This window comes from Xiphophorus hellerii, chromosome 19 (genome assembly GCF_003331165.1).
Source record: "Xiphophorus hellerii strain 12219 chromosome 19, Xiphophorus_hellerii-4.1, whole genome shotgun sequence".
Classification (NCBI taxonomy): Eukaryota; Metazoa; Chordata; class Actinopteri; order Cyprinodontiformes; family Poeciliidae; genus Xiphophorus; species Xiphophorus hellerii.
In genome coordinates, this window is record NC_045690.1 from 17,278,781 (window position 1) to 17,422,959 (window position 144,179).

A 144,179-nucleotide genomic window follows, 5' to 3' on the forward strand; every position below is an offset into this window, starting at 1 on the left:
GTATCATGTAGCTTTGTAGTTACATTTTAGATAATGTTTCTGTGTGTTAAATAACTTTGATTCTATCCTGAGACTTCCCTGGGAAATAGAGGTGACAGCTACTCTCAGCAGCTGTTGCCCTGCAGGACTTCCTACAAGACAGAGGTGTTAATTGCTCCCAGCAGAGTTTTACATGCCTGACAATAAACTCTGCTCTGTGCTTCTTTGTGATACAAAGCCGTTGCTTTGAAGCTATGCAACGTGTCTGGAGAAAGAAAGATTTAGAGTATAGATAACATGTGTCTAGATTAGTGAATGTTATTTAGCGCTGCAACCATGTTTTGACTCCACCCTTTTAGAGTTGCAGCGCCCCATGTGGCAGGGTTTCCTAAAGATCAATAAAAGAGAGGAACAGACAGATGTGTTGCAGAGCGGTCGGAGGTTTGTAACTGTAAACACATCTCTGTCTGCTCTCCTCGCGAGAAACAAAGAATCTAACTCTCTTGTCTTTCCTGTATTTGTTTAAATTGTCTCTAATAGGTATTTAGACCTGACAGAAACAGAGCTGGACTATGGACCAATCAAAGCTCTCTTGGGGAATTATTTGATAAGAGGACAAACATTGTTGGTTGCCTGATGGAGGTGATGTGCTGCCTTGTGTGGTGGTTCTGTGCCTCGAGGGGCTTAGAGTCTATGAGGTTCACTTTACAAGCACATACTTTGAGTCCAGACATCAACCTGCATTTCTTCTAAGTGTAATAGATATGATTGCAAGTAATAATTTCCACAAATGGATTTCATTGTCTTTGCGATGTTCAATGCGTTCAACAGCTGTAACTTTCCGGGTTGTAGTCGACCTCATACCATACGCATGTAATGACTCCAAATGGATCTGGAGAACTTATTATTCCACTGTTAGTCCCTTCTCCATTCATAAAACAAGGAAAGGAGGAGGTGAAAGAAACTTTTGCCAATTCTGTGTTCTCGTGTCTTGGCTACATGTTCCGTCCCTCCCTGTCTCTGTATGCTCTCTTTATCTCTTCCACGAAAATTACAAAAAAAAAAAAAAACATTCTTCCAGCCTTTGAGTTTTTTAGATTAACGTAGCTGGCGGAGCCTGATGTGATAAAAACAAGGTGCCTCAGTCTAGGGTGAAAACAAATAGATCTGATGATAGAGGAGGGAAACAGTGCAAGGAGCACCTTTACTCCGATTGTCGGCTGCTCCGTGTCTTCCCACAGGGCCAGGTATTCGCCATACTCTCACACACTCTTTATTACAAACTGCTTCCCCTCCTCTGTGTCTCTGCTGCACTAATCAAACATTGGAATCATGTGGTTTGCTGCACTTAGCAGCGTAAGCAAGATAGTGGTTTCAGTGTTGCATGACAGTTCACAGAAGAAAAAAAAAACAAACACGTCTTTTTGGAGAGTTAAGAGAGTGACTGACCACAAAGTCTAACATATTCTGCGTCTTCTTTTGAAATGTTGCTATAAGTGCATTTTTAAAGGAGAATATCTAACATCTGTGTTAATCCACAAAACTGGCGCTTTTGAAGGAATAGGCCATGTATTTACGGTAGGAGGCGCATGAAGGTCCCTGTTTAAATTTTGCTTGTTAAACAGTAAAAATGTTTGCAATTATGTGCATTTTGCAGCTGTCCCTATAAGAGCTTGCTTCTCCTCTCTGAAACAGAGTGATTATTTGTAGTCGGTGTTAAACAAGAAGCCGCAGAGCTGGTATCGATTTCTACTCAGCGTCTAATTACATTAAAGAAGCTGATCCACTTATGTTTTTACATATTTTGTTATGCAGCAATACGTTGTCTTTCTACCCTACTTTGATATTGTCAATTTATACAATAATTCTCACTATTTCTATGAAGTTACATAAAGTAACCTTTTCAGAAAAAGCACATCTAAGTGGTAATCACACTATGTTACATAAATACCACAACTGTGCTTAACTGCTTAGTTGAGAAATATTTGTGCATGATTTTAAAAACTTATAAATGAAAATTATAGCATATATTGGGATTCAGCCCCTATTATTCTGATACTTCTAGTAAGTAAATATGGTTCACCGAAGGGTAGCACATTCTCAATATAAAAGCAGCTGCTCTGTTAGCAGGGATGGAGAAGTTTGTCAGAACTGATGGATGAAGCTAATGATAGAGCAATCCTAGAATAAAACCTGCCAGAGGCTAAAGAAAAACCTGTGGTTTCCCTTTTGGCAGAAAGGCAGCAAAGATACAGTCCGAGGTAATGGTGGGAAATGGCTTAGATCTAAAACAACACGGTCGAAGTTCAGATGGAAAGATTTTTAAAAATTGCTCCTCATGAATGTTTTCCACCCAGTCTGGCCGAGTTATTTCGCAACCAGTGGACAACCGTTTTGGTCGGTAGGCGTGTGAAACTGATTGAGACATGCAGTAAAAGCACTGGACATGTAATGGCAGCAGAAACATTGTTCTGCAGAATTTTCAAACAGAGGAGCTGTGTGCAGATATTGCACATTTCAGATTTTAAATTCCCATTTAAAAAAAAATTGAAACATCACGTTTCATTTCCTTCCACTCTCAACAATGTACTACTTTGACAATCGTGAAATCTCAATAAAATGTGACAAATGTGAAAAGGTTCCAGGGGCATGAGCACCCTTGCTGTGTTAAAATTATTATTTTAATTCCAATTGGTAGATGAAACTGGGAATTATCACCAGTTTTATGATCATATTCATTTATTGTTGCTGTTATTAGCAGAACAAATTTCACTCGTTATTGCCAAAAGGTGAAAAGCTCAAGCCCACTCACTTTTTAGACCAGTTGATTGGTGCATATTAATTCACATAGACCTCACAACCTTTGAAGATCAGAGAAAAGAATCCGTTTCTGTGCTAAATATGCAAAGGATGCTTCAGTGTGTGTCATGCATGTAAATATCTTCATTTTGCATTACATATTAGCATTATAATAAACACCATCAAAGTAAGTAGTACTACATCAGGACTGTGGGCTGTTTTTGCTATTTGCTGAACAATAGGTGTAGGGAGTGCATTTGTGATAATCATAAATGAAAACCATAAGTTACCACCATCGTAATAAAGCACCGACGCAACAGTTTCTCTGGATATTGAAGAAAGCTTTCAATATCTAATTAACCTGTTGCCTAACTTTATATTTTTACTGGTTGTAGAAATATTACTGTACCAGGACAGCTGTCATATTGCACAGAGCTCTCTGTGAACACAAACTGTCAAGCTTTTCAGATTTTCAATTTGAGCTCCGCAGGTTTATGTTTGCGGTCGCCGTCCGCAGTGGCAGTTCATGTTTGTTCAACTCGCACCCAAACACATACACACCACCCCGTTCTGCAAAATACAGTAACTTTTCAATACATAACAGGAAACATTGAGAGATGAAAGTATTTCTGTGTCTAGTCTAGTCTTATCCATTAAAAATATTTGTATAGATTATTTGAATTTATGCTAAGCTTTTAATGTTTATTTTAATCCAAGATGTTTCAAATGCCACAGAAGAGTTTTATGTTTTCAGAAATAGAGCAAAGTCATGATTTGACTAGTCTAGTATTTTAGATTTTTAACTGGAGAACAAATGTTCAGATTCTTAAAAAACAAACAAACAAAAACACCCATTAAAAACTGTCCTTTAATATGGTGCCAACTTGAAAATTGCAATATTTTCCTATCACTGGATATATAAACCACCAAAAAGGAACTGGTTTTGGCTGAAATGACAGATAATTTTTTTTAAATGCTAATTGCGTGCCACTGGCCAAGCTGCCCTGACTGGGGAGACAATTCAATCAAAAACCACCACTGCTTGTTCTAATGGTAAGTGACTCTCCACCCCAGTTTCGAGTTTTTTGCATCCTCTAAAGTATTTTGATTCAAAATTTCCCCAAGTAACTTTGTTCACATTCTCATCAACTATCCAGCCTCCCTTAATGTCACCACTATCACAATGTTCACAGAGTTTCAGGGCGATATGAAGAGTTAGCTTTCCCTCACACATAGCCTGTTGTTGTAATTTTGCTCTGTTTTGATGTCTGTGTATTTGAGAGTTTACTGTTAGACTTGATAGTGCTTTTACTTTGCACAAGAACACGCATGTTAAGCCAGCTCATTCCTGCCTTAATTGGTTCTGCTGGACTCTACCGCTTTCTCATGTTGCGTTTGCTTGTCTCCCGTCTGTGTTTAGCAGGAATCCACTCTGCCCTGTGGTCTGTTTCATCTCACTGGGAGATAACAATCAAACGTCTAATATGGGTAATAGAAGAAGAGAGCTCCCTGGGTACCACTGAGCAAATATTTCCAATTATTTTATGCAGAAAACGCAGGATTGGAGATGTGAAAATTATAATTCAATCAATAGTCAGGACACAAATGAACCCTAAAATGCAATGACTATGATTTTATACATTGAGACTAGTTTCTTGATAGCTTCAATTTCTCAAAGAAATAAAAGCCTGCCACCACCTATTAAATCTTCTATATCCTCTAAAGCTCTCCATTTCTAAAAAGAAAAAGAAAGACTGATATTAGTTCTTGAATATAAGATTATTGAACACATTTTTCCTGAATTTGGTTTCATCTACCTGAATGTGTCAACCGAACAAGCACCAAGCGCTCACTTCACGCTCCAGGCGATGACAAGTTCGTGCACCATCATGGAAAGACAAGAAATAAAGCAATGTGACATCCCTGTTTGCGCTCAACATATTCCCCAACAAAAGCAGCCTTTTAAATTGCATTAAGTCAGCTACAAAACAAGATTCAGCCCCAACAAAACAGGTTTTAGGGCACGAGGTAATGCAAATTACCCAATTTTGTGCTACAGTGCTTAAAGCCAAAAAGGTCCTCGAGGATAAACGAATTACTCTGGAAAACAACTCCCACAGCAAACAGCCTGGGATCAGATTCAACTTCCCGAGTTGGAAGACACTGCATATCATATAGCATTAGCTGCAGTTTCTTTCCATCAACAAAAACCCCTTCTACTCACAGTTGTGTTTGTATGCATTTACACACAACTCTTGTGTCCTGCAGAAAGTCCCAAAGCGCGCATGTTGGCTCTCTCTGAGCTCCATTTCATCGCAATAAACACCATGTGACATGATCTCATCAGCTCAGAGGAAACCCTCCCGATCTGACATTAATGACAAACTCGAAATTTCTATAACAGCTTGTGTGATGTCCCATAAGCATAGCAAGACTGACAAGGTGGTGAACCTTTACTTTGACGGTTCTGGAGGCAGATGGGAAGCAGCTGTGTCAGATGTTGTCATGTAGTGAATGTTCTCATGTTATTATAAAGATGAGCAGGTGGGATAAGTTCTTTAGGAAACATAACTGAAGCTAACCTTTAAAAAAATGCTCCGAAGTTAGAATCCTGACAATATCTGATGATCTCTTACAAATTAGAGATCTTATTTGTAAGACTTATTTGGTATCTTGGGAAAGATACCAAATAAGTCAATTAGCCACGAAATTGGAGATGACTTTGAAAGTGCTTTCCAGCTGTGTGTCACCTTTGGACAGCGCAGAACCTTTTCCAGATCCTATAAACTCAGTTTAGCAGCCCTGGAGAGGTCCCTGTGACATCAACAAAGAAATCTTGGCACTCATTGGTGTTTAGCTCAGTCTAAACATTTTCCATGAAAACATCTCTAGACTCAACTGTGAAGATAATAGGAATGACGTATGTGTGGAACTGCTTGGCCGTATGTCATGAAGCTGTTGGGGTCGAGTTGTGTTTCATATATCTGCAAGAGCGAAGATCAGCAGGGGAGAGGCGAACCACAGAAAAGCTGTGGGTTGAAAATGCAGACCTGTCACCTGTCAATGTGTTAAGTCCAAGTAAATGTTGGGAGTCTTTGGGTTTTTTGAAACCACCTCTACACAATACCCAACACCAAACTCCACATTGTTCTTCAAATTACTATATTTTTGGGTCAATGACAAAAACAATATGGTATCTTACTTATTGAACTTTTTCTACATTGTGTCACTCTGCAAACTTTAATGAATTTTAGTGGGGTTGGGGTAGAAGATTTGGATGTCTCAGTATTTATTCAGTATTATTTGCACTAAACGAAGGACACACATGTATTCAAATGTAAAACGTTTGAACGTTTATCCTCTTTCTTTCACTTCACATCTATGGAAGTTTGTGGATGTGGTGTGACAAAATGTGAAACGGTTCAACAAGTGTGAATACAGTTTCATATCACTTATAAGGCATAGAGGCAAGAATTTATAAAAGATTTACCTATGCAGTATAAGCTTTACTGCATTTGAACAACATATGAAATGAAATCTCAGAAAACTCCTGAATGTCCCAGTGGAGGAAGGAGATTCTTTGCAACAAAACCAGCAATAATATTTTATTTTAACTCAAACTGACAGTGGAAAACATTTGGCTTATATTACTGTTATTACAGCAGCACAAAACAGAACTTTTAAAGGTGAAAGTCTCAAGTAAACTCTTAACAGAGATCAAAGAATTATCACACACATAGTTAGTGGGATATGTTTTCCAGAACCATAACACACAGCAAACTGATAAAACCAAAGTACTATTTCTGAACAGATTACTTTTCTCAATATCCAAGATCAAAACATTCCTCACACAAAATGAAAATGTGAAAAGCTGTTCTTCCTCATTGAGCCTTTTCCACCCACTTTATTTTCTAACAGGATGCAACCTAACAGCCCACTATTGATTCTTGCAAAATTACTTTTTTTTTTTTTTACGTATCTCCCTAGATACTTTTGTCTTCTGGAGGAAAATCGATAAATCAACCTGACACCAGCCTATGTTTCAGAGCAGAGGACGACCATGGATGTCAGAAAATCTCAATCCAAAACAATTTAATGTAAAATCTTAAGACAGTTTTAGCTCTGCTGCACAAATAACAGCACAGAAACATACTCACATACTCTATATGATTGGTTTATGCTTAATAAGTTTACCCCCCCAAAATACAGCACCTTTCAGTGTTACAGGCTTCCTGGCAAAGAGACTTGGTGACGTCAACATCAGTGGCAAAAGAGAACATAAGGAAAAGAAAAAAAAACAGACAAAGGAGAAAACAGTCAGTGAGATGTTTAAGAATGTGTCTTTTTGATCCTGAGAACAACATGTCGAAGAATGCCATCACCAACGTGACAAAGGTGTGGGAAAGAGAAAACTAATTCACCTGGAGAAGGTCAAAAAGATTTGTCTGCAGAGAAAGTTGGGTTTTCATCAGGAAGATTTCAGCAATGACTTTTCAAGTCAGCTCATCAGCACATATTCCACTGGTTGACATTATCCACAGTGCTCTCTTCACTGCAGGGGCGAATGTCACAATCAGTTTCTTAGACAGGACACTCTGTGACATTAGGAGTGACGTTAACCTGCTGTGAACTACAAGACAGCAGAGCTGCTCTTTCTTGTAGCTCAACCCATTTAGGAAGCTGCAGCGTCTGAATGGCGACAGGTGCAACTTATGTGCTCCATGGATTGTGCAACTAGTTTTGCGTTTTCACTTCCTGAAATATGCAGGAACTGTCCACCCCTCAAGGCTTTCCCCTCGTTTTTTTTCTCTCCCACATCAAAGCCCAAACCCACCCAACATCCTCCCCAGGGTTAGCAGGAATTTATGACAATGGGTGAAGTCATTAGCGAAACGTCTTTAGCTCTCATTAAATTTAGGAATACAATAGGCCAAACCCCGGTGAGACCTGGACTTTACGCAAGGAGAGTTAAGGATTCAGAAAAGCAAAGTAGCTCCATCAAGACATACTTCCAAATCTACAGTTTTGATGACTTTGAGTGTCTATTTTTTTTGAAGGTCATAAAATCCTATGTAGGTGTCAGAATGAAGACAGCTTTCCGCAAGTATAGGATGTTCTTACAGAAAGTGTCCTTCTCTAGATGAATGATGCCACTTCACTCAACTGAGTGGATAGATTTTAAAATGTACATCTTCATATTTAGGAGGAGGATTTTAGTCTTGATGCTGGAGAAGATAGATATACCCAGGCTCCAGTTCTCCATAGGACTTAAGAAATCGTATTAATAAAACTGAAAGTTTTCATTGCCTTTTCTTTTCAGCCGTCTTAGGTAAATTTATTTTCAAGAGAAACGAGCAAAGTTGAAAGGTTATTGATAGTATTTCAATTGAACCACCAAACTCTGGCAGGAATGCACAGCACAATGTCCACCCAAGAGAAAATTTGTAAAGTCTTGAATCTGAGTTAAGTGAGTTATGTGGTAAATTATCCAAAGGAAGAGAAATTTAGGAGAATTGTTGTCTTAAAGTTGTATGTTTGACACTTCATAAACTACTCAGCTAGGCTAGTCTGGCTATAATTTACCACAGATGGATGATTTCTGCTCCAATTCTTACATTGTTACTTTAAAGGCATGCATCAACGTGCTAATTTCAACATTTTTGTCGCTAGAGTAGACTACCTAATTTTCACAAGCTACGCAGTGTTTGTGTGATCCAACCTTTTGCAACTTAATCAGCATATGTTTCATTTCTAAAGGTTCAACTACAACCCGATATTTAGATATGAAAACGTTATTGTAAAAACAACATCCCTCACATCTGCTTAAAGTTTAAATACTGATGTACAACTGCGGATAAACATTCTCATTCATTTGGCTCACACACTGAAAAAAAGAGCCAGAACTGGAGTTATTTGGTCTGGCTAAATATACAGAAGAACAACACAGAAAGAGTAGTTGTTGATTTAACACAATCTGTAGACATTAGCAGATGTTTCTTCTTTCTTAGAGAAGAGACATCCATCCACTTTCTCCATCTGTTTAGTGCTTGCATTGTTGCCAGGGCGACTTCTGCCTATTTCACATATAAAAAACTCTAGTAAAACATAAAAACTGATAAACTTTACAAACAATCCCCAAAAAGTTGCATTGTGGTCTGCTTGTTTACTTCCTGCTAGAACTATCTGTCCTGACTGAAGCATAAATATTTTTTTGTATGCTCATTCCTCAAGTTTAGGTTGCTCCTTCCCTTAAAAGTCTTTCATAATCGTTGGGCAAAGGAAGTTTTGTTCTGATAAATTCTTTTTGGTGGATGAGGAGAAACACATTTTCTCACCCGTTTAATTCCACAGAGGTCACTTCCTGCATCAAAAGTGTTGGCTTAGTCTTTTTTTTTCCTGTGTCGGCAATCAGCAGAATCTCATTCATTCAACATATTTCTGTTCACAAACTTTTTTTATATACATAAAAAAGTAGCCAGTATCCTATATATAACAACAGTATCAGACATTCAGGATCCAATATGGTTTAAATTCTTCAACAGATGTTATGGCTCTATAACATGACATCTGTAATTAGGTGAATCCTATAACACGCATTGGCAAAGCAAATCCATCACTACTGCATTATTTTCTAATTATCATCCTCTTTAATAGATTTCCTGTCTTCCCTGATGAAACCATGTTGATTTTTGCTACCATTTCATAAGATGATGAAGTCATCATCAGGTGGTTTTAGGGGGTCCTGATCCGTCATCATTCTCCAGAGTTCAGCTGTTTCACGTTCACACCCACACGTTTCCACTGAAGGGGAACAAGCAAAAGCCTGAGAGTAAACAGATTGTCAGGGGGCGTCCTCAGATTCGATCTCTACCTCCATTTGCCACCACCTGGTTTCTGCTGGTCAGTCTGTTTTCGTCATGTTTGGATTGCACCAGCCTGAGACTGTCACACGGAGGCGTACTTCTGGTTGAACTCTGTCATCTAGTGGAAAGACAAAGCCAGTGCATACAAAGCTTTAAAGAAGGCTTCAAAAAGACTTCCAGTAAATAATTGTACAGCCTAAAAAAAAAAAAAAGGAAGAGTCACAAAGTGCAAATGTCATGCAGATTTAGTCAAACTCATTGCAATAAACTGCTTAGAAAACTTCGTAAGACAGCATTTTACATGAAGTGACAAAAAAGTTAAGGTGTAGGCAATATTTTATTCAGAACTGATGGATTAGACTGCTAGGACGCAGTTTAATCCATCAGTCCATATATCTCTTGTTCACAAGTGAACAAGTACACCATGATGACTTGTCATTCTCTCTGCACTCGGCTGCCGTCAGCAACTCAAGAACTGCGATGTATGCATTATTGGAGTCCATATCTTAAAACACAAAAGCCTCTACCACCTGGTATGAAATGTACCAAAAAGAGCATAGATGTTTTTGCAGAGATGCCTCTGCAAAAACTGGAGCCAAATAATTTAAATAAAAATTACTTTATTTTTTTTTAAAATAAATGCATTTTTTTACAGTCAGAAAACAGAACAGCAGGACATGCACAGCTGCTCTGGACACTGGAGGCAAACAAAACATCAACAAGAAAAAAAAAAAAAAATTTATATATGCTTGGTTTTTTCTTCTCTCTTATTTCTTATTAATATTAATTTTTGTTGAACTGTCTCAAACTCCAGGGTCATCTTCTTCACCACATTATATGGTACTCTTCAGTTGTGACAAAAAAAAAGTTATAAAAAATGTGAACAAGCTGAATATAAGGCAGAAATGTTTGTAAATAATTGTTGTCAGTTCAAACAAATAATAAATATGGTTCTCTTGGCCATTAATTAACTTTTTTTTCTCTTTTTTGCAAATGGGACAAGAGAAGACACAAAAATAAATGAACAAAATAAACTAGGAAAAACATCTCAACCAAGTCAGGAGTTTGAGACTAGTGTTATCTTCATTTAAATTCATATGCATCGTCATGTGGGACCTCAGTAAGACCACAATGTACAGACACAGTTCTGAAAGCTACACACGTCGACTGATGGCTTCTGAAAGGAAAAAAAAACCCTCCAAATCCCCAAAGCAGAAAAACAATCACTGTACAATTTTATAAAATGTTTGAGTTTTTACATTAGTTACAAAAAATAACAATACTTCATTTATCAATCCTTCATACTGAGAAGAGAACAAAAAAAAATTGCATATTCATTCTTTAAATTCGGTGACCTTTTGCTGGTGTGTATTGATAACAATATAATACTATACGGTGAGACACAGGACTTCATTAACGTAGGACATGCGTCGAGGGACTGTGATAGTGTTCCTCCTGTTGTGTAGTGTACATGCACTTTAACGTCACAGCTGTAATTTCAAGTCTCCGGTTGCTTAAAACTCCTAAAAGCAGCTACAGACGGCCACATCTCTTGCTGTTACAGTTGAAAAAAATGTAGGAAAGTCAGAAAAAAGAATTGGTGCCCTTGCTCAAACTGAATGAGACATTTTGACCTTGTTCGGTACACCCAGGTGGTAAAACCCACAGGACGCTCATTACAGCGCACTAAGGTGTAGCGTTTTCAGAAATGTTTCCTATTCAGTCTGCTGAATACAAATGAAGGCTTAGAAGGGTGTCTGCAGAAGGCTAATACACGGCCAACAGGGTGGCTCAACCAAACAAGACGAAAGGTGTGCAGTAAGAAAGCAAAAGAAAAATGTAATAGAGAGGAATCTATAAATCAAAAGCGTTTCCATGAGACGTAAAGGAGAGTAATAGAAAGGACGTTTGACTTTTGATCACAAAAGCATTTGGTATCTTGCCAAATGCTCAAGATACTTCAGTCATCTTGAGCATTTGGCAAAGTATAATTTAATCCATAATACTTAAACTAGTTATGACGTCATAAGGCAAAATTAAAAAAGCTCATTTAAATTTCACAAAGATTAGTTACAAAGACTAATCTTAGATAAGTATCATTATTGAAATAACTCCACATGTTATGAGATTTGGATTTTTAAAATGTTTTGTATAATTAAAAAAGAACATTTCCTCTATATTTCTCCAGACTTGGCAAATGATAAAATCAACTCCATATTTTTCCAGACTAAGGAAAAATACAGAATATGATTAAGAGAGGAAAAAAAGACAAGTCTGAAATATATTCTTTGGGATTAAATCTAAAGGTTGATCAAACGGTCATCATGGATTCAAATTTGTGGCCATAACTCTAAGAGAAGAAAAGACAAGAAAGAAAAGAGGAGAATAAGAAGGTGGTACAAGGTGTTATTCTAAGATTCCTACTCAAACAAAAGGCTTCATCTGGATTGTACCAACCAAAACATTAGTGACGTAACAAATGACTGTGAGCATTAATGCAATATATATATATATAGGTATATATATATAAAAAACTAGAACAATAACTGTGTCAGTCTTGGAAATACCTGTGCTAAACTTTGACTTCTTCAGCACAGTTTCAAACACTTGAAAAGACAACAGAATACAATAAAATAAACCCATACAAGCCTGCTCTTCTTCCCGACCCCTGACCTAAAAATCATCGACCCCTGCTGGCCTGGAACTGCTCAGACCCAGCCGCTGGTCAGTTTATAGAACATTTCCTCATCTAGCGACTCATTCTGGTCCTTGGCGCGTGTCGACAGGAAGATGTAGCCGCCGATGAACTCGTGGACCACCTTGCAGTCCACTTCGGCGCAGATGAAGGACAGACTGGGCTCGTCCGCAAACTCAACAGTCACCTGAATGCATAGGACATGACGCATCAATCAGACTACCAACAAACAATATATGGAATTTATTTTGCATTGTTGTCATGAGGTGCACCCCCCTTTAAGGAAAAAGTTTTGTTTGCCACAATCCTTGTCAGAGACATGGTTGAAAATGGAGAAGAACATGTTCTGGACAGATGAAAACCTAACGCCAAACCCACCAGTCCCATGTTATATGACATGGTGGAGGAAGAATCATGCTGTGGGGATACTTTGTTCAGCAGAAACAAGAAAGCTAGTGGGAAAAAATGTTAGGTTTGTCTTATCCCGAAAGACGATCAGATAGAACTTCTGGAAATTGTGTTTCTACAAAGTATTGACTATTCAAGGATTCATAGCAATAAACGTCAAAGATTTTTATTTGTAAAACCTTTGGCTTTTGGAAACCTCTACTTCACAATTATGTGATGCACTGTGTTGGTATATCCGATGAAACATCAATAAAATGCACAGAACTAGGGATAAATGTGAAAAACCTCAAAGGGTGAGGACATTTTTTATACGGTACCGTATGAAAAAACAATTTTAGTGACTTTCGTTGGTCTCCCTACCATCTTGATCTCCCAGTTGACATTCCACTGTTTCATGTTGCTGAAGCGCCAAGTCTTGATTGCGTCTCCAGTGTGGGCGTCCATCCGGATCAGGCGATTATAGGTGATTCCGATCAGCTCTTCTTTTTTTCCTCCTTGGAATCTGAGGATCAAAAAGGGGAACAAAGAATGACGGTTTAGCTCAACAGACCGCATGAATTGCCACAAAAAATACAGATAAAAAGATAGATCATGGCGATTGAACTATGTACTTTGCAAGGAAGTGAGTGATTCCAAACTCTGGCAAAGACTGCCATGCCTGAATGAAGCGCATCTTAGCCTCGATGAGACTCATCTGGGCCACATTCTGATGGGCTTCAAGAATTCGGGCGGAAATCTGCCAAAGACAAAAATCATACATAAAAAAAACTGATTTTTGGCATGGTGCTCTACTAAACTAAAACACAAATTAAGCCCAGCCCAACAAAGTCATCCCGTCACCACATAACACAACAGCTACCCCATCAAATACAAATCGACACTTGAATATAAACTGTTGCCAAGGCAAAGAAAGAATCAAGGTGAGTTTACACATATGTTTGTGGTGCAAGAAAGATATAAAACCTCGGGTATTTCACAAACAATATATCAAATATAGATAAAACCTTACCGTATTCAAGATGGCGCATGAAGTGACTAGTAAATACATTACTGCGAGGGAATGCAAAACTTACTGTGTGAATGAAATACTTTTGTAAAACAAAAAGTCCTGTCACCTAGGGGGCGTCATACATTATAATCCAATGGTTTTTCTAATGACACTTACTGATAACTCTTTAATTTTGTTTTAATGTGGTGGTCATTATTTTTCCTGTGCATTTTAATTTTATTTTTGACAAGACTCTGGCCTGATGTTGATGCATAACAACTGCAGTGAACCTGAACACCTCTTCTTCTTCGACATCAATGCCATACAAGTCCACACAGGATCAAAACTACCCTAAAATTGTTTCAGTCACAATTGTGTGTATTTGTAAAGTAACTGTTGTCAAAACACATTTACTGTGGCCAGTCACTTACCTCCAGTTGAGTTATATATTGGAGACACAGAAACTAAAGCAGTGTTATAAAGCTAATACTAAAGTCATTTAAGCGCTTATTAATCTATCATGAGTGTTAAATGGACTAAAGCATGCAGCAGAACTCCATGTTTTAGTCTTTGACATATTTGTTAAGATTGTCGTTTCAACATGAAGTAGAAGTCATAGCAATACTTTCACATGTGATTTTCTTTTCCTTATTAACTCTTGGAAACTCGTTATAGCTGAAGACAAACAACACACATTATTAATTATGCCATCTACTTTCTATAGTTAGAGGAGCACCCAGACAAAAAAAGAATATACACAAACATGCAGAACGGCTTAAAGGCACCCAGTGGACACATCACTTACCAAATCCCTGACATAGCCTGGCTGAAGAGAGGAGGTGGGTATGGAAAGATGCAGGAGTTTGACAGAGATGCAGAAAAAAACAGAAAGAGGAGTTTGGACAACAAACAGGCAAAAAAGATTAGAGTCAGGGGAGGAAGGATAATAATAATAAAAAAAGTAATGCTGGAAACTGCGGCATAACTGTAATGAAAGAGCAGGACTGTGGGGATGAGATGTCATGCAGTATTGAGCCACAATAGAGAGTAGAGCTCAAAAAAGAAAAGAAGGACGGCAACACTGTTGTCAAGGAAAACATCAGTCAAATAGAAACTGGAATTGTATATTTAGGCTTTGACTGTCTGTTTACTTTGTCATAACTTCCACAGAGACAATAAAATATCAGAGTTCTTCATATATTGTACCACAAGATGGCGGTGTGTACTAACTTCAGTGGAGCCGGTGATTAACGTCTTGAAGCTTTAGGAGCTGCTTTTCAACTCTTTCAGTGTTTGCTTTATGGCTAAACTTGTACAAGCAGACCAGACAGTGCTCTAACCCACGTAATGCAGAAATTCCTGTGTGTACATCCGCTTGGAGCAACAGCACGGAAGTCTCCCTGGACGAATCTTGCAACAGGAAGCCTGATTTGAAGGAAGATGGGGAGGGGCCGCAGCCGGCTAGAGCGTTTACAGGTTTTTCCCAGACAGTTTTCCCGCGCAGCATTCCCAAGCAAGGCTCATTTCCTGATGCCCCAACGCCCACTACACAAGTTCACGTGTGCATGTGTGTGTGAGCATAAGGCACTCACTGTACATACTGTACTGCATTACCCTTTCATGTTGATCCCGTGGAAAGCATTCATCACACTGGGCTGGTGTGAGTTTGGGGTTGGATTTGAAATACAGCTATTACAGTGAAGGGCACATTTGTTTGAACTCCTGGTAAAGAGTTTTTAAGGATTTTTAAAATCCTTAAAAACAATTTATATTTTAATGAAGTAGCATAGATTCATACGGAAAATTCAACATGTTTTCAGTAGCACATAGATGGCAGGACTTGGATGACTATGCCAGAAAATTGATTTAGTGTCTGGTGCACCATTTCTTTGATTGATTTGGATCATTATGCAGTGATCTGCCATTTTTCAGTCAAGACAGAAACTAAACTGCATACCAAAGTAGCAAAACAGCAACATAAAATATATTACATTTATCCACAGTAGACTATAGTAACTTATTCTTTTACGATTCCTAACTAAATCTCAACAGTCCGTTTTGAACAAAGGCTTTTAAAACAAAGTTTAGTTTTCTGTATTTCTAACCACAAGTGTGATTTCCCTGGAACCAACACCAACTCTGACGATGACTCAATGCTTCCTCTTTTATGGCAATTCATGATTGTCTAATCCTTGTTCTCCGTCTCCATTTCTTTCTGGATATCTATGATACTCCAAGCGGCGGTCCAGACTCCTTGAGTCATCGTTTATTTTATCAGCTCCCCCCTGACATCCTTCCCTCTGGCAAAACGCCACATTTTTACTTCCAACTTAAACAGCTCCAGATTGAGTGACTAAGCTAAAGTACAGAGGTAAGATCCTGCCTCATCCATCCCTAACTAACACTGCCATGGCAGCCGTGTACTCAGCTGCTGCAGTGTACACACAGCAGGCTATTTGTTTGCATGCAAATCTGCTGAGCAAAGTGTAGAATCTTCCCAACATTTGAAAGAGAATTAAAAGGCTGGTAGGGATTAAATGTTGAACCCTTTCACTCCTACTGCTGGAACAACTTCAGATGCACAAAAATTGGAGAGTGAACAAAAAATAAGAGAAACAATTCAACAGTTTTCAGTTTTGTGTTGCCTCAACACTAGGTCAGTTCTTTTGCGTAGATTGAAATAGAGCTTATAGATTCTTTAAATTTACAGTGATTTCTAAACAGAATGTAGGAATTATGTGAAAAAACTGATGTAGCTAAAACCTTGTGTAACCGATTCAAACCCCAGGCTTTGGTAAAGGTTTCACCTGCTGATGCCAGTTTTACCCGTATTATATTGTCCTGTAGGACATAAAATATAACAAGTATCAAGAAGAGCACTAAATCTCCTTTTTTTGTTGCTATCCTGCCGTGAATGCAAATTTTTTGTTAGGATCCAAGCTAACTTCTCAATAGTGTGTAACAAAGTAGCGTCTTATTTTAAAACCTTGACATTTTAAATTGTTATTAGTTTATATTAGAGATTAGCGCACTTAGCCTGTCTTACATTACTAAAACGGCAGCCTCCAGTCTTTACCTTACCTGTTAGTTTCCTAAAAGGCTGGAAACTTTTCCAAATACAGTATGAAAGGCTGAAAGCTCAAAAAGTCTTTTTTATGTAATCTACGAAGTTTTCCTATTACTTGCTGATGTACAAATACTCAGAAAACGGTTTCCTTTTAAAAAGCTTTTTTGTTTGTGATTCCTCTAGTTCACTCACCAACAATAAAAATGACCCTCTTTGAGTTTTTTCAAGTTACAGAACCCACATTAAAGAGCATTTTTGTCAGCGTGACCTGCTTGTGCTTAGTACAGTGCTCAAGCAGCAAGAGATTTTTTGCTGGAGTTTCCAACTAGCCAGGACCAATTAAGCTGAAAATTAGCTCAACTTTTTTGGTGCATTTAATATTTAACCATAAGGAATTCTGATTTGCTGCATCAGAGGATAGAAATAGAGTTTAGCAAAAGCAGTTGGGTGTTGTAAAGATTGTGTTTTAGAAGTCTGATGGAAAGTTGACATTGTGACAGAGGAAAATATGTACAGGAAATTAAGGTGAAAAAAACAGTAAAAAACAGGAAAATGTGGAGTAAGAGCAACTGATATCTGGGCAGAAAATGTTTCACCAATCAGCTCAACTATTAGTAGTTTAATACTAATGTATTCAATTGTTTGAAACCCCCCCCCCCCCCTTTTTTTTTTTTTTTTTTTAATATTAAATGAATCTTCCAGCAGAACCTGGGCGGCTTACCTGCTTGTTCTTGTACTTTTTAAGATATCGTGGAGACACCAGACACTCTGGGTTGATGTCAGTGGTGATTGGTTCAATGAACTGAGGGTCGGGGTTCATGTGTTGCATCTTGAGGAAGGAGAGAATGTTCTGGACCTCCAGGTTGTATGAGCTGTCAGCCATGGTCTTCCCTTTGGAGGCCAGGCGACATGCTGCCATCCAGTGAGCGTACTGTTTCTCCTGCAGACAGAACAACAGCGGAATTAAAGAGAGCAACAGAGGGAGGACAAATCTGGGGAAACGATTCAGCCTTACTGTATCACACCGAAGCCAGATCTCATTCATCCCGTCGGCCACAGGGATTAGCAATTTGATGTTGAATTTCTGACCAGAAATATTCACATCTGGCGTTACCTCACAACCTGAGCAGACGGGAAATGAGGACAAAAGGTTTCCGTCATTCTTTTAACACGCCACCTACCATAACATGTTTAAAGCAGATAAATAAACCTTCACGTTTCATGATAAGAATCATATAACACTTTAGGTATGTTTGGATTTCTGCACCTCTGAGATTCATTTGGTGTGCAGGTGTCCCGAGTGCTTCCTCTTTACTCTTGTAGCAGGAAATCGTGATGTCCTTGAACGTGCACCAGTACTGCTTGTAGCCCTTCAGCGTCAGCTTCTTGGGTCTGGAAACGCACGGTAGACAGACATATCAAGGTTCAGGTGGAAAAAAGCTCAATACTCTTCAACAGAGGTTAACAGGAAGAGTGGGGGAGGAAAGATCATAGGATAATACAAAGAGGAGGAAGAGAGAGAGCTCCTGAAGTGTAAAGTCAGTGAGGTGAGAAGGAATGGAGACAGCATTGTGGAAAACCATTACAGAGGAAATACTCCTCAATATCACAGCCCCCACTCCAAACAACTTTATACTGCATATTTTATGAGACAAGCATCCCAGGAGGCAACATTCTGTCAGCAAAGTCTAAGAGCCAAAAACGGATTGGATTCAAAATATGCTTCCACCAACTAATCTCCCTAAAGAGAACCTAAAAGCTCCCTCCTTTTTAAATGGTCTTTGGTACTGGCACCATTACAGTTTAGTGCAATGTTGGAAAGAGAAAATAATTCTTTAAAAAGTTAATAAAAATTCTCCTAATGTTTTAATCAGAAATGTTCTTGAATTTATGATGAGTTACTTGCATTTTGTATGTCAGAGAAAGAGCAAATGATTTTTTTAGGGATGTGTTGCTCTGAAAATACACTTACTTGAAGACTTTGACGTAGTCTGCCAGTTCTGGAATAGATGTGATGTCACCCTGAGGGGAAATGGAAAAAAATCCATTATCATTTATGCTTCCTTTGTCAGCAGTTGAATTAGCAACTGTAAAGTGAGGGAATTTTACACTAGAAATATACCAAATCTAACTTTTAGCATGTCCTTTGGTTTATAATTTATATGACTTTAAATGTATTACTTTTAAAGAGCTGACCAATATAAAAGGGCAAAATGGAAAAAAATGATTTGGTTCTGTGCCCAAAATCAAGTTATATGTGAAGAGAAAAACAAAGTACAAACTGCAAACGAAGAAAATGAGCACAATGTCAATGGAAAACCAATGGGTGATTACTTTATGTACGCAAAAAAAAAAGGCAGCTCAGGACAAAAGTCGTGAAAAGCACCTCCTGATACCAATGCCAATTTTTCCTCTGTGGAGTAACACACTGCCCTCATACCCTAGGATTTAACAGAGCTTAGTGGAAGGTCCAGCTTACTTGTAATCCATTACACTGATGAATGGCTGCTTGTGACAAAAACTGTTAGAAAAAAGAACTGGAGCAGGTTATTCTGAAAATAACCTTTACTAACTACAGGTTATCAAGGCTGAGGGATACAGTGATGTAGCAAGCTCACTTTTGAGCTTGTTACATCACTCAAAAGTGTCCATCAGTTTACATGTTGGGCCCTAAAATTGCAATTAAAGTAAATGTTGGAAAAATGGCGTTGAAAAGGAAATGAAAATAACTATACACAGTCTAAATGATATATTTACTGAAATTCTGAGTTTATAGTACACTCATGTTGTATCTTGTTTATTTTTCTCCTTGCTCCTCCTCTGTGGACTCAATTTTGTGTCCTTGTTAACTTTATGTGAAGCGTAAATTAAGCTCATGAACTCGAAAACTGAAACAAAAATAATGGACCAAAACCTCAGAACTGGGGGAAAAAATAGTTTCCCATTGTAAGTTCAGAAAATGCACAACACCAATAACAATAACAACTGCAGTAGAGTTTTTCTCATACCAGTGTGCTGGAGGTTTTCCCTCCCTCCAAAGTAATCTCCAGGTCAGATAACGCTGCATCCACCTCATCCACCTCCTTCTCGCTGTTATTCATGTGGTTGTCTGAAGACATGCCTGACAGCTTGTTGATGTGGTACTGAGAATAAAAAAATGCTTCACTTCAGATGACCTTAATGATTCATTATTTCTTCTATACAGAACAATGAGTATTGAGTATTACTCTACCAGAAAAGCTGAGAGACAATTAGTTAAAGTAGAGAACACAAAAAGATGGAACAAGATGTACAAGGAAGGAACCGGTAGTCATGTTAGCTGATATCTGTGAAGTTTGCTGCTATTCTTGCAAAAATGCACCAAGTTCCCTTTTATAAATGACAGCTGGGCTGCAATGAATGTTATAAAATATTTGTATGGTAAAACTTATTGCAATTGTGTACCATTTAACTTAGCTGTATGATTGTTTAAGAGGAAAATGAGGAAGTTAAAAAAAAACGTAACAGGATAGTACAAAATGACAGACGATGCTAATGCACCGCATAATAAGCGATGTGGTCAGGGAAACATTCATAGCATGTCTTTGAAGTTTAATAGCAAATAAAAATCTTTCTCACTGGGGTACATATGTGCAAGATGAGGAAACATGTGTCAGTAACAATGGAAATAGCAGTTCAGAAGGATGGCCTCATTACAGAAAATCCTCCAGTGAGTCACCAAAACTAAAAACAGCTTGTTGACAAATGGCATTTTCCCATGTCAACTCATCACCAGCCTCCTTCACCGATAGATGAATGAACAGCTGCCCAGAAAGTGAAAGCCACAGAGCTGTGTTTGGCAGAAACATGCTGCATACAAGCAGTAAGACTGGCAGAAAGAGTTCATGCGAGATGTTTTATTCTAAACTGACATTTCTTTTCAAAATATGCTAAAGAACAAAGCTTATTTCCCCATTTTTGTGGGTCTAGGTTATGTTTTTAACCATCACATGCCAAATTTCTGCGTAAACTCAAGATGACGGCATGCAAACGCCCAGCGGAACCAGACTGGAACTAAATGATCACTGCTCCTTTTTTAGATGTCTGCTCGTCTCCCTCGGCTGTGAAATCTTATGCTCATAGTAAGTGGATGAAACGCAGTAGAGCTACGTACTAATAAGACAGGTAGTGACAGAGCCGCCACCAGTCGGAACACCAAACGTTCATCAGCAACACTAATGGCACAGCAACAAGAAACCATTCAAGTGTGATTTATTACCAGTCTGATAAAATACACGGTCACACCTCAGACTGCAAGAGCTTTCAAAGGAATGGCTAACAGGTCTATGGGAAGGTATCTTGTTGGAGTGGGTGGTCTGGGCCAATGCATGGAGTCCTGCGGCCAAATACGCACTATAATTACCTTCGGGGTGAGGACAGAGTGGCGTCCTCAAGTCTTGGCACCCAGTTTATGATGGTCAGAAATAGCTGAGGGCACCATGTGGCAACTTGAGGAAGCAAAAGGGGTTAACATCTGTAGATCATTTCCACTGCTCCCCTTTCACTAGTGGCCTGTCCAGGGATTACCCCACTACTTGAAGAGCAGCATGGATAATAGGCTTGATTCTAGCCTACTGTAATTCAAAACTAAAACTAACTGATTGAGGTATGTAAACATATTCAGAAGTCCCATAGAAACAATACTGAAAATGGAGCTTATTCTCAGAATGCACACAATAAAGAAATTATTTATTTGACCTTTCAATTCAAAGTGGTGCATAATTATGAACTTTAAGTAAAAGGAAATTGATTTTAAGATTTTTTTTACACTTATAAATCAAAAAAGTGTGGTGTGCACTTGCATTCATCCCCCCTTTGATCTATAAAATCCAAGCCATTCGCTTTCAAAAGTCCCCTAGTTAGTAAACTGGGTGTTTGTGTGGAAATCAATCTCAGTATAAACCCAGCTGTTCTGTGAAGACCCCAGAGGTTTGCTAAAGAACATTAGTGAACAAGCAGTACCATGAAGAAACAGCAGCGATCAGGTTGTAAAGCAGCATGAACACCAAGACACTGTGTGCACTGCCCAACTGGCAGCCATATGGCCCAGCTTTTGACTGGGATCCAGTCCAATTAATTAGCATCAGGTAGTGAGTTACAACATCCAAAGATAAAAATGACTGCAAAGCCCTTCATATTTCAGATCTATATACCAAACAAGGAAAGGGAGAAAAAAAAGACCAGGCTTTCGCCAAAACACACTGTTCTTACCTGCAGGGCAGCAAACATCATCATTTCCTCCTCTGTGCACTCAATTTCCTCCAGCAGGATGGCCCACTTGGCCTGTTCATAGAGCTGGTTGACTCTGATGGCATCATACTGCGGATAAATACAAACACATGCTGAAGGGAAAAGGCATTGCAACACCTGTTAAACTCCCAGAACTCAAGATGCTCTGCCTTAACGACCAGACTAGCGTTAGATCAATGAATTTGATTAGATTCAAACTCAAAAAAACAGCACAAATGTTTCTTGAAACATGAAGACGGCACACATTTTAATTACTATATTTTCCCTAAAATATCACATGACTGTATAGTACAAAAAACTAGCTAATTGTGATTCCCTGATGGTGGGACATACCTTAGGGTTGAGGTCGAAGAAGCTGTGATATTTAAACCTCAGCAGCAGCACATCGTTTTCCTTCACATCCTGCTCCATGAGAGACCTGGATGAGTCCAGCCACCTGAACAAACATTAACATTACAATAAAAACCCACACAGATCAAAACTACGTAAAAACAACATATTAACATTTAAGATGATCTGGCTTTTTTCCAAACTACGAGGTCAGCATCATCTCACCCTTGATTGATCTTGGCTTTGTCCAGCAGGGACTGGGGTTTGTAGAGTTTAACCAGGATGTCTGGTGAGGCTATCGACTGGCTGACAGCAAGGATGCCGGGATTGCCCTCTGACAGGGGGCTGTCCCCAAACCAGGCTGAGGTGGGCGACAGAGGGCTGCCATCTCTGGAATCGTAGGTGGGGGTCATGGTCTTACTGTACAAGCCTGGACTAGAGTAGATACTCCCTGCAATAGAAAAAACATAAACCAAAGTCACCAGTTAATCCACCATTATCCACATACAAAGAAAAGCACACAATGCGTAAAGAAAAACATTTTCACTACGTAAATGGTGCTTTGCAAAGCTTTTCATCTTTTTACAATGATCTTTTTTTTCCCACATTACAACCATTTCAGTAGAATTATGTAAACTAAAAGTAGTGTATTATTACAAAGCAGAATGAAAGTGAAAGATGGCTTTCAAACTTTTACAAATGAAAATCTGAAAGGTGTGGCTTGCATTTCTCCACCTGCGCTGGAATTTATTTAGCAATATCAGAGTGAAAGGGACTGAATATGAAAGCATTTTTTCCCACTTCACAATTATGCCCCACTTTGAATCATGAAACCCTAATGATATACTTAGTAAGACCAGTTAGCATTCAACATCACTATATAACTTCCACCCAACAGAGTTTTCAATACATCATAAGGTAAGCAGACCTACTAAATTACAACCACATACCGACAGAATTACACTGCTGCAGCAAACTATGCACAGCCAAGGCGAGATTTAAGGAAGGACAGGCAAAATTAACAATACTAACAAATTAGTTTAACAAAATATTATATTCAAGTGCTCCAAACATTTATTTACATGTACAATTTTTTCCTTTAGGTTTTCAGAGTTGGAATCCGACACCACACACACACAAGTCCCTGGGGTAAAGCTGTTTGCATTTCCTGTTGAGAGTATTTTTGGCGATCTCGCCCCCTTCGTTCCCTCTCTTCCTCCTACAGCCGTAGGTCAAGAAGTAGTTGACTAAACCACTAAATCTCTTCTGAAACAAGGAAGTGGGTTTGGTTGGAGTTTGTGACAGTGTATGTTTGTGTTTGTGAGCTAAGGTCATGAGAAAGGAGTGCCGGCTTTGACCACCCATTTATGTGGGGGAGGGTGTTATCCAACGGATCCTCCAAGGTCTTCCTCCTAATGCCGAGTTCACCAGGGCAGGGAGAGTACTCCCATCTCCCATAGGGTCTCAGGAGGAATGTCAACCATGTAGCGCAAGTATGTAGAAGGCAAAGCTGTCAGTTTATTGAGAAACACAAATAAGCCTCCTCCATCCTGTTTACTGTTTAGTTCTTGCAAAATGGAATTCCCTGAATTTCCCACACTTGGTTGCATGCTGCAGTTAGGACCTAGGCAAGAATAGGGTAGGCAAGAATAAGTTTGGCTTCAGCCTATTCCTTTTTTGGGGGGAATTATGGGTTTGTTTATTGTTGTTTTTTTTTCTTTTGTTGTTTTCTGTGTTTAATGTGGACAATTTACCAAAATTAAGTGATTGATGATGATTGATTGAGGACCTCAAGCAAGAAAAACAAAAGTGGAAAACAATAAATTTAACTGGATTACTTTTCTTTTTGGGTTGTTATCTGAGCCATAAAGACAGAATAATAATGTATGTTTAAACTGCTGACTGTCCTCCACATCCTTTAGAGAGCAGCAGCCTTAAATTACTCAAAAAGAAAACTGAGCTTTGACCTAATAGGATGCATAAGTTTGTATCATGAGACTACTAATGTCAGGTGACTCTCTCTTGAAGAGAAGTCAGGTGACTCTACTGCCAGCCTTCAGCCTACGGATGAGGTCTAATGCGCCAACGGAAGGGGGAGAAGGATAAGGAAGCAGTGCAGAAGACACAGGACAGAAGACGAAGGAAAAGCTTACCTTTCACTGGTCCGATGTAAATTATCTCAGAGGCTGGTGTGAGAAAGAAAGTAGGAAAAGGAAAGACAGGAAAAAGTGAAGGAAAAAGGAGAGGAATAGTAAGAAACAAAATTAGTAGGATAGATTCAGGATGCTTCAAACTGTTCAAGGAAAGAGGAAAACAGAAAAAGCAGAAGAAAAGACAAAAGATAAAGAATATTAAAATGAGACTATGTGGCATTTCCGGTGCCAGAGCGAATGAGTCAGTTTGTCCCATTTTTAGAAAGAGATGGGTTGGGCACAACTAACATGGTTCCATCCATATATGTGTAATCATTCAACACAGCAACAGTGACTTCAAATGCAGACAAGACAGTGGTCAAAATGACCATGTATCCTGTGTGAACAGTTTAGCAACAATTTTCTGATTCATCGGAAAATTCTAATATCTGCTTTGAGTAAAGTTTTCCACAATCTGCCAAAATTTCCAAATCCAAGATTTAGATATATAGGCAGTATTTATTATAGACAGAGGTTAATAGCACAAGATAAAATAAGGAGAAACCTTGCTGTAATATGCACAGCCTTGATGTTGTCTGCTGAAGTCTCACTCTCTCTTACTCTAGCAGTCTTAATAAATTTATGCTCAAGCCTGGCTGTCTTCTACTCTACTGCAACTTGATAGAACCTTCATGTTATCTAATGAGGTCAACTTAGGGTCAAGTTCTCCTCTTTACAAAACTGCTGAGACATCAAAATGTTCCGTCATCCTCCAGCAGACGTATTAGAGCGTGCTTGTGCTGCAGACCAAACTGAAATTCTGGTTGATTTCTCAACCAGAAATCTGAATTTGAGAAATCAAATTCTAGTGCATGTCTGGTATACAGCCCTAGTTATCAGAAGTTTTGCCAACTTAGGGTACAATATGTGGTGAAAACTGTGGGGAAAAGTCTCAATTTGTGTCATAAAAACACAAACAAGAAACTTTTAACTCTGTTTATAAAACCAGTGATTTCTTTTCTTATAATCTTAAGATTGTCTCTCAATTTTATTATTTCCTGATAATATTTATATTTTCTCAGTCTTCATTATTTACTTCTATGACTGAAATACCTATGGACATTTAATTTTGTTAATCTGTTATAAAATGGAATGAGAAACATAAATTAAATGAATGGTGTAATTTCTTATTTTTATATTTTTTTGCTTTAAAAAAAGAAGAAGCATAAATCATTCTCAAATCGCTTTAAATCCTTTTCAGTTTATTGACTGATTAACAGCAGCACCGCATGTGACAAGTCACACTGATAGAAGGGTGGAGAGAGGAAAAGAGCGCATTCTGATTGCATCGCTGCCTCTCTGCAAAGCCTTGTGATTTTGATCAGGAGATCTGGGCTAAGCGGCCGCCTCCTCCCCACAATGGACAGAACATCCTACAATCTGACCACGAAATAAAGCCTTAGACTGCAGCTTGTGATTTGAAAGGGAGGCCCTGCAGGAAGCACACTGAGTAGACAAGGAAACGAATGACAACAAGTAGAGTTTGCACGTGTTTGTTGAAACTCGGCTCCGCCTCGTAGTGTGACCACACGCACCCACTGGGAAGTAAGTACATCTTGAATGTCACACACCCATGTTATGTAATGATGTGACTTTGGGTGTGATCGTCTTTGCTATTATGAGGTGGTTCCTTTTTGCATTTTCTAGGATTAATTCTAATTTCACATAAGCATTTAAAAGAAGCTTTTCTAAAGAAAGAATAAAAAGAACAGCAGTGGAAATGAAGCAACAGTTAAGTAGACTCATTTACTCCGTCCCATAAATCAGTGACAGTGACCCAGCCTGTTTTGTTCTGCTCCTCCTTGCTCATATGGTTGCAACTTTCCATCACTCAGTACAAAGAGAAGGAGGAGCAGGAGGGTTATAATAACTGCACTCCTCTTCCCTGGTTTGGGCTTAAAATGGCAGCGTGACCAGCTATGTGTGGAATCTCAACCATTCTTAGTCCTCCCTGCTGAAGAATTGGGAGCCATGGCTGTCAATCCCTTGCAGGCCTCCAATTCACACATTCACATTTGGTCACTAGAAACAGCAGTGTGGAGTTATCTTAGTGGTTTCTCAACCACAGGTGCAGTCATGCACAAACAAAAAGAATGGAAGATGCTCCGTGTGGGCCAGCAGAACCTGCTGTTCAACCTGCTGCTTCAAGACAATGTCAGTGTAACATAAACAAAGATTATTTTAATGTAGACAGAAATATAAAAGCTGTCTGTGCCTCACCAGATCCAGGAGTCAACAGGGGACCCTCCAGCTCCAGACTGTCCTCTTCTGCCTCCTCCAACTTTTTCTTTTTCTTCTTGGGGTCACGAGGTTTGCGCAGTAGAGACAACTCCTCTGGGTGGCGGATATCTAAGGTGGAATATACAGAAATGGAAAGCAAATGTTTTTCGATGTGGTATAAAAATAAAGAAGCCAAACAAAACTCTACAAAAGGGAGCCAGGTTTTGATACTGCAAGGTAACGTCAAATTGTCACAGGCTGTTGCAAGATTTGACACATTATTTTTTATCAGATAATGCTGGGTGAAAATACCAGGTCTGTTTCCAAAACAGGAATGGAATAATTATATGTACTGCAGTAAAGATAAACCATACTAAGCAATACTCAGTGTTAACTTAGTTTTGATGAATGGAGCAAAAAACGAAAAGAAAAGTTGGACGTATTTTCAATTAAACATGCTTATTGCAAAGTGGACTCTACCATTTTCTGATAGTGTTTTTATAAAGTAACAATGATGATACAATGTTATCTGCTGTATCAGCAGACGATCTACTTGTGCAAAGCTGAAAGTTGTTTTTTTAACAGATAACTGCTGGTTGCATTTGATGCAGTTGTTAAAGAGCCTATTTTGTCCAAGGAAAATCTTGAAACAGGAATCCATTCTTCCTGTTTGCATATTAAGTACTCCAAGACACTGCTTTTAGAATCGTCTTCCATTTCTCACCATTGATATTTGAAATATTGCCTCCATTTCATTTGTGAATTCATTTTAAATAACAAAAAAGTCCCTATCCAATGTTGTTCTAATTAGTTTCAACTGCTCCACCATTATGCACATACTTCTGCACAGTAACATACGGGTGCAGCATATCAGTTAACCTGATGCTTTTACATGGTCTAGACGCCATGTACACTCGGAGGCGTCTGAGATCTTGCCGTCCAATATTTTGGAATGCAGTCTGCAGATAGGATTGTTCACCAACTACTTTTAAATCTTTTTAAGAAAAAGTGACATGTATTCACACTCTGCATGCTAATAATATATTTGGCTAGCTGGAGGAAATCTCACTGCCCTTCACGCCTAACGTTTATGTTAATTTATGTTAATAATAAGACGCTTAAGCTCACAACAAGTGTTTAGAAATTTTGATGGGGCCCTCTGAAACCTCTGTATACCTTGATACCAGTAAATGGCCCCCGTCAACACGAACAAACAGTAATTACTGCTTTCTCAACTATAGGCCTTAAATAAACCACCTGGCTTCTCCTAGGGACCAGAAACAATACCATGAAGCCACACAAGACCGGAAAAGAGGGATGCCGAGTCAACATAAAGTGTGAAAGACAGAAGGGAGAAGGAGCAGGAGGGGGTAGATGGGTAGAACTGCAAACAGCTGTACACACATGGGGTGGAAAATTGAAAATCCTTTTTCTCATGGCCCCCAAAAATCTCGCTTTACTGTAATCACCAATTGAGCCATGGGAGCCACAGCTTTACTCCTCCTTAGCAGAAACACATCAAAGATGAATTCAGTTGGTGCTGATGGTAAATTTTAAGGAATGACATCTTTTACCCAAAAGGCTTCCTATTCATTTGAATAATGAAAAAAAGAGTGCAAGAAGCCGACACCATGCAGAGTAGACAGACTAAAGCAGCGGCTCGGGCTCCTCTTATTTTCTCTCCATCCCTTGGAGCAGAGAGCCAACATTCAGCAGCAGGACGACTCTGACGAAGGAGGTGAAGGAGCCAGAAAGTGTCAGCATTAAAACAGAGGGGCCAAATGCAGAGGGAACACATCTGGACTCAGCTGGATTTGGCTTTCATCGCAGATTCCTTATAAATCAAAGAGTATGTCGATATTAGAAAGACATTTCTAATTATTTTTTAATTCTTCTTCGTACACAGCTGATCACTGTCTCATTTCCATATGCATAACAAAAAAATCCCTCCACAGATGAGGGGTTTAACAACTGTGGCAGACTGATTGAGGAGGTCGCTGGAGGTGTTGAGGAGAGCACGGCCAGGAGGCTCGAGGGGAACATCTTGACTTGGTGAGAAGCTTGTTTGGCTTGTGTAACTAAAGCAAAAGCATTCCAGGAGTTTTAAGAACTACCAGATGGGAGTTGGTCCTCTCTCCCCGTCTCCCTCCTCCCTCATTCTCGTACTGTTGCAGCACTGGAGCAGTCCCTCTGCCCTTATACAGCCATGTGAGCTCCAAGCGTGCTGCTGAGCTTTAACCTGACTGAACTATGTGAAGGGGCTGGTTGACACACAAACACATGCACTGTGTGACGTGTTTCAGACTGTGAGTACTTGGACAGGACATGCGTATAGCTGAGGCATAGCAGAAGCATGTGGCTTTTTACTACGCTGTCATTTTAAGCATTTAGCTCGTACAGACAAAATGGAAAATTTTCTGATTCACACAAAAGAGACATTTTGTAATATTGTGTATCTGATGAAACTGAAGATACAGTACAGACCAAAAGTTTGGACACACCTTTTAATTCAATGAGTTTCCTTTATTTTCATGACTATTGACATTGTAGATTCACACTGAAGGTATCAAAACTATGAATAACACATGTGGAAATAGACACTAAACAAAAAAGTGTAAAACAACTGAAAATACCCCTTATATTCTAGTTTCTTCAAAGTAGCAACCTTTTGCTGTGATTACTGCTTTGCACACACTCTGCATTTTCTTGATGAGCTTCAAGAGGTAGTCACCTGAAATGGTTTTCACTTCATAGGTGTGCCCTGTCAGGTTAATAAGTGGGATTTCTTGCCTTATAAATAGTCATGAAAATAAAGAAAACCCATTTTAATTAGAAGGTGTGTCCAAACTTTTGGTCTGTACTGTATGTCTTTAATTTGTTGCATCATGGGTTATATTGCAACCCTTGTCTGTGTTGTTCAGCTCAGATCTTAATGTTTAAATTTTTTTTATAAATCTGTTGGAAAACTTGGTCAAATCTCTTGAATTATACATCCAGATTACATGACAAAATGACACGTGTGTGACCTGCTGGTTGGTAACAAACATGAAGGTTGTTTTAACGATTAGTGAACATAGCAGAACTAAGCTTGCGCTAACAACACTCTCTTCAGTGTGAAAGGTGTTACTGAGGGAAAGTTGGTCATTTTCAGTTTCAGTTAGGTGTTTAAATAACAACAACAGGAAAGACATAAAAGCTGTAAGAATCTGTTTAAAAAGGAAATGGTATTTTCTAGGGAGGCATGTCAGTTTATTCTGGCGGCTACAAAGGAGAGCGAGAGCAGCTTGGGTTTATTCTTGAAAGCTTTCCATCTCTTCCTGTTATGGAAGTGACTTGATTTGGAAATGTTGTACCAACACATTCTGTGCCCCCTCACATCACCATTAAGCATCATAAATTTGTCTCTGTTTTCCTCCACTAGCAGCAGCCCAGCCCTTTCATACTTTAGAACAGTGATTAGATCTCAGGATTTACCAGCTTTCTCCACTGCGAATGATATTACATCATGTTGTCTCTTACATTACGAACTTCTAACCATCTTATTTTAAAGAGATGCAGCACTTCAGTGATTCCTCATAATTCTCAGGAATAAATCTCCCTTCTGACATACCTCAACTTTAACAGTTTGCCATCTGCTCCAACAGAGAGAAGCACCTACTGACTTATTTCCAGGCAAACAGTGTGAAGCTTGCGTTCGGTTCCAACATGCAAACGACTCGGGAGATAATTTATGTTACAAAATGATTATATAAATCTTTTTTTTGCCCATTGCATTGGACCCACACCAATTCACAGTTCAGTAATCACAGATTCATTTCTTTAGAGAGGTCTCAAATATTCACAGACTTTAGACATTTGCAGGTGGTTGTGGTCCCCAAACTCCACAAAGCATCGGCCCACTGTAGTGTGTTTTTGTTATTATTCTAATGATAGAATTTTCTTTAAAGACCATGCAAAATATTCAACTAAGATTCTTTAAATACATGCACATAAATGCTCAAACATCTCAGACTAGATGTCTGCATTGCTTTAGAATTACCAGCAAACAGCATAATAGAGTAAAAGTCACAATATAATTTACTTTTGTGAAACCACATAGAAATAAAGCACTGATATAGCTAAAGGAGCCTGGAAGAATAAAGTATTCTTCTAGTTGAAATCTAGTTGATTTTCACTGACATGGTCAATGGTCTCACTGTATGCCATTGTGTTGTTTAAGACTTCATCTTAGGAAAATCAATTCTTCTACACTTCCCACATAACCTGGGCTGATCTTGTATGGAGGAGATGTGACTAATCAGATGTTTTTTAACAAATGTTTGTGACCTTTCTGTCAGCAGAAATGGCACAGGAACAACAAGTCCCCTATCGTCAATCCTACAGACTTCTGACAGTAACCAGGCCTGAGGTCAGAGGAGCTGGGCTGACAGGGAGCCAGCTGGATGTGAAAGATCTGCTCCTTGGAACAGATGATTCAGTTCAGTGAGTAATACCCACCACAAAAAAAAACACACAAACTTCGTCACAGTCTAATTTTACACCAGAATTTACAGTATAAAAAGGCGCAAACCCTACATGGACATCCATGAAGACAAAAATTAAGGATTTACAATATGAAATGAGTTCATTCGTAAAAACAGCTTGCTTTATTCATCAGACAAGGCCGAAAGTGTAGTAAATAAGAAGACACTTTTGATTTAGGAGTCAGAGTTAAGTCAAACCACAGTTGTTTTATATTATAAACAACACTGGCCAGTACATTTAGGCCAAGATAAGTAGCCCACAGCTTGATGGGCCATAAATCTGCTGGAGCTAAACAACAAAGCAATAGCCCAAACATATTAAAATAACTTTTCAGAAACTTTACCGAAAAAGACCATGAACGTCATACTCCCGATACAAAAGTGCTGCCTTGAGCCTTTGTTTCCACACTCATCTGGATCCATGGAGATTTATTAATTCATCCATCTGTTCGTTGTCCATCCCTTACCCAAACACCAGGTCAGAGATTATTGGTCCAGGAGGGAAACGCATTCTTCCTTCCCGCCAGTGAGACCAATGCATTCTAGTGGTTCCCAGAAGGGAAATATTGTACACTCCCTACAGCTGGTTATGAGTCTGACCTGGACTCCCCCATTGGATAACCTCTGCAAGGAGGCATCCAGAAGGTGTCCTGATCAGATACTCATAGTGACGTAGTGTCTAATCTGCAGGAGGAAGGTGATTTCAGTCATTCTAAATCTTTTGGACATGATAAACATTTCCTGGCCAAAAGTAAGGATTGTTACATAGACAGATTGGTTAACTGGGAACATAACCTTTCCTTTCAGCTCTTTCAATCAAACTCAAGCTCCATCCTACAATCACTTGTAAACACCAGGATACTTAAAAATGACTCTGCTTTAGGCAAAATAATCCTCCACCCAGATAAAGAACATCTTTTTCTGGTTGGCAACTATGGCCTCTGACTTAGAGGAGCTGATCTATGTACTGTAAAATGGGTTAGTACATATGAAATGCTGCTATTGTGTCTCTGCTTACTGTAATGAATGACTAAATGTCATAATTAAGTGGAGAAACCTGACTCTTGTTGCCCTGCAGTGGTGATCAGCAGAAAGGAGGGGTTTTTTTAACACCACAAAACCCATAGCAAAGTGTTTGTTAGATGTTGGAAAGTAAATAAATCCTCATGGTGGAGGAAGGCAAACATGATGTACACCAACATAAACGGAAAATGTTTTTATCACACCATTATTATGGGCTCAGAGAATTTATCAAATGAGCTGATGAATTGATGAAGCATGCATGTGACTAGCTTGTTAGCTTCCCATCACACCAAGGATGCATTTACATGATCAACAAGCTGAAGATATTTTTCTACTACAGATAAAGGAACCATTAGCTTCATTTAATTTTTTTTTAAATGTCTAATTGTCACATACAGACTCCTGTTCTGGTAATATTAGTGCCTCATGTTATCGCTACAATCTTTTTTTCAGCTTTAAAATCAGTAAAACCCTTACGGGGGTGGCTCTTACATGACGCAACATCACAAAGTTAGAAATAAATAAGTTAAGTAGGCTTCTTTAATTTTTCATATATGTAAAGTTCTTAAAGAGAAAGGCATTTAATATAATTGGGTTCACCAGGATCACGCTTTACTTAAAACTGGAATTAGGCTCCAAAACTCTGTACAGTGCATCTCTTAGCACTTTAACCCTTTAACCAGGGTTCATGAGAATTCTCATTCCTGTTGACTAAAAAAAAAAAAAAGCACAAAAGCAGAAAATTCCCAAAAGTCATCCCTTCACTGTCAACTTAGCAGCACAGAACAGGATGTGAGAGCAGCCAAATAACAATAGTGGTCAAAAATAGGGGTGGTGCAAAGTTATTTTTATTACAGTGTATTACAGTACAATAACCTTTAGCTATATTTTTCCTCAATGTGTCAGTCATGGGCTTTGTCTAAGTCAAAATTCAGCCTCCTACAACAGTCACACAGGCAATATTTTGCTTTCCACTTAACTTGGAGTGTTGGAGTGTAGTCAATTTTCTGCATGTTGCTCCTGTGCGGTATAAGATATTAATAATAAAAACTATTGTATGACAAAGACAAAAAGCTTAGAAACCAACCCTTTTAGTATGATGAAAAAATTGACTAACAGTCAAAAACAACACTAGAGGGCTGAGCTTCTCTGCGACCAGCTGACCAGATAAAACAGCAAAATCAAAGAAACGTATCAGTGTTAGAAGTGCAACAACTGATAACCTGTTGTCATCAGAAAACACATGTGGACATGTCTTCAGATACATGAAGGGTCCCTCTTTTTCTGCTGTTTGGACTGAAGCCAGGCTGGACAGATGTCGTCTCTTCCTGTTTCTTCTGACTTTCTATCCTTCGCAGCTCAGCAGAAATATTCAGGAAACTGTTAAGCTAAGAGTTCCCTCAAAAAAGCAACGTACCCAGACGTAAATGTTGCTGTAAATTAAGCCAAGTCAGCCGTCATAAAACTACAGTGCAAAATTGTCTCTTACTAATGACCAATAAAGAAAAGTGATGTTAAAGGGAGCATTTAGAGTCAGCAAACAATATCCTGACGCGTACTAAGTCAGCCAAAAGCTTTCTGCCTTCAAACTCTGTGAACCTAAAACATTTTTTAATGCCTGACTCACAGAAAAGCTTTTATTCTGTTCACATCAGCAGGCTTCAAACACAGCTGTTGTTCGATTTAAGCCCAATAAAAACACATATGTAGTTAAAATTAAAAACAAGAACATTTGCTGCTGTTGAAAACATTCAAAAAGGAGAAAAGTTGCTGCTTGAGTCTCTGATATCTGGCTCAAACCAGTACTGGGACAAAGATGTGTGTTTTGACCATATCCATGAATCCTTCATACGTATTCTGTAGGTTGTTTTACATTTTTTGATAGCACAACAGCAAATGTCTATGGATTTTAGGGCATAACAATTATCCTGTCAACAAATTCTTCCACTTTAGCTACGTATCTCTGCAGCTACTCCAAAGTAACCATGTCTTAGCAGTCTGATTAATGCTCTCCTTGCTTAACCTGCAAGTGTATGTTGTTGTATGTTTTGAAGTAGTAGATAGCGACAATGTTCTCAGGCGATCCAATGTTATGTGTACATTGTGTACCATCGGATAAAAATTATAAACAGCAAATTTTTGCTTGTAAAGTGAAAAAGTGTCAAAATGTTTAAAAATGTTTATGAATATGTTTGCAAAGCAATACATGTTCTCCAAGCCAGCGAAACATGGATGAGATTGGTGCAAAGAGGCCTTCAGGAAAACATTGAGAGATTTTTTAGGTAAATGCTCGATGGGATCCAGAATGTGGCCTCTGACCCGTCTCTCAGAGAACATAGTGGAGCCAGGGGAATGAGAAATCCACAGATGGAGCATAAACAAGAGCAGTCATGTTTTCTTCTAGTGTTTTCTGTAAGCCTAACACAGATTGATAATCTTTGTATACTAAACATTTATCTGAGGTAGCTACAAACCTGAGTTCAAGGACATAACTTCATACATAGGGGTTTGTAAAGAGGAGAGAGTGTTTGATAAACACATGAAATTACTACATAAAAACAGAGCAACAGGAAGGGTGTGATTATCAAAGCTCAACATAGAATATTTCCAAAAATACCATCACCAGAGGAAGTTTTCAGTTCAGCAGGGTGTGTGCCTTCAGCATATCCTTAAACACTCCAAACAATCCGACGTCATAAAAACGAGCAGACGGTTTCACTCACTGAAAGTCTTGCAGATGTCCGACACAGCCTTGAAGACCCGGTCTGAGAAGTTCACCTTGACTTTCATGTGCTTCATGTTGGGCAGCTGCAGGCGCAGCAGTTTGTGCTGCGGCGTGAAGAGCAGCCTGGCGTCGGCCTGGATGCCGTACTTGTCCAAAGTCCAGTGGGTTTTCAGCAGCCATGTCTTCTTCTTTTCCCACCACAGGGCATGGTCTGACCAGTCCTTCTTCACATCTAAAATATGGAGGAAACAAAGAGATGAAAACGCTTGGAACGTTTACAGTAAAAAGAGTTGAGTAACAAATAAATCTGTATTATTTACTTTGAGACTAAAAGAAAAAAGAAAGAAGAAGAGAAGCAAATCTGCATCTGTAGCTACTTAATATCATCAAATATCCTCCTTTCAGGAAACAGGTCATATTTGGGAAGGACACTGTAAAAGGGTTACTGAAAAAGCTTTTAAAAGGGGAAGCAAAGTCAGAGTGTAAAGGGTGAGAGGAGCGTGTGAAAGACGCGGCTGTTTGAGTGACACTGTGGGAATATCGGGTTCATACCTCCTTTATTCCCAAGTCACACTGTGATCCCTTTTAAAACAAACACAAGGCACCCAAAACCCCACACAGCTTCTAGGCTTTTGCTCAGGAGGAGCTCAGCACAATAGCGACAGGCCTGTGGTCTCATGGTCTACGTGTCTGACTTCAAGGTGGAGGTGAAAGCCGCAGGGATTTTAAGGGAACGCGCAGCATCTGTTTTCAACATCGCATGGTTTCTATTCAAGCAGTGCAGCCATAAGCTGAGCTTCTGTAGGACTTTCAAAACCCCTTCAAAGTAAAATGAATTTATTAGTTAATACATCCTTTATTAGTTAATATCTTGCATTTCCTTGAGATATATGCAAAAGAAAGCAAAATCATTTTTAAAGTAAAGACCCCTTCAAAATCAAGCCTTTCTTCACTTATTGTTCTCTTTTTTAAGTTAATCAGTTTCTTAGAAATTAATTACGTTCCATTTTCCTAGGGTATCCAAAGCACACGAGAGGTCTGTATTTTTTTCCCACTAAGCTGCACGCACATCGTGTTACCACACACAGTGAGCTTGAATGGCAAGGGAGAGTAAAAAAATAATTGACAACAAAGTGTCATCTTGGTGTCACAGAGTCTCTATAACAAACATTACCGTTACTTCTACATTCTGGTTACTTAGAAGTGGTGCAAGGAAAAATAAATAAATATTTATTTATTTTCTGTCCTACTACAGCAAAGGGAAATGTGTAGTTCTCCGTCTTGTGTCTGTAGCAATACGAGTTGGTCAGATGGGACTGAGATCAGGGTTTTTGGATGAATATGTGGAAGAGCATCTCAGGCCAGCTGTTCAGTGTAGTGGAGGATCTGTGGTGCTGTGGGCCTCTGTCTCTTCCAAAGGAACCTTATGCACCAATATGAACTTTGAAATACCAGAAGATTTTAAATGAACATTCTCAATCCGAACACCTATATCCCATAGAAAATTTGCATGGCATTTACAGAAAACCAATGGTGACTCTAGGGATTTTACGGAAAATATTATTTATTTACCCCAGTGAATCAATGTTCTCAAATTAAATGTTGGACTCTCAGTCACAGATTTTGATCATTTTAATCTGAATACTTTTTACACATATTTAACAGTTGTGCCAAAAAATTTATTTGTACACATTAAAAAAATAAATAGAACGTAGTATGTCCTATTCATATATAAGCCACTCATAGGACATAAGCAAGAACATAAAAAAATAACAAGTATATATTTGTTCTTCACTTTTTCCACAAGAGCAACAGTTTACATACACAGATAAATAAACACGATGTTGGATGTTGTTTGTGCCCAATCCCCATGCACCTGTCAGATAAACAGCTTGTTGCCATGACAGCCGAAACACCGACGTGGCCGTGTTATTTCAGAGTGCTGCTGTTGTTTTCCCTGACCTTTACTTTACATTGGGGCAAATACATGCATTACTGGCACGCCTGCTGGTTTTGTCTGAGAGTTGAATGAATGGGATTAGTGGGTGTCTGAGTGAAAACACCAGAATGTCTGTTTAGACCCGAGGAAACAAGACTGCTGTGATGAGGGAAAAGCAAACTGAGCAGAGGAAGGATTTACAATAATGATTAAAATGGAGGGTGGGGGGTATGAGGAGTGGGGGGGACTCCATCAGCATCTCAAAGCTGTGAGGACCATCTTGGAGAGGGGTTGGTTGTTTGTAAAGCTGCTGGCTTGTATGCCGTTTACTCCAACAGGCAAACACTTGTAGGCCGAGTGAAAACATTCTTTCTGAGTCCTTGTGCAAGTTGCTCCGACAGCATGGGGTCGAGCTGTCACCGCTTCATGATGCCTCAGCTGTGCAGAACACGGCTTCACTGCTACCATCAGCATAACTTTGCCCTCAAGTTTGGTGCAGCTATTAAAGGCAGAACTAATGAGAGGGACTATGGAGAGAAAACCTGAAAATAATCCTGAATGTATTTTCATAACTCTGCTCAGTTTTTCCCCTCAGACAACCTTGTAATTTCTGGTGTCTGGGAGCAGCCAACCATAACATTTGGCACTAAGGTTTGCACCACACACATCCTATAGAAGTGCTCTTATATTCATGCATTCCTGAATACATCGACTTGGCTAGTCTTAGACACACTCCCTATAGGCTCTGCTTCTTCATTTCCTTATAGCCGCCCACTGCTGAACCCTCAGTGAACACGGCCTTCTGCCCTATCCTTACGAGAGTCATTATGCAGTGGTTTGATGAGTTGTGATTGGACAAAAACAGCTTGGGCAGGCTTCTATTGGTCCCCTTCAGCGATAATAGGGTAACTCAATCCACACAGAGAGGAAGAGAAGGCCAATGGCATCTTACAGCTAAAAATATAGCTTGCCAAGCCTGACGTAATGCAGCAGCCAGAGGAATGGGTTCCTAAGTAATTGGGTGCATTAAATGTGGACCCACAGCTCCTGATCTGTGCACATGGACTGAGAGGGAAGGGAAACCAGAATGAGAAAACCATGTTTTATGACCTCCACATGACATGACAAATGATACAGAGAATGTATGTTATGTGTGTGTGGGTGGGCGTGTGTGTGTGTGTGCTCCTTTTATCCATCCATTAACTACATTAGCTCTAAGTGTGCTGTGCATGAGAGTATCTGGGCTTTATTAGGCTTAATTAATTCATAAATTCAAGCAAAAGAAGTACTTCCCATTCAACACCATGATTTCTTAATCTGATTTATACACGAGTTGCCATGAGCAGAGATACAGGTTATTAAAGAAAGAATGATTAAAAACTATGAAAGGTACAAAGGTACAAAAGTACTCAGTCTGAAGGGCTTTCATTGGGATTTGCTCTCCTCTACATACTCCCTCCATATCTTGTCTTCTGCTCCGAATATCTTCTTTGTTTACATTAGGAGGCTGCTTTGTTTATGAACGCCTGTCTGTATGGGGGAGGGCAAAGGTAGAGGGATGATGAAGAGGAGTAAAAGGGCATGAAAACGATGGGTGAGTAGAATGAGCTACAGACGGGGAGGAGCAACAGCAATATGACAAAGCAGGTGGTAAAGCAGCAAGGACGTTCAAGGTTAAAACTGATGTTAGACCACAGCTTCAATTTATTGGGAATAATTCAAATTAACTAAGGAAGAATAAAATTTACCAACTGTTTCACAACCAATAAGGTGCCCTCTTCTACGTCATATTAGCCAGGTTATCCATGTTATTCCAGGCTATGTTGACATAGTATAGATTCTTTTTGCAGCTTCTGCCAATAATGTGGAAGTTACACTGAAGTAGTGCAAATCTTTATTAGTTAGGTATTTTTCAAATAATTGTGATGCACTTCAGCTACATTTCTAACTTTTGTTGCAATGCTCCAGTCATCTCCAAGTCCTTCTACCTATAAAAACTAACAAATCTTAACCTGTGGTTTCAACAAATGTGCATTGAGCATTCATTAAAATATAACCCCTTCTCCGTGTTGTGGTTGTGCTCTGACTGGTTAACAGAGGAGAAGGATTTCACTAATAGGAATATAGCGTAGTTACATCCTTTTACTTGTCGGTGCATGAAAAAAAGTCTAATATATAAGATTTCAAAATGTGGAAAAACTGCAGATCCATATTGAAATAAATTAAGATTTCTAACTCATCCAACATTGCAGCTGAAAGCCTGCATCTCCCTGATCTTACAACACGAGCAACCCACAGTCTGCAGTTTTTCAAGCAACAGTAGAACCAAAGCCAGGTAATGTGTGACTCTTGATTTTTCCAAATGTTTTAAGCCACATATGCTCTGCAACAGATGAAAACATCAGACTGGTGGTGTGAAAGTCACAAAACAATGTGGACAAAAGCTTTTTTTGTGGTATGCAATAAATGCGAGACCTTCTTGTAGAAAAACTAAACTGCTTTTCGGAGACAAAAAATGCTTATATTATTTTAAAAAGTGAGTCAATAAATTTACTGAAAGAAAATATTTATCACTGTAAGCGCTACTGCAGGCTGAAATCAAAAGTAAATCTAAAAATATAACATTTAAGCACAAAAGAAGTGTTGTCCTGCAGCTTTAAAGGGGAGATTGTGGAGAGTGAACTCAGTGACATGATGTAGCTAATTTTTTTTCCAGTGCTTTGCAGCAGTAGACATCAGCTGGCAACCAAAGCCAAATCCACCCTCATAAAATGATTTAAAGGGGCTGTGTGTGGAGGTTTTGTGAGGCTTTTTAACCCCCATCAGCCAGTGTAACCAATACGTCAGTTGTCACTAAAAACATGTTCGTGCACTGAAAGGCCGTGTCATTTTCAACCATCAGTTGAGAACCTTACGACCGAGTAAGGCTAATCATGCCGTTTCCAAGGCGACTACTGTCTGACGCCACAGGGGCTGCAGTGTGATGACTTGTTTTCAAACACAACAAAGACGAAGAGCAAGGTATGTTAGAATTAACCAGCCCTAGCACATTTACACGAACACAGACTGAACAATAAAGATTAGGAAAGCATCGTTCTTAAATTGGAGATACTAAATACATCATCCATAATGTATTCACAGCACTTAATTTTTCCAAATTTTCTTTCTCTTCCCAACTCTAAACAGAAATACCATTTTATGAAAATGTGAAAACAATTTTTGCAAAATTTTTGCAGAACAACTCTGTGAATGTCCTGAAGTGGCCAAGCAACACTCCAAGCTTGAATTCAATTAGCCATATCTGGAGAGATCTGAAAATGGCCAGACAGACGTCTCCCATCCAACTTCATGGAGCTTCAGAAGTTCTGCAACGAAGAAGGGGTAAAACTGCCTAAAGGTAGGCGAGCTAGGCTTGTGCGTCATATTTAAAAGGCTTCAGGCTATGATTGCTGCCAAAGGTCAATCAACAAACTACAAAATGTTATTTCTTGGTTTGCTATTTTTTAAAAATTTGCAAAAGTCTCAAATATCTTTCTATTTTGTTGTAATGAGGTATTTGTGCAGTTTTGTTTGAGGAATGAGATGAATTGAATACAATTTGGAATAAGGCTGTAACATAAAAAAAAAAAAACTGAAGCCCTGTGAATACTTTCAACAAATATCTCCAAATATTTTTTATAATGTTCAAACATGCAGAATCTTAAAATTCTACAAATATTTATCCCGTAAATCTACATAAATTTAAAGTAAGTAGTTAAATCCGGTAATGCTGAAGTGTTTTTTTATTGATAAAAAACACTTCTGAAGGTGGATATCTGAGGATATCTGAGCTTGTTTCCAGGCCCCTGGTTATATAACAGCTCAGTTCTCTGCCAAGAGTCTATCAAACTAAGCATTTATCACATAAATTAAATATGCAATGCACACAGAGCTTGAAAGGGAGTCAAGGAAAATTCTCATGTTATTGATTGTAGTGCTTTAATACCCCTCCTATTCCTGCTACCACTATTAATGCTCCCTCTGAGTCTCACACACAACCACAAACCAGCCAAAATCAAGGTAATGTCTTTCTCAGGACATATGGTTTCGTCATTACACAAACAATCCAAATTCAAAGAATGTAGTATTAAAACTTTGTTCTGTAAATCACTGTTTTGCCTATTATAATCTACTAATGTACTTTATTTCAGTTTTAAAAATTTTTTATTTAGCAAAGCATGAATTTTGAGAGACTGCAGCTGTAGGTATACATTTTTTATTTTATTTGTGGTTTCTTAAAAATAATGATGCAACATGAGCAGAGCTAATGTCTGAAAGGCACATGGATAAATATGCTGCAACTGATCTGAATAATTTTATAAACCAGGTAAATGGATAAAACTCCTTTCCTCGACTTTCGTTTCCTTTGCAACTTTGGCTGTTTAAACATGATATATAAGTACTTCTGCTTTACTGCAGATGTCTCGTTAAAACAAATTCTCTTTAACAATGTCAAAGCACTAACGGTTTCCATCAGAGACTGGCAGATGATAAGATCAAATACATTTATTACAGCTGAAAAGATTTTGCTCAAATGCGAAAGTATATGGAAGATATAAATACAGGCTTGGTCTGAGATAGCATAAAAGCCAGGAAGCATTGCCCTTTAGAGTATCTGAAACCTAAACCAAACATTTTGGAATGGCCAGCCTCTCCAAATAAGAAGAGTCCAACATCTCTGGCTTTGATGAATCAGACAAAAAGCCAGAGGGCTACAAGGCACCTCCTTAGATACAGATACTTTGTATCCATTTGTGTCATAATCCCAACAGAGCAAAGCAGTGGGGATAGTACTCCTCCGCCCTGACACAGCTTTATACAATTAAATATTCTGGGTTCTGGTGGAATAATGAGATTACAAAGAAACTCTGGGAATAAGATCAATGGAGAAAATATACAATATTCATCTGTTCCTTCTTCCATACAGCAACCCAGTTAAATATCCCTTCAGGATTTTGAAGAGCTGCTCCACTGAAGCCTCTTTGAAACGGACAACAGGCAGAATACTGTTGCAACAGTTCAAGAAGCCAGAAAGTGGGCCTAAGAGGTGAAAGGAAACCTCAGAAAACTTGATTCAGCTCAGGAGGGCTACTTCTAAATAAAATGATTTAGTAAACCTTAATACACATAAAGATTCGACAAAACATCTGGTTCCACTCTATTATTGCCAAGTGCCTTGGTTGTGGAAACAAACTCCATGGTAGGTTTAGAAATGAGTAAAATGAGGGCTGAGAAGCTGCACAAACCCCTCCAGATCATTTTACTCTATTGACACAAAGGTTTGTGGTGTTACACCAACAATGAGCAGGTTTAAGGTTTCCTTGCTCTAAATCTACTGTGCTATTTGTACTAGAGGAAGGTGAAAGGGACAAAGCTATTTGCAGTGGATTCCTTAAGGAACCAATGAAAGTATTTTGCAGTTCATGGTTTAGATGCCACGTATGATTAAATCATCCTTCACAAGCACAGGAATGTACAAGCAAAGCATTCCTGAATTTCTTTGATTCCACAGCAAAATAATTTAAAAAAAAGATTCGATTTTTCCGTATTTTTCAGAAGCCGATTCATAAATAGAACATTTCTAGAGCAATGACCGCTTATAATAACGCAATTATCTGTTCTTTGAATAATCAAGCATTGAACAGTTAAATACAATGAATCCAAGAAGTGTCAAAGATAAACAATAATCATCCTTAATAGAAGCTTTAAATCCACTTAGTAAAACAGAAATGTAAAACTACTGCTGATGTCTGTCCATTAAGCCTTCTCCTCAACACGACCTAACAGTGTGTTGCAATAAATACAAAACTCATTATGAGTCTGATTTTATATTAAATAAAGCCTCAAGTAACGTATGTAAGAAAGTGAGGAAGGAAAGACAGAAAAAAGAAGGAAGGATGCAAGGAAGAGAAACAAAATGCAGAGGATACAGAGAAGGAAGGATTTAAAGATGGAAGGGCAGAGGGATGGAAGTAAGGATACAAATAACACAAGGACAGAATAAATAAAGGACAATCTGAAGGAAAAACGAAAGTAAGAAAAAACAAGGAGGAGAATGAGGAAGGAAATACGTGTACAAATGTGAGGAAGGAGATGGAATGACAAGGACGTAAGCACAGTTGGAAGGAAAAAAGGAAAGACAACTTCAGACAATGGGACAGAAAAAGTCTAGAAATACAATTTTTTCCTTTGCTTCCTTACAATCTTGTCCATGGCTGGAAAATATTTAAAATTGAATTCCCTACTTTTCTGAACTGTTTAGGAAACCTGTTTCTTGGTAAGTTACCACAGAGTCTTCAGTTTAAGCTTTCTCTATGCTTGTTGTGTAGGAATATATAAACGGCTCTTAAAAACAAATGATTTGATTCTGTCAACCTGTGTTCACATAGAAATGCTGAATATGCTTCCAGTTCTTCAGGGTCATGGTTTACATGAAACCACAGATCTACTCTGAATGCTGAGTAGCACAATCACTGTAGCATCTGAAACAGGAAAGCTCTAGCCTGGGCAGGACCACCACTTAGGCTAACTACTTCCTGTCAGAAAGATTAAACAGCAAGATGATTACATGAGCTGGCAGACCATTTCTCACTTCGAACCTACAGACTTAGAACAGCTTGACGGCCACAATCAATGAGACTCCTATACACAGGAATATGTCTCTGTATCATGCCTTAGTGGAACAAAAAAAGAATGCTGAATCCACTCATCAACTCAGTTCACATCTGCAGTAAAGGGAATAAAATAAGCGTAATGTCTTTACATCCTCAGGAAAGATATGACTATCAATATCTCAGACCGATCTTTCCCTACGGCCCTTACAAAATGTCTGACATAGCAAGAGGGCAGGAAGGCGGGAAAGAAAGCTAGACAGAAGGTAGAAGGCAAATAAAAAAAAAAGGAAGTTGCGCATCCTGTGTTAAACAGTAACCATTTCCTAATGAAACCTGAATCTATTGTCAAAGAAAAGCCATCTCCATGTGGTCACCACAACTTGTAGCAGAGTTAGGCTGACATTGCAAAAAGGAAACTGCAATCAAACAGCTGTTTAAGTGAAGAGTTATTGTAAACAAGGAAAAAAGTTTATTCTTTAAATGTACTTTTTCTAACTATAACTATATACCGGTTAAATTGTAACTGGTGCATTAACAGTAGCTTCGAGTATTACCCCTTCAGATGTAACAGATCTGTACCTTGGCTATTCTCCCTAATTTTAATGTCTGTTATTAAAACAGACATAACACCTGTCGAACGAAGGTGCTCCATGTCATTTCACCTAGTGCATATTTGGTAAAGTTGCCATTCACAGTATAAGTGTTGCTTAGCAAAACAGTTCTGGCATTAACATGTATGGGGCTGCCTTTCACTCTGATGCTTTAGATTCACTGCAGTTCTCCTTTTGAACAGTAGATGGCAAGTCAGGCAAATTCTAATTGTATTCAACATGTAGTAACAGAAGAAGAACCTAGAGGGAGAATATTTTCATAAATATCCCAAATTGAAGTATTTAACTTTTTAAGGTTCCGTAATATTTTGCGTCATTCACTACACACAGACCATTTCTGACAATCTTACAAAAATGGCACGCAACTGGCTCAAATGAAACAACATGCAGCCACCTGACGGGGATTTGGAAGGGGTTTTTTGTGAGAGGTGGTCTGTGAGGACAGCTGTAAGCATAAGCTTGCATTCAATGATGCAACCAAACTGACCCGAGAAGGTTCTTCCAAAAGGTCTTGCTCTCAAGCATACCTGCAGCTTTTTGTTGACGTTTTCTGAGAAGCTTTTCAATTACAAACAAATAATGGGAGAGACAGCCAGTTAAATTGTAAAAGGGCAGGAATTATGGAGCAGGTTTAGAGGCCGAGAAGACAAAGCGCTTCTACAAAACAAAGTCAGCAATGTCAAAATTCTTTTAAAAACCACATGCAAAATGGTTTCTAGAAATGAAAGACATTCATCCGATTGGATGCTCTGAGCAGCCAATCAGTGCATGAGAAAGGAAGTATTCATGAGGCCAGAAATGACACAATAAATAAATACTCCATGTTTGCATAGATAGACTTTTCCTCCTCAATTAAAGCAGAATAAAGTTTTATTGTTTTCAGTAAATTAGGAATCACAGGATAATTTTATTGATAGATGCCAAAAGAAGAGATTTTGATTACTTTTTCTTTCAAATTCAGAATTCAGAAGTTTACACACACCCACACACACTAAGATTACTTTGCTAAAAATGTGGGGGAAAACCCTGGGGCACACAACATTTAAATTAACTGGAGGTACACATGCGGATGCATTTTAAGGCAAAACATCAGACACATTCCCTTTAATGTCTTCTTAATGTGCTTTCTAAACTGTATTACATTTTATTTAAAATATAGCCCTATGGAGGATAAATGCAAAGACACTGAGGGCAATACTGACGAATGGTATGGCAGCTTTATATCCTGTGAAGAAACTGAAACAAGTTCAGGACAATTACATTTTGTTAATTTCTAGCAAAGTGAATATGTAGGGCACAGCAAATGCAAAACAGACATTGTGTTTTCCATGCAGGAAAAGTTCCATGTGGCACGCCGGTGGTACAGCAGCCAAAACCTGCATGCCTTGCACTGGAAACAACCACATGTGCTATAGAGACACACCAGACCAATTAGTTTGCTCAAGTTCTATTTCTGGAACATTGAATAGTCAGTGTACATGAACCCAGGTCAGAAACAATGAAAGAATGAACAAAGCTTAGTTTGGAGTTTCCAGCTGATCATATACCGGCATCTTGCTATATTTAAGTCGCGTTATTCTTGGTCATAAAATAAGTCTGAAATACTTCTATAAAAACACAGCTATTTTAGTGGCAACTAGAAAAGAAGGTGAAAACAGGGAGAGAGGCAAAGAGGGAGGGATTTACGAAGAAAGTGGGAAGAGGATGAAGAGTGCAGCAGAGACTCCAGCAATGACGGCAGCCACCAGAGAGCCACATGCCGATCCCTGGAGCTCATTTCCTGCTTCATCGAAGACTTTTATGGAATTCTAGTAGCATGGCTAACGTCATACTGAGGGGAGATGGCAAGAGGAGAGAAAGATCAGGCCCTCTACTCTTTTGTCACTCATCTATCTTTTTTTATTTTCTCTTTTCTAGCGCTTTGAAAAAAAGTATTTGAGCATTTACAGATTTTTTCTGTATTTGATCTGTTACAATTAGCCAAGACAAAAAGGTAAAATTTTAGTACTGGAAAAAGATAACCTAAGTGAAAACAGAAGTTCTTAAATGGCAAGATTTCCCCCAGAAAACTTGCTAAGCCCAGTGGTCGGGGAACCGTGTTTTTGTATTAAAAGATGTTAAGTAGACAGGAAAAGTAAAAATATTACTGGGCAATTATATGTTACGGCAAGACATCACCAGTGAAACGATATTTAAACCCACAACTAGTCTTAAAAACAATAAATCAAAAAACACAATTAAAATGAATATTAATTATTTGCACTTTTGTTTAATTCAAATTAAGTCAGCAGCTCCATAAGGCCCCCCTGACCTTCAGGGACCCCATAAATGCTAATATTTTAACACAGACCACAGATACATAAATGTAACATTTGTTTATTGAGTTGATCAATGCTGCTAAATTTGATTTAATAGTTCCAGCAGATATAAATTAAAAGATTTTAAATTGTTTAATATTTATATGCAAGATTTAAAGGAGCTGGCAAACTTACTCTATAAAAGTTCAAAGAACAATATTCATAGTTAGATTGTTTTGTTACCATAGCAACAATTTGATGCTGTTAGTTTAATCTTTGAGTTTGAGCTCTGTTTTCCCACAAATACAAACTAGTAAACTGTAATTATAACTTATTGCTTTTTAGGCTGGCCAATTAAACTAGTCCCCTTCTCCCAGATTTCACTAAATCTAACACAGAAGCTGTTAGAGGTGCTGATGTTTTTAGCAACAAAAGGGGCCCCTTAGTCAAATTCTGCTCAAGGCCTCATGCAGCCTTGGACCGGCCCTGCATGAGTTAAATCCGCTGCACTGCGCAAACGGGAGATTTAATTTAATGCTGCTAATGTGGCTTTAGCAGCTCTTCCATTTCGTGTCTGTAGAGTTTTTAACAAGGGGATACAGAAACTATTTTTTTGGTCCAGTTTATGGGACGAGTTTCTCAGATCTCCGTACAGCCACGCACATTAACTCTGTCTGACTAAGTGGACAAAGCATTTGATATGGTTTGATGTTTCGTAACTGGAAAAATAATAATATAATAATATAAAGCTAGCATGATGCGTGACTACGAGGTGAACGCAAAAGCTCCTCACCAGGTTGAACCTGCATGATGAGGTTAGCGCTGGTTCGTTAACCACTAACACTCCGACCAACCGGGACCACATACATAAACTTTATCAGCGCAGACAGAGCCGGGGGCTGGGCAGCATGTTGAGATGGAAAAGCCGCACAAAATTCTTTGCCCACAAATATAAATCATTCTCACCACTACCTTGATCAAAAACTCTGGAAAGAAACATAATTCCTCACAGGGAGTTGATATAAATATCTATACAGGTCAGTCTGTGTCCAGCTTAAGTGAAAGTTTACCATGGTAGGTAAACTTAAGACATCCAGCTGCTGCAGCGCGTGAGGCAACACGCAGAGGCGCCAGCGGTGTGATTGGTCCGGCTTTAAATACATAAACTATAAACCTATCTTCTATAAACATATCTTTTAGGAATAAATCTGCTCCGCCAGTGAAACGCTCAGAGCAACAGAGATGCTTACAATCCACCTTAAAAAATAAATAAATAAATAAAATTGTGTTTTTTTTATTTATTATTTTCCTAAAAACATAAACAAGAAAGGCTTAGCCTGGCGGTGTGGCTCGTAAAGCATGGCGGGCCGCCAGACCTGTAATATAATGGGGGAAACCCTGAATGAGGATTTTATTCATAAAGGACAAAAAAACTATCCAAATTAGTCTTGGCCTATTAGAAAATATATTTGTCTCTTATAACCAGTAACTGGTTTTACCACCATATATTTTAAAGCAATAATGACCATCAGGAGTTTGTCCTTTCTATTGAAAGATATTTGAACTCACCCACACAGTAAGGTTTTCAAGCATTCAGATGATGAGTTTTACGCCACAGCATCTCAATTGGATTTAAGTCGGGAGCACGTTTGGTTCAGTTTGATTTTTTTTTTTTTTAGCCATTCAGGGCTGGACTTTCTGATATGCTTTGATAATTCATTTGCTGAATAGCCCCTGTGTGCTTGGGCTTAAAAATCACAAACTGATAGTCAGATAGTCTCTCTCACGATTTTCTGCTAAACAGCAGAATTCTTGATTTTATCAGTTCAGAGCAAATCACCCAGATCCTGATGAAGCAATGTAACCTTCGAACTACTACTACCATGTTTAACTGTTGGAATGATGTTATTTTTATGAATTGCTTTGCTACTGCCAAAAAAGGTTACACTTTTGTCTCCTAAATATACAAAATACTTCAAGTGTGAAAGGTAATCAAGATGTTTTCTACAAATAAATTCAGGCACTTGTGGTCAGCAGTGATTTTATCTTTTTTTTCCTTTGGTAAGTGAAACTGAAGCAAAAATAAGTGTTCATTACGTGCAAGTCATGAATTAACAATTATATTCACATCAAACAAGTTAGGTTTGGACAACCTTTCTTTTAATAAATGAAACCACTAATATTAAGGTTGTTTGATGATTCAAAAAAATGGAAGTGTGACTTAAGTTTCTTTTTTTTTTTTCCAAAAGCACTCGCATTCAAGTTTGGATGTGAGAAGCACACACTGCTACCCAGATTATCAAAGCTAAAAACCATCCAACTCAAAAAACAATTGCTTTAAACTGAATCAAACTCATGCGGCTCACAGCAAGCTGTACAATATGTTCCCTACCAAATGGAAAAGCTTTCATATAAACAGATTGTTGTACTTTTAGAAAACATGAACAAATTGAAAGAAAGCTCCAGTGATGGGAAGCAACGAACGGATGAAAGGATTACCAGACTCAAGGACCAAAAGGCGGTTAATCAGTGGCCTTTTAAATACGGCTCTCCTGCAGGTTTGCAGGGGGAAAGTGGAATCAGGGTCCGTCACTGTGATCAATACCTAAGTGGCTTCCTGGCATTTGTCTATTTAATCCATTATCAAAGGCCATCTGAGCCTGCAGCTCAAAAGAAGGGTCGAATGATAGCAGGAGGATGCATGTCGAGAAGACACGCCCATCAAACCAGACGACCACACTCACGTGTGGGAACACATGCGTGTGTAAGCCTACTAATGAAATCTCGTAATCCCTAAAATATACCACACTGAAAGGGAATACTGCTCTTACCTGTACCCAAAACAAGTTCATATTCTCAAAATGTCAACCACCAAAAACAAATTAACCAGAAATCTTAACAGAGTGAAACAAAACATTAATCATTAAACCTAGGATGTTTTTTTATGTTAGACCGTTCAACAAAGGATTCTAAAGCATCCTATGCCTATATAACAGCATAATAGAAGTCCAACTAACATGTAACTAACGAGTATTTAGAGACTAATGTGCAGTAAATAAGACCACTGAGACCTCAGAGGAATAGTCTGGTTACTAGTAACAGGAAAAGACATGAGGAGTTTCGTTTTAAACAGGTCACACTGGGGTTTCTCTACATGGCTGATGACCAGAAATAATTCCTGAATGGAAAGTTTATTTCTTAAACTTTTAAGGAGGAAAGTTCAAGAACTTTTGTTCTTAAGAAAGAAGTTCTTAATAAAATGTTATTTTCTATATCTCAGAAAATATGTCTGCGATACACTGAAAGTCATGCAAGGCTCTTGTGTGAAGCTGACATAAGTGTTGTACTCCAACATCATTAATTAGTTGAATAATCAGAAGTGGTGGTTCTGGTAGAAGAGAAATATTAAAATATATAAAGCCAGATTAAGAAGTATAATGCCACACCATTTTGCTGACATAACTTACTGCTCTAGCATCAAGATGGAACAAGTAGTCGTTAAAAGATGTAACAGAGGCTAAAAAGGTTCCTGTTTGCAGGACAGATGCAACTAAAAACTGACAATTTTTAGGTTGACTGGCACTTACCAGTGACTATTATGTTCGATAAAGTCAAATTAAATTATATTGGAGCGCTTTTAGAAACATAAATCAAAATAGCTCTTTGAAACAATTGCCTTTTAATAAAGCACATGCTTAACAGGGAAAGAAAATTGAAGTAGCTAGGCTTAAAATTAGGTTACATTTTGGCACAGCAATAACTTGGCTATTGCGTTCTTGTGCAATTCCACTTGGAAAAAAACAAAAAAACATTCTCCCTTCCAGCATAGTCTGGGTTTACTCCCCTTGACTCAGATTGTTTCTGGTCAATTTTTGACTGGGCCAATCAGCGAACAGAAGGAGAAGTTGTGAACGATAACACTGATTTTCTGTGCTGTTTAAGAATTGTAGTCTGCTTGTAGTTTTAGGAATGGCTGTGGACGGTTGTTTAGAAAGCAGGTAATTTCTTCACAACATGGAACTGGTGCGTTACATGTGTTACAGGCAAATGTTAGCGACTGGAGCAACAAAATGACCCAGAACCACCACCCAAAGTAGATTGGGAAAAAACATTTTATTCAGAAAATTAAAAAAAAAAAAAAAAGGGTGGGGGGGTGTTTTATATGATGAACTGATCTAAATATTACAAACAGACTTGTCTTTTTGGTAGCATGTCAACACTAAAAGCACATCAACATGAATGCACCAGCTAGAAAAACAATAACTTCAATCTAAAATTTAAGTCTACTATTCGCTTTATCCTAGTCTCAGCAGCCCAGGTTATACTATATTTTAGTGCAACAAGCGTTTACATAGAAATTCAAAATTTATGGATATGCACTGCTTAGCCTTACGATTTGACCAGCTCTATAATTGCTCTTTAGCTCCAGTGTCTGCACAAAGAAAACCTTCTAACCTCGTAACGATTAATAAATGTCAAAAATACATATATCTACTCCATGTTTTAAGAATAAAAATGTGCTGCATGGTCTGTATACACTAACCAGCAATGTGCTCCCTTGTGTTAAATCCATATTTTAGCTGGATTAATGATTACAATTCATGACAACCTTATGACTCAGGGTAGCAGAAATATTTCCACTCTTAAGTGACAGTTACACAAATATTCTCCAGCACTTGGAGAGAAATTTAACAGCAGCACATTGTACTGCTACTCAGTAAAGAGGAGTCTCTCGAATTCAATCATACTTCAGACAGATGAATGTGAATTGCACATAGAGCAACAAAATAGTTATCAATGCCAATGGAAATACAGAACGCTGAAATGAATGAGTGGTCTAAGCAAAAATCCATCAACATATTCTGCTACATTACCTTTTAAAGTAAAATTGTAATCATGCCTGTCAAATAGATCATGCATTTCTAAATGTGGCAATGCCAAGACTAGCTAAAGTATAAAGGAGCTTCACATGGTTTACCATAGGGAGGCTGTCCAACAAAAAAAATGTTCCAAGTACATCAACACAACAATAATGGATAAGGGCGGGTCTTTGTCGTGTGTGGGATGACAGGAATTGCATCCAACACTGCACTTCACCGAGCATAGATGCATCCCAACACAGACGACCACAGAGAACAAAGACCTCAATTATGTGGAGCTCCAACAGGACAGCTAAAAATGGGACCCAAAGGCAGGGAATAAAAACCTTGGAGCGCTGGAGGAATTCTGAGCATCTGAGCACCATCAACACACAACAAGCTGTCACTCCTAAATCGTGCTGCCACCGCTGCTGACCTTTTCTCCAGGCTGCATGAAATGAGCCAGTGTTCAAGTGGGTAGAACAGAGGGCTCTTATGCTTACTGGCACCCAAACTTCTCCAGAACATATCGCTGCTCACAGAATTGTGCATGTTAAAGAGAAAGAAGGGGCGTTATGCATTGCTTCAATATGCATCTAGCTGCTTAGGCATAATACGCTGCAAGGAAAGACAAGTTCATCCATATAGCTCCATTCACACAGAATGCCAATTATAGTTCTTTGCAAGAAAATAATGGAAATGAGAAATAATAGAATTAAAAACAAAAATAGAAACAACACAGGAAGAAAAACAGGTGAAATGCAGATTGAAAACAAAAACAACATCTAAGAAATGGTAATTAATATAAGCAACAATTTACCTTTATAGAAACAGTAAATACTAAAGTTTGCAGTCCAGCTTTAGCACAACTCTGCTTTTCATGAAGTTAGTTTCTCTTGTTTAATTCTAAGTGGAAAATTGAGTGATCAGTCTGATAGTGACAAATTGAGAAAGATCACACCAGACAATAAACTCTGAAATATATTCAGGCTCTAAACTATTCAGAGCAGTACAAGAACAATAACAATCTTTTATTTTACAAACAGCTTTTTGACTCAAGTCAAGTTCTTTCTATCTGGCCTCAAATCATGGATTTCTGGACCCCCTAATTCCCCCCCAAAATGGAAATTCTGAGCCCTCCATTCATTATTGACTGAGGTCACATAGAAATACAAAGTTTCATGTCATCAGCATACATACGGTACTATAATCTGAGTAACAGATACTGAATTTAAAAACGTATCCCAAGAATGGAGCCTTGAGGAAACCCAAATTATACACAGTAGTCCTGGTCTGCCAAATAAGACCTGAACCAGTTTAGAAAAGTACCAAAAAAGCCCACCTGCATTTCCAGTCTATTAACCAGTATGTTACATTCAGCTATGCGCCGAGTTCCAGAGACACTAGCTTGGATGTGTTATATGCACTACTGTCATTTAAAACCTTCACCAAAACAGTCCCAGAACTTTGATTTGGTAGAAAACCTTACTGGGAAAAACAATAGAGTTTTTGGGGGTTTTTAATCAAAAAGAGAGGAATGGTAATATGAGGCTTTACATTGGTCACAAAAAACCCAAAACATACAATCGACTTTTTACATTTTCCTCTCCAGATCTCAACAGAAGATATTCTTTTAAGCTCCCAGTCATCAGAGTGGTACAAAGCGGCAGCTGCTTACTCTTGTTTTCTGAAACATTTTGTACTTTTGCGATCTTCATGGAATTTAGTTTCTCAGAGTGGTGCCTACTTTGAGTGAGACATTTACTGCCCAACAAATGTGAACAGAAACACAAGCCAGCTTCAGAAACGCACACAACTCTCTCACACAGCAAGGCAGAACAAGGAATAGGTTTTTCGTGGCTACTCTATTACAAATGGAATGAAACTGCTATTTGAAGGCACTAATGGAACGTAGTCAGGTAATTATGCACACATCACATGACACAGACTTTGTGCAGTTTTCTGCAAAGAGATGACAACATGTACATGTACCTAGCTTCTCCACAAGTTTGAGCATAACTCCACCAATGTGGATTTCCCCAGTGACTCTCAGAGACACGTCCCTGTGGAGGTCGGTGACATGCATCTTCAGCTCCCATGTCCCGTCGGCATAGCAGCCATCGGGCATCCGGATCCCATCCAGTGCCATCCTGCCAGAGAAGAACCAAAAATAGGTGGTGAAACAACACAGCCAAAACATACAACACACATTTAAAGTCTTGGAGAAAAAAAAATGGAATCCCGGTTTGATATTTCGAAGAAGACCCCCCAGGTCCGTTACATTTTTTATTAATATCCACCTATCGCATCTGATCTTTCATCGAGGTTTAACACAACTACAACTGTACCAGCAATCTTTGCTGCTCCTTTGTTGTTCTCCTCGTGTCTTCTGTTGCTCTGGAAATCTTTTGGAGCACATATGAAACATAACCCTGATGTCATAGTGGGTTTTCAACCAAACCCTCCGGCCCCCGGGCTGTTTGTTCTATAAGCACAAAGTTTCTGCTGAATTCCCAAGAGTTTACCAAACTCTATGTTTATGCTTGTGACAGTGGGTCAGAAAAAAATGTTTGTAAGCTGGCATCACTGCCAAACTAACTGACAAGTTGACCACACCTAATGTGTGTACAGAGACTTGTTGACCTCAAGATGCCAAGCTTTGCAGCAATTGACAGATTTGGAAATTGCATAATTACCTCACGATACGATGGCAAGATAAACTAGGTTTTTGTTCAGCCTTGTTTGTCACAGTTCCGTTAAATATATTTTTAAACTGCTCTTACTGTAAGTATAGGCAAGCTTAACAAGGTAGCCAGTTTTTAGCAACAATCTCCTGACTTGTGAAGTTCAATATACATTTTCCTTATTGGACTTGCATGTTTTGTTATCTTTCTCATTTTGAAAAGTAGACATATAAAATTGGTCTCTGTGTCACGTCACAGTGATTAGAAAGTTATTGGACATGAATGAAATCTACATCTTAGCCCAAAATTATTCATGCACCAGGCTGATTTAGATTGAAAATATTTTTTTAATACTATCAATAAACTGGGTTCTGATGGGACAGGAACAGGAAACTCTCAAAACATAATACAACATCAAAGAAATATATTGGTGCCAAAATGTGCAAATAAACATTCATGCCAAAAAATGTTTATATGCCTTTCAGTAAGCATTGGAAAAATCTTCATTAGCATTAGAGCAATCAAATCCTTCAGTCATAAAAAGCATGTAGGTAAAATTCGGAGCCTAACTATTAAATAAAAGAAATACTCAGTAACATTTATTCTAGGTTTTTAAGAAGTACAAATAACTGTTCTCTAGGAGACTTCATATATATTTTTTCCATCACTAAATAATTAATCTCAAATGTAAGGTAGTATTTTTCTAAATGTTTCAAGAGAAGGACTAATTTATTTGAAAGGTTTTTATACATCTTTAGCATCTTATCCTTACTCACATCAGATTATGTTGGAAAATAATGTAAACTATAGAAAAAAAAGATATAGAAAATATCATATTATTGATAAAAACCATAAATAATGTGGTATGAGTCATGTGTTAGCATCTCTCCCTACCTGAACTGCCACTTTCAGTTAAATAAAAAGAACTTCAATAGTGTAGCCCAGTTTCTCCAGCTCTGCTCCATGGCGCTTATAGTTTTCAACAACTCTCAGTGCTCAATAACTCACTCTAAAGCATCGATTTAGTAAAGAAGGAATGACTAGAATTTCATGGTGCCTGTTTATAAAACATGCCCTGTTGAACACAGTGACCCCCAAAAACTTACCACCGTCTCTGTACATGTCACTCTATTATCTGAGGCTCTCTGTCGGAGTGGCCTGGCTTTTCAAAGCAGCCGTCCAGTCAATAAAAACACGGCACAACAAAGGCTATCTTCCCGCGAAAGCCGCTTCAATAGAGACCTTTGGCAGCTGTTATCTGCGTCAATGTGTCGTTTCACCTGTTAAAACTAACGGTAAAGGCTGGCTTACAAATAGGGAGTTAATTATGTAAGCACAGCAACTCCCCGGCTGCTGGTTGCATGCAACATACAACCACTCAAGTCGGTCCCTGAAGAAATAAGTTCAACTAAAAGTGTAGAAGAAAACGAAACAACCCCTAAAACCTCACAGGGAAATAAAAAAAGTGGGGTTTTAGTGAGCAGCAAGCAAAGTGAAAAGAGGTTTTCATATTTCCGAGCGGCGACCGAGGACAGCTTTCACAGGACGAGCATTTAAATGTGCACACTCACCTTCAAAAAGACGGAAAAAAACACACCAAAAGAGTCGACTACACGGCACAGAACAAGCCCCCCTTCTTTAAATCATGTATATATTATTGACTGGGTGCTAAAAAGAGAAAGAAATCCCGAAGAACTCGCCGAAGAAGTGAAGTATCCCAAACACTTTTCCAGGCAGCAGGCTTCGCATTAATGGAGTCCAGCCCTCCCTCTCTGTTTCCTCCCTCCCTCTTTTCCAGAGAGATAACGTCACCGCCCCAATCCCACTTTTCCTTTCTAACCAGGAGAGTCCACTGCTGGACTCAAACTATTATTGGGTGGATTCTGAGCATCTTCCCCCAGTTAACGCGTTTTGCTTAATCTACAAAAGGCGCATCTAGAAGATTTTGTAAGGAGTGTCCAGATGGGAGGGGGGCACTGATAATGTTTAATATTCACAGTTCTCCCCAGCATTTAAAAATAAATAGTTAATGTTTTGGGTTTTTTTCCCCCCCAACTACCAACTTATACCAAAAACTCAGCTGATATCATTTGTTAAAGCAAACTTCGCCTCCATGAAATTCAGTAACAATGATTTTAAAATGCAGCACAATTCCTAATTAGAGATGTTAGTCTACATTGACATGGAGAATCCCTTTTCAAATAAACCTTATCTGTAAATTCTGGGGGTGAGGAGTTGCACTTAAATTTGTGTCAAATATTTTTTTAGAAATTAAATGTATTTAGTTCATACATGAAAACTCATCTTCACATATTTAAAATATGTTTGTGTTGGATCAGAAGTTTGATGCTGTCATCATTTTTGAAGTAAATACATATATGACCTATTTAATTCTGTGTGTGTTGAGCTTTTTTTTTAGGGATTGCAGTAGCAGTAGCTTCTGATTATGTTGCTCATCAGACAAATTCAGAACTAAATAAATAAATTTTGCTCTCATTTTTAAACGGATGGATGAAGAGACATTTAAAAATGTCCTGTAAAGTAAATCCTAACTATACAGGACAGATTTACTTTCATGTATAGTAAAATAACCAGTCATTTAATCCATTTACCCTTATTGTCATAAAACTGTTTTGTCCCAGAAGAAAATAAAAAAGCTGAATAAAGCTCACTTAAATGTAAACCTATGGGTAAAGAACAATGTTGAATATCTTGAATCAGATTTAAATTGAACTGAAAGCCTCCAGGATATTCAGCAGCTTGCAGGGTTAATGGAGACAGGAAAGATTTCAAGCTGCCCTTATATGGCAACAATACAGCCGAGCCTCGCATCAGTAGCCAGGGACCAGGAGTTCATACATTTAAATAACCACACAGAATGACAGGAGAGTTTATTTTAAAACACTTTCATATCTTAAATTCTTGTGTTTTTCTGTAGAATGTCAAAAGATTTGTAAATCTTAAATCTTCCTCTGCTACACGAGTTTTTGAATAACTCATATTCAAAAACTAACATCTAATATGACTCCCAAGACTTCTCCTGGTGGTATTTGCACAGCTTTTCTCATTTTAAATAACATTTCTTCTCTCTGTTGTTTGCACAGTTTAAGTTCAAATATTGTAGTATTTTGTTTTTAAGTGTACAAATATGCACACACATTTTTGAACAGTTTATTTTCCATTGTCCTACTCAGTTGCACATTTCTTGGATCAGAGTATGCCATTTTTGATTACTGCACAGTATTTTATAATGTAATTTTGCCATTATTGTACAGTAAATTATTGTTCATTTTTAAAAAATATAAATGTTTATAATTTTCTTTGTGTGGACCTACATGCCTCCACTTCGTGTCATTTTGCTGCTGTTACACTTGAATTCAAGTTACACATGAATTTCTGCTATAAATTTGCCAAACTACATTGCATTTTCTGGAATTTTAAATTACAAAAGTAGGGTGGAATTGCAAACTGGAAAGAAAATGACTTGTCTTTCAGACTTAAGCGTGAATAACAACCTGGAATATGTGGCATGCATTTGTATTCTGTCTCAGCGAGTCGATACAGTGCAGTTACCTAACCCTAACCTTTTATTATAATCATAGCTGCAACAGCTTTGCACATCCAGATTACAACGGATTGAATTTTTTAGAAAATACCTCTAGCTCAGTAAATTTTTAAGTCTTGTCAGAGATTCTCAATTAGATTAAGATGTGAACTTTGACTGGGCCATCCTACCACAAACCATTCTATTGTAGCTCTGGCATTATGTCAACGGTTGTTGTCCTGCTGGAAAATAAATCTCCACCCCAGCCATTTGCACTCCAGCAGTTTTTTTTTTTCTAGCTCCTTTGAGCATCCTGCAAAAGAAAAAGCCTCCCTGCAGCATGATACTTACACCTATTTACACTGAGGACAGTGTGTTACACAGTTTAACTTCAGCCGTAACTAAAAAATTCCATTATGGTCTCATCGGTCTATTCTTCTGCACACTTACTTTGCACACTTACTACACGGTTTGTGGCAAAATTCAAATGGGATTTCTTGTCGCTTTCTTAATAAAGGTCAGATTTTGACATTTCAAAAACCATTCATTTCTATCCTTCGAATCCTTCCAAACTTTCTCGCAATTATGCATTACATCTCAATAAAATGCATTGACATTGTGACTGTAATGAGAAAAGGTTCAAAGTTAAGAGTATGAATACCTTTTCATATGTATTTTTGCGTAGTATACATTTGATTGAAGTAGCTCTTTCAAATAATGACATTTAGAGTTAGTCTGGATCACAAGAAACAGATGACAATACAGTCTGCAGGCCGCAGCTCCTCGTTTCACTGTTGTAGATGAAAGATAACAGTTTACGCAACAATGAGCGACTGCACAAATCACACGTAGGGGGTTGAGGGAAAAAAAACGTCATGAGCCTCCCTGAAGCAGGAGCACAACACACACTCTGCCGCACGCTCTCCAAACGATCAGAAGTAACATCTCATGAATCATGAAAGTTTTTGGCGCGGTCTCCTGGTGAACTCACTCTCCTCCAGTCCTCCAGCGAAGGAATCTGGGCCTTCAGATCCCAGGTCTGCATCAAAGCGATTTATAACCTATCTCCCTGCTGCTACAACCCCCCCCAGTCAGGATCTGGCAGCAGACCCCGTTGCCTTTTATAGGCTGTGTTTTAATTGCAGAGTAAACAGTTCAGTCCGATGCAAAGCAGAAGAGTCAGATAAGAAGTTGGCTCAGCTGCTGCTGATGTGGACGAGGACGGAGGGGGTGAGGTACACAAAGAAGAAGCAGAAAGTTGAAAAAACATAAGTTTGATCATTCACATGAACTCCTACGTTGCTTTATTGTCGTACATGCCCAGTCTACGTGTCCAGGCATCACTGATCAACAATAGTTACAGTTACGAGAACATCTGTTAAAATGGCTCATTAAGCAGACACAGGATGAGAGACCCTGTGCACTGAACAGATGGTCATTGTGTCTTTGTTTCACCATTACCAGTGGTACACTGACCTCTGCTGGTCAGACAAACCATGGTGTCATTCACACACAGCTGATCCTATTTGTTACTATGGTGCATACAATAGAAAAAAACCCAAAAAAAACAAAAAAAAAAAACCCCACCATGAGCTCATGTGGAAGCCATCAATGCTAATGCATAACAATGGGTCCTATTCATCAACTATGAGTTAAATTCTGTTCAGGGGGTGTTGAGGAAAGAATCCGGTCTGTGTCGCTGATGAACAAACACATCCATTGTCTACTGAATTGAGTCTAAAAATGAGTGAGGAGGGGATCTACATGCTCTTGCACATTAGAGGGACCAGTTCAATATTTTCCTCCCTTTAATAATGTACAAAACGGGACCAAATGAGAAAAGGAAATGATTTAATAAAAGGAAATAAATACAGTGCTTTGGATGGCAGTTAGAATCCATTACAGGCATGGGTTATTGCACAGCTCTAAAGACAGACAAACACTTTTTCCCCTCCCCAAGACATCTGCTCAAAGTTCAAACAAGAGTAACATTTAATTTGCACCTCCTCCTAATTCAAATGTTCGTTGTTTTTTTTCACTTATCCTCGTACTTAAGATTTGCAGAGCATACGCAACTTCTGTATGAAGCTGCTATGTTTTACAAAACAGCAAACATCTGAGCTGGATCATTATCGATGGCTTCAATCTGGCACCCAACCCAAAGTGGAAATTCTACAAACACGTAGCAGCGGACAATTCCTCAAATGCCTTTAATACGAAAAATATACTGTCATCAGTCAAAAAAGCTGTACATTAACTGGACGTAGAGTCAGTCAAAATGTATGTTTCGCAAAAATCCTCTTGAATGCTTTACTGTGAGCTCGCAAGCTTCCAAGCAGAGTGAATAAAAGACTGTGAAATGTGCCAGTTTGCACATATTTTAATGAAATATTGCCAAACTACACAGTTGCAGCTCCACCTGGTGGAGGTTTTGTTGTAGTACAGATTGAATTTGTCACTGCATGAAATGAGAGATGAGGCCAGGGCAAAACTGCATTTCTGTAGGTTGAAATTAGCTTCCCGCATGTTTCTGCAATGTTACGTCACGCTAAGCAAAAAATAAAGCAAACGGGAATTTTTAGTAAAGATTCTGTGCAATTCTTAGTGATGATTGTAAGATTTCCAACGGATCAAATCAATAAACAATCTCGGATTACTCTGCCTTATTTGCCCCCGGTAAAGCACCAATCTTGCCATCATGTCAGCTCTTCAAGGCAGAATGGTTTAAGCAAATTGGCCTTTGCAAATGTAACAGTCATTTTACACTTATAATAAACTGATTCTATTCAGTAATGCAATTCAAAAAGTTAAATCCCTACAGAGTGCTATATCTCAGACATTATCTCTTTCCGTTTTGTTATGGCTTTGAACTAGTGAAAATCCAAAATTCAGCTTCTAAGAACACTCACATATTAAGTCATTTAGAAAAAAAAAAAAATATATATATATATATATTTTTTTTTTTTTACATTAATATGGTCTACATGATCAGGTTCTGCTGACTTGAAGGTTTTCCAGGCGGTAATCATCGACACTCTCTCTGCAGAGGACAGACCACAAAAAGGTTATTGCTAAAATATCTGTCTGGTCACAGAGTCCTGAAGCCAAGTAAATCAACGGAGAGTTAAGTGTAGGGAAAAAAATAAAAATAAATAAAATAAAATACCTCATGTGATGTTCTAATTTTCATAGAAACCAAGTTTTAAATTTTTATTGTATAAACCATAACCAATAAATCACTCTGTGCAATTAATCTACACATTATACGAGTTTAACTTCTAGAAGCGTATTACTGAAATAAATCAATTACTTGATGATACTCTAACTTAATGAGATGACCCTGTATGATAACACAACAAGAATGGATACATTAAATTTGACACTTTTTAATGCAACTCCGTTTGTTTCTTCATCCTTTGCTTGCGTGTCTCAAGTGAGTTATTTTGCAGTGTTCAAAATTCTTAGATGCGTGTTGGCACACAGCACTATTTTTATTGTTCCAACATTCATCAGCTATTTATCTGAAACCATGCAAAGTGCAAAAGCATTCTAGTTCCTGCAGAAATATTACTGGGACTATAAATTAACGAGGGATCTGGTTTGCGCCTACAACCATTTGTTGTAATTTTATTTATGTTTTTAGAAAATAATTACTTGCCATATCCTGTCTTTGTTTCTTCTATCTTTTTGGAATAAATCTAGGTTTCATACAAGCAATTATACTTTAAGTGACTTTGTTTGACTATTCGACTGCAGCTGGAAATTTTCATAAATAAACACCAATATAACATCCGGCCAAAGGGAAAAAGTGCACATTGGTAAGAAAAAGCGGAGAAACGATAACATATGCATTGTCTTCGAAACACCTAAACAAACGTACTTTTAAGTTTCACACCTTGTCAATTACATTTTTCAATGGACCACAGGCAGTAGCTTTACTACAGCAGCTAACACACTGGACACATAAATGTTATTTGGCCACAAGTCTGAATCCCACTTTTCACATGATGACATTCAGGTTTATATCTGCAAGCGCCTGAAAATCATTATGAAAATATTTCTGTTCTCCAATAAAAATACATATAGAACCATTCATTTCATTTGGACATCAATAAAAACATATAGGCAAAGACAAGGACGATCAGATGTATCTCCATAAATTAATAAAAATAATAAAGAAGCGTTGATTTCAGTTGAGCAACAATGACTGCTTTCAGTAGAACTCGTGTAAATCACACCATCAAGACCTTGCCACTGTCATAAAGCGTAAGAAAAATAATTATATGCTTCCCAATCTGCCTGTTGTGATACAAGAGGTACACATCTGAAAGTAACATGGAATTCAAAAGGGAAATATTTAGCTGCAACTGCTGAAAGAAATTTCCCCCAAAAACTAAAAGTGTTTTATTTTAGTGTAACTAAACCAAGAAGTCATACTTGACAACAAATATACAATATGCCGAGGTTGTATTTGGTTTACGCCTTTCAAATATTACTGATCTTAAAAAGTTGAAAGCAAACAACTGAATAAAACTCATATTGCCAATATTATTAAAGGGTTTATGCCCTACTGTTTTTTTGTGTGAAAATAGTATATTTGTAACATTTTTGGGCTGATTTCAAAAGGCATTTCATTCCCTGTAAGCAGTGGATTTTTCACATTTTGGCTAAACGTTATGTGAAAAAGCCTTTTTGTAACAATCATTCCTTTTATAAATCCAAAAATACATCAGAAGGCTCCAGAGTGAGTGTCTGCAGAGTCGATGGGCTGATAAAACATTAAACTTGTAGACAACCAAATAAGCTGAACAGACTCAATGTTGGGATGAAAATGAAATCGCTTTTTTGATGCTTGAGGAACTTCCATGATTTACTGGCACAGAGTATCCGTCTGTAGGGGCTCCTGGTCCATCAATGGCTACATCGCGGAATGAAGTTTTTTTTTGTTGTTGTTTTTTTACCAATGACTCTCAAATGTAGCTGGATCATAAATCAAGACAAAGGACAGGTTGATAGTTTATGTATTTAAAAGGTTGCAAGGGAAGAATCAAACAGTCACTGAGTTTTGTCAGGAATTGACAAAAGCTTCAGCAGTTACAGGACGCCTCAGTCTGGTTCCGGAGTGTCTTCTGCTGAGGCAGAGGGTGTTGACTTATTATATATGAAGGTCAGCAAGAAGAGTGCAATGTCATGTGAGCACCAGTAGCCAGTGTGTGAGGTCACAGCTGACCAATAGCGGCTTTCTACCAGACCCTCCCTCAGCTCGAAGTCGATGCGTCTCTCCAGCTCCACTGCAAGAGAGAAACGCAGAATTACATTCATAATATGCCAATAGATCAATAGATACCCTACTGGCAATCCTTAAAAGTTCATTAGCTTTTATGTGAACCTATAAATTACACTGCTTTTTCTTTTCAGCTACCGAAAATATATTTTGATGAATGATTTTAAAACAAAATACAATACTCTTTCTCTTTGTATATAAATGTAAACATAGGAAAAATAATAATTACTACCAATGATGATTGCTATTAAAATAATGATGCTGACTTGTAAGTTTGACAGGCATTAATGAGCTGATGTTACAAACTTCACCATTTCTCCAGCTTCTATATACCAATGCTATGGATGGAATGAAACAGAACAGTCTTTTTGCCCTTCAGCGTTGTCCGCATGCGTGAAATTTCTGTATGTAAACAATAACATGCAGGGGGTCTATGTCTGTTTTGATTAAGTCAGTCCCTCACCAGCCATGAACCTTACCGCACGTCACTGATATATAAAAACAAACACACACTTTGGTTAATGCCTTGTACCAGAAAGAACATACATAAAGCGTCACCAGTGGGAGATGTTGGTCGAGTTATTGTGGAAAGACCGTAAGACGACTGGCTTTCTGTGCGCTTCTCCTCTTCTTCCTCAGCGTTTGCTCCTCCCTCAACTCCTAAGGACACTGAAGGTTGGCTGTTTGATCGGGAAAACCGTGAGAAGAGGATGCCTCCTAAACCCTTTCCTATGCTTGCTGCACCTGCGGGTTGACAACAAGGAAGAGTTTAAAATATACAGAGAATGTTATGGCGCCTGATACAAATGATATTTGTAAAAACATTTTTTGAAAACTACGCATCATTTCCCATATACTGTACATCAAAATGACAGCTTTCTTCATGTTGGTCACTCAGCAATCTAATATAATAACGTTTATGAATATAACATGATCAAGTGTGAAAGAGGGTATGACAACTTCTTTAAATGTATTATTTGCAGTATTCTGCAATTAAATAAGTATATATACTGTATATATATATAGTATATATACAGTATATATAAAAGCAGAGCAACAGCAGCTGCCCTTTATGGCCACATGATGGCACCACTGACTCAAAGTTGGGGGAACGTTCAAACTGCTGACTTATACAGTCTGACATTTTCACCAAAGACAATTACATTTTTAGAAAATTATAGAGTATGTGTAATTAGAAACAGTTTTTTTTCATTGTGTGAACTTTGTACGAACCTGTTTCATTTGATGATATCAAGTGGAATAAAATAAAGAATACACCAATCAAGCAATAAAAACATGCTAAATTTACCTAGTATGCTGGCCTTTCCCAGGCTGGTGATAGACTCTCCATAGTGTTTACGGGCCAAGACAGGAGACGTACTCGGGCTGGGAATACTCTCCGTGTCTGAAGCTGGATCTTTAACTGGATTGAGGAAGGTAGGCCGTACCTCATCATAGGATGAAGGGTTAGTGGCACTACACCTGATGATTAAAAAATAATATACATTTGTTACTACTCTGTGCTAGTAAAGAATAATAAAAGTGTAAAACTTAAGCTTTTACCAATGTATCTGGACAGGTGCAACGTTACTATAATGCTTAAGGATGAGAGGCTCCAGTCTGTAAGCCTAAACACAACAGAAAAGAGTTAACTCCTTCAAAGAAAAGATGCTGAGCATGAACATTTATCATTTTCACTTCTCATTTATTAAAATATAAAAAAAATCATAGGCATATATCAGGCGTATCTCACCACAGGGTCTGTGGGATGGAAGACATTGAAGAGCCGGCTGCAGATGGAGGTGGGCAGGATGTGGTTCTGGTGGCCGCTGGTGCCTGGGCGAATCCCTCGCAGGGCCAAGAAAACTGCTAGAGGAGACCCCATGCAGAAAAAGTTTTCTACCTGTGAGACAAAAGGTGAAAAAATTGATAGTAAATCCCCCCAACAGGAGCTTTTTATACATATATATATTTCTTTTACATAAACAGAGCTTGTTAATTGTTATAAACAACAATGTGATATGAGTTAATTTTTCCTTTCCCATCTATTATATTCATTTTTCCAAGGGTGTAACGATATCATTCTATCAGTACTATGATATACGTTTATATTTTGGCTTGTATGTGAAAGGAGCCTAGGTCAGCAAGACAAAATCTAACTTGAGTGTCAGTTTTGCTTCCTGAAATTTATTGTAGCACACCACCACCCTTAAAAAAGAGTTGTGTAAAAACATTCATAGTCATGATGAGAATATGTAAACTTCTGACTATAATTGCAAAATACAAGAGTCCATAAAATTTTACCTTGAATTTAAGAGCTGGAGGTGCTGAAGGATTAGAGGCCTCCAGTTTGACCAGTTGATTTTCCAACTCTCTTAACCTGGCAAAAACAAGAATAAAACTAATTTTGCACCACACCACACTAGAAATAAAGAGGTATTATTCCCTGACCTTAACGCATCCTTAGTCAGCAGTATATCCTCTCCCTTTGAGTAACTGCTCTGTATAATTAATATCCCACCTATTCTTTGTGAGCCTCAGCTCCTCTAAAAGCTGCCTCTCTTCATAAGACATCCAGCGGAAATCCTGCTCCTCCTCTACTGCGCAATGCTCCTGCAGACAGAACCGTACGGGATCCCATCCTGTCATAATGTCATAGGTGATGACACAGCCAAGGGAGTGAGACACAATAGACACTTTTCCACCCCGTTCTTCAAAATCAGGGTTCCGCGAGCAGAAGAGCGAGTACAGTCTGTTCAGCTCTTCTGTGAGCCCCTTGGTTATCTAGAAGCAAGGGAAGAGAAGGGAAGAAATTATCTTCAGGACAAAAAACGTCTACTAGAGACGCCTTTTATAATCTGAAATTGTATGATTCTCACTTCGTCGCGATAAAGAGGACTGTTGTAGTACATGATGTCCATGGCACTGCTGTTGAGAAGGTCTCGCAGCCCTCGCACTTTGTCTGGTGTGATGGAGTCAACCGTATCTATGGAAACATGCCATGTATGTATAACCCAGAACACACTTGAGGTTATCAATAGTGAAACCACAATGTAATCCTCACATACCTCCATCCAGCGCTAGTTTAGAACGCCATTCGACAGGGAGAAACTCTACGTGTTCATCATTGTGCTCAGAAAAGTGCTTCTCCTCCATTTTCCTCACGCCTTCCCTCAACCTTAAGGAACACAATGACAAAATGTGAATAATGACAGCGTTGAGCAGCTGTACCTACAGAAGTCTGACATAAGAAAAACAGTTTGTGTGTATGAATATATCACCAAGGTAAGTCAGTGGTGATTGACACTGAACCCCATTTTTAATTGAAGAAGTAAGGTAGCTGTTTAAATGTAGGATGTTGCTCTTTATGGAGAGGAACCCACATGCCACATGCCTGTCTGCACGGGAACTTGCATGATCCGAGTTTAGGGAACTAGATTACTGATTTAAATGTGGTGTGCACACAACAATCTATGTTGATGTAGCAACATTTTAAACCGGCAGATTTTTAATCTTTAGGAAACAATAGTGTCAAAAGCTCTACAGTTTTCCCTTTAGTTGATGACAAAGAAACCATGAGGCACCGTGTTGAAATGATACAAAATGTAATAAAGAGTCAAATCAAAAGTAGAACACTGGTTTGGCTGATCTTTTCTTTTGGCAGTGGAAGGTGTGTGTAACGTAATCCACAGGAAGATACGAGGCAGGCTTAACATGCTCTGCAGCTTGACTTGGTCTACTTCGGTTACCGAGACGGTGTGAGCAGGATCAATGAGTAAGTGTAAACTTTGGGACACCATGGAATATTGCGTCATGTTTATATAAGAATAGGTTAAATATGAGATATGACATGAAGGGAGTAGTCGAGTGCTGGTATAGAGGTATACCGATGTAGCATTAAGGCATAAAGTTATAAGATTCTGCTCAAAAAGCAGATTTTAGAGCAATACTTACAAAAATACTACTAAATAAATCAGTGGTTTATTCTAAATTAGATTTCTATTTTAGTTCACGAATCAAAATAAGAATAAATGCATATTGTAAATAATTTTTTTATACTTGTAATAAATGTGTTAAATAATTTCAACAGTAGTGGGTGTGACTGTTGCTTCAGTTTTAAAAAAAATCTATTAGATCACATTTAATATATTGCATCATCTTTACTTTAAATCATCACCGTGACAATCTCACACCCATCCATGTCTAATGGCATGAATAATATCTTACTCTTTGAGTTGTGCTTTATAACTTGTTATTTTTGGAAGATTTTGGGTACATTGCACTTTCTGGGCCACTATAGTTTGCATGTTCCTAAAACAAAGCATGGAGTCAGCTTTCCAGGTGTAGAACAGAAGACGAATGTGAAAAAAAGAGGGAAGCACGAGGACAAAACACAGACTGCAGCTGCAACACTATCACTGTTTAAACTGCAAATGGCCTTTGATAAAAAGAAAACATTGATATTTCTGGAACATGGCAACAATTTTTAGATTGTTTGGATGTTTTATTTGCCTGGACATCCTCTTATGTGAGATTAAAATCCTTCTTATTGAATATGTGTCTGGAACCAGAACAATTCTTAAGAACACTCAACTTAAGGATATCACAACCAGAGAGAATGGATTTATGCCTCATCTTCCAGACAGCCTTATGAAACACAGATCACTGATCATGATTACATTCCATCGTAAGAAACATTTATCCTCTATCTTGAAAAACAGATTCTTAATCTTAATGGCAAGTTCCTAGGTAAACAAAGGTAAAAAAAATAAATAAATAACATTTCCTAGAAGAGCAAAAAGCAGCCTAACAGGTTGATCTCTGAATAAAAGAACATCATAACACTCATGTTTAACAGGTTTGGACAAAAGGCCAGGCAATTATCACATAAAGCCAGCAGACAATGTAAAACCCTTTGATGTAAGATGATGTCATCATTTCTGCATGTGATAAAAAAGAAAAAAATTAAACCAGTGCAAGGAGGTGAGTAAAGTTGGCATCTTAAAATAGAAACAGAAAAGAAAAAAAAACATTTCGAGCCAAGACAATAGCTTCATTCCACCTCATAGTGAGCTTGCATAAAAGTATGCTGGACAGAAATCTAAAACTAAAGCTCAACTTGAGATTTTACAAATGAAAATGCAGCTAAAAGCAGGCTTTGGAGGGCATGTCAAATTACAGTAACCGTAATAAAACAGACAACTCACATTCCAGTGTTTTTGATTATGCGGCCCTGGTCCATCTTCTGGCCAATCCCGTGCACCACAAAGACAACGTGGGTAGTCTGAGGGGGCCGGTCCTCTGGAGAGGCCTCCTCTACATAACCTCGATGGAGCCGTGTGCCGCTGCTTGAGGCTGCAGCAACAGAAATTATGATTGTCATTGTCACTTCTCAAACCAATAAGAAACTTAAGTTTGATACTGAGTGTACAACTCTGGCAGAAACAAAAAGGAAGACTCTCAATAGTCCAATATGCTGTACTGATTCCAAGGAGGTCAGTAGGCGAGACATGGACTCCTGCTGTGGCCACAGACCACGTGGGAGCATGTGTAAAGTACTGGCAGGTCAGAGTGTGTGTCTTTACTTAAAACCTATAATCTGATCAAGTTGTGTGCTAAACGGAAACGTGATAGGAGCCGGTGAACTGTCTGACTCGCTCTAAAGACAGATCAGTTTGCAGAGCGTTGGGTAACCAGGGAACGTTGAGGTAACCAGTCAAAGTTCCAGAAAATAGCATAGAGAGAAAAATGAATCATGGAGTTATGGAACTGTGCACCAGATCTAACCAGATTTAACCTTCCATGTTAACTAGTTTGTAAATAAAACACAAATACATTACTTTGTCCATCTTATATGATAAAGTATGACGTAAGTGATACAGACCTTTGGAGAACCCCAGTTTCTGGGTAACAGTGCGAGCAATTTTTGATGTGGTAGCGTCACTGTAAAGGTAGACTTCTTCTACGCTGTGCCAATCTACATGCGTCCGGCTCAGCTTCAAATGGTGGATGGCTGCAGCAGTGAGAGAAAAGTAATTGATTGAAGTCAGGGAGACAGAAGACATTGAGACGGAGCATAGATCATTTTTTGACAGAAAAATGAGAGAAACAGAAAATTAGAGAAGCTAAATATAAAAAGGTTTTCATTTTAGGGTTTAAGAGTAATACATACTTCTGAGAAATATAAGTAAAAAAGATTTACACCAAGTTTGTTATTTTAAGTAGGAATGACACAAAAGTCCACAAACTCTTTTCAAACAGCTCAATCAAAAGCTGTCTGTCGCTTTGATCTGCTTAAAAAAAGAAAAATCACACAGCATGATCACATACTTCAGCTCTTGCTTGTCGTCCTGCTTTGCATCTTCCAATTGCCAATTGCTATTTTCTAAACTTAAATAAATGTCTGTCCTCCAATTTTTTCTGGTTCTTATTCAGTGGTAAATGCAGTGACTAAAGCAAGTAAGAGCAAAATTATGGCTTGAGAAAAAACAGTTGATACCTACAAAGGCAAAGGACCAATACATGAAAGTAGTGGACTAAAGAGAGTCAAAGCTGTGCTGCATGTTCCTGTTCAGTCAAGTTTATTTGGCTGAAATTGTTGAATACACTGGCATTTGTCCAAAACGTAACCATGGACTCTTTGTACTATTCTGAAACAAACAAGGAATTTAAATCCTTAAGAAGCCGGTAAAGTTCCCTGGAAAATGAGGTGTACTGGATTAGTTTTATTGCTGGAAATTCAGAACAATACCTTCCCACAGAGGAAAACTGTTGTTTCTTTTGGTCAAGCACAGATTTGTAGGACAAATAAGTTCCCTATAAAGAAATTCCACTATTTGTCCCGTTCATATCAATTAATGAAACAAGCAAAACCTTCATGTCTCCCATGCAGCTAATGGTTCTCTATTGTCTGCCCAATAAATGTCCTGAACCATGACTTTTTATACTCTATAAGTAAAATTTTTCTGTCAGTGCTTCTTGCACGAAGATGAGTTAATGCCTCAGAGATGAGAACAAGTTAAACAAATATAGTGACCATCACTTTTTGACACTGAATCCTATGAAACTACAACTTCTGCAACAGAATTTTTTGTTCTGTCACACATTTAGCTTTCTCTTTGTAGATAATCAAATGAAATCACTCCACGGCAAAAGAAATATAATCGCTATTTATCACAACATGGCAGAGCACTCAACTACTCTTGGACACCAACAGTAAGGTGTAGCTGTTAGTGTTTGATGGAGAAGAGTTTTGTGATTGCCTTTTGTTGTGTGTCTGCTGGAAGAGTGTGGCAATGCCAGTTCTACTTTGTAAACAGCTTTGGACGGACAAAAAGATCTCTTTATAGTCAACTTGTTGACCCTTATGTTTTGGTCGAGCAGAGGTGAGAGTCGAAGGTAACTTCAGAGATGCATCTCAATAAATTAAAATATCAAAGATTAATTTAATTATCAAAATCAACACAAATGTTTGAAATACCTTACCCTGCATGTAATGCATATTTATAATTATGTTACTTTTTAAAAAAAAAAAAAAAAAATTGAATTACCTAAAACATTTCAATGATATTCTTATTTACTGAGATGTGCCTGTAAATAAAATAGAAAATAGAAAGCAGGAATGTAAGAAATGATTAAAGGGGCCCCATAACCTTTGCAGTCAAAAAGAGAAAAGAGATTTTGTGACATAAACACCAGATAATATAAACACCAATTTGCTTGGAGCAAAGTAAGCTCCAAGCTGGGAAGAAATAAAGGTGAATGCAAGAGGCAAAAGGAGTCTGCCAAAACTATCATCAAATCTGGCCCTAAACTATATATTGTGACATTGAAGTTGATGTCTTTCCAGAAGGCTTCATAGCATTGTAATGTTAAAAGTGAGTTTGTCATCTTCAAAAACCATGTGTCTTTTAGGGCTGCTGACTTTCCCATTGGGCTTTGGATCAACAGCTATTTCATCCTCCTATCAGATGAGGAAACAAACACAGAGACATCTCTTCTCTGTGAACCCAGAAACAGGACATTTAACAGACTTCAGAATGAACGTACACAGCATGCTAGTGCTGTGTCACAGAAAGACTACAACAATGACTTTTTGTTCCAGCTTATGAGTTGTGCTCAACTCTCAATAGAAAGCGTTGTTCAGAAGGCTTTCTTGAGCTGGTGTTGCTGGTCGAGTAAAAATATAGTAACAGTGTGAGAAGGAATGAGAAAAAGAGGCTGGGAATTTAAAAACAAACAAACAAACAAACTGTGTTGAGACATTTTGATAGTCATTTTTAATTTCTGATGCAGTTCTTAAAGAGTCTTGTAATTGTAGTTGAGTGATCCATGTTGTGTACTTACTATTCCAGCAAGGAAGCACGCAGGATTCCCCAAAAAGCAGCAATAGTAGTAGAACCAAACTCTAGACCACAGCACTAAAAAGTGAGTCCTAGCAACTAGGCTCAGTTAAAGCTGCAATGTAAACCAAGATAACAGACTAAATTCTGTTTTACAACAACCACATCTAACTGAGCCTAGGTCTAGTTCCAAATGTAAGGCTTCAAAAGGTTTAACCCACAAAAGAAAGGAAAAACTAGTCCAACAGAGGCCTAGCATCTAAAGGATAAAGGGTAAAAAGCTAAAGGAGCTAACACAACAGAAAACGTAGGATTTCACAGTACCTTGGCAGCGTTTGCGCTTGTGACCTGCAGTTTTAGCACCCGTCTGATATCCACTCCATTTGAACAGAAACGGGAGATAGAAAGGGGGCAGGTGGGAGAGAACTAACAACCAACAAACAGTGAGTAGTGTTCATTGCCCGGTTCAGGTAACATAAGACTTCATTAGTCAATCTTAAACATGGCAACTTATCAAAAGACACTAAAGTTGACTCATTAGTCCAATGAAAATTGCTTATTTTAAGAACATGTTAGCTTCAGAAAATAAAGTGCCTTGTAAAAGTACTCATAACCCTTGAACTAGATCACAGTTCATTACATTAGAGCAACATACTTTAATGTTTTTTTATGCGATAGACCAACACAAAGAAGCAGTTTAAGAAATAAAAAAATCTAAAAAGTGTCCCAAGCATTTGTATTCAGTGCTTTACACTAATGGTGCTAAATAAATCTAGTGTCATCATGCTTTGGGCCTGGGAAGCTGGCTTCAGTAAGATGGATCCGATAAAAATAGGGCAGTGCTGAAAGAAAAACTTGAGACAGGGGCCGACGTTCACCTTCAAACAGAACACCGACAATATATGGAGCCTCACATTTAAGCACTACTTTATGTTGGTTTACCAAATAAACTCCACTGAAGTTGGTGGCTTCAACATGAAAATATATTGGAATGTTCAAGGGATATGATTTCCTGCCCAAGACCCCGTAGCTAGTGCCTAAAGGTTGAGGGTAAAATGGGTGAAGAGGCGTATAATAGGAGTTTAGATTAATTGACCCTGATGACCATGAAAGGCATTATAAGAAAGACCCATTTGTTTTTTGACATATGTAATTAATTACATTAATAAATTAATAATGTATAAGTTGTATTTTAAACCTATTTTACTAATGTGGTAATAAATGCAAAACTTTCTCTAAAATGTTTAAACTATGTCTAACAACATAAACAAGAAATGAAGCTTAAAATTGTTCAGGAGCTGTACTCTGACTTCTGAACAAGTTTTTTTAATATAGGAGTTTAGCTTTGCAGCATTTTGTCTGTTTATAGCCACTTATAAGAGGAAAAGAAATCTAAATGTTTGTCTTTATTTAAATACCAAGAGGTTAAAATAAAAAAAAGAAAATCAGACAGACCAGAACATTTACATTTATTATATCATAAGCAAAGAGCATAAAGATATTCTGAATGTGAACTGCGAAATTCACAATCTCGGATTTGACTGGCTCATTCGATCCATGATAACGAAGCAATCAGACTTGCAAATATTGACTGTGGTTGTTTCAGCTGAAGTGAACGGCAGAGGAGGAGCAGGGGAGAAATGCTGAGACGCACAGTAAATGTGATTGCTGTAAAAGCGATTGGTACAGCACTGATGAAGCTTTTGAAAATAAGTGCTCTGTAATGCCTGGGATATCTATCAAGGCTTACAAAGGTCAAAATGAACTTACTAGGTTGTGTTTTGTGCAGCATATCATAGTGCGCAGCTGGCCTTGGGTCTTTTGATTCCTGAAGAATTATCAAAGTAGCAAGTGGATTTGGATCTTTAATATTTATTAAGCCCAAGAGGTACGTAGACAGTTAATGAACAATTTAGATATCTTTTGGATATAGAATGACTTCTGATAAAGCATTTTCTTTTCTTTAAGTTCTTTCAAGTATCTTTTTGGTCAATAATTACGCTTATTTTTGAAGTTTGTAATCATAGGCTCACAAACTTCTGAAATAAGAAGGCAGGTTGCATGGAAATAACTACTGGATCTTACCCTCATCAAAAACATACAGAAAACAAAGCCGACGACATGCCTGGCCTGCTGGATGTAATTTTCCCTGACGTCTTTCAAGCATGAAAGATGAGTCCACACCCTATTGTCTCTACAACATGCCTAGTACTCTGCACAGCCAAGGTAATGGGTGGAAACAACAGATTAACCTTACCATGAAACATCACAAATTCACTATTTAAGCTTTGTTCACGACAAACTGTGGAAAATAATGTTGAAAAAGACCAGCAACTAGAATCTGACCAGGTACTATTTTCACTTATTGGGGATATTTAAAATTTTGGATTACTTATCTTAAGTTCATCATTTAAAACAGGACCGAGATGCTCTGCAACTGGATGCAGTTCAAAGCCTACCATGTCTTCTGTTTCAACTAACTACTGCAAAATACTGTACTGCAAATCTGTAATGTATTAGTGCACTTATAAAATCCTTGTATTAGATGTAATGCAGTTTAAAATAGCCTCCATATGGCTCTGAGTGCTACAGATTACTAGTGTCAGGGCAAAATATTCTTCTGTAAGAGGCAGAATGCAACATTAGCTCAAGGATAGTGAATTAACAAGATCTATCATTCACTTTGCTTTCAGGCTCAGCTAAATATAGAGGTGGAAAACGAGGTACAAACAAAGGAGGAGGTGGGGAGGGATGTACACTGCAGTCACCAATATTGTTTTCCATTAGGTAGAACCATAAAAAGAGCAGGCATTGCTTTGGCTTATTCTGTTTTGCAGGAGTTCAGCTCATCCACAACACACTGAAACTGTGTGTGTGTGTGTGTGTGTGTTCTGGAGTGAAACTTCGACATGTTAGAAAACAAAATGGAAAGTCTGTATATTAAATTTTACACAGCTTACACTTAAGGTGTAATCCTTCTGTAACTTGCTGTCATTAATATGTTCAGCATTTATGTAGTGACTATATACAGTATATATGCATGAATGAACCCAACAATTTTTTTTCTAAATGATTGATTAATTTTTCTTTTCAAAAAGTGTCTGAAAATACCAGCAATTGTAACACAACTTAAAACTTTTAATTTTTAGGGCGATACAATCACTTTATTCTGAGTAAGAATAAATAATTAAATAAGTCACATAAGCTTACAAGGAAAAAATCTGCTCATCTGAAGTCTAAACAAATCATTTCACAAATTCTCAAATGAAGAATGATTATATATAGGAATATCTTTCTGTGATATTCTAAACTTTATGGACTAAAGTTTAAATTCTGCTTCTCAGAAAATAACTAATAAATAATACAGAAATACTAACACAGAATGTTAACACTGGAATATCACCTTATGGCCTAAACACTGCTGACCTAACAGTTTTTCAGGAAAAAGTTTTTTGACTCACTTAAAAAAAGACTATTTGTGTATGGGAAGCCACTAATGGTCTTTCCTAAAGCATCTAGTTTTATGCAGAGTGATGTTCCTAGAAAATTAATGGAAGTTTAAGTAGAAGGAAAACATGCCAGAAAAGGGAGCAGTTATCTAACAGGAAGTTTTAGGAGACATCCATCTGTTGTGAGCTTTATGGAAATAATATTCTAATTTCTTTTTGTCAGCTGTAGCATATAATTATCAAAAAAACTAGAAATAATTGCTTGTTAAACATAATTCAGTGTAACTTTCTGAGTGTTTCACTTTCCTAACCAAATTCCCTGAATAAATTATTATGCAATGACATTCAGATTTTTTGAAGTGATTTATCAGGGTTACATTTTATTTATAACGTTAGGGTGTGTTGTTGGAATATCTGGAGACGATGCCGCTTTTGTCTAACACAAGTTTCTCCTTTTTCTACATACTCAATCTCACTCTTTTGCAGTACTTCAGTATCCAGTTCACACAACCAGACATTCATCAATCTGGCCACCTTAAGGAGAGCTCTGAATCAAACAACCTCTTTCTTACTGCTATCCAAAGCTACATTGTGTGACATTTTGTTTGAGCCAGCTCATCAAAAAGGGTCATACCAAAATGTACATGGAGATCCTGATTTACAATGGAGACGTGACAGCACAAAAGAAAACAATGGACACACCTGCCAAGTTAATTTCTAACTCTCACATATATTTCATTATTAATTAGTAACTTGACCTTTGTTTCAATACACAGCAAAAATGTAAAGCCCAACTTTTTGTCATTATAAAGCTATTAACTGGGTTTACAAAGAAATTAGCAACAAGAATTAACACATCAGTGCTGTCTGACGCTTTGAAGGATAAACTTGTAAATTTTTATCTCCTTTCCCAGCACTCACCATCTTTGCTATCAACGGTCTTCACCACCAGATCCGTCTCAAAGGTGTCCTGCAAATGTTGGCCTCGGAAATGGTTCAGGTGCTCCTGCTCAATGAGGTCGCTCTCTTCTTCCTCCAGCGGGAGCCAGCTACCATCAATGAACCACTGGCCTCTCATCACAGAAATATGGTCTTGTTCTAAAGCAGACACACCTCTGATTTAGTTACATAGACTTTAATAGAAATTATCTGTATAGTTAGACATTTGAAGTTTTTTTTTTTTTTTTTTTTTTACAGTTTCTATTTATATCATAAAAGTTTTTACCAATTGGCATTAATGTTCAAATGACTGATTATACTGCATTATAATTTGTGTTAAATAGGTCTTTGTACAATGGATGTTAATTTGACTATATGACAGTCAATCCATTAATGTGTACTATATTGGATTCAACATACTATAATTATGTATGAAGTGGACGCATTTCTCTAGCTATTTCTCTTACCTTGACATGACTGTTGTGAACTGATGCTATTTCAATAAATCTTTTTCTAGGAACTGACTAATTTTCCTGTGGCACTTTAGATGACGTACGGCAAACTGATTTCCATTTAATTAAATAAGTCAGTCAAATCCAGGAGGACCAAGTCTCGGTGTTTAACCGAGCGGGGCCAGGTTTCATTACAGTCTAGAGTGAAATTATGAACACCATTCTGGCTTGAGTCCCAAGAGGAGAATTAGAGCGAACTAGCTGAGCCTATATTAGCGACACTCCAAAAGCGACAGAACCTTTTTTTGCCAAATGAAACCAATGATACTGAAATACACCAGTATTTCTTTTTTTAATGTCTTACTTAAATCTAAAGCAAACACAAACACATGCTGAGATAAAGGCTCAGGAGATAATACTGGGTCATCAGTTGAGTCAGTTTGCGACAGTTCAGAGAAGATACGCTTAGAGAACCTTTAATATCTCAACTATTTCATCATGTGTATTGAAGTCCAATACACAATAAATGCTTGCTCATCCACCCTTCGTTCTCCTGTTGCTCCTTACTGGCTGTCAGCTGACTGAAACAAGGCAACTACATTTTTCCCTCACTTACAAGATAAAAATGAGTCGAGTCTTTGTGTGGAAACAACCAGTACCAGCTACCTATATCTTTTCTTAGGGTAACTTGTTTTAAAGATATAGATGCATGTCAAACTGGATGTTCCCCAGCAGATAGCCCACAAAACTAAAATTTATGAGAGCACTGTCTCTATGTTGATGTTTGTTTAAATAAAAATCAATTTTCTTCAAACTAAATACTGACACCAAGGTACTCAGTGTCACAGTACCAGTTCAGAGAATATTTATTTCCTGTAAGCAATCATGACCAGATTTAATCTTGAATGGCTCCAGAATGAATATTGTTAAAAATACACATATTCCTGTGGGACAATAAAGATCATTTGTATTTTATTCTACAAAGACCAGGGATCAGAAATTATCATTACCCATCGATTGGCTCCCATGTCAAATGCCAAACAAAATCATATTTTTTCCCTTACTTATTAAATGCATCAAAACTAGGAATTCCCATTTTCAGTCTATAAGCATATCAAGCAGCAGCATGTATTTGTATGCACTTTTCTGAGTTTAATTAAAATTGTGAAAGTCATATTCCTTCACTTTTTATTGGTTTTGGTATCTAGGAACCCACGCAGCTCCTGTTTGTGACTAATTGATTGGTGTAACTCTACAGTTCAGAAAAACTAATTGGGTTCTTCGAATGTAAAAATGGCACAGCAACTGTTTTTACCATCCAATGGTCACAGTTGAATTTAAACATAAACTGTCTGTATAGAGTGAATGCAATATCAGGAATGGCAACCAGGGGCGCCGCCAGGAATTTTGTGCACCGTGACAAAATATGAAATTGACACCCCCAACCCTCAAGCAGTTCCTGCCACCATCTCTTGAGTCTATCTGACCAATTAAAAGCTTTAGATGACTAACTTTAAAGACTTGCTTCCATTGGTCCAATACTGGTAATAGCACATTTACTGATAGTAAATTAAACATAGGACAATTTGCAAGTAACAATTTGAAACAAGATTAAAAGCAGACTTAAAATGACTAACAACATTGTGTCCGATAAAAGGCTTCCATTCCATTCCAGTCTTGACAACATGGCCAGACTGCAAAGCCTGTCTTGAGGCCTAGCCTCCAGTCCAGACAGGAAGCTATTTTTATTACCATTTTATAATGGTTGTTTAAAATTCTCTCAGTAATAAATATTTCAGTTTTTTGTGTAATTGTAAAAAGAGCAAGAGAGACAGCAAAATCCCCATACATTCCCTGCACTGCTGCTAACTATCATATCATTGAACAGTGTTGCTCACCTTCTTCACTGGGACAGGGAGGAGGAGTTATGCTGGTATGGGGGGTTATGGCTGCTGCTGACTCTGACACATCTGTTGCTAAGTGTGGTAAAAGGTACAGGGACAAGTTAAATTTAAAGATGTATTGGTAAATATTTCCCTTCCCTGATTAAATGCTGGTGAAATGGAGACTAGGTAGTCTGTAGCTAAGCTAAAATGACTTATAATCACAACTGTAGTCTACCCACCTTTCTTGGAGAAAAACTGGGTTACAAATTGACGCCTTCTCTTTTGTCTTTCTTCTTTTTCTCTTTTCGAATACCTGAATTTAGTCTTGGCTGCATAGTTATCACCGTGGTTTTACTGATTACTAAACACTGTCAAGTGAGCAAAAGCAGGGACACACCATGTTATGCACATACAGGCGTGTAAATATGGATGTTTGCTTCTTTGATCTGGGAGTGCATGCATTTAATATATATATATATATATATATATATATATATATATATATATATATATATATATATATATATATGTATATATTCTTTTTTGTGCTCCCCCTCCTATTGGTCAGGGGCCATTACAATTGTCCTAACTCCCCCCAGGTCCCCTAAACGGCGCCCCTGATGGCAACTGATCATTGACTGTGGTCTAATAATCTGTATGCCGTCTGTCAGGCATTATACTGCAGACTATTAATTATATATGATATGAATGTTCGTAACACAAATCGGTGATGAATGATATGATATAATTCAGAGTGGACCCAAACATTAGCTCGATCGATTTTGTGTGAGCGATGGAGCAGAGGAAATATACTCACGCTTCCAGTAGACAGGGTAGCATTTTCTCTCTTTTATATCGACCTCATAAAGGCCTCCCCGAACACACACACGCTCCACGTTGATTTCAGTGCAGTCCGGGTCTGTCCCATCAAAGGACACAGTAGATGTGTCAAGAGAGCCACGGCCTTCGTCCACGCTGCTAGTGCCAGTGTCCACGGGCACTGCGCCGTTCTGCCCCGGGCTGTCCACGCATTTACCGCCAGTCTCCTCCTCTCCATCGGCGACCCCGGAGCGTATCGCACCGGGGTTCAGCTCGCAGTATTTCCGAAACATTAGCTCAATTTTAAGAGAGTCGTGTCCGATAAAAGGCTTCCATGTTTTCTTGTCTTCTTTATAGAACCACCGAACCTCCTCCGGGACCAGCTCCGTCACCACCTCGTTAAACCTGTGTCTGGAGCTGTTGGAGCGAGACCTCTTCCTCCTCTCGAATAACGGCCCAACGCCGTTCCCATCGCTGTCCCTGTACTCTAAAGGGCTGCTGTCCAGGTAGTCTTCCGGGGAGCCCAGCTCCAAAAATATCCCATCCTGGGAGCCGTGGTCCTGGGCACGTATTAGCGGCAGGTGACCGTCCAGTCCCGGTTGGACCGACGACATCCCAGCCTGCATCGAGTCGTCCACGAGGCTCATCTCGTGACAGCAGGAAAATACATCGCCTCCCAGAACCCAGTCCTTGTTCCCGGTGTCGGCGTTGACCGCTGGACCCTTACTGTCTGCGCTGAAAGACGAGCTTATGCGGAGGTTTTGATTGAAACTGCTCATAACTATTTGAGCAGGGACTTCACCTTAGACGAGCTAACGCTGTCAGACTACAACTACCACCGGAGTCCATGTTACAAAGCAGCGCAAACAAACCTAAATAAAACACCTCTGCTATACCTTCCGACGCATCTCCATTAGCGCCCCACAGCTGTTGGCATGTATGCTAGCTCGTCAAGCTAATGAAGCCGGTTGGAAAACTACCCTGCACCGATAAAACACAAAAAAACTGTAGTGTCTCTGTTTGCCCCTAGGAGCGTAAACTTGATTCGAACCTCGCAGATGACACCGAATCGCTTCGGCCCAGCTTATCGCTGCAGCCGCCGTACTTTGAGTATTCCTGGTCCCATCGGAATATCAAAGACTCCTCCATTTGAAAACAAATCTCGCATAGAAACAGAACTGTAGCGCGAGCGCGCAACGTACCAGCTGACGCACAAAACAACGTGAACGCGCACGTCGAACGGAACGGTTGTATTTTCTTTCTCCCGTATGAACGAAACGGCACTGTTCGCATGCCACACTAGAGGACGCCAAATGCTTATTTTTGTAGCACTATTAGTCTAACATCGATTTTTAAAAAAAATTACGGATTTTTTTTGACTGATTAATGGTTTAAATTTGTAACTTTTATATTTATATTCTACATAAAATTTTAAATCTCCCAAAAGATATACAGCGTGTTCTGTTTAAGATAATGTATGCTAAATGTTACATAACAAAATCCGTCCTGGAATTAATAAATATGGATAATTAATGGATTAATTAATAATTAGTGGAATTAATACATTTTAATGTAATTGTATCATAGGTAGTTTAGCAATTTTCAATCTAACTTTGGATTTCGCCATCAATATGAATATTGGAGGGATTTAATAAACTATCTAAAAATCAAAACACAAATTTGAATACACATTTCTTTGATGTTGCAGTGCAGTTTATACCAATGATTTTTATATAACTATATAAGGACGTAAACGGATAACATATTTGGCATCCCTACAAAATTTGTTTGTATGGAAACATAGAAACGTACTTTTTTGAATACTTTAATTTTGTTGGATATACTTGGTACAATAATGTTGAATCGTTTTAAACCTAAGAATGACAAAGATTTAGTTTACCACTAGAGGTCAGCAAATGTCTATTTTAAACTCAAGACTAATGTTTCAAAGGAGTGTATTTATTTTCCAAAAAAGTAATTTTAGTCACTGGAACTAACAAAAATAAATAACGATATGCTTAGCAACAAATACATAAAATGTCTAAAAAGTAGACAATTCAGCTAACATGTAAAGAAAATCTATTTCAACATTAGCACTACAAAAAGTGAAGTCAAAGTATTTGCTTTTATTTCCTCAGTCTTCTGTCAGCAACGCATTAGTGTCCATGATCTAAAAAATGTGTACATATCTTTGTAAATAAGTATGAGTTGGTGTTGCATATCTGAGGATGTGCATTTGTTCCTTGTTGTTTATCTATGCACATTGTTTGTATTTAAACAATATGCATTTTGTGTATCCTGGTCCAGGTGATTCTGAGGCCATGGTGTGACCTGTGGGGAGAGATGGAGAGAAGGATAGAAGAAGAGAGAGAGAGAGGCCCAGGCAGCTGTATTTGGAATAAACAGACATTACCCCGCTGTGCTCTAATTTACTGCAGAGTGGGAATTAAACTTTGGGCTCGTCCCACCCCTCCGCGGGCCAGTGCTCTGCGCTTCTGGCCATCAACAACTACTTGCACAATGTGCGTTATTAAAGCGCTACTCCACCCAAACTCTGTCTTTTTAGTGTCAAATTTGCACCCCACAACCACTACCCTCACCCACCCCACCCGTGGCTGTGAAAAAAATGCTTGGCTTCTGGAGGAGTTTAAGTTTTTCAAAAGGCAACATGTAGAAGCGGCACTCATAGCTGCATCTAGATGAGATTCTGACTGTTGCAATGGTTCACAAGAAATTTCTCCCAGACAGTTAACATTCTAAACTCAACAACCAACTCAACATACTTTTTGGATTGCTGTAGTACATAATGTAAAGCAACCAAGATCATCAACAGGTTAATCATGGATCTGATTATGCCAAGAACTTTCTCCCAGCCCTCTTTGACACTAAAGGATGACATGTGGCTTTTATATATGAACTTCTCTCTGGCGGTTGACTCAGACAGGTTGGCCTCATTGCTCTCTTGTGCTCTGTGATGTTTTGCAACCACTAGGCCCACCACCTGGATGAGTGGATGACAAACAAACTGCAAATTTTCCTTCCAGTAACTGACCAAATAGATATTTATAACCAGCTGGCCGCCTCCCTCATGCCCACTGGGCCCCCCTTTCCCTTGTTCTGTGGAACCACGGCTGGAAGAGCTTCCTTTAAAGACCAGTTGTGTCACTTCTGGCTTTGTTCTTCAACAAAGAGAACTGCCCCTCATCTGCCCGTAATTGGGTTGGCTCTTGGAATGTGCTTGATGTCTCCTTGCAGGCTGGCAAGGTAGGTTGGAATATGGCAGACAAAGGAGTGAAAATATAGACAGCAATATTTGTCCACTAAAATTAGATATATTTAAATGAAGCGCATTAGTTTGTAAATTAGATGTTCAGTAAAAGATTAATTCCAGGATTAGTAACCAATCCTAACTGAATATTCTGGTTGGAATTTTAGTCAGCCGTTTTTCTCATGGTAAAAGACAACATACCGTATATCTCCAGCAAGATGTATCAAAAACTGCTCCTATAAGTGTCCATTACACAACAATGCAACAATTTCTGGTTGCTCGAATGTGATACAGTTTTGTTTGGATGTGCCAATGTGCTATCTAACTCGAGCCCATTGTTTTTTATTTGGCTGACTACCATGATGTCATCCCCGTTACACAAAGTCCCACAAGTTCTTAATGGGATTTAGATCTGAGGAGTGTAGAGTTATGTGAACTCATTGTCATGATCAAGAAATTAGACACGATTCAAGATTTGCGATGTGGTGCATTATCCTGCTGGAAGTTATCATCAGAAGATTGGCATACTGTCATTTATTAAAGGAGACTGTGACTTTTAGACAATGATAAACTGGTACGTAAGGGTCCAAATGGGGCCAAGTAAACCTCCAACATACCACTAAACCACCACCACCAGTCTGAACCGAGGGATGGACAATACCCATTGATGGGATTCTAAGTACTTTGGTTGTAACATCAGTTTGATAAACTATTACCTTTCTATAATCTCCAGCACTTTACCCGTTCTCCTCTGATCTCTGACATCAACAAGGCCTTTTTATTTACCTAACCTTCACTCATGGGATATTTTCCTCTTAGCTTCCTCTGTAAGCCATAGTGATGGTTGTGCGAGAAAATCCTAGCACATCATTCTGAAGTACTCAGATCAACCCATCTGGCACCAAAATCCATGTCAGATTCTGATCCCTCTTTCTAATGCATGGTAAATTGTATGATATACTGTTGCAAAACTAACTATCTAAACTAACTACGATTGATGTTTTAAGTTCATAAGGAAAATAATTGTAGATTGAACTTTAATTTAAATTGTAATTTAAAGCTACGCTATTGTACAAAAAAGTATTATGTTAATATGAAACATAACTGAATGAGTAACTGAAATGTTAATCATTAGTCATATAATAAAATTGTAATGAATAGTACATTCTAAAAAAGGTTTATATTTAAAAAGATTTTTCTAATTCCTACTTAGACATTCTTTCAACTCTACCCAAATAAAATATGTTTTAATGGTCAAATTTTGGTTCATTTGCAACAACTTGTATCATCAGAGCACCCCCTACCTTTGTACATTTGTTGTTTCCCGTCTGTTTTCTTACCTCTATTTCACCCTCTCTTAGCCACCATTTTAGGGAGATTAATCCCCACCCTAAACCAAAAACTCACCCACCCACCACACACACACACACACACACGCCCTCGAATGAAATACAGAAATCCCACACTCCCCGTAAATGGAACAATCTGTCGATTTTCCTGTCAGGGTCTGTTTGGTCTCCATGACTTGCACCTCCACATTAAGGTGGGGTAGTTGGAGGCACAACAAGGCCAATCAGCGGCACATGTCACCAGCAGTTACTGTGGTGATGCTGACCATGCACAGATAGTTGAGAGGGGATTGGAGGGTGTTTATGGCATTGTTACTAAAAGGAAGCAATTTACTGAGCTCAAATTCCACTTCCATGGAGGGAAAATGTTGAAACAGTAGTTGGCAGGCTACCAAAAGCCTGATCCCCTAATTGTCGTCATTAATAGCAAATAATCTCAAAGTACTTACTTTGTATTCTGGGTAACATTATGGTGCTCTGTTCAAGACATCTGGCAAGGCTCTGGGGATTAGTTTCGAAATTTGTCTGCAGCAATCAAAAATAGTTTTAAGATTTCTTTGGTCCAACCACAAATATGTTTAGTTTCTTTTTGGAGGTGCTGTATAGTTTTGGTCTTTAGGCAACCTTGTCACCAGATTCCAATCCTTTGGTTTTGGTCATGACTCATTTACTCCTGAATCCTTCACCTTTCACCCCCAGTCCCACTCTTCATGTCACTCACCAGCTATCCTGAATAAGTAAATATATGATGTAATGTGTGGTTTTTCCCTCCACCTTCCATCCTGCTCCATTGCACCAGAGTTGATTCAACTGGAGGTCAGTTGAAAGAGACCCTGAAGTTGTCCACAAGGCCCTGGAAAAGGGGGACTTTTACTCTTGAAAGGTTGAACAAGGAATGTTTTTGGGTAGGTATGACTGAAAACGAGTACAAGTCACCCGTACTCACAACCGTCTGATTGACCGTCTGGGCAAAGGAACCTAAATCTCACCAGCGACTCCACCTCCCCCCTGGCTGTCTAGACTACAGGTTTGAGGTGGGAGATTGGGGCCATTGACTCCCGGCACACGGCAGTCACCGCCTACCCCTACTGTTCTCACAATCTCCTCCAGGGCTTGCTAACCCATTGTCATACAGATCAACTGCTACAATTCACAAGTCTGAGATCCTTCCATGCTGGTGCCTGTGAATGACTTGCCTAAATGCTATCAACATGTTTGTGTGGGTGTGTGTAAGCTTGTCAAGAATAATAAATCTTTACATGCCGTGGTATTTTAATTACATTGTGCTCAAACAGCAGTAAGCTTTTAATAATCAAGGCTTTTGTTGGGCCTTGTGTCTCCTTTTGTTAGCTGACTTGGAAAACAAGAAAACAGATCTAATCTCTGGATACCAACAGGTAATACTTAAGGAATAGCAGCACTCGGTGGATTTAACCTCAGTGGATTTAACACATTTGCTTTCACAATGATTTAATTATTGAAAGAATGAATTTTGTTCTACATTACAAGAAGAACAAGTCTAGTCTTATGTTAATCATTATGTTGAGTGCCTGGCAAAAGTATTCAAATCTTCTGACTTTTTTTTTTTTTTTTTACATTATGCCACATCAGAATCATGAACTTGAATGTATTTTTTTGAGGTTTTCATGTAAAAGACCAACACAAAGCAGCTGATTATTCTCAAGTGGAAGAAAAATAATACATGGATTTCTTTTAGCTATTTTCTTTTAATACAAATAAAAATCTGAAAAGTGTGACGTGCAGTTGAATTTAACCCCAAGAGTTAAGCATTCGGTTTAAATACAACGGTAGGTCTTTGTACGTCTAGTCATTGCCATTATGCTCTAACAAATGAATCTGATTTGATCTAAAGGATTAATTTGTAGTTATGGCTATATATTTATGTTTTTACCCTGTTGAAAGTTTAATCCATACCCCAGTAACAAAACTTTTGCAGCATTTCACAATCCTAAAAGACAATCTCTTTAAGGATTCTCAGTATTTAGGTCCATCCCACTTTGATCACCTTGCTTGTCCCTGCTGAAGAATAGCATCGTCACAGGATGATGCCACTGCCACCACATTGAGGATTGTGTGTTGAGGGTGATATGCAGTGTTAGATTTATTGTCACTGCTACCTTAAGCAGACCTTCAGAATTTTGCAACGATTTGTATTTGTTTGTCATACTCAAAAACTACGATGAATACTATGGTAGTATTATGGCAAACATGGGAAAAACGTCAAGAGACATAAATACTTTTGCTGTCTCTACAAACTCTGAGAAAAACACATATAGCTCAACTTCTCTCATCAAAAACTTAGTCAGTACATTTTCTTGCAAGACAATGTTTTGATAGTATAATTGATCAGAAAAAGTTTTGATGCCTTGTCATCAGGATGTCGTAATAGACCAGCCTGGAGGATAAAGACAGTTAAACATACTACAGATTTCTATTTTAAGAGACAAAATCCTAGCAGTAAGCATTTACTAGTTAAGAAAACCCCAGTAAGGAACAAAAGTGTGCAAATGATTACTTGTGGGTGATGCTGAACATTTCTCATTGCATTTTAAAAGCATCTATTTGAGGATCTGTCACTTTCACCTCTGCGTGAAAGTAAACTTGGTGGTAAAACAAACTGCCATAGAGAAGATTAATGAGGTGTGCCTTTTCCCTCTCTTGCACTATCCTTCTCTTTATCCCTATGTTTGACTGTGCAAGCTGAGGGTCAGACTGTGCAGGAATCAACTTAGGTCGGCGGTACGGGGTAACGTGTTGAAGTAAACATGGAGGAGAGACAGCAAGTTATTGTTCCACTCACTTGGATTTACGCACATTAAACAAGGAGATTTCTTCACATTATTTAGCTTATTTCTAGAATATATTCCTCTTGTAGTAGAGTAATCTACACACTAGGGGTCATGAAGTGGTTAATAGTCACATCTATTGTACATATGGCAACCCAAAGAAACATGTTCAGATGGGATGTTCAGAAGTGAGGTGCTATTTCGAATAAAATCTAAAAACAATTTATTTCTCTTAAACAAGCTATGAAAATACATTATTCAATGACGGAGGTTGGAGTGTAATGTGTAAGAAGTAATGGGATATAAATGAACAGAATGGAAATAAATTTCACTGTGACTGCGTACTTATGTGCAAGGTAGCCATGTTGGATTTTAATGTTTGGCAAGAAACCTTCAGTTTTCAAGTGCCAGAAACATTTCTGATTACATTGACACCTTCAAACTTGGACATATAAACTTTTTGTTAAAAGCTTAACACATAATTACCACATATCTCTCATGCAACCATTTAGTGCCAATAAAAAAATTTGCTTTTTATGCTTATGTCACAACTTGAACAGAAAAAAGTTCAAGTTCTGTCACTCTACAGTTTTAAGAGAGCTGGTTTAAAAAACCAAAACCACAGAGTTAGAAGAAACTAAATATTTGTTTTGAACTCATTTTGATTTTGAGCATTTAGGATTACAAAACACACACAAAAATCTTGGCAAATCTGCTGCACTGTCGAAAGCTAAACACAGTGAAAACATGTTCAGTGAATAAATTATTGGTTAAAAGAAATGACATGACTTATGAGTGCACATGGGGTTTTCCTCTTCCAAGAGAATGAATGTTGTAACATGGTTGTTCATCACCAGTTTTTAAGTTTTACTTCAATTTACTTTTCATTGTTTTTTTTTTTATGTCAACCTGTTTTTTATGTCAACCTAATTTTTATGACCCTAAGGAGTTTTACATTTTTTTTCCATTTTACAAAAGATTCTACTAAAGTCTTTCCTACTTTGACATTTACCAAAATAGTTTAATGGGGCTCTCAAAATGTTTGCAACCAAGATTTTTAATAGCATTTGGGAAGTTTGAAGGACATGAACATTTCTGGCGTGGTATCTGATTCGTACATTCCTTTTTGATGCTAAGCTAAATGGCTGTTTCACGGGTTCTTTTAAAAGGAGGTGGACAGCATTTAAGCAGCTGCAGTCTAAAATCTAAACTGGTTGAACTGGTCAAAGATAAACTGGAAAGCCTTACACTGACATATGAGGACTTTCTTTACAACACAGTTTGGGATTCATGAAACCTTTCTTTCTATTTGTGTAAACAAAGTGTTTATTTAATGTTTCATCACAATAATACTGTAACACATACAGACCTGAAAATTAAAATACTAAATTATATATATTTTTTTACATAAAGACATGTAAAGTCACAAACAGAAATGGTTTTAAGCTCACTGGTAACATGTGTTGTTAGTAGACTATTTTGCTATTAACAGTTTTAAAAAATCAATAGACTAGTATTTTTTAAAATATGATAAGTTGTTTCCTTTCATTAATGGTGTACATAGTTGCTGATCTTTTTTTTTTTTAAGCTAAACCACCCATCAAAAGGGTTAAGAGCCACGCATAAAGAATCCTTTTTATTCTAGAAATATTTAGCAAATTTACAGAAATTACAGAAAAGGCCTTGCTCCATACATGGCTGGTTTTATTTAGGTTTATCCTATCACACTGAAGCCTACACCTTCCACACGTTGGTAGGTTTCTCTTGCTGTCACTTGTAGGGTAGGTGTTCTGCTCTCAGAACCTCTTCAGATCTACATGGAGACCTACACATGTTTGGCCGGTTCTGACTGTTTTTCGATGATGTTTCACACTGTCAAGGTTGACTTATCTGAGTGGAAAACAGTGTCCAGGGAATAGACTTATCCCACAGACGGCATTGGAATGTTTTTACAGTCTGGCTTTGGGGAAACCCTTAAAATACGGTTATTCTCCAGAATGTGCAGAATGTGGTAACTAGGCTGAGATCTATTTATGCATTTTAGAATTTGCTATTGTAAGAAACATTTGGAAAATTTAAACTGGCTTTTGTATTGAATCTTTACTTAATGTGGTTTGCATGTAGTGTTCATGTTTTTTTCACATATTGTGGTGTGTCGGCTTAAAAATTGAGTGCATATGTTTATACTCTCTTGAGGAGATAAAAACATGCGCTATAGTCCAAATTTGAACCCTTTTTATATAATAATATATAATCTCCTTTTAATCTCTTTCATCTTTTATTTTCCTTTTTTTCGTCTTTAAGTAAAGAGCCGAGAGATGGGACTGAAAGTCCCCTCAGAGGGTTGGTCTTCCACTAGTATCCTTAATGGATGTCAGATGTATGTGAGAGGAGGCCATAGCGTGAGTGTGTTTCATGTTAGTTCTCAGCATGATGAGCAGTGTAGCAGCTGGGGATGAACAGAAACGGCCTCAGCCTCCTTACAATAACTCTATTTTTCATCCCCCAGTTCCATTCTGGCTCCACTGTTTTTCTCAGCGTAATATATTGGTATTAATAAAGGCAAACAAAGGCAAACATTCTTTAATGGTGGAGGAAGACATGTTGGGTTCCCTGAGAACCAGACAGCAGCCTTCTTGCTTCTTCTCACAATAAATCTCTTGGCTGTTTCAGTGGCTTGAGAGCCAGGCTCTGTGTTAATGTTTTCCCAAAGTTGATTACAAAGAATTTTCAAGCAGCTGTATTGTTTTTGAAATCAGTAAATCTATTAAAACTCAGCATCAGTTAAGGGTTGAAAAGAATTTGTTCTGAAGCAACTGCTAAATGGAGGTGATTCTTTCCAATAACCAACATCAGATTAAACAGAATTTAAAGCTTGTCCCCCTCCTGGCAACAGGCATCCGAAATTGCTTAATAGGAATTTGAGTTTCCCCACAAACTTCTTTGTTGGAACGACACCCTTTTACCACAACCATTAAACACTTTGGCTCCCATTTCCACAGAGCGCTCAGTAACATTAAATTTGAAGCACTTGAGGGTTTTAGTTTGCACTATTGCTCCTTGGGGAGACGTTGGACGAGGGACAGTGCTGAACTGCCAAGCCTAATGAGTGAATAATACAGCAAGACTACACACAGTATGGTGTTGGTTGCATTTCATACGGTGACTCAAGCCAGGTGTTTTTGTAAAGGGGAAACCAGTGTAGGGCAGGGGTTTGAGTGTATTGAGTTCAGCAGACAAAGATGTGATGGCGTGGAAACCGGTTCAGCAAGAGTTTTGGGAAATGTTCCTTTTTTGTGCACTTTAATCAGCTTAGACACCGTAAAATTGCCCAATGAGGCACAATGGTAAAATGTGATATAACATTTCCTCTTTACTCTTTACTTTGCACTTGAAAAAGATCTTCAAGTGGAAAAAGTGGAGTAAATAAATTAGTTTTTCCCAAATTATCCCCACAAGATTGTTGGGTAATGAAATCCATCAGCTGAAAACTTGTGAAATTTTCTGAAATGTAAAAAAAAAAGAACATTTAGATGGGCATCAACCTCACCAAGATGGTACAGGACAGTGCAGAATTTGATTTGAGAGTTCACTTCCAGGTGTATTATATGCAACCAGTCACCACAGCACCTCTAATGTCTCTTTGACTTGACGTCTTAGCCTTCTACTTTCCCCACTACTTCAAAATCATCCTGTGAGCCACTGATAAACTTCATAAAGATACAGTAAAGATTAAAAAAAAAAAAAAAAAAAAAAGTCTCACTGGTCAGTATTGCCAGATTGGCTGATTTTCCACTAAATTTGTTTTCTTTTGAACGTTGAGCTGGAAAAAAATCCCCATCTCTGGCCTGTTTGTTAAAATGTGGGCAGCTTTTTAGAATACAATACAATTTAGTGGGCTTATAAAAAATATTGTTTTTTAAAATTCAATCAAAATTGTTGTTATTTTGCAGAAAAGGGGCAGAACAGTAAAAAAATGTCTCTGTGCACTCATTTTATTAGTCCATTTATTTTAATATGCATAGAAACTATTGAATGTGACATCGTAAAAGAGTAATGGTCATTCATGATAGTTTTTGTTAAATTGTTTTTTTTGGAGTTTTACATTTTGGAAGCCACACTTGTATTTCAGTAAATGCCATTGTTGAAAATGCAGCAGTACTGAAACACTAAGAAAGCAAGACTCTTTTGCCTACGATAGATCTTTAAGCATAAACATCAGATTGAATAGTATGACAAATTTGCAAATAGCATTCCAAACAAATATTTACATCATTGTACCTGAAGCATGTGGCACAATGTTGCTTCCATTTTCTAACCCTTTTGTGCAGAGAAATGTTTATTGTTTATGAAGTTGCTTCAGTTTTTCTGCAAAATACCAAAACACGCAAATGATGATGTATTAGCTTATGTTTGTGCACGAGTGACAGACAATGATGTTTATTATGGTGTTTTTTCATAGTTCGTAGCAATATTTTTGGTTTTCACAACGTCCTATGAATAATGATATAAATGTGGGTTGAGTCTCAATAGAAAGTCACGGTTGAAACTTCAGTTTGTTGAATGAAAGTCGGTAAGCTCTTTCTTTTTATCCCTACATCTGAGGATAAAATTTTAAATCACAGTCTACTAAAAATAGGACTAAAGGAGTATCTCTCTGATAAAAATGTGTTGCAAACAGTTTCTGCTGAAATTTTATTATGTGGCAACTTGGGAAAAGAATGTTGTCCCATGCAACATGTAACAATAACTTTCATGCCTTTGTATTTTTTTTTCCCAGGAATGTACTTTCCTTAAAAACCTTGAAATTTCAAGTGGTATTAAGACCCCAAGAGCAGCTGATTTTTTTTTGAGCATTTCCATTGTGGTGACCTGCAGAACAAAACATGGTCGCTGTGTCGACAGAAACTGAACACCAACACCTCCCTCTGCCGAAGCATAATTCAGGGTCTTGCTCAGCGGCTGAAATCAAGAGAAAAAGGCCCGCCATTGTGGAAGTGAATGGCACGACTTTCAGCAAAAAAAACATTATAATTTCATCACAGCGACTACACCTTGTATCTGTATAGAGTGGCTAGAAATACCACTTAACAATTGTGCGCTAGTTTGTGTTAGTCTCTAACATAAAATCTATAACATGCATTGAAGGTTGTGGATGTAAAGCATTAAAATGCTCAAAGCAAAACAAGTATTAATACTTTTACAAAGCACTGTATGTATTAATATCAAACTGTGTGTGACTGAATAACTTTCTCTCAGTCTGAATCTTTTCCTCCTTCCAGCAGGGCCGGCCCAAGGCATAAGCAAACTAAGCAGCCGCATAGGGCAACCAAGGCCACTAAAGGGCCCCTTCAGTGGAGATGATTTTTATTTAATTTTTTTAGTAATAATTTCTATGTCATTATAACATCAAAAACACACAATTTTACTACAAATGTATTTGTTTTTACAATAATATATATTTGATAATGTATGTAGAAATTATTATTTTATTGATAAAAAGAAAAAAATAAATTGCTCTCGGGGACCCCTGGTGGCCGCGGTAGGTACTGCACGCTCCGCCGGTAACAAGAGCTGCCGTGCAGAGCGCAAGGTCCAAAACTCCGGTCAGAAGTTAAGTAAGCAAAACAATGTCTCAAAAAGGACTTATCCTTCAGGGAGGGAGGAAAGAAAGAGGAAGGATAGAAAAAAGCCAAGATAATGGTTTGTTTCAATGTGTCTTGACAATGTAATGTAATGTAAAAGATTTGTAAAGCTATAGCTTGATAGCGACCTGGAACGGTCCAGTTCAACAGCCTAACATTTATAGGGTCTTTGTGTTTGTGTGAAACTGAGTTTAAACTTTAAATGAGTCGATTCTCCTGCTTGGTACTGTATGTTTCTGAGTTACTTTTGGCTCCAAAATGGCGTGTTTGATAACGTTTGATAACAATAATTAAAACTTCTCAATGTTTGACATTGTCTAGCAAAATGTTTTTACGTCAGGCTGCATAGCTGCTACATCGATGAACTTCTCTATAGTAGTTGGGGATTTGTTGTTTGCTGCTGAGCATAATCATTTTGTTGCTAAAACAAATATTATTTTTACATCAACTTCTAAATTATGTGAAACTTCCTTTAAAATCATTGGAAGGCTCAGAATCAACCCGGTACCGGTCCACATTCTCAGGGGAGAAAAAGACTCACCTGGTATAAATTAAATTTTTAGCTGTTGGAGTTACGCTTAAGAGAAATTTATTTAATCAAAAAATGTCATGAATATGTGCGTAGGGCCGCACCAATTGCAATTTTCTGGCCGATCCCTGGTTACCGATCTTTAAAAAGTTTGACCTGCTGATTTTGATTTTGGCTGATATTAATTTTTTTTTTTTTGTCTGAAATGTTGCTAAATATAACAAGAAAGTCTCTGAGTTGGGAACAGTGGGGTGAATATTGTTAACTGTAAACATGCAGACCTGACCTGGTGGGCTTTTCTGTCAGTCAAAACTTTCACTGCAGAGCAGAAGAGGACAGACTGATTTTTAACCCTTTGCTGCCAAAGATAAGATTAGGGGATAAGATCAGCTTCACATGTAAGTATCAGCAGATCACGTTCCCCCAAAATTAAGAAAATCGGCACCCAGAAATCAACTGGTTGATAAATCAGTTGGCCAATAAATGTATCCTATATTATACATGTATATAATGTAAACAGCAATGCCAGAGATGCAATAAGTTTATAGCAGGTGTGTGAATGATTGCAGCCAGTCCACATTGTTAGCAGAACTAGACGGCCCCAAAACCAAATTTTGTTCTCGTGGAGGTTTGGGCCGGGCCTGCCTTCCAGCACATTACCTGCCTGTTCTGCATGTTCTTGATAGATGTTTGGATATGTTCCATAAACAGGGCAAAGTTTAATTTATGGGAATCAACTTCTTCAAGTTTTTGCTTCTGAGCAGGAATTAGAGAAATTAAATAGCTTCTACAATTTCTTTCTGCACCTGCCACCCAAACTCTGTAATTGTTACATCATCTCCTAATAACAGCAAATGTCTTATCTCTGCCAGAAAGTTAAATAGTGCCAAAAATGTCAAAGCAATGACAGAAGAAAAAAAAAACTAAGAAAACAAAACAAAGCAAAACAAAGAAATGTAAAGAACTGTGTAAAAGGGGTTCAAAAGCGGCACTGTTGTTGGGGAGATGAGGGCAACTGAGGTTGAAGCAGGTTGACTGATCATTGGGGAATCTGAGCGGGCAGCCAGTTGGTAGCCTTTCTTTTGCTCTGCGGGATGGGGGCGGAAAGCCTCATTAGATCTCTCTCCATGTTGGGCCCTTAAGTCCATCTCCTCAGCGCCTGTTCTGTTTGTTTAGAGAGCCAGAGCCTTTTAAAGCTACGTTTGGCCTAATGAGCCCATTATCTGCCAATGATCCACAAAGAGGCCCTCCTCTCGCTCGCTCTACTCTCCTGCTCTCACCCTATTTCTCTGCCACCTATCCCCTGCCATCTCTCCCACTTTTTTCTTCTTCTTCTACACAGCTTGCAGTCTTTCTCATTTTACCCTGTTTAGCTCATTTTCTCCTCCCCGCTGGCCCGCTCTTTTCCCAAACCTGTCACCCACTGAGCTCATTTCATTTCCTCAGGACAGCAGAGGAACCTCCTTCCTTTCAAAAACACCCGCCTCCCCCTCCTTTGAGGCTGCGTGTTTTATGCTGTTATTGGAAGTGCTTTGGTCTGGTTTTAACTGCCTCACACCTGCAGACATTGTTGACTCTCTCCATCACAGCTGACAGTATGAATTAATAGTGCAGCAACAGAGGTGAGTTGTCTTCAGGAGAGTGCTGGAGAAGATTTGTGGACGAACATAGGTTGCTGACCTTCCCCTTAGGAATAAAAAGATGTGCACTCCTCTGCTATTTCAGATGACCTTGTTCATCTACGCTGCCCCATCCTAATAGAAGCAAAGCATGGATCAGAGCTCTGCTTGGGCCTGGCTGCCTCTGTAACGCTGAGGACTTAATTATGGTGATCTGGCAGCGGTGAAGAAAATGGAAGGAATGCTGTCCTCATGGCCGTCCTCGCAGCAGGATTAGCTGCAAGAGCTGCACTCTTCAACCTCCAGAGGCTGGATGGCTCCCCCCTTTTGCAGCTGCTTTTGTTTTGCTCTCCAGAGGCAGAAGGGCATAAGGAGGAGGGAGGGCAGGAAGAAAAGAGAAGAAAAAAAAAAGACAAAGAAAATTAATCTGCCCAGTGCAGGATCTTAATTCGATTTAATGAAGGGAGCCAGAAGCCTGAGAGGCTTTAAGCTCCCACACCTTCAGTGGACACGCACACATTCACACACAGTCGGCACTCTCTCATGTAGGTCCTATTGATCTGTTGGAACAAACCCTATTAAAGGCAATTATGTTATTCAGCAGCCATGGCAAATCCATTTCCTTGCTTTATTTTCTTGCTAATACATGAAAGGCAAATGTATTAAGCTTGAACGTGATGCTTCCTGCTCATTTTTGGTGTGAGATCGGAAATCTTTGCTTCTGTCTTGCCATAATGCTATTGTCTCAAATTTCTTTGAGCCAAATACTTAGACAAAAAAAAAAAAACCCATTAAAAAATGTCCTGCCAATTATTCTTTTGTTCTTCCTGTTTCGTATTTGAGTAATTTGCATTGTCATGTAGTAGTATTTATGTGTTCAGGGCAGAAAGACTTGGTTGAGTGGGACACATTTAATTTCATGGTTGATTGTACACAGTTTACATAAGCATCACTAAAAGATTTTTGCCATGCACTATGATTAGCTAATGAGGCTAACGTTGGGGTTTGTAGATTTGTGGACTTTGTAGACCACTATGTCCACAAATCTGGATTGCTTTCCATTGTCTCTTGCTTAAGATCCAAAGTTCTTAGGGCTGCAACAAGAAGGTCCTGGGTGCAAATCCAGTTTGGGGTCTTTCTCCATGCAGTTTGCATGTGCTCCTTTACCTAGGTACAGCAGCTTCCACTTCAGTTGGTCCGTGATTTACGGGACATCTCTCAAGGGTGTGTGCAGCCTCTTGCCCCATGGCCCCTAGATTTATGCGCCAGTCCATCTGACAACCCTGCATTGGTAAACCAGGTATAGATCCTGCCTTTAAAGTATGTGTGTGCTTTTTTTTGTGCTACCTGTTTTTAGTGGAGCTGGTGAAAAGGGATCATAGGTGTGAAATTCACAGTATTCTGCAGCACCTGCACTGGATAGATTACTTTTGCTGTGATGTCATTTTTTTATTTTTAAGAATCAACAGATTATTTAGGAATGACATTTCAATGCTCTATAATGATCTACAGTGATCCCACAGTGGAAAGGTGGTATCTTTGAAACACCACTTATTTAATAATACAATTATTATTAAATGTGTTTTCTATGATTTTTATTTTTTTAGCATTATGACAGTTTTAGATTGAATCAAGTGTTGGGAAGGTTAACTATGACTAGATCATTCTACACTATTCATTGGTTCTTTAAAATACAGTTTGTAATCTAGGAAATCTCCAGCTGGGAAAATGTAGTGATTTTAGTTTTCAGAAATATTGTCGAAATCTTCAACACTCTACGTGAGACATGAGACTAAAATCAATCATGGTAATGCAAGAACTGCTTATATGACTCAATACATTTCTACAGCTGTTTTTATTAAAATGTTCATTATTTATGTATTTGTTGCAACCTGTGTAAAAACTTGCCTTAGTAGGAATTTTCTGCCACACATTGGTCCCGCCATAAAGCAAAAACAATAACAGAAGAAGGCTTCTCTTTCCAGCCCTTTATAGTTCCCGTCTTAAAAAAAAAAAAGAGCAAGAAAAAGCAGCCTTTCCATCCTTCCTACCAATGCAGGAGAAGCCCATTACAATGTTCATCTTCTCAACATTTGACAGGTGGAAGTAGAACTTTGGGGTTTATGTTTTAATTATAAAGAATTCCAGATGGGTAGGGGGCTCATAAATTAGAAGCAGGGCTGCTCAAATGTCTTTTTTCAAAGGGACCAAGCGGGTCAGCATCTGCTTCTCATTGTAAGCAATGTTATTAAGGGCCCCGACTACAGAAAGGCCTAAGTCCCCTGTCTGGCCCTGCAATAATTGACACTATTAAATGTGCCTAAACAGATTTAGAGCATTCAGAAAAGTTACATTTGTCTTGCAGAGTGACTCTAATCATCCATTTTAGATTGAAAGGACCAAAGGAAAAGTAAGCAATATCTCAATCAGCTGCACGTTATCAAGGTAGTGAGAGAAAAATAGGGTAAACCAGAAAGGTTACAAAAAAGCACACCCACGCATCTTAAGGATGTTTCTGCGAGTGGGATAAAGATCTGACCTGTATTATTATTGAACAACATCATGTTACACAGGCAAAAGTGAAGCTGAAAGCTGCAGGAAAAACAACTAGATTCAGTTCAATTTAGATAATTTATATATATACAGCAAGCATCTTTCTAAAAAGCATCCATACACTATGAAGTTGTTCCCCTGTACTACGCTTCATGCATTTTATTTGGCATTTATGTGACAAATAAAATGCATGTAGTTACAAATAATAGTGAAGCGTTGTGTCTGTAATAACTGTGGTTGTAATCGTGGCTGGATATTACAGGTGATTTTCAGGTCGTTTGCAGCCTCTGATTGGCTCTTCCTCCAGGAAAGACCTGGAGCATATAGCTTTTGGGTTCCTGTTGAAGAAATGCTTCTCCAAAACATAATACTGCCGCTACTATGTTTCACTGATACTGTGATACATAGTAGCACATACAGTGCACAAGTTGAGGTGCAATTGTGTGTGAGCAAAACATGAAATTTTGGTCTCATCTGAACAGAGCACCTTCTTCCCAGTTTGCTGTGAAAGGTGACTAAATAGAAATGCAAATCATAAATTTTTTGTAAAATTATATTTTTACAACTCCATATCATTTTCTCCCCCCTGTCAAAAAATGTCTTCATTTTGTTCTGCTATACCACATAAAATCCTAGCAAAAGACAACAGTGTTTGTGGTTGTAAATGGACAAAATGTTGTTAATTTTGGCTAAATTATTGCAGTCCCTTTGTAGACACATGTAATTCTTGTTAGAAGGCAGATAAGAAGCATTGTAGAGGGTTGTGGTTAGATTAGTGTGAAGGTGTGTTTTTCTATATGATTCAATTAGAAAAAATGTCTGTAAATATTAAAAGAAAAGATTTTTTTAATCATCTATAGGCATAAGTAAATTGGAGCAGAAACTCTCAGGGGTGTGATTGAAAGGGCGAGAAGTTAATTTGGCAGCTTTTCCTCCTCACTTTGCTAATGTTTCCTCTCAGGTCTAAAGTCCCTCACCACCTAGCCCCCCATCTCCTAATCTCTCCAAGCTCTCCAAAACACAGACACTTTGCAGCCTCATCACTTAGCTTGCATTTCTGACCTGTTTCTTAAGTCACTGCTCACATTTGCATGATTGGTTAACATAGAATATCATCTTCACTTTTTCTTCTTACCATTATTATTACAGACTCCCCACACATCCTGCACCACACACACACATTCACGCACAGACACACACCCCCTCATGAAAAAGCGCCCTCCATCACTGAAGTGCACACTGACCCAAAGCGAAACCTTTTCTCCAAGGGAAACATCCTGCTCTGCAACACTTTGGCTCAAGTGTGTTTTCTCTAGGGGCTTTAAGGGTGCACGGGTGGGCGGCTGGGCAGGTTGCAGAAAGAAAGGGGGGAAGAGGGTGGTCCAAAGTGATGGCAGTGTGGTACTTGAGCTAAATGGAGACCATGTTGGTGTATCTTCACGGAATGTCAATCAGGGTTGCTGATGTGTATGGCGCAGGAGGCTCTGCAACCGCTCAGGAGAAGATGAAGGGTCATAAAGGGCAGTTGTGAAGGTGGCGGAGGTGGGTAATGGGCTTGGCGTGAACATAAATGTGTGTATGTGCACGTGGTGTGTTTCTTACTCAGTGGAGAACCACATGGGATCCTTGCTCTGCTCACTCACCACATTCAAGCTCGTTTGTGTTGCAGGTTGTGTGAAGGAAGAGAAAATTACGTTTGAGAGACATATGCTGCCTTTGGTATTAAAAATGCATTATATTTTCTCAATTCTGTGAATTAAAAACAAATATTATACTCCACATAGATATACTTGATGGTAGAAGTTGATCTTCACTAGTGTAGTTTAAGCATTTTCACTAAAGCCTAATTATTTATTCTCAGTTTCAATTAATATGACTGGTACTATGTAGTAATACAAGCCTCTTTTGCTGATGAAAACCTTCATGACAAGAAAAACTGTTACATAAAAGACAAAAAAAGATTAGTCTGCATTACACAAGAGAATGTGTTTTGATAGGAACAATAAATAACACGAAATATTATGAGCCCAACTAAAAAAACACAAAATCCACAGTTGCAAGGAAAAATATCTTACTTTTTGGAATGTGGCACCACATCTGAAAGGTCTCAAAATTCCTTAGGTGGAAACATTTGTGATAAAACCTGATAAGATAAAATAAAAAGTCAGTGCCCGGAATACATAATTTTCTTTTTGCAAAAAAAAAAAAAAAATTTAACTTGAGCAGAAACCGGTGCTAGGCGTAAGCTTTTTACACAACGTAAAAAAAGTTAGGAATGTTTGAAATGCATCCAGTTTTAACAAGGTCATTGAGAAACTATCAATTTCAAACAATTTGAGCATTTATATGAAGTATAAAAAATTAGCTGCAATCTAAAACTCCAAATTATTTAAATATGCAAATATATCTGAGTAGTTATTTTTAGTAGACTACATTTGAGATGTTTAATGTGAAAATAAAAAAATGTAAATTTCTGCTAAAAGTTGTAGCAGGGTAAGTCTCCAAACTGTTCCCACAAGGCTGTGACCATGAAATTGTCTTAAACTCTGTTGGCATGCTTATGTATTAAGAGTTCCTCTGACTGGAACCAACTGGCCAAACCAAAGTCCTGAAAAACATTACTCTGTAGCTGCTGAAGGTGGCTTGTGTCATTCCCAATCACATCCACTTTGTAATAACTCCACTAACAGTTTACTGTTGAATTTTTATCAGGGAGGGAATTTCATCACTTTTTGCATAGGTGGTATACTCTCAAGGCAGAATTCACTGAGCTCTGGATAGTGACCTAGTCATTCATAACCTGACCACAAGTCAATCAGAAAGGTGATTATTTTGTCCAGGATATCAAACGGTGGGTAGAACTTTTTTTTATTTTTTTATAGTGCTAGGGCAAGTGAATGTTGGTGTTCGTAAGAAGGGTTGCTAAGTGAGCTACAGCCTTGGATTAACAATCAAAAGGGCTTTATTGATTTGGGTGCACGGGTGTTTAAACTGTTAAATCTTTGGCCATCCGCAATATCAGGGAATTTTGGAAGTCCACTATACTGGAAGTATAAAGTCAAAACTTGTCACCAATAAGTACATTTGGTGCACTATAACATTAGAAATATGATAAAGAGGATCCCAAACTGTTCAACAACTATTTCTCATCAAGAAAGAACAGGGAAGGTCTTCACTTTCACATCTACGGTAAGTGGTGACCTCAGTTTTTAAATTTGAAAAGACAGACTTGTAAAAAAGATGAGCTTATCCAGCAAAGGTATGTGCACAACATATTTGAAACATGTTTTAAAAATGAATCCAAGGTCAATTACTGTACATGTATCAACTCTTTGTCATTGTCCTACTGTATATACAACCTGAGGCAGCTCGAGTCTGTGCAAGTACAGAACATCGTTTCATGTGCAAACATTGGGGGACATCAGTTTAACTTTTAACTTTTGTGACAAATTGGTCGGTTGTTGTAAACGTTCCAAATCCTTTTAATGCAGGGTGGGGTTTTTAGGAAAGGGTTCCAGTAGGACTGACATCACTTTGTAGCTGTAACTTTCATTACAGCAGAGGCTCTTGCATAGAGTCAAACACTATCCTGACATTCTTGCTGGCTGAGGCTAGCTTGCACGTAGACCAATGATCTCAGAGGTTTATCTATGTTCACACATGCAATTAAGACACCACTGTACTGAACAAAGACCGTGAAAGTCCATGAATTTGGCATTGCCTCCTTGCCCATAAGTTCCATTGGGATCCCCATTGCATGAACACTTTTCTTGGCTGTAGTATTTCTTGACATACCGAGAAACTGTTATGGAGAAATTACTTGAAACTGACAATGATGTAATCAATGGTGACACTCTAACAGCAAGTGCAAAGAGCGCTGGTTTCAACCTCTGATGATAAAGCTAATCTTCAGACAGAAAAAGGGAAAAGGTTTATTCACAAAGTATCAAGCAGGGCACAAAAAGTTAGCTTCTAAGGTAAAAGTCTGCATTTGTGTGCAGTGCAATGACATGTCTGCCAACAATTTGTATGATTTTTGTGTGTGCATGTCAGGTCATGTTTGTGTGTGTGCGCTAATGGACCCCTTCCCCAAAGCCAGCTGTGTCTGCTGGATAAAGAAGCACATGCAGGCTAACACACTACAGGTTGTTGTGTGAGATAGACCAGGTCGGCTGGTGACAGTGTGCAGCCCCTCGCTTGCCTCATTTATCTGCTGTGGCAGAGGACAGAATGCAATTTCCTGTGAGGGGGAGGCCAGGGGAACGGAGCTGTTAGGGGGCCAGGGGATGCAAAGAACATCAAAGGCCCCTGAAAGCTATCAGGAACTTGAGTACTGCCAGCGCTGCGTGCCAACTCGCCAGTTCTCGCTCTCCCTGTGGTGCACCCGGACATCAGCAGTGACTATACCCCCTATTCACTGTGTTTGTTAATATATGTGTGGATGTGGGTCTGTGGGAGGAGGATAAAAATACCCCTCCATTTAGAGGCTCAGACACCTTGAGCTGGAGCACTCAGAGCAGCCATTAGGCATGCTGCAGAATGAAGAGAAGGTCACAGTTTATCACTCCTGCCACCCTTCCTCTGCAGCATAGACACCCTCTTGCTTTCCTCTCCATCCCTCCCTCTACCTCTCCTTGACAATTCCGCTTGCTGGCTGAGCATCCTCTTGTTCGTGTCTGAGAAGAACAAGAAGACAGAGGGGAGCAGGGATGTTTGATTTGAACTGTTTGGTGGAAAGCACGTGTGAGTGCTGTTAGAGGAGCCCTCTAAATTAGAGTCAGATTGATTTTGTTTGCCGTAGCTATGTGTTTGTTTGTATATTTTTGACTTTTGTGCACATGGGCTTTCTTATGTCATGATTTCTCAGTTTGAATGCTGTCAAAACACTTCATGTGACTTGCAAATAAGTTAACTATATAAACTACAAACTGATCTTAAATAAGTCGTGGTATTTAGGAGAGAATTAATTATATTACAGGAAGTACTAAGACTAACTCAGTAGGAGTTTTATCTCTGTCTCCATGTGCATTCTGCTAATATTTTTATGTTACATTAAACAGCACCATTTTAAGAAAAGGAGGATAACATTCATCTCCGCTTGGAAAATAGCAGCCTAATTCAACAGAACCAGTCCTGCATGGAAACTAGTGAATATTTAGATATTTTTGTTCAGTTTCTTATCCTTGTTGATATAAGTGATTGTACAATAAAGCACCATTTCATGTCTCTCCCTCAAATCTCTATCTGTTTCAAATGAATGAATGAGTATCTCTGAATGACACAGACCCAACTCTCTGATAGCAATGATCAGCCATGTCTGCCACCTCTGCCATCATTTGTTTGGAAATCTGTGTGAATGGAGAAAAGTCTAATTTGTAAGTTATTTTTGGAGCTCTGGAAGTAGTGACCAGTGCGTGGGTTCCTTAGCAGGATTTGAGTTTTGAGCCTACTAACAGCTAAGATTCATCACCTACCACAGCACCCAAAATATTTTATTTCTTCTAAACTGTATTTCTTCATTGGTGGTTTATCACCAATGAAGTGATAAACCACTTCATTGGTGAGTGGTTTATCAATCAACAATTGTGAGTTCAGCATTCAAAATGCCTGTATCCTTGTCTTGGTGGTCTAAAACAAAACACACAGCTGCCAGCTACATGGAGCAGAGTGCTCTGTTGGGTCTATCTAGAGCCTATCACTAACAGGATGGCTGGTGTTGCCTATGGAATGCTTTTGTGTTGCTATGTACATTACTGTGTGTGGGAGGTCACAAAAGTGAACTCCACTCATTGACTTCTGCTTTCACCCAGTCTGCTGGATTTGTGCATTTTAGCACAAGGCCACCTTACTTTGTCTTTCATTACCAGCTCTTAGAGACACATTTAACCTTGTCAGTTGAAAGAGTGGAACTGGAGGTCTGGTCAAGGCTGTAAGGTAGAACACCGGGGGTGGGATATCTTATCATGGGCATCAGAAATGGCTTGTCGGCAGTCATTCATTGGGCTTGGAGAAATAAACCAAACCTCCTCCCTTCAAAATGACTGAGTGAGACAGATAACAGCAGACCAAGGGGGTCCCCTCTCCCCTTTCCTCGATTCTCTATCACTCTTGCTCCACATCGTTCCCTCTCTGTGGCTGGTTTTATTGGAAAGGAAACAAAACAGAAAGCCTCAGTGTGGGAAGCCACTTGTTATCTGAGAGTCTTGGGAATCGAGGCCTGAGCTGAGGCTTCACTCAGCGCACTAATGAAAGCAGAACAATTTGGCTGCTTTCGTTCCCAACATAGTTAGACCTCTCCATTCCCATTTCAGTACAGGTACTCCCACTTCCATGTGCCTCCCATCTTCATTTTCATTCCTCCTTTTCAACCACTCCACACCTTGAACTCTGGTTCCATCATCGGGTTGGGTAATTCTGTGAGCCCTAACCCTACTCCTGCTTTGGATCAGCTTGGTAAGGCTCATCAATCATTCTAATAAAAATATTTGAGACATTTAGACTTCATATCAGTAACCCATGAGTGCAAACACCATGTAGACATACAGTATATATTGTTAGAATTTGAGTTATTTTTTGCTAGATTTGTGTCTAGAGAGCATGATGGACAGGTTTTCAAACATCAGATATGGCCCTTTTAACGCGAGAAAATCCTCCCTATTCAAAAGTTTATTAAGGCAAGAAGATTTAGGTTTCCACATCTTAACAATGCAGTAGAGAATCACTAAGTTCACCTTTGTTTGCCGCATAGCTGAGGTTTACCATCCCCAGGTGAGCGACTGATAGCACCTCTCTGTTCTGATTTTCTCCATCCTGTTACTCCCAGTGGAGCCAGGTTAGGGAGGCAGGAGGGCCATATGAATGCCATATAGTAAAGTAAGACTTGGCCGCTGGGCATCTGCAAAGAAGGCTCAGCTCCCTTTGTCGTTCATCCCTGACAAGTTGAGGCAATGCACAGAAAAACTCCTCCCATCCACTTTCACCTGCAGTATTAGTGGAGGGCTTGCAGGGGTAGCACTAAGATGTCCCTATAGGGCATCTCTATGTAGCTCGATATCCCAGTGGGCTTTGCCGACCTCCAGAGAGAGGTTAAATGAAGCCAGGGCTGTCTGACGGACAAAGGCCGCAGGTCAGCACCCAATCCTTTGATCCATTTCTGCCCTCTTCAGACCAGAGAGCCAGACCTTTTTGTTTCACCATGCTTTTCTATCCCTTGGGCTAGTCCCCTTTTTTCCTCTCAATCTGCCCCCGACAATGGAGTCACTTACAAAGCTCTGTGCGTTGTATGGTCTGCCAGTCACCAGAGGGAAAAGGTTTCAAAAGGAAGGTAGCGGGGCTCAGTATCTCCCAAGTCCCCTGTGAGGAGATAGATACCTATTCTTTGAATCCCCTGCACTGGGCACAACCCCACGGCTGTACCCAGTTCTTTACCGGGCCTTATGTGACACATAGAAGATCTGAGAAACTTATTCATAAGGGTAAACATTAGCAAAAAGGAGCTGGAAAAGTTCTTAGCACAGTTGACTTCACCTCAGCTCCTAGTTTAAGAGAAACAATAATCTTTTAATTTCGAAAACCCCAGTTTGATACCAACAGTTCTGAATGGCACTTCAAAAATTACCTTACAAAAGCACCTTCAATCATTTGAAGTCATAATTCTTTGATTGAGAAAGGTTAAAGTTAACCTGCTGCTGCTATGTCTCTGTGTCACTAAGTGAAGGAGTCACAGACCCGTAATGGTCAAATTATGCAATAGTTAGTCAAATTGTCTGAATGACCAGGTTGCCACTGAATTTATGGCAAAAACACATCATAGTGTGGACTCATGCACATCATTTGTTACCACTGACCCAGAATGAATGGGTTGTGAGGAAGGATTCAAATTAAGAACAAAAAAGAAAGAACCATGCACTATAAAGGAAAATGCATTTACTTCTCTCAGGCCAATTGACAAACCAGCACATTATTTTTACCTTCTGGAATAAACCACCTCTCAACTACTTAATGTCTATTGACCACCTTTTGTTGGATTTTGAAGAAAGTCAGTCTGGTCTTTCTTTAGACCAGCAAAACATGTTGGAAAAGTCCATAACAAATTTAGCAAAAAATAAAAACAATAAAAGTCAGACTTGTTCTTTTGATGTTTTGAAGACTTTTTTTTCACCTTTTACATTTAAACATTTATATGTTGCTCAGATGTAACTTCTTGTCATTTTTTTCTTTTTTTAATAGATGATATTATAGTCAACCTGTATTGAGCATTGAACAACAGCATTGCAAGATTTGCCTGCAGTCAACCATTCCATTCCATTGCACTACAACATTCACCATCCACAGTCAGTCAAAATTATGGGGTAACATAAGTTGTGTGACCAGACTTTAAGTGTATATTTTGGGGATTTTCATTGATTGATTGATTTGCCAGAAGAAAATTGCTCCAACACTTCAAATTCAACTCCTGAAAACAACTTTGTGCCCATCCCCTCAAGTTTGTACAAAGCCAATTTGCTCACAGGTAGGATCCCAATCAGTAATAATTTGATCACGGTGGGTTTGTGCAACCAGACATGGAAAATAGGCAGAAATTTTCAAGCAAATGTATTTTAAATATGCCAAATACTCTTTCCTAGTAGAGACTACTTGAAGTAGGCCATACAACCCAATTCCTGCATACTCCATTATTTCTAAACCCTTTAAAGTGTATGTGGCCTTAAAAGACAAGCCTGTAATTGGTTGTTGGAAATGTCAGGAGAATCTAAAGGAATCTGCCTTGACACAGCGTCAGAAGAGTTTTTTATACACCTAATGCTTTATGTAACTGTTCAGTTGATGATTAGTCCATTGACTCTTTAGTTTAGTTAATGGTTTTTCTAGTATGTTATTGTGATGCAGAGGGAACTGTTATCTTTTGCACCACAAAGGTGCAAAAGATCTTGACTTGGCATCTATCGGGCAACTCCGTCTCATATAAACAATTAAAGAATTTGGCTAAATCTCACCACAAATGCACCTTTGTGATTACTGGGTTAGTGAAAGAAAATTACTTCAGTATTATTTTGAAAACTGCTAAAATGACATTCCCATGTATCCCATCTGTTGCCTATAAAGGCATGCTTTACCACCAGGTAGAACATTTTTTAATTTAAAAAGGCAATTAATTTTTTTGATATATATAAAATGGCACATAACACATTGCAGTACTTTCAGCACAGTAAATTTTGTAATTGCTTTAAGTTACTGAGTGCATGTGTTATTTCGGTGTCTCCCATCAAGTAGTCAGTATTTGTGTGTGGCAGGAGTCTTTACAGAGGGCCATAAGGACAGGAATGTAAAGACTCCACTAGGGTCCTCTGTGGTGCTAATGGATTAACAGACCAGCTTGGCATGCTAATGGAGATTGTCTGTGATGTAATGAGCTTCTAATTAGGTCACCTCTGAGCTTGACCCCCTTGTAATGAGGGCGGGGGGCATAAGGGAGAGGAGGGGCCAGGCCCGGTGATAGCTCCCTGACCTGCAGGTGTGAACCGGCCTGGGCTGTAAACAGGGCTGGACATTCCTGACATTCTCAACTCAGCATCCCCTCCCAAAACTCCCCTCCTCCTGCCTGCCAATAACCCTTCTCCAGCGCTATGGGTGGATACACACACAGAGAAACAATTGGAGCCATATTTCATGCTCTAAGGTGCTTCCCAGTTTGGTTTGAAAAGAAAAGGTTCACTTGGCTTCGACTGTTAATTGATTGTGTGACACTGCTCTTAATAATATCCTCTGAACATTCAGGTGTTGGAACATTACAAGGTATCCTGTCATATGCCAAACATGAGGAAAGGAGAACTATTAGCTTAAATGTTGAAGAGTTTCATCACTCGGTTTTTTTAGAGTTTCTTATCCTTACCCAACTCGTCTGTCCTTGCTGAGTCATAAATGGTGCTGAACTTTTCACACTTTCTGTTTCAGACCCCCTAATTTTTTTTTTACGTTTTTTTTGTTATCTGCATCGGGGGAAGAAAAAAAAAAAACAACAACTTTATTTGTCTGGAACATGAAACAGAGCAGGCTAACGAAGCAAGGGACAAGGTAAAGTGCAGTAATCTCCCCTTTTCTGCAAGTTTTCTCTGAAAGTACTCCAAGACCATTGCCAAGGCTTTTATTGCTCACTTTATGAACATTGGATTATAATTTACATTGCAGTATTGGTCTTGAGGGGGTTTATGGAAAGTGCACGGTGCTGTGCTGAGTGAAGTGTAAATGAGGGGAACTTTGTTGGTTTATTTCTCCTCCTCCTCAACACATTGAATTAATTTGAACTATTCTCAAGATGTCTCTCTAAGGAGCATTTGTGTCCAATTAACATTATGGCAGCATGTGGGCTGGGACTGGGTGTATTCGTGCATCCCAATTCTTATGCATACTTACCACAGGTGGTTATGCGGACTGACTTGTCGGGGTGGGTGTGCGCGCGTGTTGTGTGTGTGTTTGTCTAGCTTGAAAAGAGTCAGTGTGAATTTGTAGCGTTTGTTGTTCTCTAGGGGATAGATAGGATCAGAATAGGTTATCAGCCTTGGAGGGCGGTGACCAGGATGCAAGGAGCTTTGGGTGGGTGGAGTGGTACGATGAATGACCTGTAGGAGCTTATCGCTCTGTTTGTAATGTAGAACTTATCAGATGTTAAGGGCCAGTCAGTCACTTGGTTGGGGTTCAGGCCAAAAAAATTATTTTATTATTTCTTTTATTATTGTAAGATAAAGTAAAAATCTGGTGGCAGTCAACCTTTTGGTCATCACTGACCAGAATTACTCATGCTTTCTGGTTGCGGTGCTAAATGTCCCACAGCATTTTGGAATTAATTGTCATTTTGAGTTGAAATAAAGTCACCACCAGTAGGTACAATGCCAACAAAAAAACATACTGTGAATCTTTAAACACACACACACACAAATCAACAAAATCCATTGTCAGTTATGTGTGACAAGATCTTTTTCTAGATATATGTCAATTTTAAAATACTATTAAGTTTCTTGTCAAAGCGTATTTTAAGAAGTCCTATTCAAATTTCGCAGCTATAAATGTGTTCAAATTGTATGTGTGGCATCATGTTGAGTTTCGAAAGAGAAACACTGCGATCGGCTCACTGCTGGCCGATAAGAATACTATTGCTTGCATCAGTTTCAGAGCTTCCTATTGATTTCTATTGCTACATTAAGACTATTTCATAGTTTTGAAAAAAGATTGACTACTCCTCCTGTATGGAGGAATAGTTGGTAACACTGTTGGATTGAGTTTGAATCCCAGCCCAGGATAATAGTATGTAGAGTCTACATGTTCTCCCCTTGCATGAGTATGTTCTCTTTGGGTACTCTGGCTTTCTCCAAAATTGCCCTTAGGTATGTGTGCGGGTGCGTGGGGGTGTGCGTATGTGAGTGGCTATTTGTGCTATGTGTCTGTAGTGTGCCCTGTGATGGACTGACTACCTGTCCATGGTGTACAGCCCAATGACTGCTGGAGATAGACACTGGCACCGCTGTAATTCTACACAGACAATAAGGTATAGACAATGGGTGCATGGATAAATATATGTAATATATTTTACATGTAACAGAGATTCCTTAAGCAGAATTTGAGATTAATGAAACGCTTATTCTATTTGTGAACGCACATAAATAGCATTTTTATACTTTTTTTGTGTTAAGATCAACTCAGAATTAGACAAACCTGTAAAACATGAATTAAATTATTGTACAGTGGGTACAGATTATTTAAAACACAGTTTGTAATATGTGAAACCCTCATCACAATGATCATACAAAAGTTTTTTTTTTTTTAAATGCATGCTAAAATCTCATTTTGTCTTGACATGTCTCAACTCAATATAGTGAACTTCTTCAGCTCGCCATGTATCACTAAAAAGAGAATTAGAAAAGTCAACAGTTGGGATTGGTGTTCCTGGCCAACATTTAATTACGGGTATAACTTCTTCAACAAGTCCTCTGAGGGCAGGGAGGTACTGTAAAAAGAACACCTAAGCAGTAAGTGGAGACTCTCTTTATCAGTTTGAATTCAGTGTTTTCCTTTTGTAGCCTTGACTCATTAAGCCATCTATAAATGGTTAGCGCGTAATGAGAAAGCTTTTATGGGTTCTTTTTTTCCCTTGAGGGGATAATCAAACTCCAGTAGTTGTAGAATGTTGTCTGGATTGATAGCATACCCTCTATTCTCTGTGGTGGTCCAGTCAGGCTTATTCCGCTTCACAAATGGACTTCAACCCAACAGTTTTACCTCCCTTTAACTATTTCGTAACCTCTTCTTCCATTAATTTATATCTCCAGTGTTTTGCATCTTCAACAACAAAAAGATGTATTCTAGTCTCAATTACAGGTTTCTTAAATTGCCTCTTTACTTCCCTGTGGCATAATTGGCGGTGACTTTATGAGTCCCAGCCACTGGACCCAATGGTTAGCAAGCACTACTTCCAAGAGTCCTTCTTATTTTCCAAGACATTGGTGGTAACGCAAAAAACGAGGGAGTGATAGACATTGATATAGTAAGCAAAAGATCATTTCAACGTAGGAATGAAAGGCTATAGTTTAACCAACTATAATTTTGTAGGGAAAAAGTTGTAAGCAGTTAATGTTACCTGCATTGAATAACTTTGGAGTCTTCATTTAATGTAAATCCAGACATAGTGGAGCTGACTGTTAGTAGTAGTCAGCTACTAGCTGTCCTAAAATAAGTCAAACTTTTGATACGCCACTGGACAAAGAAGACAGTTTTTCAATTATTTAAGAACCTAAGGTTTGTGGTTGTGCATCAGTAAAGATCATCCCCTGTGAAACACACTCTAAGAAAAGTCATAAATAGCCTTAAGTCAGAATAAATCTAAGAAAAAAATAAAAGGAGTGTAAAATTAAAAATGTTTTATATTTTTTGAGTTTGAGGCTAATGCTATTTTATTGATTTCTACCACAGCTCCAAGGGAAAGATCATTGGTAGCCTGGTGCCTCCCTTTTCAGTCTGTCACTGTAAATAATAGTTGATTCTTCTGTAAATAGCAGCCCAATTCAAATATGACAAATGTCTAAAAGTTTGTGAAATAATGTTCACATGGAAAGCTGTGAAGTTTATAGACTGAAGTTATTTTAAAATTTGCATTAGTCCTCTTTGGTCTTTTCTCCTCTCCAACCAGCCCTTAGCTTCAGCCTTCAAGACACGCTAGTCTGGATTTACTCTAAAGAAAGACCCCAAGAGCAGCATCTACTTTGTGTAACTGCTTATAACCTTTCAAGAGAACCATTCCCACTTATCCTTACAGCTTAAAGGCCTGGTGTCTTTCTCTGCTGGTTAATGGTGACAGACCAGGTACGACCTGAACATGTTGCCAGGCCATCAAAGGGCAACAAAGTGGACAGACAAGCATCCATGCATTCCCTGTCTGAGTTGTTTAATTTACTGAAATCTAATCAAGTATAAGCAGTCTGTTACCTTCCTACCACTCACGCCAATATGGCATCTTTCTTTAGACAGATATGAGAACTATTTCCGATGATAACCTTACAAAACAAAATCCACACTATTCATTTAAACAACTTTTTTGCAGAGTTTTCCCTGTGGGCACTCACCAGGCAGATCAGTTGCCATGTTTTTACTTCAGTTATGTCGGTAATGAAGATTCATTTTATATTCTACCTCTGGTGGTTAAAGGTGTATTCATCACTGTCATTGCAGGCGGTGCTTGAATGAGGGTGAAAGCCTATCCATGCGCAGATGTTTACCACTGAGGTCAAAGAGCACGCCGTGTTTACATCAGTTGGTTTAGGATGGCCATGTTTGGAATGGGAAAAGCTGCTGTGGGCAAAGAATTTTATCGAATTACGCTTTCCGTCTTCCCGTCTCGATCCCCCTTAACTTTACTGCTGCTTTTAAGAGCTTTCGTCTTTTGCCTTGGAAGATTCAAAACAACTGCTGACTGAGCGTCACGTCTATGTCACTTCCTGCCTTAGGGTGCGTGTGGCCTCCCTACTTCCTCTCTTATTCGTTCCAGAGGTGGGCTCTAAAAATGCGGCTCCAAATGAGTGAGCAGAGGCCCCTTGGGGGATCTACAAAAAGGCATGCAGTTTGTGATTTGGAATAAGATATGTAAATCTAGGATGGCCTTTAGTACGTTTCTGCGAGGAAAGTTACTCAGCAGCTGCTTTTTGTAACTGTGTCTCAAGTCTTGCCTTTTAACTCTTGGCAACAGATACAAAGAGAGGTTGAGGAGAGAGAAGGGAGAGGCCAGGCTTATGGGAAATGGAATGATAGCTCAGACCAAAACAAATTGTTTCTGGTTTCAGTTGAGCCTGACCCTATTATCAGCCTGTGTCAGATCAGACAATTGCTGGAGCGGAGACAATCCAGATGGGAAGAGTATGAGACAAGTTCAAAATAGTTTGAGGCTGTGAGTAAAATATTTCTTTCTTTAGGCTTTTAAATAGAAATGAACTGTCTCTGTGTATATGTAAGATGGTTGTGGACTTGCATTTAATTTCTTCTAAGATACTTTTCTGGTACGATCACTGACATCCCAAAACCTAAAGTTAAATTGAGTGACGATTGCTTATAATTTTCCCATTTAATTATGTGGCACGAATTTAAACAAACATATATTAATGTGTTGGGTGAACAAAAGTAAATTGTGTAATTCAGTACAACTGTTTATACAAACATTATGTATTTATTTTAGTCAGCGCATACAGATTTAGGGGAATCCGCATGCTAGATACAAACTGTATCTAGTTATAAACACTGCCTTATGGGATGTACGGCTCAGTGATTTTTAAAGTTGGTTCTAACTTGTGAGTTGAATTTAGATCAACTAGAAATGGTAAAACTAGTGTCACAGTGAATCTCAACAGTGTGCATACCCTTTGTGATGAAAATAAATCATTTGTGATGAAGATTAGGTCATTTCAAAACCTTTTCCACTTGTAATTAATTATTTTATGTTCAAATCAACTGAAAAAAAAGTATATTTGTAAAAATGGCACTGAGCTTAGCTCCTTTCATTTGTGTACACCACCACTAATACTTGTTGGAGCAGCTTTTAAATAATTTTCACCATTCATTCTTCTTCAGTTCATGCCTTTTATTAGTTTTGTCTAATCTGAAAGCCCTGAGAAAGCTGTCTTTTGTAGGTTTCTCTGGCCTTTGCACATTTGCATCCTTCAGCTAAAGTCAGTCTGAAGAGGTGTTACAAACGACCAAATTGATCTCACTTTCACACAGCTTCTGTCAGGAGAAGGTTGGAAAACGTTCTATAATATTATTTACACACTATTTCATGATAATAGCAGCCATCCATAATAGGAGAAAATGTGGGAAGCATATCTAAGACCAGACGTTTCTCCAGCATTATTAAAAAGCCAATAGCGGCTTGTCGGGGAGTTAATGAAGAGGCTGAGTAAACAGAGAAATTTTTGTAATCCTGTAAAACTGAAAATATAATTAAAGAAATAGACTTAACAGAAGCCATTACAAAAAAATGTTCACTAATCTAAAAACAAAAAAATAATCCGTGACTGTGATAATATGAAACAAGCATCTAAAACTATAGATGCTTCAGGTATGTGTTGCTCATTAACAGATTGCAATTGGATATCATATGAGTATAAAATTAAATTCTGCTTGTCAAGCAGCCTAGTGAAATAAATGAAATAAACCAAATTGTCATAATTTTAGACAACTACAGCTGTACAAGTGTTTTATTCCACATGAAAGTAAAAAGATTAGGTGGTTTCCATGTAATGCTGAAAAGCAAGAGCACTGTATCAAAAAACTAAGGTATAACAATGTAAATAGATAATAAAAAAATCTGTCTTTAGCCATTGATATTCTCAACAAAGACAAGTGGTGTTCTCTTCATAGAGAGTCATGTTGTATCTTCAAAGTATAACTTGCTACATCCAACTTTAACTCCATCCATCCAAATTTAATAGAAAGGTGTTTTAATATAACATTGATATAAGGGTGGGCACGGTTAGTCATTCTGGTTGTTGCACTTGTATTTATTATTTCTGTCAAATTAATTTTTTGTTTAGTCTGAATTGAACTTCACTGAATAAATGTCACATTACAGTATTTCACTTTAAAAAAGCTGCAAATTTAACACAAGTTTGTACACCGCTCAGACCCATTGTAGGGTTTGGTTACTTATAGGAGTTGCAGACAATATGATGTTCTAATAGGGACAGAAATTAAAAAAAAAACCCTGTGTGTGCATGTGAACCGTGGCGGGTCAGTAGGTTGAAGGTCAGGTCTAATGCCATGGTCCTCACTGGGGGATGGGGTTGTGGTTGGGTGGCCATTACCATGAGGGAAAAGTGAAATACACTCTCACATCCTAATGATGTTTTCTTTTGCTGTAAAACATCTAAACATGTCCACTGCTCAGTAATGCGACCCCCAAGTGGGGTCATGGTCACCACAGAAAAGACTTGTGCTTCAATTAGTGGAGCTGGAAGCAACTGGGAGAAACACACTCCAGCAGGCAGAAGCAGTTCCCCATTTAAATTTCACATCCGACGTTCAATTTCAGGATATTTGTTGTAAATGAAATGGGTAGCTGTGATCACTCGGCGGGGTGTGCCTCACAAGCAACACGTCACGTCATGAAACAGCCAATGACGGTGATTTATTGCTTTTTCATCAGGGGCTGAGAGGGCGTGTGGGATCCTTTTCCAAAAAAAAAGACTCTTGTAGTTGTAATTAGGCTACAGTTCAGTAAAAGATAGAACCACACACTGATTTTTAAACTTTTTTATCTTCCATCTTATCCTTTCTTTTCTTTCATCTCTTATTCCTGTTCTGTTACGGCATCATCGCCCCCGGTTTTTGGCTTCCTTCCTTCCATCTCGATTCTCTTGTGACACCTCTGTCTGTCTCACACAGCGTTATCGTGGCTACCGAGCTGAGCGTCTTGGGTGAGGCCCACTCTTTGTTGTTGACAGGATAGCGGTGATTAACGTGCCTTCTCCTGACCCCAGCTGCTTGCCTGCTCCCTCAGTTGTTCCTGAAGCCTCTATCCGCAGCCCCCGCTTCCCCCTGTCGTGCCCCGTCCATTTGGTAGGTTGTAATGACGTGTGAGAACAGCAGGAGTTTATTCAGGTTGCATAATTATCAGCTAATTGCTTCCTATAACTTTATAGTGTTTCCACAGCTTTATTGAGAATAGCCTCAGTGGTTTCTTCTCTTCCTTTTCATAAGGAATTTGTCTAAATGACGCGATGTCACTCTTCCACGCCCCTCCATCCAATTTGGCTCGGGGGCACCACAGACAAGGAAAATTAGAGGGGAACTTTCACATGAAAGACGGAGGCAGAGATGGCTTTTAAGTGAGTCAGGTGATCTAAAGGAAAACAGGTACTCAGAGGCTGTTTTCCTTTTATGTTGCTTGGTTGCAACAAATTCATTTTAACTCGCAGAAAAGAAACATCCTGGAAGCCATTTGATTTTCCAGGCGGGCACTGTAATTTACTTCTGTTTAGCTTGGCCTGGTGGAAGAGTAGTTAACCACGTTCAAGTTGGTTGGAAGAGATTTTGAATAAAAGAACAGGGCCAAGTGGAGCACCTCGTAGTATGTCTTGTAAAATTACATACACAACACACAAAATATGTTCTATAAGGCTTTACACATTTTATCACATGATAATCACAGATCTCAATATTTTTATGTGACATTCCAACACAAAGTAGTTGCCAAAGAAAAGGATCTCTACAGAATAATGGCACCATCACCATGTTTTCCTGTGGGGATATGTTAGGATCTCTGATAAAAAAGGGTTTTGCATTTATGCAAAAATTTCAGTTTCAATCTTTTCTAACCAGAGCTTCTTCCTCCACACACGGCTACATGGCTTGTGATGAACACAACTTCTTTCAACAGTGACTTTCTTCCAGTCACTCTTTCAAAAAGGTCAGATATATGGAGTACATGACTAGATGGAGTTCTGTTAGTGGATACTTTGCGCTAGTCTTTGACTGTGTCTCAAGTTAATGGTCCATCTGCTTTATTTTTGCCAGAAGGTTTGAGTTGATTCCATTTTCAGATGATGGACATAACAAATTATTGACTAAGCTTTAGATATTATATGTTAAAACTTAGTACTGCTTTAAACTTCTCTATAACTTGACTGCTGTTTTTCTAACTCTTAATGATAATGTTCCTACTACCTGTATTAAAGACTAAGTTAATCACAACTGGAGTTGTGTATCAGAGTAAAAGTGATGAAATACCAAACTGCATGCCAAACATTTTGCATTAAAAAAAAGGGAAAACCTTGTATCCTTTTATTTACAACTCACTGTTATGTGGTATTTTACCTTGGCGTATCCAAATAAAATGCCTTAAAATGAATGATTGTACTGTGTCAAAATATGGAAAAGGTACGAAAATTACATACACTTGCAAGGCAGTGTATGTACGTGAAACGTGTATCCAAGTGGCATGCTGGGGAGCGTGGATTCGGCTAATCGACGTAGCAAATCTCCCACTGCCTCAAACCGCCTTGAACTCACTTCATCGGGTTGTGACTCAACTTGCTTTTCCTTCCTTCTGTTTGCCTGAAAACAACCCGTGCTTCATTTCTCAGCAGAAAACAAATATTAGGAGCAGAGCTTTCTGCTCCACCACTGCTACTGTGTATCTGCTTGGCCCTTTTGCTCGCTTCTGTTCCTTCACGTCCCAGATATAATTATAGCCGTCCTAGGGATGATTATATGTTTACTCTGGAAGCTGGCTGACTGCCTGTCCCCAGTCACAGCAAAGCTGCTTCTCAAAGGGGTTCCTCTTGAAAAGCACCACAAAAAGTGGCTTTAGCCAGGCTAAAACACATGATGGAGCAGATAGGACGATTTAGGACAGAGAAAAGGCAATGGAAGTTTAGGCCACGTTATATTAGTTTATGTAGGTCTGAGTGCCACACTAGCAGCTCTTCCCTCTTCCGGTGTCTGGTTTACTGAGTCTGGCCAACAAGTAGCAGACAAAGGGTGGAAGAGAGATTTTGGGAATTACAAATTGATTGTCTGTGAAAGGCAACAATTTTGTTGTTATAATTGCTTAGCACGTTATTGGCTTTGGAGAGAGACTCCAGTTTTAGCTCCAGCCTACGTCATACCAGTAGATGTGGTTTTTTTAAAGAGGCAATATGGCACTTTGTCATGGACAATACAAGTACTTGTGAAGTTTGTATCTAGATTAAGGTTTCTATTTGTGTGTAAATTGAAGGGCTGTTTCTTTTTTTCAGGAGTCTATATTGTTTTATTTAGCTAGCAGGTTTAGGTTGGTCAAACAGGTCATAGATGACACTGCAGTGAGTAGATGATTGATATACTCGTGAGAGGAAACCATTATTCTGTTTGTGAAAATGCAAAGAATATATGTTTTCATAATTTTTTGGTATCAAGTAAACATTAGCATAAATCAAACCAGCACTCTTATTCTGATTATTTCAATATTGTGGATAGATGTGGGCCAGTAAAGTCCAGGAGATGTTAAGTGCCTTAGATTTTTTTATTTTGTTTCCATCCCCTGACTAATACTTTTCAATAACCTTGTATCTGTTTGGAATGGTCAGTATGGCTGGAAAAATGCTAAATAAAATCAGTCTATTTAATGATGAGTATTTAGCTATTGCTATATACTGGTGGTCAGCTGACTGAGAGACCACTCCTACTTTTCTCAAATTAAAAAAAGGTTTTCATTTCAGATTTTTCTTGCCTTTGAAAAACACAATCATGGTGTGGAAACTAAAGGAGGTCCATCTATTACCCTAATGAAGATAACTCTGTTTTAAAACTACAAGTGGCAAATTATGAGTGCCATGTCTGTTAAGCAGCTGACAGCAGCCTCTAACCCTGCAGAAAGTAGTTTGTAATAAGTCATAAACCTTCTAATTCTGTCTGTCTGAAGAACTATGTCTTACTTAGTGAAACATCTTCTGTGACCTTTCCATCATCAGCAGATAGTTTTACAAGAAAACTGGAAAATCAGAATTAAAAATAACATATTAAAGATAAACTCCAATAAACCGCATGCAGTTTCAACGCAAAATTTCCAGTCCACACATCCATGTTGCTTAGCAATGTCTATTAATCTTTCCATGTCTGTTATGAATGAAGGTTCTTTTAGACCAGGCAAAGGTCATCATTCCACAGCTAATAATCCCTCCCTACACTACACTACACTACACTACACACGCCAACACACAAACACACATTTCATTTCTGCTGCTTCTTTAATTGCAACTGCAGGACAGCTTCTAAAAGAATGAAGCGGGAGACACGTTTACATGGAGCCAAAATTTGTGCAAAGGGATGGCATGCTTCGACTTGTTTACGATTTGGCATTTTGGACATAAGACAGGTCTGGCCAGTCACTGTTAGACGACTGCCAATCCTTGGGAACTTGCTACAGCTAATCACCTCAGCTTAGAATCGAGCGCCACCTCGACAGGAATGAGGACAAATGTTGCACACAATGAAGCAAAAGCAGGAAATTCAGTGCCTGCAGTCAAATAGTTTCTTAACAGTGTATAAACAAATGAATAGTTTGTTGCCGTGTGTCGGGAGGACGGAAGGACACGCCAGTGGATGACTTTGCAACATTATTATTTTTTCTTTGAGTTGTAATCATCAACATAATGTCTGCCTGAGGGGTCTACACAGTACGTCGTGGCCCCAATGAGGTTAAAAGTTATATGCAGACAGTGTGTATATTTGTGGATGTTTAGTTGTAAACTGTGCTTGGTTTCCAGTTCCCTAATTTCCTGCATGAGAACAAATAAATAAATACACACTTACGTAAAGAGACCGAAGACATCTAAGAACACTCTGGTTTTATCGGCCTACGAAAAAGCACTCAAGTTTAATGACAGACACTCCATTTTTTGCAGCAGACTCACTGAAGCCCACGCATCCCTGCTCGCCTTGGGTGCTGTCCTTGTAATGGGTGGTATCAATGCTCTCTGAGCCCAGGAAAAGTGATAAAAGCCAGAGGAGCTGGGTTTTATCTGTTCTGCTGAAAGTCAGCCATTGACACTATGCACTTTGGAGGAAGTATCACTCAGTCTAAGAACTCATCCATCTTCTCAACTCCTCAGTGACAGTTGTGTTCAGAGATGAAAATTGCATTAGTTTTCTTTCATATGCTTTCAGACAACAAAAAATTACCATTAGTAGACTTGCAAACGTATTCATAAACTCTTCCACATTCTGTCACTTTACAACCACAGAGGTCAAAAGGATCCATTGGGTTTTCATGCAGCAGATCAACAGACGGTGATGCAGATCTATAAAGTCAAAGAAATATAATACATAATTTTTATTGACCATTTTTAAAAAATACAAATCTGAAAGTGTGGCGTGCATAGATCTGTTGCAGTAATGAAGGATAATGAGAATTATGCTACTGGAATATATATTTTTAGCACTTAATAAGAAACACATGTCCTCATGACACCATCATAATATTAATAATAATGTAACACGAGTAAGAATTGTTTATGATGACACAAATTCATATTTGAAAAGTATTTAAAAACATGTATTTATTTACACTTGTATCAGGTTATTATTATTTTTATATTTATAACAAAAACGATATCAAAAATAACAAAACTTTTGTATTGTGAAAATATTCTTAATATTTTACAGATATGACTGAACATTTTAACATATTTATAAATTTTTGTACATTTGTGATGGAGTTTGACAGCTTGCACTCTAGTGGCCTGGCATTTCATAATCAAACAATAGAAATAACATATTAAAAACATAACAATGTTATTATTTTGACACTATATTTAATATGTTTGTAAAATATAGTCTCAGGGTCCTTCAATATAAGTATATTTTTTGTATATTTTCCATGATAAATATACAATTAGTGGCTATGAGATGAAATTTAAAGAGTTAACACTATCACACATGCTTAACTTGGACTTGTCAATGTCAAATTATGTACCCACATACATGTATCATAAATCCAATGTCAAATAAACAGCACAACATTTTTTTTTGTGTGGGTGTTTTAGTGATTACATCCAATTGTTTTTGGTTAGAATTCATAATGGATCACTCTCAAACAGTAATGTATATTTTCTCACATAGGCCTTTTGTCCACATAGAACTGTTGCGCTTTTGTTAGTGATTCAGCAAATGCAATTTTTTTCTAATCCTTCATTTCTCCAATAGCAACCTCAACCGAAAAAAAAAAAAAAAAAACCAATCCTGGGCAGCTGTTTTTATTGACACACAATAGGGCCAAAATTGAATAGAATTTGTCCGAGATCAGTTGATTGCTGACAAGTGAGGAGAAAAGAGCCTGTCAGCTTAGTATTGATACCAAACAAAAGGGAAAGCTATTGTAAACCCTGTAGCACTTGATTTCTGGATGATGTACAATTGAACAGCAGGCTGCCCTGGGCATAGTGAGCACCCTCCCTGCGGCTCTCTGCACCAGAAATGACAGACTAAGTGCCAACAGCAGGTGTCTTTCGTTCAAAGCAAGCCAGGTTATTAAAGTTTCTCCCTGAAAGTCAATAAACAAGAGCTTGTTCACACACTGGTTAATTGTGTCCATTCAGCCTTTCTTTCTTCGCATCATTACCAGTAACTCTGCGTCTTTCGTTGTCTATCTGCTCGCTCCCGTCTCGGGTGAAAAGGAAAACTTTTGAAGAAAATTCACAGTTTACCCTTCAAGCTTGCATCTGCTTATTGAGAAAGTTTAAATTTCAACAACAACAAAAAAAATGTCTGAATTTAAATCATATTAAAATCAGTGATGATAATTTATGCTGACAAGCTACAATGTATTTATGGTCAGTCAACTATTAATAATTTCTTCTCACTTTCGAACTCATCCTAACTTTGTGTGGCTTACCAGAAGAGCTGCAGACCGTCGGTGTGGGAGAGCAACATTTTCAGACAGTGATGTGTTCATGAAGTATAGGTTTAGTCACCAAGGTGCCCATAAAGGAAGCAGCGGTCTAATGCTGGTCACTTTATCACAGCTAAACGGGAGTTATGTCCAGACTGGATGAGTCTGACCATAAACAAAAACAACACATCAGTGCAGAAAGACGTGTCTCGTTTTTAGTGTACCATGAGTATAGCAGGTGGGAATGCAGACAACTACACTTCTGTAAAAAGGCTGGAACTAAGCTTAGCTTGAGTGTTTACCTTAGCATAGACAACTATAATTCTCCTTTAACTGTGGTTAAGCTACCAAGTTTCCTAACTTTACCATAGATTATAAAAAACCCAACATTTTTGTAGTAAACAGTGTATTGTAAGCTAAGAAGGATTTATACTAAATTACATTATTGTTATTTCTGATGTCAGTGAGTAATCAAGAGCCTCTACTTCATGCCCTAAACCAGTACACTCTGCAATTTGTGGATCTTTGCACAAAAGCTCTTAATAAATTTGATAAAAGTGATTAACCAAAATTTTAAATACAGATATGGTAACGATTGCAAGTTTAAGCTTTCTTTCAGTTTCCTCATGGAATAATTGCATCAAATTTCCACAATGAAAAGATTCTAAAAGTACAACCAGCATTTTGCTAGATCGTGTTAATTTTCTTCTTGTCAGTAGATTGAAACCTTATTCTACCTTTTCCACAAATAACATCATGTCAAAGAAAAGGTGTCATTCTTCTTTTTGCAAAGGTTTTATGTTTTTCTTTATTTTACAACCTAAAAATACAAACTTTTCAAAAACGTATCTTTTTCAGAAGGTCATGTAACAGCTGCAGCTCAAAGCTTTTTTAACTGAACGGAGGGCTGAAGCTTTAAGCCTGATATGAGGACCTAAAAGTGAAATCGAAATAGTAGAGTAAGAATAGGTGTTGGAAAATGAGTGCCGCCAGCTTCTCTGATACAGACTACAAAAGAATTCTGGGTGCCAATATTTGTGCTTGGATTGGGACATCACTTAAAATCCCTTGCTTTAACATAAGATATAGGAAACTATAAGACTTCATAGATTTCCTTTAGACTTTTTCCAAAGTGGTTTTATGAAAAACTTTTTGGCTTTCCACAACCAACTCTTGCCATGTCGTCACGTCACTATAAACATACCACCCAGTAAACCTTTGAATTTTGGTTCAAAATAACTGTCCTGAAGACAGTTTAACTACACTAATTCCCAATATAGCCAACTAATGCAGCTTTAAGCAACAAAGGCTGTTTGCAAACACTTCACAATCTCAATCAGATTATCTCTCTTCAGCACCAGAAGTGCTGGAAAACTCGGGTATGCTCTATTGTAAGAGTCCAAGAGGTGGAAAAGAAGGACTAGTTGCAAAAGTGCTTCAAATTGCAAACCTGCACGTGAGAAAATTGAGCTTGCGTATCTTTTCTTCTTCCATTGAGTTTGCGTATTTGCTCAAAACAATGGAGGCTCCTGATATGGGAGACGAGGCTCAACACTGCTCAGGGAAAATTGTGCTGAAGGGTGTCAACAACACTTCAAACAAAAACGGGGCTTTTTTTCAGATATGAGTCAAATTATTTTTTTACATTGATTAATTCAATGCACAGTGATTGCTATGTTTAGCTATGAGGATTTCAGGTACTCTGGGCTGCATTTGTCGATCTAAATTACCTACTCTGATCTACACTGAAAAGAACAGGATTGTTCTGCACTAAGAAATTCTTTACATAAACCTTAAAGTATTCAATTCTTTAAATACAGTTTAGGATTTTCTAGACCTTTATCTGTGAAAAAAAACAAACAGGGATTCTTAAACATACTGTTGGGGAGGAGCTGCCCAGGGCGCTATTCATGGAAGAACCGCCACTGTTTGAGAACATGGAGCAAACAATGAGAGAAGGAACTGAATAAATGGCCTAAACTGCTCCCTTCCTGAGCCGTACGTTTGTGGGTTAGGATATAAAACCCTTTTGGAGAACGAAAGAAGGGAGGAAAGTAATTCTGAACAGATTTCCAGGAAGAAGTAGGAACAAGTAAGGAGGAGGGGAAGGCACAAGATTCTGTGCCCTGAACCTGTGATCCTCGTTTGGGCAACCCAAATGCAAAACAGGAGGAACATGAAATGACATCTCGGTTCGTACATCTTGATAAGAGCGGAGGATGTTGAGGCGTAATAGGAACAATATGGTTGGTAATGAGAGGAACAAGGCACAAAGGAGGAGTGTATGTGGATTACTGTCATTCCTCCTGATGGGGCTTTATGGAAGAATAAAAGAATTGAGCTCCCTCATTTATTTGATTTTAGGGGTTGCGGTTCGGTGGGCGAGAGGGGGGGGAGAAAAAAGCAGATAAACGCATGTTTCATCAGAGCTAAATATTTCCACACTGCGAAAAAAAAAAAGCCGGAAAGCAAACACAAGCCAGATTGCGGACCGGTGGCAGGACGATTGTGGGTATTTGTTTACATGTAAGTTGGTGTGTGTGCGCGCACGTGTGCATGCGTGTGTGCGTGCCTGTGGTTTTCCAAATAAATACAAAGCTTAACCACACTACATGGCAAAGCAGGTGCTTCAGAAACAAAGGTGGCTTAAAGTTACTGTTTACCGAAGCCGCTTGCCCTGAAGTGCTTGACAAATAAAAGAGAGGAGCGGGGTGGAAAAAGAGGGGAACATTTGTTAAAGGTGAAGGGCCGTAGCAGATCGTTTAAGCCTGAGGTGAACACATTCATCCCTGACAGGTTTGCTAAAAGGCTTCCATCAAAGTGAAAGATTTCTTCATAATCTTCCCCCATCTGTGCGAAAGCCAAAAAATCCAGAACTCCTGCTGTGCTTTTCTTTTTCATCTGCAGATCCTCAAACTAATCTCAGGCATTTAGATTTTCCCAAAATCTCTTTAACTTTTTTTTTTTTAAGTTTTGGCTTATTCTTTGGAAAAGATCTAGTATTTAGACAAAGTATCTGAGTCTCTGTGTGAGGTCAAAGAAGCACAATGGTAAAAGCAGCTCTGTTATGAGCTCCTTTAGTTAGGTCAGGTTGGTCTCCCTCACATTTCTGGGATAACTCACATTTCTCTGTTCTCTTTTTTTGGCATAAGCATAATGAATCGACCAAGATGAGATGATGAACACCCTGTTTTTTGATTACCTGCACTCAGGTCACTTTTCTTTAGATGTCATTTTAGCCCCATTGTTGCGCTTTGCTATCAACTAAAATGTAATAAGATGAAGGAATATCTTTGATTTATTTCTCTTTCAACTCTGACCAGCTTCAGAATCGCTGCTGAAGAAAAACATCCCTATACCATGATTCTCCCACTAACATCTATCACAGTGGGTTCACAAAACGTCCATTAGAATCCCCTCTGTCTAATTTTCTGCAACTACCGTATCACAACCAAAGAGAATGGTATATATAAAGGTAATTAATTTTTATCACCATGTATTGAGTTTTGCATAGAGACCAAAGAATTTAATTTTTTCTCATGTAACGAGAGCAACTTTTTCCACATATTTGCTGTGTCACCAAACAGGCCTTCTCTTGGTCTTCTATCCAGATTTAATTTTCTTGTTGCTACATAAAGGCCCAGAATTTTGTTGAGTCTGGCTGAGGAATATTGTTTGTTAATCAATTTGAGTTTTTTTTTGCACATATTGGAAGCTTTATGCAGAAGTGTCCAGAAACAGGACAGGTTATCGGACTCTTGCTTTCAATAGTTTTATCAGAATGTCTATGGACACAGAACAAGTTCCCAAAATGCGGATAGTTGATGATGATAGGAGTGTGTTTCTGGTGTGATGTCCCAATGTTCTTCCACCTGAGCTGTGGATCTCTGCACCTCCTTCAGATGTTTTTACTCTGATTATTGTTCCCCCACCCCCAGATTTAAAAAAAAAAATTAGGTCGAATGTATTTAAGTCACTTCTCCGCTAGATTTTATTTTTGGATATTGTTGTAAGGGTTTAATAGTAAGATGTAGTGGACATTGTAGATTTTATTTGTAAAACAAAAAACAAAAACAAAAAAGAAACCCTGCATAATTTTCCTTCCACTATGCAATTGTGTTTTACTTTGTGTTAGTCTGAGACGGAAAACCTAAATAAAATACAGTGACTTCTGTGAGTGTAACATGTCAAAATGTGAAAGACCAAGGCTCTATAATGCTTCCCAACTTCTTGTTTGCTACACAAGACCTAACAACACTTAATACCCACACTGCCTATTAGTATTTGTCCAGGACAAGAGCCAAATCCACAACTAAATAAACTGAGATTTACACAAGTAGTCAATTTAATAATTACTGTTTGCAATAAGTATTTGATTATAGCTACAAAACTCTACTGTATTTCTCAGATGTTACCTGTTTATATTAACCAAATCCTCTTCCTTAAATACTTGAGCACCACCAACATTACATCCGTTTGTAGAATAAGTGCTGAGATATGGGAACACATCAACATGGATAGGCCCAATGGAAATAAAAAATGGCTGTTTACAGTCCACAAGTTAGGTCATCGTCTTTCGTCTCACTGGAAGGTAGAAGGTATAAAGTAGGGCGGGATTCTCATAGACCTTTTGGACAGTGAGCTCAATATTTGTCCTTGTTTTGCTTTCAAAATATTTTGTGGCTTACCATAATGTGAGGTTTTATTGTTGCATTACTTCTAAAAAGAAGTCAAAATCCCAATTAGAAGTTTGTTGAAATTAAACATAAACACCATTTCATTTTCTGTCTGCACTGCAGAGTTCGATTGTTTCTGAAAGCCACATGTGAACCTGGCTGCAGTTTGCAGGGGGAAAGGAGAGCAATTTCTGAAAAGAAAAAAATTTAAAATAACATATACACCTATTTGTCTTAAAAACAAAACAAAAAAAACAAATAAACTCTCTTTACTTTGTGTAAGAATTAGAAGGCTAATAATAACATTTCAATAAACATTTGAAATGCAATAGGTCTTTGCATCCCCTTTATTGCTAGGGTAGGGCCTTATATTATGGATTAAATAGTTTATTTATGAGGACTGGACATAGGTTTTAATGGGGAGAGGTGGGTACAAAATGGGATAAAGATTTAAAAAGGACTTAACTGACATGATAAATCTCATAAAAATAAACAGAGAACAAGTTCACCAAAAGCAATAGTGCTTAATATGTTGTTTGTACGTTGTGAGCACTTAATACTGAAGTAAAATTCAAGGTTTGCGCACACAATCACCTCATTCTGATTCTAATTAAGGTTAATATGACTTCAGTACAAAAAATGGAAACAAACAAAACAACACAATAAAAGAAAAGTGTTTCAAAGTGCCGATAGAAAATGAAATGTTCTACTTGGCTGATTTAATGCCATACATCTCAATGTGTTGGAGTCAAAAAAACTGCAGAAAAAAACTTCTTAAAGTAATTTTTCGCAATTTGGCAGTAGTTGTCATTTAGGGTCAACCAATTACCTCTGCTCGTTCTAAAATTTAATGCACAAGAAAGTTTTACCAGCTGAAACAAAAGATAAATCTGTGCTGCAGCACTGTTACAACTACAAACCTCAGCTGTGGTATAAAGTTGCCAAAAAAAAAAGGTAATTTTACATGCAGATTCCATTTGTAACAGCTGAAAAAAGAAATGCCATACTTCAGAGAAGCACCCCAAAGACTGCCAAAACATTGTTGCAATGTTATCAGTTGGGTTTTATTAGCAATTACATTCAAATGAAAAGCTAAAGTGCAGATTAGACATTAATTGCTTTGAAGCAGTAACATTGGGATTTGAACGACAAAACAGGAGAAAGGCTGTCCTGTAACAGAATCTTCTAGGTTCATTCAGAAAATATTTCACATTTAGTCGCATTAGTTTAATGTCAGCTTTCTGAAACCTAAATTTATTCAAAGGTGGCATAAATCTTCTCCGAAACAGTCCAAGAAACATCTTAAGCATTTGAAATTTGAAGCACATCTTATTCCAACAGTTTAATCCCTCCTTTCTCTCAGTTGTTACTGTTTTCTCCCCCCCTTCATCTCTTTTGCTTGATTTCCTCCAGTCTGCCCCATGGAGACTGAGCCAGAGCACCTGCAAGTGCTCACTTTGAAAGATGTTGCAGGCTTAAGAATGTGTGCAGTAAACACACGAGAGCCGTATTTATAATAAATCAGCTTTATGGCCGTCCGATGGAGGTGATATCAGCGAAATTTATGCTAAGAGACCTCGCCGTCCTTAACCAAACAGCTGCGAGATAGCACTACACCCCTCCAGCCCGCCCCAACTCCAACAACCACCATCACCACCACCTTCACCCCACCTTTCCGCCGACAGTGCCCCACCCCGCTGCTCCAGCTACCCCGGGCTGACTCGGGTTAGAGAACCCAACACAGTTCCTCTCTATGTGGTGCGGCCTGTGGCCTCTGGAACGGTAAAGTCCAGACTGAAATAGAGTGTGGGCAGTGAAGCGGTAGCGGGTAGCGCTGCATATGCGGGTGTGTGTCTGTGGTTGTGTGTGCACGCCGTTTTATGTGTGCTTTCTGCAGCCATGGGATGCACAAATAGCACGCACCATGTGCGAGGCACTGAAAGTCTGCTAGCGTTTTAAAGTGGACCTCCACTGATCCGTGCTATCTTAATGTTTCAGGATGAACACAGCAGTCATAGAAAAATAAAGCTGTCATTCCTCTCAGTTCATTCCTTATTAAATTGTTCTCTTGCAAAGAATTTACTGCTTAGATTTTAAAGTGAAACATAAAGCAATTCCACGTGATCAACTCAACAATAAAAAATAAAAAAAAGCTTTTAACAATCCAAAATGTTAAAAGTTTCACATGCTCCATCACACACATGCCCCTGCTCCTTTGATCGTCTTCTCCAGCCTGCCCAGATGGTTCCTGTCACTGCTTGCTATGGGGACAGAAAACAAATTTCCAAGCAGTGATGTCACGGCCGCGCTTGCGTCGCGAGGTTTCGTGTTACAGAACCCATTCCCATCATACCATGATGAAAGGTGACCACCCGCCTTTATTTGGAATTCAGCAGATGCAGGTAATGAAATGGCCTGTTTGAAGCCCCTGTGGTTAAGAGTTGGTCTGAAGCTTCTAAAACTTGCTGGAGTTACACATAATCAAGCAAAAATAAACCACGTAAACAGAGAATGACCGTGTTTTCCCTCTGATGTAATCCCCTGCTCGTTTGGCCAGGGAGGGTGCAGCAGCTTCTGTAAATGTTTGTTGTCCTTTTGTCAACAACCCCTTCCAAAGGAGGCTTCGTTCAAACCTGGCTGCTAAAATTGGTATCGCACCAAGATGAGCTAAATTTGTGACATAATCCAACTGTAATCCTGAATATGAAGATGAAAAAGCTTGTGACAGTTTTTTGGGGAGGTTTTTTCTCAAATTTTCGGAGCCATTCTATGGGCGGCTTTTAGCGTGAGTCTCATCTTTTTGCTCTGGCTGGAACACTTTGGGTGTGACCTTAATCCAGTCTTCTCAAGTCTTTACGAGGCCAAGTCCATGAAATCTGTGTATGTCAACAATTTCTTCAGGATTGAGGAAGACATATCCTCCCTCACAAAGGTATTTACCAAACAGTTTTGTGTTTTATCACACCAATCATTGTCCTCTCTGGACCACTGGCGTTTAGTTTTTTTGCGGCATTTTCATCTAAATATTGCAATATTTGCACTAGTTCCATTGGCTATTTTTGAGTCCGGATCTCCGCCCCGTCTCCTGACAAAGGTAGTTCTTTCCTGTGGTCCATGAGTGAACTGGTCCTAGCCAATGACATAGCTTGCAGCAGAGGGAGCATAATTAAGTGTTGCTAAGAAAACGTTAGCACCATTTTAGCACTGCAAGCAGTTTGGTGGAGGCTGCAATTAGCTTGAATCTGTGGTGGAGGTTCACCTTCCAGCATGATAATAACCCTAAACATAAAACAGCCGCCACAATGGCATGGTTTAGAGAAAAGCAATTTCATGTGTTAAAACTGCCTCGTCAAATCCAGACACAAAATCACAGTTTCTGTTTGTTTCAGGAAAGAATTTAGCAAATCTTCCATTTCCAGATGTGCAGCTGATTGCAGACGCAGATGCAGAATTGAACCAGATGGGCTGGTTACAAATGGACACTACACTAAGAAAATCTAAAATGAAATGTCTGATATTCTGTCCATGTCTTGATCTACCACGTACGGTTCTATGAAATACACTCCTGTATTGCTAATAAATTGCATGGAGACAAGCAAAATTATATCACAGATAATTGAGGATTGTGAGGTGGACTTTGGCCCATGCTGCAAAAACAGTGTCATCTTTCCCCTCTGCCTTTATTTTCCTTTCCTCCCCTGTTCAATTTCTTCCACATGTTCTCACCTGTTCACAACCTGCTGCCATCCAAGCTCCTGGAGCAAGAATATCAGAAGAATAGTGCAAGCAGTTTTCCATGAGAACCAACACAAACACAGCAACCTTAAGTGACGTTTGAAAAGTTGCTGAGGTTATGCGGCTTCTCTCACTTTTAACACTCACTGATTAAGATGGCAGGAAGCAGCTTTGGATGAAAAGGTAAATTGTTGAAGGAGCAATTATAGTACGCAGGGGAAGAATAATGAAATGAAAGACGCTGATTTTAGCGTGAAATGTCAGTTCCAATACCTTTTGTTAGATTAAAACTAGGGTTTAGATTAGATTAAAACTAGGGTTTTAATCTAACAAACACACGACATGGTAGAAAGGAAAGTTAAAATATTTTGAAACCTCTGTAATCTAATTTGATGGTTTTCAATCTGCCAAAGTTGGTCAAAGACTTACAAAAAAATGGCCCTATTAATTGTTTTGTATTTTTTATTTTTTTCTACAAAAAGAAACACTGCAGGGAACATTTTTAGGTTATAAACTGAGCTGCAAGACAGCCAAATACTTTTCTTCACCAATCCAGGAGTCCTTTGAAAGCTGAATCCATCAATGCACTCTTTACACTACGCTACTTTACAGCTGCACTCCTCCAGTTTTATCAACACCAGTCTCGATGGTTCCACCTCGTTTTAGAATTACACCGTTTTATTATATTGTCAGCAGAAAAATCTGTGTCATGTCAGTGGGCTCAGGGGATCAGTGGTTATCCGCAGTGACAGAGGATAACCAAACCACTTTTCCCTCGCCTCTCCACATCCCCTTTTTTTTAAACAGTCAACACTTGTGAAGAAGGCAGTATTTTTTGTTAAAAACAACTAACTGGTGTCATGTAACTCATTGCATTGGTAAGATTCATACACAAATATGATATATACTGTGTAGGTGTGTGTGTGTGTGTGGGGGTGTGGGTGCGTGTGGGGGTGTGCGTGTGTGTGTGTGTGTGTTGTGATCGAGCCCTGTTTGTGCTCCCTTTTGGTTCTGGATTTTTCAGTGTTTTGAGCCTTTAAAATTTCAAACTGTAAATATTTTGTTGTATTCTGTCTTATTTCAAAATCACGTAAAATAGCTGAAGACAACTTCCACTGTAAACGGTTTCTTAAGTTCTGTAAAAATGTATTAGAACATACAATTTCAGCTCATTTGAACAAGAATTGTTATTTATATACATACGTTTTTGTTGTAAAGATTCATGTCCTCACAGTGGAAATAAGTCTGCTTAGGACTTAACCCCATGGTTATATAACTATAATTTAAACTTCTACCTTCAGGGGCAAATTTAAATGACTTTCTCCTTATCATTATTTGCTGAGACCGTAGTTCATGTTGTCACTGCTGTCTGTCCTGCTATGTTTAATTATGGGAAGTAAGGAACTAAACGTATTGCGCAATAAATCCGCTGTGACTTTCCTGCTCAGAGTTCCCCTGTTCCAAAAGAACAAATACATACCAAAAAAATAAATAAAAAAATCACACAGTCAGGAAGGTTTCTGGATCCGGAGCCTTTTTGAAATGTCAAATTTTAAAGAACAATCTTCATTCTTTGTGCAAAACACATACGTAGGTGTTATACTGTAGTAACGCTAGCTGTGATAATTGCTGTTATAAGATGCTTCAGACAATACAAAATCTGTCCTCCATTTTTTTAAAGCAATATATTCCTAATTCACAAGAACTGCCTACTCACTCACACAGTGCCTCTGCTTTTGATTTCATAATTAATGACCTTTTGGGGCAGGACAGCTAAAATCATTATCGGCTAAAATCAGTTTAAACAGCTCAAAGATTTGATTGATCATCAAAACAATGTAAGCTTCTTTATTAGGTTTGCTGTTCTTTTAGGGAAAGCATGAACATTACAATTGGCCTCTACCCTGGTTCTAAAAGAATTGTTATAAAGCTTTTATAAAATGTTCTTGAAAAGAAATTGTTTGGGTCAAGAGTTTGGGGCTTAAGGATGTTGCGCGTGCCAGACTATTATTTCTTTGAAGCACTTTCAAGTCACACTTTTCTATTTCCTTAGTGTTTAATCCCTAACTCTGACATGAATACCTAACGTTGAACGCCAAACATTTTTTATTCAGAGACACAATAATGATTAAAATAATAATATCCTCATCCTTATGTAGTTGCATCATGCTAAGATGAGTTTCAATTCTTCTCTAAGATCCATTAACCTATGCTAAATTTGTAGAACACATCGATTTTAACATGCACGTTTTACACACGGAGAGCTGATCCCAAAATGTAGCTTTCAGGATTCCTGGTTTTCCGAGCAGACTAGTGATCTAATCGCTTGATTGCCTGCTGCTCCGTGCCAAGTCCCAAGCAGCAGACCAGACGCCTCTGAGAGTACAACATCCAACCTTACCATGAATTATCATGTCAGGAGTGAGTCATGGAGATCTTGAGCCAAGCTAGAAGCTTTATAGCTTTACGAAACCTGCCACTTTCCTTCAATGAGATTAAGCTTGTTAACGAACCGGAAAGGGCTAATTGGTGACAGTCGATCGGTTTAGTGTAGAATATGACATCACGGTCGATGCATGCTGTCAAATACTGATACGATGATTCAGGAAACGGTAAGGGGAAACCAAATGAGACAGCACTATAAACCTAACAGCATCACTGCTGTCTGTCATACTGAGGCTGTAATCCAGTCAAATTTGAAGACATTGGAGGGTGGTTTTGATGCTATGTGAAGGGACCCTCAGGACATCAGCAATGGCCTTTTCTGATTTTTACCAAGAAATCTGACCAGAGCTTTTAAGTCTGTCGTCTTCTTTTGTCACTTTGAAAACACTAGCAAGAAAACATTAACCAACAGGTAGATTGGAAAGGTCCATTTGTCTGCTCTAAATGTTTAATCATAAACATCACCTGCAGGACAAATGAATAGATTATGGAATTGATCAATCCTAAACAACAACGATGATAAAGCTTCTATATAGATTTTTTGTGTTGAGGAACAAATAATGATAATAATAATAATAATAATAATAATAATAATAATAATAATAATAATAATAATAATAATAATAATAATAATAAACATTACACCGTAATCTGTGGAGTTGATTTTAAAATTTCAATATTCTCATCTTGTCTCAGAGTCCATAGTTCGCCCACACAGGGATGTTAGCATTTCCCAGCTGCTTGGAATTCCTTCCTGCTGTCTTGGGAGCACACAGTGCATTTTAAAACTTGTTGAGCCCTTTCAAGTTTTGTTTGAAAGTATGTAATTACATTCTTGAAGGAATAACAGGTTCCCAGAGTGATTGATATGATGTATTAAATACCATGCTTTTAAAAGATGTGTGCACTTTTTACATTTTTTTAAATTTTTTATGTGGCTGCAGGCTATCTCTTCGAATACTTTGTAAACCACAGATAATACAGTCAAGATAAAACAAAGGAGTAATAACCCTTCATTTATTGCTGGGGGCTCTGAGTACTGTGCAAAGTATTTCCTTAACATTATTATCATATTTTATTCATTACTTAAGATACTTGTTGTGTCTCTTATTGGCTTTAAAGCACTTGAAACTTTTCACATTTTGTCACATTACAAGTACAAAGATTAAAGATTTTTATTTTGGCTCCAAGTGACAGATAGATACAAAGACGCACTTAGTTGTTTGCACCAGTCACTAATTTGGTTAATTCTGAAGGGAATGATGGTGTTATTTAGGTTTTGAGAGATGCAAATCTCTCAAAACCTTGAGTAGACTTCCTCACCCTTCCTGAAGTATCCCTTAAGAAGGATGCTGCCACCACTGCTCACTATGGGGCTAGAGTGTTAAGGGTTATGTAGAAAGTTTGGTTTTCCTGGGTTGTGGTAAAACCTTAAATAAAACATTTGACGACTTTTTTTTAACAGCAGCTTTCCTCTTGCCACTCTTCCATAGAAGCCATAAAGGTTTGTCCACATGACCTGTTGATCTCAGCAGCTCTCCTATTTACCCTTTTTGTACTCTTTCATTAATATTCTCATTGCATGTGATGTCTTGGCAGGTTTGCACAGACTTCACACTCCCTCCATAATTCAGAGGATTGAACGGTGCTCCACGAAAACTTGGAATATTGTCTTTAGGACATAAGTCTTCCTGTTTTGCTTTTCCTGTGTCATTCCTTGATTTTCATGATGTTCTCTAACAAACCCCGAAGACCTTCCTTCACAGCACATCGCTAGCTGTACACACAACTGAAATCCGTTCACTATTTAGATGATTTCTAAATGCTGTTGGTTCTTCTGGACTCATTTCAGCAGTATTTGCGTAAAGAGAGCCGAACACGATTCCCCTCACATGTCTCAGATTTTCACAAGTTTGAAAGCCATATATCTTTCCCCTAATAATTAAAGCGCAAGTAGTGCTTTTTTTGAATAAATACAAATGCAACCTTTCTAATGAGGATTCAAATTATTAAGGGGAAAAATCTCTTCAATCCAAAATATTCCTATAAGTTAAGTGCCCTCTTGACCTAATGACACTCTTATAACAACAACTGCCATCAAGTCTTTCCTATAGCTGGCAATTTGAGGATCTTAATTCACTCTTTTTGCCCATTTAACTGAATTTAGCCACATTGCAGGGTTTCTTATCATGAACATTCTGTTTAAGGACACGCCACAGCATCTTAATTAGATTTCAATCTGGAATTTGACTTGGCCAAACTCACACCCTAATTACTTGTTCAGTCATTCAAAGACATTGTCTCTGGTTCATTGTCCTGCTACGTAACCAAAGGTTTCCAATAGCGATCAAACTTGATGGTTCCATCAGTCATTGCAAGTCTGTCAACTCCCGAAGCAGCAAGGCAACCCCGGACCATCACACTAATCCACCATGCTGGACTGCCCATGATGTTCTGCTGTTGATAGTCAAAATAATATTTTCCCACAGTTCTTTGAGATTATCAATATCATTTCAAGGAAATGTGGGACAAAACTTTATGTACCTTTTGGTTCCCAGCGGTTTTTTCTCAGAAACTCTGACACTGATGTTGTTTTGCCTGGTTTCTTCTTACTTCATTGTGCTCATACAAATAAATCTCACTTGTTTTGGGTTCTTTTTTTTAACTTTCTGGAGAAGCTGTTTTTGATGTCTGTGAATGTTTCTCATATGTTCAAGAATTTGCTTAGATTGGGGCAGTAAGTGCGACTTCTTGAGATCTTTCAGACGACTTCATGTCAGCTGAAAGATCTCAGATGACTTGATCTCTGGTTTAGTGACTGTCGCTTTTTCAGGTCAGGAATTAATAAGGTCTGGGTGTGGATTGTGAAATTGAATGAGTTGGTTTGAAAATCCTTTTCCCCTAATAAATTACATAATCATTTAAAGTTTTTCTATCTATCACCAATACTGAAAGAAGAAAAAGAAACAACTGGAAGGAGATGAATACTATTTCACCACATATCTAAAATTCCATTAAAATACATTGAGGTTTGTGGATATAGTGTGACAAAATAAAAAATAAAGAAATTCAAGGAACTTACATAATTTGGCAGGGCAGAATGATACCACAGATTAAATCAAAAGGCTATACCATAAGCTGGGCATAATAATCACTTTGTAAATGTTTCATTTTCTCTAGTCAGGGTCTATTAAAGTAAAACCTAAAATTTATCTGAACTTCTGAAAGTTAAATAATTAATTTTCAACTGCTTCTTGCTATGAAATAACAATTTGGTTTGCATAACTTTATTAAGGGTCTGTTACAAATTGTGATTTTTTCCACTGAGTCCAGACATTCAACTTTGGAGGCTCTGGTCACAGGATGTCTCAGGGCACCGTATCAGTCTACTGTAATGCATGACATTTAATTATGTTCTATTCTGGTCCATTACCACTGAGTCAGGTTTAATCTATTTTCCTCTTGAGCGCCACAACATAGGCCTCTTGAGGTTCTCCATCAAGACGTAGCGCCACCACTGGAGAACTTATGTGTTTCCCTTCTTAGCTCGGCTTCTTAGGGACTCTGGTGTGAGCAAAGTCAGATTGCAGGAGTGTCTTCAAGTGCCAATCCAAAGAGCGATAAAGAAAGCTTTTTAATCCATCGAGATGATTTCTCAATGTAACCTCCCCAGAGCCCCAGCATCAGGTGTTGCTGCACTCAGGCTGCATCTGGACAGTGTTGAAGCCCAAGTGCGTCTCCCCGCACTCTGACAGATGGAAAGAAAGGCATTAAAGCCGCCCCCGGTCCTGCTCTCTTGACCAGCTGCCTTTGACAATATCTGGCAGGAGAAGGTGTGCACCAGTGACAACAGGAGATGGACAAACATTAAAGTCTCATCACTCACAAGTCCTGATGGTCTGACAGACTCAACCACATTCACTGGAGTGTCTTTGATGATGTTGCTTTGTCATGGAGCTCGTTATGTTTTCCAGCAAGTGTTAAGGAAAGAGACGGCTTGGAAAGGCCACTTTTTATAGTCCATTGTCCAATCTTGTTAGGTCAGCTAAATAAAGATAACACTTGCTTGATTTAGTTTTTTATATATATATATATATATATATTTGTTGAGAATGTGCAACCAATTTAAATGTGCAATTAGTGTAAAACAGTACATTCTGTTTTTGATTGTAAAACAAATTTGTCATGAAGTGCGGTGTGAGGTGGTGAGGCAGACGCGGTGGAACCAGGTTGTAGTGAAAAATGTTGATATTTAATCTTGAGAATCCAACAAAAGTCCAAAAACCAGGCAGCACTGCAGAGCGGAAAACAGGGCTCAACGCAGGTAGCACTAGCTACACGAAATGGACATGAATGAAAAAACCACACACGACTGACTGTTGGTAGACGAGGACCCGACAAAGACACAGACGCACAGGTGACACTAAATACACAGGAGGTAATCAGGGAATGAGAAACATCTGGGAGTAATCGAGGGGAGACAGGACAACGAAGAGACTCAAGGACACCGAAAACTCAGAAATAAACACAGAAAAACACAGATCACAACAAAATTACAAAAATAGATTTGGAAAAGGTCTAAGCCACCTTTACAGTAGTGAGCCTGTAAAGTAAGAAGCGTAACTCTTGGAGCCTTTTTCAACATAAAAATAGAGATATTGCCATATGCATATCGTTAAAAAATGTCATTGGGACTTTTAAGGAATTGGGACTTTTAACACAATGAAATAACACACCTAAATACATTTAGGTAAAAAATTGATTTTAATTGTGTTAACTTTACCAATCAAAGATGGAGGAAGAGCCATCCATCCCTTTAGCCCTGGTTCAGATGATGTGTAATTCTTTTGGGAGATTTTGTCAGGGCACCATTTAAATGAACCAGACAACAACTTTATCTTCTCTCATATTAATAGGAAACGCTTCATTTTCAGCATTTTTGAATGAAAAATAAATCCTTCAGAAAGACCACAACTGTCAACTTAACTCAGATTGGATTGTGTTGTTAAGCTATGCTTGATTTGATTTATTTATTTATTCATTTATGTTATTTATTTATTTCAAACATGTTTTTAAAAACAAGAAACAAAAGCAAACAGTAGGACAGAGAAAACCTGTGCATATATAGCCAAGAGCAAAATGATTACTACTTTTTTGTTCGAAAAGAAGTATGAATACATGAACACTTATTTAATCCTGCCCCTTAGCTCAATTTAATTTAATATATTACTTACTGACTCAATAATTATCAAAATTTTTTAATTAAAACTCTTTGTCCCAATGGAGCTGTCCGCCATGTCCATCCCTTCATAAGCATGTTGTAACTATGTTCTGATTTGTATGTCTAACAGGATAAGGCACCACAAAGCTCCATTAATCTGGACCTGGTTTCATGATTATGACAATGAGTTCAATAAACTCATTATCTCAATCTAATCAAGCACCTTTGGGACGTGGTAGTGCAAAACATCTGCATCATAGACATGTCGCCGACTACAATGCAGTGACTGTGAAGTGGCGTCATGTCAATGTGGACGAAAACAAATGACAAATATTTATGACATTTTGGTGAATTAAGGCAGCTCTGAAGGCAAAAGGGTGTCCAGTCCAATTTTAGCGATTCGTTCACTAAAGTGACTTGTGAGTCCAAACTGGAGGACAAAAGCTGAAAAAAAATGTAAGTGTTTCTTAGGAAGGAGGGAATGCTGCAATCGGTTCAGTGGGGACAAGAAGGAAGTTTTCCACACTGCTCCGTCCAGCCCTCTCCATTTCTTTATGTTTACTTCCATGTTCAGGAGTTTACATGCCAATTCCATTACAGGGATTAAAATAGTTTGTTTGAGCCATCCTCAAACTCTGCTTCCCTTGTCCTTCTTACCCTTTGCACCACTTACAGAGTTTCACGTCTCTGGAGTGGGTTTAGGGATTACAGGACAAGCGAACACGAGGCAGCTGGATGCGAAGACTGTTCCAAAAAGAAACCTTTGCTTGAGCAAAAGCTTGGGTTTGGTCCATGTTTGTGGTGGATGTCTGCAGCAGTGAACGCAGGAAAAAGAGGAAAAACGCTGCACTGCCACATCGTGCTCGGGAGTCGAGGTGGCAGGGCCGCTTTTGAGCTTCTGCTGATTACTGGCTAGTGTCCACAGGTGAGTGACTCCGAGCAGGATTCCTTGACACTGTCACAGAAGTGAGATCAGCCCTCTCTTCCCGAGAAGCGGCAAAGTACTGCTGACCTACCCCCCCCCCAAAACAGCCAGAGGCAAAAGTCTAAAGATCAGAGAGTGTTGTTCTGTCAGTAGAAAGGAATGGAAGGTGAGCTTTCCAGACACACAAATATAACAAAACAACTTGTCATACACAAAATGCCCTCAAAAAGACATTTCCCAGGAAATTAAAAATTAAGGAGTGGCTTATGGCATTGTTAAATAAGTTGAACACTCACTTCTTGTGGCTCTAGGCCACACGCAGCAGGTAATCTCCTTCTCCTTTGGGCTCGGAGAGGCTAAGCCTGGTCAACAACAAGGAAAGGGGGCATCCGCATCGTTGCTCGTGCTCCCAACAAAGCAAAACAAAAAACCTTAATTGAGCCGCGGTGAAAGATATTTTACTTGTGATGACTTGAAATGCGATTTTTGTTTCACCCTTTTTAACTGGTACATGAAAATGATAGGCCGATCTTTATCTTATCTGTCTGAAGCAAACTGTTCCATAACCCACAAGGGTGCTTTGTTTGTTTTCACAGCGTGTTTCTGTTTTTCAGCTTGCGTGGCGCACGGGTCCAAACTGATGCATGTGTAGACTTGTCTTGGTGGATGATGCATCAAATAAGATAAGCACATCGTTCTGAGGTAACATTGCTATATCGTGCATTTGAGCCTCAAAGTCGAAACACCCTGCTGTGAAATAAGCTAAATATGTTTGTCATTGTGTCACAAATTAAATTAAAGTAAAAATAAACGGGAAGTAATCTTTTGAACAATATCTATATTTTTTAAAATGTTCTAAATTACCCTCAAAATTGTAAAATTTACATTACTTTGTTAGAAATCAGTGAAGATATTTATAAAGACTAACTTTAAGTACAACTAATAGATTTTTTTTTTAGATCAAAAATGGTTTCTGAGCATTAGTGATTAATTGAACTTACAAAGTTTTCTGTTTTGGAATGTTTTTTGCTTGTTTACCCTCAGTGTTAAAGTTTATTTTATAGACAACGTAAGAAATAATTTTTAAAAAATGACCGGTCAATTAAAATAGTCGCAAATGCATCTCTGCCTGATTGAGTTTTGGTAAATATAACACTTACAATTTGGTTTATATGTGCCTTATGACTCTGCAATGTGACATCTGGTGGCAAAGTGTCAAGTTGCAACCAAGTGAGCCCCGGCTGGCTGGGCCTTTCAACGCCAGTAAAATAAAGTTGGATTGAAACAACAACTTAAAACAACAGTTTTTTGAACCAGACCGTTGTTTTGGAACAGTGCGGTGAGTTGAGATTAGTGATTTTAAAATAATAACAAAAAGAAAATCATTAAAAAATAAATGTTAGAAGAAATAAAATCTGATCACACATGGAAAAGATTCTCGAAAGAAAACAATAAGATTATTTACAACTTTTTATGAAGTTACCACCGCTACGGGTTGTTTTGTTTTATTGATCAGGATGCAATTTTTGTTAGTATGATGCACAAATTACTACTTAAGATAATTATAACAATGAAGTCAGCCAAAGTGGGTTTTTTTCAGCATCCCAAATAGCTAGGAGTGTTTGATGAACCTATGTTGATACACACAGTGCTATACTACGGAGCATTTGGGCACACAAGTTGTTTTTTTTTTACACAAGCAAATTGCAACAGATTGATAGGTAGTTAAGTGACAGAAAGTTTCTTGGAAATGATCTTTTAAATTGCCGTTCTCAAACAATCCCTCATAAATGCAGCAACATTTGTAGAAATGTCTTTCATGAGTAGAAAAAAAAACTGCCAAAGGAACGGGCAGCGAAACGCAGTTGATGAACAAAACAGAGCTTGAGCATGCACTTAAGTTTGCTGTCATTTTGTGTAACTTGCTTTAGGTCAAAGGTTTGCATAGACGTCAACATTTTTCAAGAATTTCAAAAATGTAGCCACAGTATATGTATTTATGGTCATTTTCAAATTGACCATAAATAAATAAATCAAATTGTTGAAAAGTATTTCAACAAGTGAAATGAGAGAAACACATGATATGGATTAATTACACACAGACTGGTGTTTCTCCCTCTTTCTTTAATATCTATATTAAAGGGGATAAGTAAAATAACTTGAGTGAGACACTTGATGCTGGCATCACCGATTTAAACTCTACACTCCACTGTTGGAATCAGGAATATCATAGATGGATGGATGGATGGATGGATGGATGGATGGATGGATGGATGGATGGATGGATGGATGGATGGATGGATGGATGGATGGATAGATAGATAGATAGATAGATAGATAGATAGATAGATAGATAGATAGATAGATAGATAGATAGATAGATAGATAGATAGATAGATAGATAGATAGATAGATAGATAGATAGATTCTCCTCTTTTAATTGATCATCTTTTCTTACATCTCAATTTAACCCCAGGAAGAATACATGGGAGTATATAGTTCCATCAAGTTAATTATGGTCAAATGTCACTAAGCTTCGCGTGTAAAAATAAACAAATAAATAAATAAATAAATAACTGTGAGCGGCTTCCTATATTCAAGCGGAGGAGGAAAGAAGGGGGGTGGGTTATCCAAGGTGTCTGAGACAGATGAGGGAGGTGGGGGTAAGGGGACGGAGGAGGAGGGCAAATTGGGCGGACACATAAAAACTGTAGGAACCGTAGATGCTGGATCATTTGGAGAGTTTGCCCGTCCTCTGCGCACCGAGTGTTCTGGAAAACCCGCCGCACAGCCTGAGAGCCGGCTTTTAGAGCTTTCACTGAAGGATAAATGTGCTGAAAAGTCGCCCAACTTCTCCTCCAAGGCTCAGATTTTCTTTCTTTTTTTAATTTTTTTACGGCGGAGCGCCTGGACTGTTTTGAGTCATCTCCTTCCCCCCCCCCCCCCCCCCTTTTTCATACGAGGATACCTGTACCTCTACTGATGGTAAGCGCTCCTCAGCTGACGCACTCACACTTCTCGGAGATTTGACTAACAGAACATTTCAGAATTTATAGGAGGAACTTTACACGACTTACGGTATTTTTTATTGGGATGTTTATTCTCTTGTTTTTGGGCGTCTGAACGATTTTGCTGAAAGCCTGAAACCAATTCGGAACTAAAATTCTGCAATGAAAACGATTTCCCGTGCGCTTTAATGATCCGGTTTGAGAGGAAGGGAGATGAATGTGATCATTAACATGCAACAGGTTTTGGTCGGTTTGTGCCCGAACACTTATGGAATGACACAACCGAGGTAGTGAGATCTTTTCCAAACAAAGCGTCCGATATCCCTGCGCTTCGACTGTCCCCCGCTCAAATATGTTTCCATACCATGATCTTTATTGATTAAAAGTATTTTTAAAATACTAATGCATTAAGTACAAGCAATTTCACTCCACTATACAAAGGTCCACGCAGCGACAAAAAAGGAAAAGAAATTCATTTTAATTCAAACCTATATTTGGCAAATTTTCCATGCGCAATTGCAATCTGTAAAAAAAAAATGTTTGCAATTGTAATTCATTGGATGTGAAGTCAAGCAGTCAAACATGAGTTTCAATAATAATAATAACAGTAGTAAAAATAATACAGCCTCTTCATTATGAGGTGTTGGCAGATATAAGACGGGAAAGTTGGTTAATCTAAAAGAAAAAAGACCATCAATCTCCTTCCAGTGAGCTCATGGGCTTTAAATAGCTGAATTTGAAGTAAAAAAAAAAAAAAAAAAGTAAATTATAGGACACTTCTTCAGCTGTAAATTCTCATAATAAATACCAATGGCAATATTTAATCAAAATGAATCTTCATCTACTGTTTTATCCCCCAATCCCAAGGGTTCAGATATATGGTCTTTATTACGTTGGTTTTTTTTAGAAAAGCAAAAAATCAGAGATCAGAACTCACTAAGCTAACTGAAAACTGCATCAAAACAACTTTCAATGTCTCCTAACCAGTAACATGTTCTTTGACACACTTTGAGCTTAAACATTAGGGATATATGCCTTAATGCTTTAGTGGCATGAACTCATCTTTTGTTTTATTCAAAACGACCATACCTATCAAAGAAAATGCAGGACGTTTTAATGTGTTTCAGTACTTCTTCAGAGGAGCAACTGTTTTGAACTATTTTATTGGAAAAACAAATCTTTTTTGTCTGGACTGGGATTGTTTTCCAAATCTTTCATGAAATTAGGAATGAATCAAAAACCAAACCTCAAAGAGAAGCAAAGAATCAGCCAAGAAAACCATGAGTCACGGTGTGAGTTTTATGTTACTATTGTTTGGTATTAATAGTATGCCCTAAACTTACAACTTTACAAAACTCTCCATTTGGACGGCCATCAAAAATAATAACGCATGTACTTGTGTGTGAAAGCATAATATTGTTTCCGTGTAACTACAAGCTGAAAAACATGGCTTCTATTTCCGTCAGACACGCTGCTGCTGACGCCTTTAATGTTAAAATCAGGTCATAGATCTGTTCCCTTGGCAACTTGTTGCACTCTTCTCTCCCTCCCTGCCCCGTTCCCATCTTCTCTCCCACCATCCCTGTCAAATTCCTTAGGAAACACATCTGAAGAGCCATGTGCATAGTCTGATCACATTATCTCTGGTCAGAGAGAGACCGAGAGGGAGGGAGGGGACGGAGAGGCAGGAGCAGGACCGAGCAAAGCCAAGGGCAGTTTGCTGCTGCGGCCTAATTGCACACTGCTCTGCATTTGTCATTGCAAAAAAAAAAAAAAAAGTGTTTGTCTGCTGCTTGGTTGCAGTGATTTTTGAATCCAAAGCAACTTGAACACGTTTATAATTAATGTCCTTCTTTGGTTTGATTGTTTGATGGAGAGGAGTTGAACAGGAAAATATTGTTAAAACTTTTTTTTCATCTCCCAGATTAACAAACATGACAACACATAACTTTTTTTTTGTTTGTTTTTTTTTCAAATTTTGAAGGATCTTCAATGATGGTTCTTTTAATTCCCCTTTCATCATCGTCACACCACTTTGAGTTGTCTGTGTGCCGTGGCCTGCAGCTTTCTCAGTGGCTGGTTACAGTTACAAGATGTCCTGTATGGTCACTGTTTTTCACTGCTATGAATCCCTGTAATCATGGGAGAGGCCCTCTCTGTACAATGAACGTTTGTTGTCAGAGATGTGCACTCACTGAATCACACACACTCACCCACACACACACACACACACAGACGCGTTTATCCCAGCACCCCATGGGTAATAGAGCTGATCATGTTCTGACCCCTCCTCTCCCTCACTTTGCCGCCAGTTCTCACGAATATGCGAGCGGCGGCACACATTTTGTGCAAAAGCGCAGACGGAGCGTGCACGCGCACCCTCGATGTGCCTCTTTTTGTGTGTGTGTGTGTTGTTTTGTTTTTTACACACACTTTGGATCCAGTGTCATGACCGAGAAAGAAGGGTCACGCCGAGGTCAGCCTAATGCTGTTAGGAAAAACCGATCCTTGATTGCATGTACAGTGAGCCACGCAAGGGCTGAGATAATCACACAGATACCAAACCCGGCACAGTCGTGCACAGGGAAACTACGCAAAAAACACAAGTGTGTACGCTGTTCTTGGGAATATAATGCTTTGCAGGAGTGATCAGACGGCTCTAAGTTTTTTTTTCTCCCACGGTTTGTCACATTACTGCAACAAACTTCAATGTCTTCTGTTCGGTTTTAGTGCAGTACTAGTGCTCAATTGTCAAGTTCGAATGAAAAAGGAAAAACTTAAATAAAAATCTGTAAGCCTGTATTTGTATTCTGGCCCTTTTACTCTTATAGTCCAAATAAAACCCAGTGCTGTCTTCACAGTTTACTTAAGAAGTCACCTAATAAGCAAATGCAGTCCACCTGTGGGTAATTTAAGCTCGGTAAAAGTAGAGCTGTACTCTAAAGGCCTCTGAGATCTTTTGGAGAATAACCAGAGAAATTTCAAACAGGTTAGGTTGTTAAGTAATAACTGAAGCCTTTTATATTCCATGGAGCGTCATTCAGAAATGGAAAGAGCATAGATCAACTTCAAACCTACCAATACACGGCCAACGATGTAAACTAACAGCATCTAGAGGAGTTGTAGAGATCCACAGTTCTGGAGGGAGAATCCGTAGACAGGAAAAGCATAAGCCATGCCCTCCACAAATCTGGCCTTTGTGAAAGAAAGCCACTGTCTAAAGGAAGTAATGAAAAAGTCCTGCAGTTTGTTGCACATCATGTCAGGAACAACATTAAAAAATAGTGTCAGACTATCTCCATGAACATGGAAACCCATAGTGATGGCAGCATGATGCTGTGGGAATGCCTTTCTCTAGGAAGTATGTCAGAGTTAAGAGGTGGCTCTACAGACTCTTTTCTCCATAAAGCTGAATCCATATCCATGCCTCACATTTTAGACTTTTATTTGTAAAGAAAAATAAAAGTTAAGCACCACGTATCATATTCCTTCCACTTCACAATTACGCACTACTTCCTGTTACTCTTCCACACAAAAAGTAAAATAAATAAATAAAGTGAGGAAATGTGAAAAACTTTAAGGGATGTGAATACTTTTGCAAGGCACTGCATGTGTCACTCTCCGTATGCTGCTGCTTGGATGTGCACCAGATGAAAAAAGCTTAATTGAAGGTCTGCGCTGCTCCAGAGAACTCCCTCACAAATTTGGCTCTTTTATAAGTGTGACTCAGCTGCAGATAATAACTTAAATGAGCTCTTAAAGCAAAACGGCACGTCGTTTCACGTAGATTAAGTAGCTCTCTATTATTTCCTCTTCAATCCGCGTCGGATGCAGTTATTGAACAATGTCTGTTTGATGTCTGTGTTGAGGTTAGAGCAATAAGTGATCAGCTGTCTGTTTTGTGGCACATACCTCCTTACATTCCAGTTGCAGCAAATAGCTAGCTTACCCACAACCCAAAATGATAAGCCTTAAAGAGACACTAGGTCTCTCTGCTACACGCCCACACACACACACACACCCACACGCACGAACACCCCCGCACACACACATTCTCATGTGCTGGTCTTCAAGTAAATACCATGTAGCAACCTCAAGTGTTTGCAGCCGCGCTGAGTTTACAACCCTCTACCCCCTCCCCGTGTGTTTTCGACTGTATCTTTCAGGAACAGGGTCACTCCAACGCCCTCTTGCAGCCTCCCAACACCACCTAACATTTCCTGGAAGAACGTGTCCATTGCGTGCTCCCAAGAAACATGGACTGTTTTCCCATGCTTTCTTTTCTGTCGGTAAGTACATGGACAGTCCTCTCCCCTCACAGGGACCCTCAGGTTTTTTTCTTTTCATTTTATTATTATTTTTTTTCATGGCTTTAGTTGAGAACTGAACCAAAGGTGTTGGGTTGAGTATGTGCACGAGGAAGAGTGCCTCTTTTTTTTCGTTTTTAAAATGTGATGCAAGCAAGCAGCGAGAAAGCTCTGAGGTTTGCTCCATGAGTTACGCATTTGTTATGACCCCAGGGCTGGCTGCCTCTTTTACTTGTGCAACTATAGTGCAGGAGACAAGTGGAAGGGGTGGAGGGAAGAGGATTGCATTTAAAATGCTGGCGTCTGGAACCAGCTGTTTACATTCGG

The 144,179-nt window shown here is 38.5% G+C and overlaps 3 protein-coding genes across 9 annotated transcripts in view; 1 reads left to right on the forward strand and 2 right to left on the reverse strand.

Annotated features, from left to right (window-relative positions):
• Positions 1 to 10,244: 10,244 nt before the first annotated feature.
• Positions 10,245 to 55,905, reverse strand: fermt2 (FERM domain containing kindlin 2). Of its 5 annotated transcripts, none has more exons than XM_032547273.1 (17): positions 55,716 to 55,905; positions 53,453 to 53,610; positions 35,100 to 35,333; positions 26,831 to 26,959; positions 24,572 to 24,604; positions 22,644 to 22,869; positions 22,422 to 22,524; positions 22,050 to 22,157; positions 19,808 to 19,942; positions 18,772 to 18,821; positions 18,067 to 18,191; positions 17,815 to 17,921; positions 17,521 to 17,739; positions 14,538 to 14,558; positions 13,356 to 13,480; positions 13,105 to 13,246; positions 10,245 to 12,523 (listed from the first exon to the last, which is right to left on the reverse strand). In XM_032547273.1, exons 2-17 carry the CDS (start codon positions 53,607 to 53,609, stop codon positions 12,350 to 12,352), a joined length of 2,088 nt encoding a protein of 695 aa, XP_032403164.1. In that variant the 5' UTR covers position 53,610; positions 55,716 to 55,905; the 3' UTR covers positions 10,245 to 12,349. The 5 variants fall into 5 exon arrangements, with proteins under 5 accessions (XP_032403164.1, XP_032403160.1, XP_032403162.1 ...); XM_032547269.1 differs by lacking the exon at positions 55,716 to 55,905 and adding an exon at positions 53,809 to 53,887; XM_032547271.1 differs by lacking the exons at positions 24,572 to 24,604; positions 55,716 to 55,905 and adding an exon at positions 53,809 to 53,885.
• Positions 55,906 to 59,522: 3,617 nt separating this feature from the next.
• ddhd1a (DDHD domain containing 1a) lies at positions 59,523 to 80,051 on the reverse strand. 3 transcript variants are annotated; one of them, XM_032547180.1, is made up of 14 exons: positions 78,858 to 80,051; positions 75,685 to 75,861; positions 71,639 to 71,740; positions 68,857 to 68,985; positions 68,180 to 68,327; positions 66,041 to 66,150; positions 65,852 to 65,958; positions 65,494 to 65,756; positions 65,277 to 65,352; positions 64,726 to 64,875; positions 64,536 to 64,600; positions 64,282 to 64,454; positions 63,531 to 63,716; positions 59,523 to 62,979 (listed from the first exon to the last, which is right to left on the reverse strand). In XM_032547180.1, exons 1-14 carry the CDS (start codon positions 79,636 to 79,638, stop codon positions 62,795 to 62,797), a joined length of 2,652 nt encoding a protein of 883 aa, XP_032403071.1. In that variant the 5' UTR covers positions 79,639 to 80,051; the 3' UTR covers positions 59,523 to 62,794. The 3 variants fall into 3 exon arrangements, with proteins under 3 accessions (XP_032403071.1, XP_032403070.1, XP_032403072.1); XM_032547179.1 differs by having other exon boundaries at positions 63,519 to 63,716; positions 78,858 to 80,050; XM_032547181.1 differs by lacking the exon at positions 71,639 to 71,740 and having other exon boundaries at positions 63,519 to 63,716; positions 78,858 to 80,049.
• Positions 80,052 to 139,256: 59,205 nt separating this feature from the next.
• bmp4 (bone morphogenetic protein 4) overlaps positions 139,257 to 144,179 on the forward strand; it is a 10,853-nt gene continuing 5,930 nt past the window's right edge. The window contains exons 1-2 of the mRNA XM_032547834.1: positions 139,257 to 139,522; positions 143,712 to 143,834. The gene's annotated coding sequence lies outside the window, so the exon portion shown is untranslated. The remainder of the gene's footprint in view (positions 139,523 to 143,711; positions 143,835 to 144,179) is intronic.

Coding starts and splice junctions, on each gene's coding strand:
- ddhd1a (XM_032547179.1), bottom strand. CDS start 79,638: ATGAGCAGTTTCAATCAAAACCTCCGCATAAGCTCGTCTTTCAGCGCA. Junction 68,986..71,638: donor CAAGCGCAAACGCTGCCAAG/GTACTGTGAAAT, acceptor TCACTGCTGCAG/CCATCCACCATTTGAAGCTG. Junction 62,980..63,518: donor TCCCACTGGTGACGCTTTAT/GTATGTTCTTTC, acceptor TCTCTCTTGCAG/TGGAGCTGGAGAGACGCATC.
- fermt2 (XM_032547269.1), bottom strand. CDS start 53,879: ATGTGCTCCAAAAGATTTCCAGAGCAACAGAAGACACGAGGAGAACAA. Junction 53,611..53,808: donor AGGAGCAGCAAAGATTGCTG/GTACAGTTGTAG, acceptor CTTCTCTGGCAG/GATGGCACTGGATGGGATCC. Junction 22,870..24,571: donor TTACATCGGACCAGTGAAAG/GTAAGCTTTTCC, acceptor TTTCTATTGCAG/GGAGTATCTACTCTAGTCCA.